At 41.8% G+C, this 144,179-nt stretch overlaps 1 protein-coding gene and 1 non-coding gene across 2 annotated transcripts; both read left to right on the top strand.

Moving 5' to 3' along the window:
• Positions 1-23,183: 23,183 nt before the first annotated feature.
• wg (Wnt family member 1 wingless) lies at positions 23,184-118,291 on the top strand. Its single transcript, XM_071592521.1, has 6 exons — positions 23,184-23,323; positions 28,135-28,397; positions 112,628-113,031; positions 114,092-114,854; positions 116,415-116,636; positions 118,104-118,291. The coding sequence occupies exons 1-6, from the start codon at positions 23,184-23,186 to the stop codon at positions 118,289-118,291; spliced, it is 1,980 nt and encodes a 659-aa protein (XP_071448622.1).
• Positions 52,443-52,518, top strand: TRNAA-GGC (transfer RNA alanine (anticodon GGC)). Its single transcript has one exon. It is a non-coding gene; the product is annotated as a tRNA-Ala (tRNA).
• Positions 118,292-144,179: the final 25,888 nt, after the last annotated feature.

Below are 144,179 nucleotides of genomic sequence, written 5' to 3' on the forward strand. Positions count from 1 at the left end.
TTATGTATTGCAGAAATAATTAAAGACAAAGGCACAATCCCAGACTGGAGAAATTACCCAGGACGAACTTCATGTCTATTGAAAGCATCTTAGAAACGATCAGTATGAAAGTATTTCAGAACCTGTGTGTGCTATAAAATTACAATATGGACCATTTAAGAAAAATTTATAGTGCGAAATAAAGTAATACATTTACCGCCCATGGAACCAGTTACGGGAGAAATAGAAAATCAGGAGGGAGTACGGGAGTATTTTAGCATATAATATTGGAGGTGTACCTTCATCATGATATGTTATAGATTCTTCAAAAAGAGGATGCTTTCTGTGCCGCTTGAAATGCACCAATAGAAGTTTTTATCATTTCTTATTTATGAATTACTGAAGACGGTAGGTCTAATATTTTTCCATATTTAACATTGATTCATTCAGTATTGTTTTCATTATTTTGCATTAAAAAATATAAATCCAAGTTATTAAATGACACTAATTCTTACGAAAAGATCACGTCCTCACTTTCCTATTTCGTCACCCCGGTAGTTGTGGGTTATTATCATTCTGCTTTTCAGCTACTTTTTCTATCTCCGTATACTTCCGATAAAATAGGAGTTCAGCTTATAGAATTGGGAAATTAAACTTTAACTCTTACCTTTACAGTACCTCTTATGTAAATAACCGAAATGAACCTTGCTTCTTTACTATGCATTCATACCAATCCTGCGCTTAGATTTGCCAGGTTTTCTTAGAGATTATCTATCATTTATAGTTATCCATGGTCTCCCCTATAAGAATTTGTCTAAATACAGTCCGACTCGTCCAGTAACGTGCTTTCTTCGAAACAGGTTGCAATACTGGGAAGGAAATCACCAAAATGTAAAGATAAACCTTTTTGCTCGTAATATCCATTTACGTCATCTCCCTGTTGTCAAATGTCGCTTTTAAGGCGTAAAAATAGCCCGAATTGCGTCATATGCCTATTACCTACATTAATAACAGCCCATATGCGAGCTTAATTTGTTTTGACACACTGCCTATGGAAGATTTCACAGCATAAAAGCCGCAGGATCACCAAGCACAGCGTGCTTAGTGATCTATAAAAATGTAACAGAAGAAGAAGGGTGAACTCTGGACCTTCAAGTAAAGACGCAACTCTGACGAACTTCACATCGCAGCAGGGGTCTCATTATCTCCGGGTATAGCCTCGACAACCGCGGCGTCCCATTCCCCAGACGACGGCGCCGTCTGCGGAACTGGTGACGCGGTCTATATCGTCACGATGGAACTGAATAAAGGAATCGGTGCACGGAGAGGAGGAGAGTAGAATGGGTAAGAGGGCCGAGAACGAGGGAGTGGAGGTAAATGGGGGTTGGCTAGAGGAGGGAGGGGTGGGATATCGGGGTGCCGGGAAATATCAGGGAGGCACCCGTGCAAGGAGACGCGGCAGTGGTGATGGGGTGAGTGGATACGGGAGGACGAAGCGGGGGGGGGAGAAAGGGTCTGGGTGGAGGAAGGGATGGTGTGCTTGCAAGGATCCACCGACTGGGCGAGGAGGGGAGCGGGAGGGTCTGGAGGTAAGGAAGGGAGGAGGAAGTGGTGTGAGGGTGCGGTCCATCTGATAGGAGAGAGGTAGCAGACAAATGAGAGTTGTTGGTCGGAAGCGGAAAGGCGTAGTCAAAGTGAATATAAAGAAGACGGAAGGTCGGAAAGTCGGAGGAGAGAGAGAGAGAGCAAGTAAAGGGAGAAGAGATGAAAGAAGCGAAGGTGAGGAGACGAGTGCTCCGAGGAGAAGGGGAGAGAACAGAGAGGGTGGGATTTGCGGGAGGGAACGGTACACGGGTCAGGATGGAGGAGTGGAGGTAAAGCGATCTGTCCGATAAAGTTTCCCAACGCCTCTCTCTTCTCTTTTCCAACTTCCTCCTCTCTCTCTTTCTGTCTCCCCCTCTTTCTCTCCCCTCACCCCTTCCTCTCCTCTCAGCTCGCATCTCTGATCTACATCTACACGGGAACCTTGACAGAGCCACTGCTTGAGTGTGTGGCAATGGTTGTTTCAAGGAAAAAGGAAACTGAGGATATGACGCAAGGGTTCACAATAGCGGGGAAGATACCGCCGTTGTTCATATCTATTTGTAAATGGATATAGTCCCATCCAAACTCTTTTTGATGATTTATTAATATTACTTTTCAATTGTAGTTATTGTGGAAATGTAAGTAAAGTATATTCCAGGATGAAGTATAAAAATTAGGTAGCTACGGTCTATCACTATCCCAACATGTCCATGTGGCCTATAAACCATGCATAATGTAGAAAGATGTTGGTAGTTAAAAATGGCAAATATCCTTTTCTTTAAGAACAAGAATGAACATTATCTGAACTTGAAATTGCTAATGTAAGAATATATACGTTTACATATTTCTCAATAAATTTTCCTGGATATTATACACATTATAAATAAATACATTTTTGCTTTCGCTAGAAAGTAATTCTAAAAAAGCTTGGGGATCATTTACATATTTTAATTGAAATATCGGTGGGTATTAGTGTTTAGATGTTACCGTATTTTCGGTACGTTAGCACGAGATCTAGTTTCTTTCACGCATAATGAATATTTTCTGCAGATGATTTTACATCAAAGATACATAATTAAAACTACCTGCTGAGTATTCTACATTTATTACGCACTGCCAGGGGACACAATATTTCTTCCAACTACATCACCCTTTCCTTAAATTAGTCAAGTGATTAAGTATGAACATTTTATTGCATACTCCCTAGGAACATCGGTTCTCGAGTGATGCTGTTCGCCAACATTCCAAGAATAATACAATAAGTTTATGGCGGAGAAAAATGCAATTCTTCCGGCTTTGTGTCTAAATTCATATTTTCTGCGATTAAATATTGCATTATAATGCCGGGTCATATTATCCTACTTTGTATTCTACGGATATGTGAATATAAAAGATTTTCAAACATTCACTTTCCACCTTCGTGACGATGCTAGGGGAGGCTGGAGGGAGTGAAAAAACAGCGGGAGACGATGGCAGGTAAGTAGTGGACACGGTCGCTGAAAATGATAAATCTTTGCGATGAGGCGAGATAGTGTCTCCGCGAGCAGGGGGGTCACAGACGGTGTACAACGTTACGCGGGAGGACTCGTATTCATTCATATCTTGCGATATGCTATACCTCCCCAGTTACAGCTCTCGGACACATGTGAGCTGACCGTGGGAGCCCAGAAGAAACAAATGGGGTGAAAAAGATAAGAGAATGTCTGAGGAGAGAAACAAAAAAATGAATGAAAGAAGTTGAGGGCGTGCGAGTGTGTGGGTAAATTTCGAGGAATGAGTTTTACAATTCGCTTCGCGAGCGTTGAAGTCTCCAGCACCAGGGCTGTGGCGTGCGTTGAAGTCTCCAACCTGGGCGAGGGGCTGGGACGTTTTTGGGTTGAAAACTAAAGATATCCTTCCTCGGAGCATAACAAACAGTACATAGTACTGCGAATCCAATTAGTTAAACTGTGTTCTTCATCAATGCTAAAAGGCAAGAAATCCGTTAAACTTGCTTGATTGATCCTGTGACTTAGTCCTAGTCCGTAATTCTCCCTTGGATAGTGATGCAAATTTCGTAGTGGACTCACCAGGACACAATCTTCTTCTTAAATCCCATAAAAATACACTCTCAAGTTTCGATGGTCCTCTCAACGTGAAAACAGCCTTGCATATTCATTCCATGGGAAACGATAACGGATGTCGCTTCTGATCACTGGAAGACCTCTCGAAAAGGAGACAGAGAGAGTGAGAGAGAGACAGAGAAAGATGGGAGCATAGAGAAGAAACGATCGTCGAAACACACGATGAAGGAAAAAAGTATGCGTCGTCTTCGAAACGGACGGAAAGGCCCCAACGAGGGGAGGTGGCCGTGAGGTCGAGAACTGTGGGCCGTGGGAGGGAGGGTGAGAGGTGGAAGAGGGCGAGAGGAGGGATCGAGATGGTTAGGGGACACGTATGGCGAGGTGGAAGGGGTATAAAAGGGTGTCTGTCCCTCTCTCTCTCTTTCCCTCTCTCCCATCCTCCCTCTCTATCGGGGTGGGATGGGGGAGGACCGGGGAAAGATTTTTGTGAAAGTCTGATTCGGCTACTTTCTCACGCTCTTACGCGGTCACATTTTATATAAAACGCTCGACTCAACCTCTCCTCCCGTCATCCTCCCGCAACCCACCCGCTCACCCACCCACCCCAACCGCCTTCCCGCTATCCCACCTCTTTTCTCGCAACCCAACTCTCCCCCCTCAACCTCCCCCTCGGCCCACCAACAAGCACGGACATCAGACTTCACTATCCTCACACGCCACACCGCTTCCCTTCTTCTTTCTCTCTCCCTCCCTCGTTCTCTCTACTCCCTGCCTCCATATCCCACTCCATTTGACTTCCTTCATCCCTATTTCCCCCCACCCTCCTACCGTACCCTCGCCTCCGCCTGCGCCGCTGACACTCGCCTCTTTCCCACCGTGTCCCATCCTCTAAAGGCCCCTGTCACTCCTACGGTCTCATCGCATACCACACCGCATCTCTTGCGAGATCCCATCGCATGCCCCCATTCTCCCCATCCTCCTTCTCCTCTCACTCCCTCCCACTGATCCCCCGCTCCTCGCTTTGAAAACGACCCTCTCTCGCACTCGCTCCTCCCGTTCCCTCCCTCCTCTTCCCCGTGCACCCAGCCCCCCCTTCCTCACAGCTCCTCCCTTGGTTACAGTCGTCCACTCCTAAACCGCCCCTCTTCCCCATTCCCCCATAGCTCCCGTCTCAAATGAAGCTTCTTCTCTCTTTCCTCATCCCTTGTTTCTTCCTGCGCAACTTCTGTAAGGATCCACTCAAACGAACGCCTGTCTCCAAAGCATATACGAGTAATTATTTCGTTGTGATTACAAAAATCTTCAATCGTCATGTTTGAAATTTCATTGGAAAAAACCTAACAAAGAACGATAATCGTCACCCTCTACGTTTTTAGAAAAGGGGTTTCATTACCAAAAAATGCGGAATTCACGTGGAAGGTAGTTATTATTTGTTGGAGTTATTCTATGTTGCGGTTCGATAGTTTCATATTACCAAAGAAACCCACCCAATTCAGTGTAGCTAAATTCTAAAATATTTCTTTTTCTAAAAAATTCTAAAAATTCTCTTTGGGAAAAGGAGAGCAATAGTTATTATCTTGAACCAAGTGGGCATTCTATTTTTCTGAGAGGCCACCATGGAAGAAAAGTAACGCTGGAGACAAGTTCATTGTTACGAATAGCATTTCCGTAAGGAAGCAATACCGTGTGAGCCGGTTCCAGAATCATGACTGAGACAATTCTCAGAATACTTTGCTAATATTCGAAACAGAGATTGAAGAAGTTAATGAATACATTTGACCATTTCCACGACCCTGGGCATTCTTCGCATATTCCTCTCTGACCAATTCTTCCGTAATACTCCATGTCATCTTTTCTCAGCCCTTTCCCATTCTTAACATTCCACTCCCTTCCTTCGCTCCCGCACTTGCGAACACACACCAGTCACTAGCCAGTTCATTTCGTCTACATTCCCCTGCGCTTCACCCAATTGTTCTCACACGGTAAGAATGGAAGGAAAATGGCTTTCCGAATGCAACCTTCCATTTCTAACCGGGCTAGTACGGTGCACGAAGCATTCCCATATTAACCCAAAGTTCGTATTTTGTGGGTCCTGTCAAGTGTCTTGTGCTGAGATTCTTTTTAAAACTAAGGACTTCCTGCCTACATTTCTCGGTTCCTATATTTACTCAAGACATCCACAGAATACATTCTTTTTGATACCCTGAATTATTTTTTTTGGCAATAGTGAAATTTTAATCGACAGAGTAGCATATATTACTTTGAGTGCGAGATTTAAACTCACGCAGGTTGCTGAGGAAAGCGTTCCAACAAAATAGACATTTTTTGAGAAGGCTCGATGTTTTAATTACTCACCTCTCAGCAGAGAGACCTTTAGTGAATGCTTAATTCTGTGAAAGCTGCCTAGAGGTCGAAGGAGAAGGCGATGTGTCAGTTTTCCGAGTTGAGCTAGGCAAGCAGCTAGCAGAATTCTAATGAATACTACGTATATATAGCCGAGCAAGAGGGAGAATATATGAATTTAAACATTTCTCTTTTGGGAAAACTGGGAGATATTCTTTGCCCTGTTTCCTATATCTTTCCTATATTACCCATCCACTGAAAGGATGGAAGGTGAAGATAGGTAGGGAAATTTCCATACGTTCACAACTATTAAATAATACGTCTACATTTATTGAATACCTCGCAAGCCTCCGCAAAGGCGTTTGGCGTGAGATAAATCACCTACCACGCTTGCACAACCATTACATCTCTAAACAGATTTTAGTTGAATCATACACTCAAACAAAGTTAGTCGCCACGAATTAAGCTACTTAAACGTATGCAAACATAGTCAATAAGAGGACAATATTCAAATCATGCGAGATCAATGTTATAAAAATGGATCTATTTAGGTAACTAGCTTGTACGATTATTCGTACTATTACATACATCTCTTGCATATGTATTTCATTTGGATAAAACCACTTCATACTTCGTTCATGGAGAGCAAGTATTTATTTTCTTCAAAATAACGGGGCTAGGTTTAGCTCTCTTAAGTCCCATCCATAGCACATACTACCTTGATCAAAAATTTCCCGGAATTTATTCAGAAAATTAAAAATACAAGTTTATTCATCTAAATCTATATTGTCCCCTTCAAAGTAATCCCCATCGACTGCACCACACTTATGCCAGCGCTTGATCCAATCCTCGAAACATTTTTTATATTTGGTTTTCGGTATGTCCATCAGTGCTTCCTGCGATTTTTCCATTACTTCCTCTCGGCTGCTAAAACGCGTTCCCCGTAATGGTTTTTTAACTCGATTGAACAGAAAGAAGTCACAGGGAGCCAAATCAGGTGAATTCGGTGGCTGTTGGATGGTATTTGTTGCATTTTTCGTCAAAAAATTACGAATAATGATAGCACTGTGCGACGGTGCGTTATCATGGTGCAAAATCCACGATTTTTCTGCCCACATTTCTGGTCTCTTTCGGCGAATTGCTTCACGCAAACGTCTCATAACGCCCAAATAATACTCTTTGTTTACTGTCTGGCCTTCTGGCAAAAATTCATGATGCACTACACCGTTGTAATCCATGAAAACCGTCAGCATTGCCTTCTTTTTTGACTGAAAACGACGTGGTTTTTTTGGTCTCGGCTCATTTGGTGAACGCCATTCACTTGCCTGATGTCTGGATTGCGTGTCGTACTCATAAACCCACGTCTCGTCTCCAGTAATGATCCTTTTGATGAATGTGGGATCGGATTCAGCCTCGCAAATCATGTCTTTTGCGACGTCAACACGGTCTCTTTTTTGCATGAAATTGAGGTCTTTCGGCACCAACTTTGCTGCTACACGACGGAAACCCAAATCATTAACCACAATGTCTTGGGCGGATCCATAGGCAATGTTCAAGTCCTCCGCTATTTCTCTGATGGTTAATTTGCGGTTATTGACCAACATTTCTTTTACTTTATCAATTTTTTCACCGACTTTCGATGTCGATGGTCTGCCACTGCGTTCATCATCTTCGATTGACTCACGACCACTTCTGAACCGCTCGTGCCACTGGTAAACGACCGTTTTTTTTAGAGAATCGTTGCCGAAACACTTTTCCAACATTTCCAACGTCCGTGCGCCACTAAATCCGTTTTTTACGCAAAATTTAATACAAGTTCGTTGTTGCAAATTTAAATCCATTTCTGAAATTGTAAAAAATCGCCAACACACACAGAGATAGATGTACTCTTGGCTACGTAACTTTTGCAAATGTCAAGTTATGACACTAAGATTTAAAGGGAATATCAACAACAGATGTAACAATTTAACAAAAAAAACAGAACTCAAATCGGAACGATGGGAGCGCCACACGGTGGTTATTCCGGGAACCTTTTGATCAAGGTAGTATACAACTCCTTGGAGTCCAACTGTTTCAGCAGGTTGTAAAATGGAATCATACAATACAAATACGTTTTCTGGGGCTCTAGGCATAAATATAATCCCAAGAAATTCTATTTGTAATCATACAATGTAATATCATTCTTACTTGCCACCTGAGAAAGATCATCGCAGCTTTGGGATGTACGATACGAAATACGGGACACTCCCATTAGGTACTTGCTGCGTTCATCTCGCATTGTTTATTTAGTTGCACTCACCAGAATTAATGGCGGTGTTTTAGGTGTTATGAGTGGTGCCATATCCTTCCGCGGTGCGCCTTGTATGTTAAATCACCACCCACCGATCACGGTCGTAACTTCTCCATCAAAATGCAATTGAAAAAACTCGTGGAAAATCACCTATCGGCGTCGGTAAATACATCCGAGGCTTGAGCCGAGGGCAGATCCGTTTTTTATCGGCAGGGTGGATTCATTCCCATATTGGAGTGCCGATAACAATTTCTCGGGATCTCCAAGGCATTAACTTAAGAGCGGTTTTCCGACGCCTCCTCGCCCATAGTCAAGGATGAAATTCCTTGCGAAACACCCATTAAATTAATCAGCGTGGATATCCAATGGCTGACAGCTTGCATCTTATGGCCTTACAATGTGCATTCCCGCGGTCTCAAGAGGATTAAAAAGGAATCAAATGCCAATAATGGGAAGGAAAAAACATTCACCTTAGCGAGGGATTAGTCCTAGGGTTTAGCAATATCCCGCCACTCTCTTAAGACAATGTCACTAGGAGCAAAGATTCCGAGAAGTCACTTTAGAATGACGCGCTCGTGAAATTGCACCGAAATGACAGGAGAATCGCGCGTTTTCTTTCACAAGAAAGACGACAGACTGTTGTTATTTTTACTTAAGTGTGTACCCAACTACCAATTACGAACGAGGATTGCGTGAAGGTACGATGATTAATTAAAGAAAGAGTTTTTCAGTGCGAAATAATGGAGATAGGTGAGCATACCTTGCAACCTACACTGGTGCCGGAATAATGATGTAACGGAATATTTAATCTCAGAGTAGTATATTCTTTCCATTGAATTAAAAAATACACAATACATGCAATGGCATACATCAGGCTCCTGTGCACAATTTCCTCTTCGTCATATCGTGTGAATGGTGGACGTATTAAGAGAAGTCTCATACGTTTCGGATGGCACGCCAACTCGGAATAAATATTGTGTGAATAATACCTCTTCCCATGGCTTTTACTTCAATTCTCGACGTCCCTTTTCCACATTCTACATTGTACCCTGCAAGCAAACCAAAGGGTGCGTCACGGGGGTAACCAAACGTACAATAAAATGATAAAGGGTGCATCCATCTTCTGCAACCAACGCACCTATTCAAGGAAAATCGAAAGAAGTTTAATCCAGTGGATTATACTGATTGTGGCAGATAAATATTTATTTTACACTCTCGTTTCGCTGAATAATCTCCTGAGAGTAAATTTATTTTTTGATTGCTTCGAAGCAATGCAACGTATATAAAACTTATGTGAAAGTCTCATGGATGTGATGTATATCAAGTTAAACTAAAACACAGAAACAGACAAAGAAGAAAAGAAACTCACACGTTTTCGAATTTTCGGTGGCCCAGCCACCTTTCTCACGGAAAGAAAGACGAGTTCCTTTCTTCTCTTCCTTGAGATAGGTGGCTTGACCACCGAAAATTTGAAAACGTGTGAATTTCTTTTCTTATTTTTGTGTTTCTGTGTTTTAGTTTTTGTTCGCTAGTGATAGTGTGTGTGTGTGTGTGTATACATATATATATATATATATATATATATATATATATATATATATATATATATATATATATATATATATACGTACATACATATACATATATATATATATATATATATATATATATATATATATATATATATATATATATATATATATATATATATATGTACATACATATACATATATTTATTTATATATATACTCACGCATACATAAATGTATATGTCTTGAATTCCAAATGTAAATGTGATGGCCTCGGGTCAAGATGCAGTATATTGACCCAATACGAGCGCATAAGTATATGTTTAGCGCACTTACGTGAAGCAGTGTTGCTCGCAAAAAAAATAGGATGGTATAAGCTCCACCGAGTCTAGCCACCGAGATATAGGGGGAAATATTCACCTTCGCAGTGGGGTGGAAGATAAGCGGAAAATTGAAGGATAAAGTTGGGTAGGGGGAGGAGCATAATGAGAGCAAGCGAGCGGTGCGGAGTCGAGGGATTTTTACGACTTTGGTGCAGGTGATGGAAGACTCGAATGACGTTTAAGAGTCGGGTGAGGGAAAGCGAGATGGACGGAGAGAAGGAAAGGACTGTGCTTTCTTTTTTTTCTTTCCTTACCTTCCTTCCCCCCCCCCCCACCATTCCCTTCGCCCCCCCCCCACTTCTAGGTTTTTTTAACGGGTGGGTGAAAAGAGCGAGAAAGTTAGTTAAGAGGCCATAATGGCGTAGCTCTCAGATAAAACTCGCGCAGGTGTAGAATATATATGACCCGAGCCCACGAGGGTTTGATATATCGCGTGCGCGCACAGACACACACAACACACGCACACTGGGATGCATACACTCGCTCATTTACTCACGTACGCTCAAAAGTCATTGGAATAAGACCTGCGAAAATGACCGGGGTGGTGTGGGTACTAACATCTCTGGAGTAGCGGGGCCTTGCGTTTCGCGGAAATCCGAGGGAGACATTCGAAGGATGAAACACCTGCAAAGCGGAGGGTAAAAGACGCGCGATTAACCACAATATTTCCCAGGAGAAAATGCCGACTCCCTACATTATTTTTTGCCCCAGATTTCTTCCTAAATAGAATCCGTCAATACGCATTCTCCAACTTTGACCGCGGTTGGTTATTAAGATGAATGCTCCTTGATAAAGGTAAATGGCAGCATAAACTCCTTGATGGAACAAAAATAAGCGACTGGTTTCCACAGCGATTATAAGATTCAAGTGTAATTTCCTCTTCTCGCCACTTCCAGAAGGTAATAAAACTAATATAATATCGTTCGCCAATTTGTTAAGGTACAATAAAATGGGTATCAGATCCTCAGATATGTAGGATGAAGTGTAAATTGAAGTGTAAATCACAGTGATGTGGGATTTTTTTTTACTATGCCACCAAATGGTAAATAGCATTTTTTGATGCATGCGATGGCATATCCAATAATCACGCTTAAAATAGATTTACTTAGTGTTTACTTTCAGTCCTTTTTGCTCACTTTGGAGAAATTATTATGAATAAATATTGCTCTGTACGATGTCACGTTATAGTGTGCACCAAAATATATTCACTATAATTTATTCAGTTTGTAAACTGGCCTCTTTAAATTAAATCATTAGAATATTATTAGATTTTCAATGATTTCCTCACCACGTCTGAACTCGAAATTACATTTATCAATATCATCAAACGTCAGCATTAATGTAATAGATTCAGCTTCTTATGCCTAAAGAGAGTCGATGATCAGGGAGAGTATGCATAACGCATTCGAAACTCGGCCACGTTCATTTGTGTAGATGGGAGGGTGTAACGGCTTAAGGGCGTGTTTATAGGGCGATGTCTATTCCAATTTTTCTGTTCTCGTGTTTCTTAGCCAAACTTCTATCTAAACTTGCCCTTGTATAAAAAGTCCAAACAATCTATCAGGACTAGCAATACTGATGAAAATAACTTCTAACCAATAACCTTGAACACATCCATTCTGTTACTGCAAGTTTGGAGACCTAACACAAACCCCTGAACACGGCCCCTGGGTGGCTTGAAGGGTCCGATGTATATATGTAGATTGATACCACGTTACTAATGGTGTGGTAAAACAATCGGACGGAGTCAGACGCTCTATGTGCCTCCTACTGTTTCCGAGAAAGATCCGGGACCCGAGAAGTCATAAATGGTCCGCCATACCTGGTGGGTAAGACACCAGTAATCAGGCCAGGGCGCTCCGGTCAGCATTAGAATATTAAGAGCTCTAGGTTCTAGCATTCAATCTCATATGCTGAGAAAGAGCCCCACTTCTATTCGGTAGGCAGGCTTTATTTTTAATGAGGATCTTCTTTGCAATTGGAGGGCACATGGGGAGTTATTGTCAATTTCGGAAGCAAAAGGAAACCTTATGATCAAAAAGTGTGTTGCAGGAATTGTATAAGTTTGGAAAACAACTTTTGAAATACCATCATTGTCTTCGACCAAAAAATATAGATCATGAGTGCTCTGACTCTAACGCCTGAGGAAATCGAATTTTTTTGGCTATATAATTGGGTTATCCGGCTATAAAGTCCACATCTGCGAAATGATGTGCCCCGTGTCCCTCAGAAAAACATTAAAGCTTAGGTCGGTTAAGCATTTCAGTGGCCATTATTCCAAAGAAAAACACTTAATGGCCCGCTTCCTTTATTATATTCCAATTTTTTTGCATCCCTGATTTTTGGCAAATAGTGCCCCAGCTTCTCTCTGCTCCTGCTTACGCTTTAGACATTTCAAATGAACTCTGACGAATAAACCCCCATTCAACACAAGGTCGCGAATGAACGGAAAAATGACTATCTCTGGAAGCAAATGTAAGGAATGCGCATGCCTGGATTCCTACGATAAGTCAGTTCATTCTTTGGCCCACCTTTTTTTCCTCTCTCCTCTGACTTCCGAATACGTTCAGGGTCTGACAACCGGGATTTGTTGGTGGATGAGTCGGTTCCCACTAACCACCCTTCACATACCGATATCGCAAGAAACTCTCGACACCCGTGGTCCAGCCGATGCTGCTTCCAATGAAAGTAAAAAACTTCTCTCTGCCTTTCTAAAAAGCAGTATGATATTGCTAGAAACAATTATAAAATGGCAAAAAATAGATTTTAGAATATTTTAGTTTCCGAACATATAGTACAAAGGCCGAAAGTGTGGACTAAATGCCATTCTTCCCGATTGCAATAAAATTAGATTAAGTACGACAGAATAAGAGAGAAAGCACCAGGCACTAAGTGTAGCCTGGTGCTTGCACCCCCTGCCACACACTTTTTTTGGTGGATCACGGGATATTTTTGTCAATTTCGACGAAGCTAATAGTTTCTTTTACTTTATTCCTCTACGTCGCACGCCTGCTTGAACATATTTGACTTATCCTGAGACTTGGCCATCAACATCAAAACCAACCTAATATAAACAAACGCTAGCATGTATACTCGAAGCAATTGGATCACTTGAAAATATTACGCTAAAGAGGGGCAGTTCGTAAATGATACGGATGGAAAAACTGTGTCTGGCTACGAAAAGATATTTAAAATGTTTTCTCTCCCAGGAATCCTCATTTATAGTCGTCGAAAACTGATTTTCACTTTCCCGACGATACAGCGTGGGAAAGATTCTACTTTGCCCCTTCAACACTCCTGCAGTGAGCGTCTTAATAATTTCCCTCGTACGTGTGAAACGTGAGGAAGTCGCGGAAATGCCACCCGGTGCCCAAGGCGATGGCGTGCATTGAAAATCATTGTGGGGATGAGGGGAAAAAAAAGAGCTGGAGACGTATGACTGGTCAAATACACAAATTCCTGACCTCAGTCTCAACGTTCCTCCGACCCTCCTTCCTTTATCTCAATCCCAAAGTCTACTGGAGAACGGGATGGGAATGAATGGGAGGCATGCCATCTCAGGGAGAATGGGCAAACGAGAAATTCAAGTGGCCTGAATATGTACCGTGGGTGAAAAGAGAATGAATGAAGTGGAGGAAGAGAATTGAGCGAAAATCGCGCATTTGTGTAGCGAACGAGTGGACTACTTGGGGTGACGGGGGTGCAGAGATATAAGTATTTCGTAGGAGAGGAAACGGCACGATGGGGGGAAATATCGATGCATTCTAAAAGCGGGAGTAAGGTTGGCTCAAAAGAAAATATTAGAATGCCGGTGAGTACTGAGAGAGGAAGGACTGAAACATGAGAAAGGAATGGGGTAACGATTAATGAGCCAAGGAATGAGTGACAGGCGTAGCGAAGTTAGATGGGTCCCGATATCAACCCATAATATTGGGTTTGGCCCGCAGTCCGGCTTCCTCTTTCCTCCATTGCTTTCAATCCGACACCATCTGAAGCATTTTGCTCTTTCTTGCTCCACATTCAGTCAGATTGCCTATGTACTCGCGCGACGAGTTTCCTTGGAATCCCATTCAACTTCACTTGTTCATGTCTTTTTAAAAATTAACTCTTTGCCGTTTTCTGTCTCTCTTATTCCTCTTTTCTCGCAAATTCTGTCCATTTCTCTCCTCTCTAACAATATTTCTCTCTTCCAGGAGAAGGTGGCTGGGATGACCGAAAATTAAATTTGAAATAAATGCTGTTTTCTCATGTTAAATTAATATAACATCTCTCTCTCAAAATATATGTGTACATATTATATATGTATATTTATTTATTTATATATATATTTAATATTTGGACGGCACAATAGAACACAAATAAAATAGTAACACTTAAAAGGACACTCACATTGTAGCTTTCTGCCTTCTCTGAGGCCTTCTTCAAGTAAGACTCTTACTTGGTCTTACTTGAAGAATGCCTCGGAGAGGGCCGAAAGCTGAAACAATCTAAAATGGGAGTGTCCTTTTAAGTGTTACTATTTTATTTGTGTTATATTGTACCGTACAAATATTATATACATAATGTATGTGAAGTCGGCATTAACGGACAAAGACAAAAACACAGAAATGCACAAAAAAAGAAAAGAAACTCACTATTTTTCGAATTTTCGGTGGTCGTTACCACCTTTATCAAGGAAGAGAGGGACAGAACTGAAGAGAGGGCAGAAGAGAGGGCAGTTCTGTCCCTCTCTTCCTTGATAAAGGTGGTAACGACCACCGAAAATTCGAAAAATAGTGAGTCTCTTTTTTGTGTGTTTCTGTGTTTTTGTCTGTGTCCACTAGTGCTAAGTGTTATACATTATTATTCACGTCCGTGAGACTTTCAAAAAGTGTTATATATATATATATATATATATATATATATATATATATATATATATATATATATATATATATATATATGCATGCAAAGATATGTGTGTGTGTGTGCATATCTATGTATGCATATAACTTAACTACACCCGCGTATAAATTGCACGCATGCTAATTACCATTGTTTCACATAACGGAAAGTGAAAAAATTTTGGGAAGAGTTAGGCTAGGTTTTTCTTTATTTTGAGACCTGTCATCCTTCATCTGAGTAATATGACTCAATAAGAGAATACTTTTCTTTCACATGCAAACATATTAATTACTCTTATGTTCCAAAGAAACTGCGGGAGATGCCGCAACAGTAACCTTTAACGGAGTCATCCGCTAATGTGCATTTCAATGCAATAATTTCAGAGCGTAAAAATCATTCGCCTCGACTGGGACTCGAACCCAGATCCCTCAATATCCGGTCGAGTGCTTTAGCCACTTAAGCTACCGAGGCGTCCTCTTAAACTCTGAAATTTTGGGGCTTTTGAAAGCAATGTTGTTGTTTTATGTTAGCAATGGAATATGAAAACAATTTGTGTTGTTCGATAACAATGGCTTTTAGAAGAAAAACCAATATTTGACTAAATACCAACCGGATAGGTCTCGCGCAATTTTTTCTACGAGAAAATATCATCAATAAATGCCAAACGGAAGATTAAGTCGCTTATGTAATCGCATTACATATTTTTGCATCGCGAGATTGTTCACCACCAGCACTTTCTTAACAGGAACCGACATGATTTATGATTAACCTGAGATTTGTGGTGATTGGAAAATCGATCGAAAAACTTTTAAATAAAGTATTTAATATCTTAAAGATTTTTCTTCCTATGTCTTTAACGCCATTCAACTGGGTGCTTTATATATCTATAGTATATTTTTTTCGTTCATCCTAATTTACATAGCTGAATGTGAAACCTTATATTTTCCACTTCTCTTTTCAATACAGTGTCCAAAAAGAACTGGTACCGTGTAACAAAGCAGCGATTTAAGGACCTAAATATTAATTGATGGTGAACGAAATGTGCTGAGATTTATAACTGAAACTGCCTGCGTTTTTTTGGGTCTCACGCCGCAACAATTAAAAATTCTTCATTCAGATTATTGAATGGCTCTCCATGAAATATAGTTTGACTGACTTGAACGCCGATTACGACCGGGTGATCGTTTCGTATATTTTGCGACGAAATAAAACCCATGCCATAAGAGCGAACACCTGTTGGAGAGGGCCTTTTCCAAAATGTCGGACGGCGATATCCAGGATAAAGGAGTGCGCATGAGTGGTCTAAGTGGCTATAATAGCAACCCATTCCCTCCTTTCCGCTCCACCCTTTCCCTCATCCCCTCACCTTTCCCTTCCCCCCCCCCATGGTCGAAGAAAAAACGACATCCCGGATGAGAATAAAAATTCCTCCTCGTAATTTTGCCTCGAATCGTAAAAAAATAACAAGTTGCTAATTTCGGTTCCCCAATCAGAGAAAAATATGCGATAGAAAGTTCAAATACTGAACGACATGTTAACATCCTTGTGGAATCGTTAATTAATTTTTTCAGTTTAATGCTCCCCGAACCTGCTCACGGGCTCTGCCCTCCGAATTCCGATCATGAAAAGAGGAAGAGGAAGATAGTAAATGGACTTCCTTGATCCTAATGATTTAGTTCAGCGTAATGATTAGCGTAATGATCAGCGTAATGATTAGTTCAGCGTAAATTGATTGTTGACACATAGCTACGCCTGCTATCTATTACAATAAATCTCCGATTTCAACCTGATAGATATGATTATAATCTAACCGAGTGACACAAACATTGAGACGATCTATCAGGAGCAGGATGACATTCAGTTGAAAGGTCTTCAACCAGATTTTGAATAGGGAAAGCAAGCAAACATTTGTAAGTGCAATAAAAATTTTACTCTCTCAAGCTAGTGTCCAAGACTTTCTGTCGTGAAGGATTTTACCAGGGTCGTGAGAATAAAAGCTTTTACCGGAGTTATCTTTGGTGTTTCTTATCAAAGTCCTTGTTATTTGTTTCCGTCCCAGTTGTGGATAGTTTCGACAGATCTATTCTATCATTTACATGTTACCCTGAATTATACCGCTAGGATGTATAGCAGGGGGTAACTCAATACTAAGCATTCAGCATTAAAACTTTTTATACAAATCAATGTTTTATTAACTTTTACTTAAAATTCAAATAATGTGGTCCGTGATAGCTACAGGTACATGCACTTCCCTATCTAAGTGAGATACATTTCTCTGGGAATAAGATGGAAGAGTAACTAGACTAATAAGAAGCTAACCTAAATATACTAGAAGTTTCTTTGTGCTTAAGGGTACGTTTCGTCGATCTAATTACTTAAATGAGAGCCAAAACCAATTTGTACTCTTATGTTGTGTATCGTGCAGCAGGCAGATAAATGTGATAGTATTTAAGAATTCGGATAATTTGGAGATGAATAAATAAGGGGAGAAATTTTTTAGAATACAGACAAGATCACTTATTTCACCGTCCCTACTCTCGATTATTTATACAGTAATTTTTGAAACATTCTAAACCGGGAAGGGTAAATTGAATTTCGCAGTGCCTTGTACAGATTATTTTCTTCCCTCAGGGAAAGATGGCCATACTCCACAAAGGCACGACTGAAAACATTGAGCGCAAACGGAAGATACCTTTTAAGAGAGTCTGACAATTGATCTGGGACCGAATTTTCTGACGTATACTCACCATTATCCTTAAAATCATAAATGTATCCTTTCCAAATCATCACGCTTCTTGTGGGTGGGCAAAGTAAAACACAGGACGATCGCATTTAATATCGCAGGACCACGATGCAATAAAATCGCGACCATCACTGCTTTCAAATGAGGAAAGAATGAAGTTATTCAATTTTAAATGTGCAGGAGTCCACGCGGCTCTTTCCACATTTGACTCCGCCGAGAGGTATTAGGCATCGGTCTCCGCCGCTGTAGCCGCCGTGATCAGCACCCTTCCCGTTCCTCGCCCACAATTTAGAAGTGAATCCCCAAATTAAACATTTTCGTCGACATTTTTGAGTAGGCAAGGCGGGGCCGCCTCGGCTTGGCATATATACACTTTTTCTCCTCAAAACAGTCGGCCCAGTCTACCCACTCGACCCGTCGCGTCGCAATCAGTCAATGTCGTCTATAAGTCGACCGTGGGGAAGAGGCCGGCGGGGGAGGGAAATGGTGAGAGGAAAGAGAGAATTCGGAGGGAAAAGGGTTTTTGGTGGAAAAAAACTCGTGGAGACAAACGCAAAAGTTGACTTAAAGCGGGGCGGGTGGGTTTGTGTATGTGAGAGGGGGGATGAGGTGAGGAGCAGGGGAAGAGAAAACACAGTCCCCCCACCCTCCTTCATAATGATTTCAGGGTCCCCCGGAGAGCGCTCGTTCCTCCCTCCTTGAGCTGGGTAAAGCAAATACCAAGTGCGGCCGTGAGGTGGGTAAAGGAGGGAGGACGCGGCTGATGGGAATAAAGAGAGAGCGAATGTTGGGAGTTAAAATATGAGGAGAGGACTTTGCCCAATCGTTACCCCGTCCAAGCTTAAAAACATTGCTGAGGGCTTGTAATGAGGTGTAAACTTTCTCGAATTACTTCTATTCACCCATTATTTTCAGTCTAGCGAGCATTCCCCGTATTCCGAGAGACTCTCAGCTCCGAATATCCAGTAATAATCTTTTGGTTCATTATTCTGCGAAAAGGGTAGCTTTTCTCTGTAACCAGTCAAGTTCTTGAATTAGTTCCTTCAATTTTATCTACGTAAAACATTTACGTATCCTGTATATCAAAGAAATGTTGTGATTCCACACCAGACATAAAAATTAAAACTTGCTGAGTATCAAAATCAAAGTCCCCGGAATGTCTTGCTTAAATGTTAGTTACTAATAGAAATGTCACATAAGTCAACTGATGTCGATAATGCTGCAAATATCTTGCATGCTACATGGTTCGAAAGTTCAAAATACTTCTTTACGAATGTGACACCAGCTGCGAGGAAGGGGGATAATAGAACAGGAGTTAAAGGAGGATTTAAAGTAGAGATAACGAAATAGGCTAGTGAGCATCTAAAAGTTTGTTTCCCTTGCGTCGTAGAAATAGTTATTTCTGCGGAAGGCCCCCAAATTATCCTGGTGTATTCAAGGTAACTTCTAATCAACGCGAAGGGCCCCTCCTCCTCATCTTAAATTTTTCATTGAAAGATTTTCCCACCCTTGCTTTGATGAAGGCAAATTACCCTAATGCACCTCCATAGTTCATAAATTGTCATCCACACGTGTAGGTCTAATAAGCAAGGTGTTATACGTGAAAATTCTGGTACACTTTTTATATACATAATTCTATATTGCACCAACTATATGTAATTAGAGTCTATCCCGTACCCAATTCAGCATGCGCTAAATTAGAGAAATACTGTTGCTATTGGGACTATTTGTCGCTACATACGAATGGAATTGACGAGGACGTCATCGCGCGTCATCGCCAACTCTAAGCTCTTCCCTCATGCTGGGGCCTTGGTTTGGGGGAGCTCGGAGGGATTCATTCACCGTGGCCAAATTTTACGATTGAGTAAGCGTCAGGAGAATGGAACTCCTTCCGACACCAAACTCTTCTTCTTTTGAATCGCCTCCCGTGATCAAGTCCTCATTTGAACTTCCACGGAAAACAAATTATCGGCTGCCTGCATCCTCAACCAGCTACCATCTCTATCCATGGCCTGAGCCTGTAAGAATCAATGCGGGCACCTTCTTACGGGGCACCTCTTCTTAATGACAATAGCAGAGCTCAACATTTTGGACATCCATTGTGTCGCTTAAAATGTCATCCTTCCCGTGAGGATATCAGATTAACAGTCAATGTTGACTCTAAGTGAAGTATTTTGTTATTCCAACAGTCTATTTAGTCGCCATTATTCTACATCATACTTTATTGTTACTATTGAGCAACTAGACCCGCATTCCTGGAATCATCCCTAAAACTTGGATACTTTTATGTTGCGCACATTTAGTCTTTAGTAAATATTACTTCCATCGCTTGGATTATATGACATACCCGTTAGTCTCTAGCATTATAGTAGCATATCACTTAGATGCTGCCTGCCTGGTATGAAATGACCACTTGCCATACACCCTTGGCATGAGACACCCCTGCCTGACAGTGTACAGATGATGATGTTAATTTTAAAACGCACTGAATAAGTCTTCTGAATCAGTCTACAGTTGCGATAAGACTCTTGTGGACAAAAGAATTGGTCAAATGTGAATATAGCAGTGCCATGGAATGGGGTCCCATTGTAAATGCAAACGGCTCCGGTATCCTGGGATTCCAGAAAAATGTTGGTTGCGGGGTTTTCCGTTTTAATATGAGTAGTAAACTGACAGTATAGGTACCCAACCCGTTCGTGAGTTGAATAAAACCATTTAAAACTTAAACATTTACAGCTGTCGATTGTTGATGCTTAATGAAGAAAACGAATTTGATCATGATTGACTACGGTAAATACTAAACCAAAAAGTGTTACTTTTTCGAACTCATTACTTTTTAATTCCATTCAAACTGGTTGAGTAGTGGTCCTCAACCTACTCCATTCCCCAATTTCACCATTGTTTAGAATATCATTCTCCCCTCACATGGACATCACACCAAAAAGGCAAATTCTATTTATCGACGTTAACCGATAACATACAATTAACTTGATTGACCATCGTAGAATACATTTAAAACAAACTTCAACTTTGTACGTTTAATATAATCCACAGAAAACTACATTTTACTGAACAAGAGCCCCAAATTCCCTCAGGAAACTCTAAATATCCTCATCCGACCTTGTTTGGCAGTACATGTGCGAGAGGAAAGACAACAGGAGTACGTATCAGCAAAGTTACACCAGGATAAGGTGCTTGTGAAACGGCTGTAAAAATAAAAGGATATGTTCTTTTATTTATTAATGTGTTAAATCGCAAATAAGAGTTCTACATCGACATAAACATCCCGCAATCCACCAAAAAGGTGTGCGGAAGGGGGTGCAAGCACAAGGTGGGATGGGTAAGGGATAAGGGAGAGGAGGGGTGTATATGAAAGGGGGAAAAAACATTTTATTTATTTATTTATCGACTTAATTGGGCGAGGTTGAGACTAATATTCCGTCCCATCTTCCACCTAACCCTACATTACAGACATTATATTGAAGACAATAACAGACAACCAAGCCCTAGATGGAGGGAAATCCACCTAGGCGGGAATCGAACCCGCGATCTTTGAGTTGGCAGGCGAGGACATTACCCCGCCGCCACCGAGGCCGGCAACATTCACTAAAAAGCAACAAAAAAGTGTACTAATCTATATGTATATCAGCGGAAAACTTAGTTCCAAACAAGTTTAATATCACCCACTGTAAAAATTATTAATTATACGAAAAAGGAGGGAATAAAAATGACGATAGCTCTCCATCATAATTAATTACGTAGGCATACATGTTTATATATGTATATATGTATATTTGTATGCATTTCAGTATATATAGTATTGTATGCTTATGCATACATATAATCATCCGAGTGTGTGTACTGCCAGCTATTTTTCATAATTTTTTCAATACGCAACAATAATTTTAAAATAAATATAATAATAGCGATGCAAGGTAGGCAGTGGAAATTTCGCTAATAGATTTTTAACTTTCACAATGGCGTAGCTTTCAAGATCTGTTTTGAAAAAGGCACGAAGGTTGTGGAAATAGTTTGAAAACAGATTTGCTCATTGCATCTTGTCTCATGTTTCAAATGGAAGGTTGATACAAAATACACACACGCCGACGAAGCTTCGACTCTTTTCCTTGAAAAACGCCACTCACGGGTGAACATTCTAAATTTTTTAAATAGTATATTTTCCGCCACAAATAAGCCGCTCTTATGCAATCCCGACTAGGCATGAGAGGTAAAAGGAAAAGAGGGGGCGAGTAGGTTCCAACAATGTTTTCGCTCCAGCCCACGCGAGATGAAGAAAGAAGAAGAAAAAAATGAGCAAAATGAGCCATTCCCCCCCTTTTGTGTACATGGGGAAGGAGTCGAGTTCCGAACAGCTGACATACGACCGCCGGCACACAATGGGGTATTCGGTTCCGTGTTTGCAACCGATACAGCCTGCACGCCAAATGCGAATGCTAAGCACGACGCACCACGGACGCGAGCATTAAAAATTGGCATAACCGCCGCCGAGTTTCTCGCCTTTTTATGCCACCCCCTCCCACAACCACACCCCCCCCTTCACTCCGTCCGGACACCGTCCCATTTCTTTTCACGCGTCCAAACGTTTCACGAACGGTCTGGGAAAGGCAGCGGGACGGACGAACTCGTTTGGTCCGAAATCTGGGGTATAAACGTGTGAAATCACGGGGATCCTTACAATTATATCCATGTGAATAAATACGATTTATTTCATTTCCATGCTCGTCATACGATTTCATTCAAACGAAAGAGCGAGATAGCTCTTTGGCTTTCTTCAGGTCAGGCTATATATATATATATATATATATATATATATATATATATATATATATATATATATATATATATATATATATATATATATATCCTTTACTTCTATATCTTCAGAGGAAGACGGATTGTTTCCGTCGAAATATCAAGAAAATACGTGTGGGTGTTCTCTTTTTTTGTGTTTCTATATTATGTGTTACTGTGTATTGTACTATTCGGCACTTCCGTGTTAATGTTGCTATTCTATTTTATTTGTGTTATATTGTGTCAGCCCATTATTGTGCCGCTCGTGTGAGTTTTTCCGTACAATCGTAAAAAAAACAATATATATACATATATATATATATATATATATATATATATATATATATATATATATATATATATATATATATATATATACACACACACACATGCACATATATCTATGAGTACCTATGAACCTATCCAACACATACCCACATGTTTCACACGCCTACTTTTCCCTCACCTACCCTATCTCTTCCACCACACGCCTTCCATCACCGGGTTTCCCCGCATCTTCCCCCACAGGCGCCCCCGGCTTCCCAGCCCTCCCGTCTGTCTGATCGAGCGAGCATGTTAGCTATTCCCGAGCGAGGAAACCTCCGGACTTGCCCTCTCCTTGTCCCATCCGGTGCCGGCCCAGTAAGTAACGGAAATGGGTCACTGTGTCTTGGTCGCTATTACACAGAGGATTTGGTTCGGTGGGAGCGAGGGTACTCTGCGTCTTTGACTGACGGGGGTCTCTAAGTCACCTAACGTGTTTTGAATGCTGACGCGTGAGGTACTGAGGATAAAACTTTATCCTTATGGGTAGAGGGAACGGAAAATAGTCTACCAAGTCGAGAGATGAATACCACTTTAGAAACCACTACAAGTCACTTTAGAAATATTAAAAACGTTGAATTTACAAGTAGGAACAAAATTAAACACTATAGAGATGTTAGGTATACTTTCAGGTGCATGTGTATGTTAGTTGGTAGTTTGAGTGTTTGCATGTGTGTGGCGTGTAAGTGTTCATGCATGAATGTATGCCATGTTTTTTTTTTATATATCATTTTGTCGTTATTGCATGCGGTTTATTTTTTCTTTTTCTCTTCTAAATTACGGGTGGTGTCCTAGCAACCCCCGCCACACGCCCTTGCGGCGGCTTGCGGGGTATTAAGTAGATGTAGATGTAGAAGTATATCCCTTCCTTAGTCTTACCTGTGCAAAGGTAACTGTCTGGACTGTTTGTTTTCCCGGCATTGCCTATTGTTCAATATTCCATAATTTATAATGTTCTAACGGCTTTAAAACTAACGTACCATATCGAATAGAAGGTCACCTGTCACACAGCACCTTTAATTGAAACATACTTAAATATAAATTCAAAAATACATGCAGGGATTCTGAAGCTCGATAGTCGTTCTAAAGTTTATTTTACTTGAATCAGGTAGAAGAATAATTTTAAAATATTTTTAAACGGATTATAGAACTTTACGTAAAATTACGTTAGTTGATTTGGTACGTTACGAAACTCTAACCTTAACAAAAGACCACTACGATTGCCCTTCGAAATTGCTTCATCCATTGTGGTGGTATCCGTATACATTTGATTTAGTGGCGTCCCAGCTCTTGATTATTTTTGCACAATTTTCTGACCGTCTTTTAGTAATTACTCTCTTAAGTTGGTCATAAAAATCCGCCTGCCATGCTCCTCATCCAGCTCCCATGAATGGTGACGTAATACTCACATTTCACTGATCTACTGGATTAAATCAGAAAAAAATGGCTTTCCTGTAATTTTTTTTATTTTCTCTGGACTTGTATCGATTCGTATTAATGAAAAGAGTAATATGAGGAATGTTCCCTGTTAAAATGTGTCTTAAAGAATCACTCGCTTGATTCATATTTTACAGTGAATGTGAACACTGCTTATAAAAACCCATCGCATAATTTTCTTGCACTTTTTTTCTATCATACTCCATAATAATAATAAAGCGTCTTAATTTCCTTCTTCTTTCTAACCGCTTATGTACCCTAAACCAAAGTATTTGTACTATGGCTTACGGTTCAATCGTAGTTTAGAACGAAAAGAAAGTATTTTTTGTTCTTATGAATATTTTGTTGAACTGCGCCGAATTTTTTTAATAGTTTATAACTTTTACCTGTGTTAATTCGTGGGTAAATCTTCAATCGTTTCTACCAATATGTTTAATTTAACATTTAAGATAATAAAATTAAAGTATTAATACTCATTTTAAAGTAAATAAATCATTAATATTGGCATTTAAGAGACTTTAACCGACGTTGGCAGTCACTCACTAGTCACTCTCCCATTGAGAAATAACGGGATAAAATATTCTGGCGCAGCATTAGAATTCATGCACGAACCTAAAGATAAATGCATGTTGTGCCTGTAATGTGGGATATTACGTAGATTCAGATATTAGAAAGGGGTCATTTAGCAAATAGATAACGCCACATGCCACCCTATTCTCCTGCCGTCATCCCGATCTCATAGGTTAACCGTATCACAACTCTCTCTCATTCCTCACTGTTCATGAGATATGATTTTTAAAAATCGCTTAGATCAACTAAAATAGGAACTTTTTTATTAGACCCTAAACTATGGCTTCCCTGTACAATTGGCGGGGTATTGTGTAAATAGATAGATAGATTTATGAGACGTGTCCTCACGACCGTTACCAACTTCGTGTTGCCAACACTATGAAGCTACATTGTAACTTCCTAGTGTTTAAAACTTTTTTATGAAATTAGTGACAAAAATTGATGGGAAGTATGCTAATTATTTACGAATGTAATATTTTCGTACTTTATCCACGACAGACATATACAACCAATGACATTATTAAAAACCTCACTTGCTCGCATCTTCCTTTTTCGAACTTCTTCAAATAAATAAATAAATCATGCATAAATAATGGGTGACATAATTACTTGATACCAATCTTGGACTTAGTTCCCATTGGCTTACTTCATCTTGCATGAGCATACTATGAAAGACCAGAATTCAGGAAAATAAACAAGCATTGTACGTCCTTGCAGACACCCAAACATTTTCTCGTTTAACTGGACCCCGCATGCATTGTTATTGATTGCCGTTTAAGAGCATCGTAAAGTATGTCGTTCCGTGAATTGTTAACGTTCCAGAAAAATGATTTAGATTTCGTTTAAGAGGTCGTTGCGGCTTTAAGAGATCAATAAATCTTTGTGTGTGCCGTGGTCGAGGCTTGTTACGAAGTGAGAGGCAATTGAGGTATCAAATAAACCCCTTTTTTCCATTCTCCACTGCCATTTACTCTCCTCATGTCCCGGCGAGAACACGAAAACTCGAATTCACGACCCCTTCGAGCGTGTTTGCAGCGTACCATGCTGGGAGGGGCAAGTCAGTCAGTCAGTCGTGCCTTTAGGTCAGGAGAGTTTGGACGGCGACGTACAGAATTCATTTAGGTATAAAGTTGGGGAGTGAGAGGAGACTTGAAAGTCATTAGGATTGGGTGGAGAGAGATAAAAAAAGTATCGTTTCCTTTTTTTAAAAAAAACAAAGGTTTAAAAAAAATCTTCGATTAAATCTACGACACGGCCTCAAGGGCTCGATAAATCACGCGCGCTGTTTTATAATTTTTTTAATTCATACACGTTTCCGGAAACGTCTTCTAGGAAGTATGAAGTGGTCGAGTGTCCTAAATAGAATAGTCCCTCTTCTCATCATAAATGTTTACAGAATGTATTCAGGGACATAAATTGCGCTCAAAAGCTTCCTCGGTTTGTAAAGAGGAGGGGAATTTTCTCCCCTTTCGTTTTAATAGTGGACCCTTCTTTAACGCATCGCTTTAAGTCTCGCAGTCGTTCTTAACCTGATATCCTGACACACTCGTTTCTTAAACTTTTTTTTTCTTCTTTCATTATTCAAACTCCTCCTCTTTCCCATTTTTCCTAACTCACCACCAACACACAACTCCCCGTCTCCCAGGCTTTCCTGTTTCCCGAGACACGGCCAAGCGCATCCACTTGATACATAATCCTGAATCCTAAAATCGACTCTTTCTCGTCATTTTGAGCTTTCTATCGAGTCTCTCTCGTGGAGCATTATCATCATCGCGGTGCTTTGGCTACGGCTGCGTAAAATCAGTGAAGGGAAGGGAGATCCAAACTCGTAAAACTCAATTTTCAATCTCCCGGGGAATATCCTGAATGTTTCTTCTTGCTTCGAAACATGGATAGACATGGACATTTACGGGCACGCGGAAACGTTATCTACCACATTTTATTTTACCTCGCCGTGGACACCCTCTCCCTCCATCATCCACCCATGCGGGGCCGGGTCGTAAATAAATGAAGTGAGCAAATTATCGGATCAGGGTTAACGGTATTTTTTTTTGAAAAATGAAAAATCAATTTTTACGAGCATCCGGCCTTCTCCGCATCCCAGCTGGATGGGAAGGTGGGTTGCGTCTTACGCAGATACCACTGCGGAAGGGTGGAAAGAAGCTGTTTAGGAGGAGTAGGATGTGTGGGGAGGGAGAGGGTTATTTTTGTGGGGATGGGGCAGGGATGAGAGATGAAATGTCTTATAATGCCGCTGCAACATGTGCAAGAGTCATACCGGTCATAAAATCGTCCTCACAAGTTTTTCAACCCCTTCATCTACGTGTCGGAGGCAGATTTTGTTGCCAAATGGAATCTCTTCACCTGATATTAGAGAAATGTGTAATTTACCATACCAACGGGATAGGATGTTTTTACTATTCCGGGGAATGGGTAAACTCCATTTTTTTTAAGGCCTTGCAAATAAAGTCAATGCTCTGCTGCAGGTTTTCTGCAGAGATTTCGCAGAGAAAGGTTTTCCAGGCCACTCGATTTCTGCAATAGGGTCTATTATTGATACTTCATCTACTGGAAGAATTGGGACTCGTTCGGTTCGTTCTCTCAAGGAATTGGTTCATTATTTTGTTTGCAAAATAGTATGGTTGCATTAATTCTAATTTATTTCTTTTGTGTATGCATAAAACGATCTCCTTACCCCCATATTGATATATATTCTGTTAGCAATTCCTAAATTTTAATGGATATTTATTCTATTTCATATAAATGGAATTCATATGACTTAAATATGCTTCAATGTACTCATTCTCAGTGGAAATAACTTATGTTTCCCATCAGCGGAAGTAGAAATATCTTGTGGCAGTGTACCTTTTCCGTATTAAGATTAAATATGGGTGTCTTCAAGGGCTACCAATTGATTAATTGGTAGATTGATAGTCCCATAAACCAACAGACCTTTATGTGGTCTCTACCAAATATTAGATTAAATGAAAATTAATCTCAGCACCATTCATGGCCTTCGATAACACGTATATTTATTCTTATTCCATTCTGCCACGCGCCTACGGTCTTAGGCCCGAATTAAAGAAGTAATTGGTTCTGTTCGTCAAGGATACATCATCTTCTTTGTAGCGCCATCCATGTCCAACCTCCCAAGTGCTAATATACCTCTCTTTTTTTTACTTTTTTCCGAAAGGGGGATTGCTAAGGCAGGTGAACCCAACAACTTGCTTCCGTTCAGCCCCGGAGTCCTCACCATGCACTCCTCGGTGCTCGCTACGCTCCGGAGGAAGCAGCGGCGGTTGGTGCGGGAGAACCCGGGCTCGTTGGTGGCCGTGGCAAAGGGGGCGGCGCAGGCCGTGGCCGAGTGTCAATTCCAGTTCCGGAATAGGAGATGGAACTGCTCGACGAGGAATTTCCTGAGGGGGAAGAACCTCTTCGGGAAAATAGTGGACAGAGGTGAGTACACGAGTCACTGACACCTCCGTCGATCGATATTCTCACGTGGACTTCTTTGATATTGCATCCAGAAAGCATAGTGGGTTCGTCTTGCGTTCAACATTCACCGTTAGATTTGAGGACCGGTACTTAGTGGAATCTGCGCCCTCAAATTGCGTCCTTGTTTCCCTCAAACCCTGAAGCATTTCTGAGAAATTTGGGTGCTAGTGATGCTTGGTAAGAGAATGCGAAGGATCATAGATCCGTTCGCCTCTACCACTCTTTTTCACTTCATTGATACGTAAATAGACGTAGATTTAGATATAATAACGGAATGACAGCGGTTTAAATCGCACAATCGCCTGCTCAATACCCCGCAAGCCGTTGCATGTACATATTTGTGTTGCAGGGAGCTAGTGCAGTACATGTACAATCATTATAGCCATTCATGCATAACTATTAGAGCATACATTCATTTGAATATATATTAGCTCATACTTAAAAACACTGGCACATATAAATAATGCAATGATCGACTGTAACATTGAATTTTAACCTTTAAGTAAATGCACTCTGGTGCATTTACTTAAATTTTTTGTGCATTTTGTGCATTTTGTTATGGTTGCGCATTGTTCGAGGGTTAGAATCGTTATGGATGTCGGTGAATGTCTCTTATTTGATCTCGGTGATCAACACTATCACAGTAATATGTTATCAAAAAAGTTCTTTCGTTACCACAATTAATCATATTTTTATGTAAAAATGAATTGTCGCTTTCAATTTTTCAAAAAATTTTCAATTTCAAAAATATGCCTTCCCCCTGTAGATCAATGCCATCGGGGTGTACGTATGGGAACTTAGCAAAATATGCAGCATTTAATCGGTATTTGGTTGAAGTCATTTCTCTGGTGCATTGTTTAAACAACGGCAACTAAAAGGGGAAAACGGGAGCACCAGCAGGGATTACTTGCATCGACGGGACCGATTGAGCAGCATCAATGACGTCGTAAATGGGACCAGCATCCCTCTCAAAACCCCGCCGGGCGGGAGTAGCAGGGTAGGGACAAAATATAAGCGAACGAGTCGGCTGGAGTAGAGACGTCATGCTTCGGACCCAGGTCTCATGGAAACTGGCGCGGTCGGGGCGTTTAGTCGGCTGTTTTAACCAGCCGGCCATTGTGTGCATGCAAAATCAGAGGGGAGGGGGAGATTGTCGGACGCGAACATGTGTCGCATTAATGGAAAGGACGGGGAGGGAGGAGTGCGTGTCATTTTGGAGGGTGGGGTTGGGGGACATTTAAAGGGTCCGGCCCACGGAGGAGGAGGGGGGGGAACTATCCGGGGCGGGGGGAGGAATGAGGACAGTCGCAGGCACGCCATTGGCCCGCGATGCCTCTGGGACGGACCCCTTCTCCGGCGGTAATCCCCCCTTTGTCATCCTCCACGCCCTGCCCCCCTCAACCGAATGAGGGACAATCTAACAAGCATCGTTACACAAACGCGATGAAAGGGAGGGAGGAATGGAGGGGGATAAAAGGGTGGGAGAGTGGGGAGGAGGGTAAGGGAGGGGTACGGTCACATTTTCAGGGGACAGTGCAGATGGAGAGAGGGAAGAGGACCGTGTGACGCAGGAGTGCAAGAGATCCTCGGCACTCCCTTATCCCCGGCGATCTCACCTCTCCTTGCCCTCAGCCCTTACTCGGTCGGGGTACTTCGCCATGTGTCCTTTCTGAAAGTATCTCTCTCTTCCCTTCTCCCTCTTTCGAAGCTATTAAAGTGAGGGGGGTATTATGCTCTCCTCCACCTTTTCTACTTCTCACTCTCTTCTACCTCCTTGGGCTTAGTAGAATGGGTCAAAGGAGATTGTAATCCTCGCCTTATCTCTCCTTAACCTCCATTACCTCCCCTTTTGGCCCGCGTCCGTTCCTTTGGAGATCCGGTGTGAGCGTAAAGAAGGATGTCCCTCATTCTCTGCTTCGGCTTTATGGGTAAATCGATACCTGCTCTCAGGCGATTGTAGGATTCCATTATGGAGTGCGCTTTAAGGGATTTGGTTGAGAATGCTAGAAAACGGGAGAAAAGTGAGCGGAAAATTTGAAGAGGAAACTTGCCTTCGGTTGGAATGGTCGCAAATAGTTTGGAGGGCGTTGACGTGACCAGGGTGCATACCTGCTGCACGTATTTGGTCTCATTGTGAAGGCCATCCACTGAAATCTCCAGACATTTTTTTCTCGAGTATGTAACAATTTAAATGCTAAAGCATATTGTGAAATATCACTGGGTTTTAGGAGAATGGTTTAAATCGATTGGACAAGTTCAAAAAGTTTTCATCTACATACACATAATGCCCCGCAAGCTGCAGCAAGGGCATGTGGTAGGGATTTAGGACATCACTCGTAAAAAATAGTGCAACTTTATCTCTCTCTTTATCTCCCGATCTGAAGTGACAATAAGAGCCGAATCAAACTTTATTTTCCCGTACATATGAACTACATTCTTTTCAAACAGTTTTGCTAAACACTGAAATCGTGTTTCTACTATATATTCTGCTCGCTACCTGCTACGATGTTTCGGTGGTATAATTGACTACATGGATTTTTTTCCAGATCATACGACGCACTTTTATTTTTGAGTCTTTGGAAAATGAATATATTTTCTCCCAATCTTCGATTGGATTTGTATCCTCACCGTGACTGGATTTGGCTCGAGTTGACTTCAAATGATGCAACTTTGGCGTTAACATATCAACTTATGCGGAACATATCGATTGCCCATCAATAGCTGAGGGCTAGGATAGATCGAAAGCCTCTTTGACAATCACGCATTCACACACAAACACACAACCTAACGCTTTGACACAAATTAACCGCCTCAGTTCACCGCTCTCTCGAGCTCGCCAGGAAAGGAGGCGGACACAAATAAACTGGTGCAACGGTTTCCATTACCACTCGTCCCTCCAACGGGTTGACGCATCGCAGCGTCCGGGGAGGATTGGGATAGAAGAACCGAATAGGAGGCGGGGGGGAAAGAATCGAGAGGGGGAATCTAAGGGTGGGAATAAGTAAAAAAAAAAAATTCGAATGCACCACACGGAAAAAAAGCTTTCTTTCTCTCTCTTTGCCCTCCGGGATCGTCCGTATCTGTGGAGGACAATGGGATGACCCCGCATAGAAATTGACTACGGCGACCGGCTGTTCGGGCACTAGCGTCCCCGTTTGTGTATTTGTGTGTTCGGGTAGTTTTTGGGAAGTGAATGAAGAGGAGGTAGGGGTTTGGGGGATGGATGGTGGGAGTAGAACCGGGGGAGAGGGTGGTGGGGAGAGGAGGAGGAAGGGATGGGTCGAATGGGTGAAGTGCTCTGGGGGAGCACGCACCGCGACACCAGGGGAGATAATGGTGGCCCCCAAATGCGCGCCCTCACGTGTGTGTATGTGCATTCTCACAAACACTCTCCAACCCTCCCCTTACTCCGACTCACACTCAACCCCGGCCTTTAAGACTTCTCTCACGGGAAGTGGCGAGGGAGAGGAGAGAATGGGTGGGTCGAAGGATACGAGTAGACACACTACTCGTGCTCAAAAGGACGGAGGGAAGCACCTTAAACAGGACGACCGGGAAAGGGATACAAAGGGCCCCCTGTCCACGGGCGTGGCGGGTGAAGAAGGATGAGGCGACCGACCGTTCATCCGGGTAACGGATGGGATGGGAATCGAACGCCGATCGATTGCTCATTATTCCCTAGACTGTGTGCTCACCGTCGCTAATCGACCCTCTCAATTTTCCACTCGATGTTTGTGAAATTGCTGCTTTTGTGCGTCGTCAGATGGCCGGAAGTTAGTCCGTGAAACGTGGCAAAACGTCCGGACCGAATAGATCAGGGTGGAAGCAAATTTGAGTTCTAATTTTTTTCCCGCGAAGGAATTTCAAGCTAACAATAAAATCAACCACTTGTTAACAAAACCTAGTTAGGTTGGTACTTATATTAATATATGATCTCGTTTGTTTTTATTTATCAGTTTTCGTTAGAAATGATATGCTTTTCAGTGGTACATTACGGATTAAAGATACTGGCGTAGTATAGAGGTTAGAATTCATTAATTTATGTTTCCCGTAAGATCTCTGATTTTCGTGAAGTGTTTTAATTGATTATGACCGAATACTTTCACATTGATTTGAACTTTGATGATCAAACTATGCTACATTTATTCATCTTATCTAAAACAAAAATTGTCTTTTTGGAATATATTTTCTAGATAAACATAGATCAAATACCTAGCACAGATTGTTTTTAAAACGGATACGACAACGAATAATCAAGTAAACTATTTGAGTTAAATCGAAGAGAGAGATTAGAACATTGGTTCTCGTCTCGGAATAATTACAAGCTTCAATTGTTTAGTAAGTAAGAAGGTATTTGCATTCACTTTTTCCTCGTCAGGTCGAAGATTCAGTGGTATGAGCAGATACGGAGACTGCGATCTCATATTTTCCAGCGTTTATTTTTACTTGAGGACTGGGCCTTTTTTTCTTGGAATTATTTGCAAGAGAATAGCATTTTCTCCAATTAATTTTCTCGTGCTGATTTTATAATTTTATTTCTATTCTGTCCGCAGCTTCTATTAGATATGTGATACCGAATTACTTATACTCATCCCTCAACTCTAGTGGTTCCCTTCGTCAAAAGTTCTCATGTGAGAGGTATCTCTGCACTGGATGCTTTTGTGGAATCTCCATTGCCAAAGACCATGGGGTAATTTGTCATATGAGACTCCTTTGAGAACCTCAGGTCTGAGAGATGATTGTTAATAGGACGCGTATTGTTTTGGATGGAGTCATGCGAAATATAAAAATAAATTAAAGAGAAAGGCGACCACATTATTTTGACGGGTAAACCATTCCACTTGGCAGCTTCAAACTATTCATTTACATCTACATCTACATAATGGGCTACATCTACATATTAGGTCACCACCCGTAAAAAGGAACAATAACACTTGCAAAATGGTCAAAATGGAAAACTACACCCACAGTGAAGCACACACTCATGCAAAAATCCCTTCCTCCAACAACCTTGAGAAAACAACCTTGGGAAACCTTGAGCGTTTTTCAACGAATCCGCATGGTACATAGGGACAAAGAAGCCTCCAATAATCAAATTGGAGAATCTTCCACCCAGACGCTCCACCTAGTTTCGACTCTACGGAAACATCGAGGTTGCGCGCCCTCCCTTCCTCTCTCTCTCTCGTCCTCCCTTCCTTAAAACTCTGCACCCCTGAGTTTCCACAACCCAGGGATGCCCGGTGGGAATCATCCCCAGAGAGCCCAGAAGTGAAGGATCGGCAAGGGACACGCCAGTCAACAGACGGACCTCCTCCACCCACTCTCTCTCTCTTTCTCCCCCATTCAAGATTTCCTTCTTCGCCACCACTCCCCGCGCCCCTCGCCAGAAAAAACCAACCCCTTTTACTCTCCGAGAGAGCCTGCTTCGGAGGCGAGGGGTGGAGAGGATGAAAATGACGGAGGGAGGGGAGGAAAGTGGGGCAAATAAGAAGGATTCCACTCCTTTCGAAGGATGGATGGCCGGGGATGTGCGTGGGAGGATGAAGGGAGCGTGCGGGGCGCGGGGGAGTGAAGGGGGGAGGGGGTTGTGTGGGCTGGGTGGGGAGTGAAAACGTTTTCAAAAACTCTTCAGGAGAAGAGGTTAACTTACGAAAGGAGATCGAGGGAGGGGTTGGGTTTCACCCCTTAGGTGGGTATGCCCGTGAGTCTTAAGCTTCTTGAGCGTGCCCATGTGCCTGCCCAGCGAGAGGTGAAGTGAGGATTTTGGGGTGGACAGGAAAGCCATCGAGGGAAGCGAGGCCAGGAGAGAGAGAGAGCGAGAGTGAGCGAGTCGGGGTGTGTGTCTGTGTGTGCAACGCTTGAAAGTTTTGTGTGTGCGTACGGGAACGGGTGAGGAGGAGGAAGTATAAAGTCGGAGCTCTCTCTCCCTCTCACCGGTAGGGGTCGTGTCGGCTCCCCGGTGAAGGGGCCCTCTCTCTCTCTCTCCCTCAAACACCACCACAAGCGTCGGTGCAGGGAGGTCCCCTCTCCCCTTCCATCTCCCTCGCCACCCCGTGGTCCGCTCGCCGCCACGCAGGCGTACCGGAGGGAAAAGAGGCTGGTTTTCCTTTTCCCCTCCCCCGCCCCGAAAAACCCCGCCTTTAAAGAGCGAAAGGGGACCCTCAAATATTACTCAAACGGAAAACGATTTATTTGCAGAGAGTTCTTTTTTATTCTTGGGCAAAGTGAGAATGCCAACATCAACAAGGATTCTCCTATACATATATAGTTTTTCTTCCTTCCTCTTTCTCCCCCGCCTCTCTTCTATTCAAGGGTGTCCCCCCCCCCGCTTATCCAGTTTTCGGGTGTTTTCGTATTTATTTTCCCTCAACCCCCTCTCCGCTCGCGGCACAGGAAGGTGATGTTTGCGTAGAAATGACCGTCGTGAGATCGGTTCTTTGTTGAGGTGAGCGTGAAAGGAATGGAGGGTAGATAATCATCACTTTATCTCTGCCAAGTGTTTACTCCTATCGACGGTTTGCGGCTTAATTGCTGTCATCAGGACACGTTCTTCATTCATTGGCCATTGAAATGGACCGCACGGTTTTATTTTAGAGAAAATCAACCCTCCAATCAACTAACTTCTCCCTCAATTAGGTCTTGAATATTGTCTTGGAAATATTTCGCCCATCATTCCGCGGAGGTATACAAAATGCTAGCGATAATCATGGGGAAAATCAGAAGGCGGAGGCTACCTCTCCATTCTTTTCGCAGTACTGAAAGGCTCCATACATTGCCCGTATCCAAGATACAACATTTTTATAATTGTATTTCTATATTGAAAAGTCTTATTGAGAAAATTATTTTTTTTAATTAATTCTGCGTAAAATATAAACGTTACTCAATTCAGATGTCCTTTGGCGATATAATTATATGACAAAATTATTGATGAATGAACTTTTAATAAGACTTTTAATCATCCACGGGTTAATAGACGTTCACACCACAACATGAAATAACGCTTGGCCAACAGTAATCATCAAGGGATATTTTAAGCTTAATATAACATAGAATAATAGGTTTTAAGCACTTCCAGGCTATGGGGTAATGAGCAATATTTATTACAAGATACATATAATTGATATAGCTGTAATAGCTAACGAATTTTTCCCTTACCGACATTGTTAATATATTTAAATGTGAAATGCTAAATAATAAAGGCAAAAAACGTCCAGAGTTTTTTACAGCGCGAGTACTCCGAAAAAGCTCTCAAAATATATCGTCTAATTAATTAATTTATAAGCTAATTATAAAATCTTTGTGCAAAACACATGCTTATAAGTAACGAAGTATTTAAGTGACAATGATGTTATACATTGGTGAAAAAAGTAGAAGCATCTTCTATTCTTTGACGTTCGCTGAACGATTATAGAAGGAAGCATAAATTCCAGAGACTGAATTCTGACTATATGTGCGACACTGCTTTTCCACTCCATTGACGCAAAATTAATCTAGATCCCTGTCTGTACTTTAATTGAATCATCTACGACGATTTAGTCGATTCAACGTTCAATGAAGATTTCAAATTGGACCACTTAAGGATTATTTTTCGAGGACGGGCGTCCTTTCATACCATCCGCCGCATTGATGGAGACTCTCCTCCATGAGTTTCAGTAGTTGGTAGATTGAACAAGTGGAGTGAGGATGGCATCGGGATTTTGGTGGGACTTTCCCGTTCGCCAGACCTCGCGACACTGCGTCCTTAGCGGAAAGTCACTCCCGACTCCGCGTGCAGCTCTGTGAGGAAACCCGTGCCATGGCGGGCGGCGACTCATCTTTTTTTTCTTTTTTTTCTTTTTTTCTTGCTCTGTGCGCAGTAGAAGCAAATGAGATGGAGGGAGTGTGTGTGTGTTAGTATGTGTAGAAGTGCGGAATGGTGGTTGGGTGGAGTTGGGAGATGGGGAATAGAGTGTGTGACTCCTTGTGGTGCAAGCGATAGGCGCGCGTGGAAGTAGGTGCGTGTGGAAATAGTCAATTAGGAAGCGGGGATATTGAGAAGAGTTCATGGGCGTGGATGGGGTGGAAAGGAGAACCCAGCTCTTCCCCACACAAGCATTGCTCTTTAATTTTAGTACCAGAATAAATACCATCTGTCCAAAGCAAATGAAACGCCTCGAGTGGTCAAAGCATCTAGGTCGCGGGAAAGAAACGAAAATGTACCTTTCAAAATAAATAGTGTAATATTCCTTTCAAATTAAAACCCACTTCAAGCCACGTACGTATACTTTTTCTTCCCGTTCGATGACCATCTCGTTCCGTGACTTCTGAGCTCGATTTGTTGTCTCTTGTCTTGTTTATTGTCACGAACTACAAGTTCGTCGCGTGAGTCGATTGAGTTGGGAGCGGTACTGTCACCTTTTTAAATAACATGTGCCGGTATCAGGACGAGACATGGATGCAAATTTTTGCCTCAGGTAGGTACATTAATGTTCATGGATGTACTTCATGAAATGAGAAGAGATAAATGTTTCTTAAGAAATGAACGAGCATAAACTTTGCTGCTCCGTTACCTAGGATCAAGTTAAATCTTTATCAAAGACACCAAGGTGCAGTGTTCGTGTTTATCGCTGTTAACTGTCCCGAGGATCCTATTCTCTCTTTGATATTTTTCAACTGCCCCGGGCCTCAGTTCTGTGAGTTTGGAAAGCATTTTCCAATCCACGGTAAACGTAAGCATTGTGATTCCGTCAAGGGAAGTGAAGAGAAACCCTGGCAGAAAGAAGAGACCAATGAAAATGGTAGATCTTAGAATCGTTTCGAAGAGAAAACAAAATCACTACAGAGCACATGAAGTCGAGAGGGCGTTGCATTGGGAAGGAAGAGGAGATCGCGATGGAGCCTACCAAAGTTTTTTTTTCATCGTCAACGACGGAGATGGATTTTTCAAAGGAATCGAGGAACCGGAAGACAACGCGATGCGACGCAGCCAGCTCCGGGCGGGAGGGTTCGCCAGGAAGGTGGGTGGGGTTGGAGGAAGGGAGGGAAAGTCACGGAGAAGGGTTGGCAGCTGGGGAGGGGAAAGGTATGCAGAACGGGGGTTAAGTCTGAGGCTTAAAGGTTTCTTTTTTTGGTGTGTGAGAGGAGGAAAGGAAATCGGGAAGTGGGTGGGCGAAGAGGGAATCAGGAAGGAGGGAATTCGCCCAATCGAAACGCAAGCGCCCAGGTGTGTGGGCGATTGTGAACCACCATGCTGGCCTTAGAGACGCATCGGTGGGGGGTGGTTGCCGGGAATAGAATGGCGTTTACTGGGTCCGCGATATGTGATGTGTCTATGTGATTCCACTTTGATTTGAGTTGTTCTCAGAGACGTTTATTTCAGGGGCATGGTAATATTTTTTCCAATTTTTATCCACACCTATATACGCATGCATGCCAAACAGTACGCAGGAAATAAGTCGAATGAGTATGTGATGTACTTGACTGCTTTACCACTTTTTTTTAATACTAGGGACTTTAATAATTTGCTCCTGGAGAGGACGTTGCCGTCAGGCCAAGTGTGTAATTAGTGCCACTTTTTATCTACATCTATTCAAAGTCATGATGCTACATGTGTAATGGTTGCATCTTGCAATAAGGACACTTGCACTAACTTTTAGCACTTATTTGAAGTTGTGGTCATGAATTGAGCAAGTGGAAAACGAACGAATAAATAAGTGGTACATAAATAATTTCTCTAACTAATCTTTATTAGTTATCCCTATAATTTCGTCACTTTCCGAATTGTCGGTACGTTTACTGAGGGACTTGTCCTATTCATAAGTTTAAGTAAGTCAAATTGGTTTGATTTCCTTGTAATATGTGCAATTTTTCGTTCCTTCAAATATTCAGCCTCAATTCACCTACTCAATTTGTAATCACTCCCGTGTTTTCCTATCAGAAAAAATAATTGGGTCATATCTGATTTTATACAGTTATAAGTCGGAATGGTGACTCAAATTATCAATTTCACAATACTGTAGGGCTTATATAATTGAACGATGCTGAGGTTATTAAAAGGAGTCGTGGAGCATGTTAAACATTGATGTGAGCAGGTCTGATAGCTTGTGTGACCGGACATTTTTGGAGAAAATTAAAGAATGAAAAAGTAAACAGGTTGGGAAAGTAAACCGGGAAATAAATGAGTGGTTTGTGGGAGTCCGCAAGAAGGGAGCTCAATTAAAAAGAAATTTAGTCATTATTTTTTTTAATAGATTAGTTGCGGACAGCTCCAACTATCAGCGAATCAATTCACATAGCTCACGAATAGAATCCTATGGGTATAGTCATAATTTATTATGCTATTCTAAAATGGGAGGCTGAAGGGGCGATTATATGAGAGTTATGTTCTCACTAATGAAGAGAAAGATGCTTTATAGCGATGAATCAGGTTTTAATGTTTCATCATGCTGACGGTATATTTCACGCACGCGTCAGGCACTGTTAGCAGAATAAGACACTTAACCGGATTTTTGAAAGAGATACAACCCTTGGCACGGTGAAATGAGTTACCGTACGAAAACCGTGACGATATTTGAAGGCAAAAGAAATTTATTAACTCGAGCTGGAGTAATGGAAACATGGAAAATACCAAATTATGTTATTTTTCACTACTAATTTCGTTATATTTCTTTTTCTACTCTTAATTTTCAAGTTTTCACTTGAAATATTTTCAATGCTTCGAAACTAGGGGAGAGTGTATATTCTTAGTGGAAAGCTGCAAAGGTGTTTTCCCTATTATGGAAATACTTCACTACTAAAATCAGATTTTCAAAGCAAAGAGTCAAAAGCAGACTCAAAGCTTATTTAAAACTCTTAAAACGCGACTATTGATTGCCCTAAAATGCTCTCTCTCTTCAACTTCAGGATACCAACTCGATCCTCCCGCTCCCTACTCCATCTGCCTATTCCTAGGACATCTCTCATTAAGAGCTCACCTTTATTTCACCTCTCCTTCCTCCTAAATTCACTCCCTCACACTGTCGGTCCTTTTTATTTATCATGTAACAATTTCACCACCCATGCTTTATCCCGCCTGTCAACAAATATTTCCCCTGTCCGTGTTCAGTACTCCTTGTTTATTGCTATGCTGTTATTGTATTTTGTCCTCTTCCATGTTTTTGCCATATTTTTCACTGTAAATGGGCGCTACTGCTGTATGCAAATAATGTTTAAAAAAATAAGTTAAAGTTGCATATACTGACGAGTCTTTCTTTACTTGGCAACGTTACTCACCCAATGTCGAGGTATACCTGTAGTTCATATTCTGTGGTAGAGATATTTAGTGTGGAGCTTTCTACGCATAAAATTCTCTGATGTAAACAGTAGAAAATGCCGTTAGTTAAACAGCCATAAAATCTAAAAAATAATGATGGAGTAAATATTCGTAATTACATGTTTTGGTATATCTTAGAATTTTAGTAATTTCCTTGCCTACGTTGAAAGATAAAATATTTTCATGCTATTAAACAACTGTTAAAAACAGGGTATTGATATGATGCCGCGTTGAGGAAATATTTATTATAAATGGTAAAAATCTCAAAAAGTCCGTTGTACTTGCCATTTACTCAACCGCCAGCGGTAACATTTCTCCACGGCCTTTATCAATTTAAATGATGATCTTTCAAATGGGTAGATAACACAATGACTAGGGAGGGGTGCGTCTGTCGTCTATCATGTAGGAAAAAGGTTGGTATTTTTTGACTGCTCGACCCATAAAACCACCAATACGCATACGCATTAAATTTAAAGATAAAATGAGAGATCTGCGGAAACCCCAAAAATCACACCCGTTAATCCTAAAGCGGAAGCAAATTCAACTCGGTCTCATTCCTGTAAACCAGCTAGGGAAGAGAATGCGCTTCGGAAAGGAAAAAAAGCTGAATCGCTGGCGGTACGATGGAAGGAGAAGGCCAGACGAGCGCGGTGGAAAGAAGAAAAGGGAAGGGAGCAAACATTTTTTTGCTGGGAGGCCGCTCCGCCTCGATATAAAAAGAGAGAGAGCAAGGACGAATTTTTCACATTTATCTCAATTTGTAATCGGGATTACTTGAGACGGATTTCGAAGGCGTAAGACGTAGGAGGGAGGGGATTTGAAGGCAAGGGACTCAGGATGAGAGAGGGTATAAAGAGGAAGGGCGGGTCTGGATTCGGGGGTTGGGAGGAAGGGGTGATAAATAAGAAGTGAGGGGGGAGATGGGTCCGGACGTGGTGGATGCGAAATCAGGTGCGGGCGGAGAGAGGGCCTCCGTTCCCATTGGCTCACCGTCTCGAGCGCCTTCACCCTCCTTCCCCTGCCCCACCCTCCCCCGGAGGCTGAGGTCCTCTCCCAAGGGGTAGCTAGTCTCTCCATCCCCTCTCTCGTTCCTCCCTTCCTCTCCCAAACGTCGTTCGCCCACACATCCACCCACACAAGTCAGTTCAATCCACCCCTCCTCGTAACCCCTTTCCGCGATTCTTCCACCTCCCCACCCCACTCACCCGTGTAAGGACACTCCCACGATTCTTCCCGACCCGCCATCCTTCCCCTCCAGCCTCTTACATTGGGGTGGAAAAATCACAAAAAAACAAGAGACCTCGTGTGGGATTACCGAGAGGCTGAGCACATCACGCACGAGAGGGGGTCTGGTAAGGGGGTTGCCGGGGCGACTCGGGAATGGTCCATTGAGTACCACTAAATTAGAGACAAATTGGCATCCGAATGAAAAAGGGAGACGCGGCGGTGAGGGGGGAGAGGATTGGGGGAGTTAGCTTGGTGAGGGGAGAGGAGGGCAATCGGTGGGGTTCTTTGGGGATGGGGGGACGTGAGGATGGGACTTCGAAAACTACTTTCATGTTATCATTCGAGCCGATCGTTCTTTCCCTCCCTTCCACCCACGCACTCCCCCCGCCTCCTCCCGACCTTTTATTCCCTCCTCCGGTCTTCTACTCTTTCGCCCTCTTCTCTCCCGTTTGACAGCTCCCTCCCGACTACCCCTCCCCCTTTCCCCCGAGTCCATCCTCCTCCCCCCCCCCCCGCCCGGCCCCTGCGCTCCTTCCGGATCTCTGGCGTTCGGATCCCTTTTGCTTAAATGCTCCATTAAATCCGTGCCCGTAGACGACTGGGCGCGCAGGGGAATAGAGGGAGTGAGGATCCCCCGCCCATTGCTTCCCCGACCACACTGTTTAGCTTGGGGATTGACCGGGCGTGGGAAGACTCCCCGGGTCGGTAAACGCGCGAGGAGCTCACCGGTTTCCGCTACGGCCGGGCCGATGAAATCGGTAACTAAGGAGGGACACGCAAAGATGATTTTTACCGCTCATAGTTTTATTTCCCTTCTACATTTTCGTTTACATCTACGAGGTAAGCATGCAAGCCGCCGCAAGGGCGTGTGGCGGGGGGTGTTAGGTCACCACCCATAATTAAGAATAACACCGCAAGCAAAACCTACAAATTAATGCCAACCTACACATCTTTCATGGTATATATCACTCGTTAAACAGCTAATTTTGAAAGATTTGATCTGATTGGCAATTTTAAAGGGGTAAATAATACTCAATAGTACACGTAAAACTTTAGGAGAACGATTTCAATGATTTTATGGGAACTACCCCTACAGTAACTTCTAATCGGAATAGTAAGTATTTTTATAGTAGGAAGTATTTCTTCTTCCAAACAGACCGTAGGCTGATCAAACAATCATTTTTACCCTTCTTTGGAAATACGTCCAGCATTATTTACGCGATTTTCATATACATGGACAAAATATCTCGCAAGCCACCTTAAGGGCATGTGGGGGGTGTTGTTAGGACTTAGTCATTCTTCTCACTTTTATGATGATTGTAGGGTAGTTGTCTCTTTCCCTTTTTACCAGTTTTGTTTCTTCCAAACTGTTCGTGTGATTGTTACACATGCTGTCCTCTGTCTTATATTTCAATTCCTACTCCCTCTACGACCTGATTTGAACACTACTCTTTTTGACTTATAAATAGTCCATTACCTTTGTTTGATATAGATATATATATATATATATATATATATATATATATATATATATATATATATATATATTTGAATTAAAAATCTTCTAGTCGTATAAACCGAGTATTTCCGGACATTTACGGCACGGTTTCTGATAATTTGTGCAGTTTATTGTGCTACGTTAAATCCATTAAAACTACAAGTTAGGTAATATCAGTTTAGCTCATCTGCGTCATTTGCTGCCATTTTGGTCGATTACCTAAACCAATAGTTATCAAACACACAAAACTCTTTCCCATCATTCTCGAAGTCTACTGTGTCATTGCAACACGCCCACCTTTCCCTTACCTTCATCCTTCACGTTGTCGCTTTCCTCTTCTGCCAGATCGAAACTGGCATTCCCTCCATCAATCTCTCCACCCACCCACCCGCATATCCTTCAATGTGAGCCCGTTTTCCCAACTTTTTGCCCAATATTTCTGGAATGACGAATGGTTCGCGGGGGTTCAGGGAGGGAAAACAACCAGCCTCCGTGGAACTGGAAATCCAGCACGTGGCATTGGGGGAGGGAAGAGTGGGCAGATGACGGGAGATTAAGGGTGGGATGTCGAGATGGTGGAATGGAATTGAGAAACCGCGTAGAGAAGTGCGGGGAAGGCGGCGAGCGAGTAAATAATGACGGACGTCTCCGACTGAGCTGAGTGGGTGGGTAAGTATGGAAGGGGGGTGGACCGAGGACGAAGGAGGGGGGGTCAATGTGGGACGTGTGTCTGTCCTCCTTTACGTGCGACTGCGTCTCTAGCCGAGAGAGGGAGAGAGAAAGAGAGAGTTCGGGGGTTCGGAAATGAAGCTGGTTGCGTATGGGGGTTTGGAAGAGGGTAGGAGGATGTTCTAGATGAGGTCCTGGGTGGAAGGATAGAGATTAGAGGGGGGGAAGGTTGACGAGGGAGCGCGAGGATGAAAAGGGGGAACAGACGAATGATAAAGGGAGTGAAAGGGGAGGGAGATCTTACTGAGATCTGTGGAGTAGCTAAGGAAAATGTGATTCAACGGTCGCCATATTTTTGACGGAATCCCTCTTCTCGGTCCCCCACCCCCTTATCCTCCAAATTTTGACCAAAGGACTAATACGCCCATATTTGATCTTCCTCATTGTCTCTCTAAAACTGTCGTAATGACGAGGACAGTCGGAGAAGTGGAGGAGATTTTACGTATCCATTTTGTCACGAGCCATTCTGATAAAGCCGCAAATTTCTCGATTGCACGAACGGTGTGGTTTTTATGCGACATAGCACATGATCTTTTTGGTAATACAATTAAATCCATCTAGTTTAACTGATTATTTTTCGTAAAATTTACATTTTTATCCAAAAAATTAAAGCTTCATTCTAAAGCAATATAATGTTGCCAGAATTTTCTTTGTTCCGTTTTTCTAATTAGATATGCCTGAGCAAATATATTGTATTATCGTATCTTGGTCGAACACCCGGACCCTTAATAGAGAATATTTCTATAAAAAGGCTGCCCTTTTTCAACAAACCTGCATTTTAAGCGACAATTATTGTATTCCAAACCTATTCCACGCGCTGAAAATTGTTGCCGGAAAAATTCAACATTGCTCTTTATTATATTTAAATGATGATCTAACCAACTGCAATCATTCTGAACTTGTTATCAAATTGCAAATGGGTTAGATAGGTATTCCAGTCCTCCGCATTGGCATCTCCGTAAAACAGCCTAATTTAATATTTCACCAAACTGAACTCTTTCCAGGGGTATATGAATATACGTATCCCATTTTTTCGTAAATTGTAGAGAACATGCAGTGTTTACCTCCGCAAAAAATTCCTCACACAGCTTTACTCGTATACAAACTGGACCATCGTGGTCGGAAAATTATTTTGCCACACCAGAAATAGAGTTGCCTTCTGAACGCACACCAAAAATGTACATGGCTCCTGACAGTAGGCTGGAACAGCTGGATACCCGTGAAGAACCGAATTTCTACGAATAAGCTTCCTAGCTCATGAAATCGTTACACAAAATCCTCAAACCGTTTTGGTCATGCTTGCTTCTCCCAGATAGGTTACGAAAGAATGGCACAGGAGAAGGTAGGACTTAACACTGGAACTGCTGTGGCATTCAGCACGGATTACCCGTGCTGAGGGATGTTGTACTTATTCTAAAACCTTAACCTCCGGAGCATTACGTCCCGCTTTAAGTGGATTTAAGATATCGGTTTGATTTGTGGAGCGTCGCCAATAATAGAAGATAATTCCAATCCTAAAAGAATATGCGGAAAAGAACCTTGACTCGGGTTTGATTTCCGTGAAAAAAACATCGGAGCCGCCAGCGATATCAGATTACCTCCCTCAAGATAAGACATCGGAATACCCCGATCCCCCCGTGCCCGGTTGCGTCGCCCGAAATCCTATCGGTCACCCCTCCCCCATCATCGATGACGGGCCTTTTCTTCCCGCCCCCCCCCCCACTCTCGAAGAATTGGCGCACCGGGCCGGTAACGCCGGCGAACAGCCTTGCCCGTGTAGGTAGGTCAGTAACGCGGGGCGGACGATGGACCAAATCGGATTAAGTCTTTCTCCTCGGCCCTATTTATCGGATTACTCGTGGGAGAGGGCGAGCCGCCGCGGATGAGGGTGAGGACATTCCGCCCCCCAGCTGCTACTCCGTCTGCTTTTTCGGAGCGTCAGATCTTTTTCCCTCCCTTTGGCGCAGTTCCCTTTTGGTGTAAGCAGGGCTGGCAGGCAGAGCGGGGTCTGGTCGAGCGCCGTGCCATAGAGATCACAGAATCCGCTTGCTCCGGCGTCGGCCGTGGAGTGCCTCGAGGCAGCTCGCCCGTGAAATGACTGCTCCCACGTGTTATTCTTCTTCACTCTCTCGGCTATCTGTGATTTGCCATCTCCTACTCCGAGTCCAACTTCGTGTCTCCACGCCCACGACCTCCCGAATTCCTTGTTTTGTGTTCGAATGGGCATCGGAGAAGCTCTTTCTCTCCCGTTCTCTCGTCCTGAGGGTAAACACTAGGGCAAAAAAACTCGGTGAAGTGGTTGCAACAAAAAATTAAAAATTATCTGCAATGGCTTTTATAATTTACGTTTTCTTTTCAAAAATGTTTGAGCTTCCATGAAACGTACCTTCTCACCCTGTTTTTAAACAATCTTCAGCCAAATGCGAAAAACACATCGGAACCGTGAGACCCAAAAGGAATCACCAGAAATATTTCCCTTAGACTATACTTTGAATGATCTACAGAAGCAGTAATCGATACCTACGCTGTGATACCATGGGCACATCAGTAAAGGGGGAGAGTTAGCTGTTCATCGAGATGACGCTCTTTGTAGCTAGCGAAGCGGTTTTACGGGCCAAAAAAATTCGGACTGCATTCGCTCCAACTTTAGTCAATCTTCCCCTTCCTTGAAAATATTGCAAATGCTATCGTTTCCTTTATGGAAATGAGAATACTAACGTCTAACTTAGCCCATTTTAGCGATATTGAGGAATGTTTTGAAAGTACCATCGTCAGTTTATTTGCGAAGATTAACGCTGCGGTTTTTTACAATTTAATCAATAATACAAGCTAATGGTCGAGCGGCTGAGTACGTTTCCACAGAAAGAGTTGATTTTTTAAGGTTACCGATAGAGCTATTACACTTGAATCCTCCGATAGCGAATGTGATTTTTTAGTCATATGAAGTGCGAATTTTTTCGGTATAAATTACCTCACGATGGTTTATATTTTTAGCAATGCCATAAAACCAACCGCAGTTATCAACCGGAAAGTTGGTTGGATTGGTGGGGAAAGAGCTTATTTTGTACCAGCTCAACGACGCATGAAATTCATACCAGGGTAAGAGAGCAAGTTTTTTTCCTGTGGTCCACGTATGGCTTCCAAGGAATATTTGGTACCCACAAAAGTATACTGCTTCGGTAAAGCTGAGAGTGGCCAGAGGTGTCAACCGGAATCGAACGATGGCACTCAATAGGTGAAAACAGAATTGATGCTTTGAATAAAATTGAATTTTTAAAATTTAATATGAATACTAGAACTCGACGAATTGATATGAACCAATGAACTAATATTTCTGTACAACTGACATCTCCCGGCACATGCCCTTACGAAGCTTGCCTTACCGGTGGCTTGCTAAGTATCGAGTTGATTTAGATGCCAGCAGCCCTGAGTTCCACTCCCTAAACTACCACGTTCCCGTTGCACAGAAATATTATTCAAGTGAGTCACATGCGTGTGTACCTGAATCTAACGTTTAGAGAAAGGGTTAGGTGTTCTCCATAACATATGCTGAAGTCAACAACAATAAGGTCGCAGAGACAATTGAATGTCATGAGTCGTTTCAAGTCCCGGTTTTCTCAGAAATCAATCGATTCCCTGACCTAGATAGACGGCGAGGGTGACTCCAGAGATCACATTTCTATGGACATGCTTCCAGAGCAAGTGAACGCGTCGTGTTCCGTGCATGCGTCGACGTGGCATCAGAATTCCCCGAATGTCTCACCCACGCGCATATAAAGGAAGAAAAAAAAACCAAACGCTCCTCTAATACATATGCCGTCCTTTTTATGCCTTTCTGAACCCTTTTGCAACAGCGGAGACAAAAAAAAGAGAAACACGAGTGGTATAAACAAAAAAATAACGAATGCTATTTCCCTAGTCTTCTCCTCTCCACTCTCTTTTCTCTCTCTCTCTTTCTATCCTCCATCTTCTCCTCCTCCGTCGTTTCCCGACTTTTTTCTTCCGCGGCCATTCCAATCCCAGCGCTTTCTGATCACGCTAAAAGCATTACTAATCCTCTTTTTTTCCTCATCCCCAATCCCCCTTCTTTATATTTCTCAAGGGGGGGTTGAGGTGATGGAATTCCACACGCAAACCCACGCAGTCGATGCCTTTAACAGACAATACATGAATACACTCTTGGCGGACCTTTTTGCTGGTGAGATTAAGAGAGAGAGAAAGAGAGGCTCTCCGGGTGTGGAGATGGGGGGGAGGAGTAATGGCGGGGTGCGGGGGAAGGAGTTAGAGAGATATGCAAGTTAAGAAATATCACGGCCTAAATCAGAGCCTCCTCGTACTTCTGTGCGCGGTGCTGGGCGATCTTGTATTGGAGGATGAGTAAGGCATTTTCCTTGAAACGGGCAGAAGTCTTGGAGGAAATATAAGAGAATTGATTGTGTATGGGTTGTGGGCAATGTGTCTTTTTCTCTTCTGGAGAGAGAGTTTGGGGAGGGAATTAATAGCTCCATGGTCTAGAAATTAGATTCTTGGCTACTAGAATTTTTAAATCTGACTTGATAGGTAATGGAGTTAACAGTTGCATAACTGCATCTACATGGTACCCTAAAAGTCACCTTTATGATATGCGGCAGGTAGTGCGTGGTAGGCAGGCAGGTATGAAACATAAATATCAAGTTTCGCCAGCATACTTCATGGTGTAAACATTGAAAGACCTAGGTCAGGAGACCTTCACCTCAATGAGGTGAATCGACGAAATCAAAACTGGTATATGAATTGTATTGTTCTGCGGGAAACGATTTATTAATTACCTACGTTTACATGCACTTGTGACAGTTATATATTCAGAAACAAAATTAAATCTCATATTACATATTCTCTTACACTTATTAGTGGTGTGAGTCCAGGAGTTGAGATAATATTCGTCACTTCTTTCAAGTTAACTTCATGAATCAAATAAATCGATTATCCTTCTACCTCTACAACTTCATTGCAGTTATGAAATAAATCTCAACAGTAAAGCACCACACTTTTAACGGGATATCAATTTTGAGTATTACCATCGGTAAACAGAGAATTGGTTTGTAAATAAGTGTTAAGTTAAAAAAAAATATCAAGTAGGTATATCGTGAACTCGAGCACTTAGTGGCAACCTATTGTAAGATGTCTTGTGTTTTCGAGATCCGTATTGAGAGCCTCCGATGATTTAAATGAAGATTTGCTGCAAAATAAAACTTTGGTAATGACAATAATGTAAGATAAAAATCCCCAATTCTAATAATACTGAGTTTTGTATTTTTCTGCGTAATATTTTATTTATACCTTTTAATCAGTGAAAGGATTTGCTCTGACTCAGACCAGAAGTTCTTGGCGAATTCACCCTTGGATTTCGTCATCAGAAAATCTCATGTTCAAGGAGTACAACAAAAAAGGATAGTATAGTCATCACAGTGGACAGATGAGGGCGGACACCGCGACAATTGCCGAGCGCCTTATCTCTCTTTTCTCAAAGTCATAAAATATTTCTAGAGATATTCACAGGAAGCAAGCGAATTTTAGAAGTAAACTGCGTTCTTAAGAGCACTCCACCCATTGAGAAATGCGTTTCAATTGCCCAACAATAGCTTAAGACCGCAAACAAGCTAACAAAAAGAATCATTAAATTCCTATCCGGTTATTTCCTTCGTTCTTATGAGTATTTAATGCATGGTCATCCAGACCTTGAAATATTTATTTACTGTAAAATTTCATCTTGGGGAGAAGTGATTAAATTGATCGATTTCACGTGGTAGCACCTGATCGATTCCCAAAAGGATCGAAAATAAAATTTAATACATAAATGTTGACACACAATCAAATTATTTAAGCACAACGTAAGAATCGATGCTATCGTTTCCAGCCAAGATCACATTTCCCAAGGCACGAGACGGAACATTAGAAGAAAATCATTACGGAATGTTCGATCAGGGAAGTATAGATCTTGTGCAAATTCTAAATAAATGTTTTCCCACCTGGTCGTAGTTTTTCCAGATATCACCAATCGATGACGACCATTGGATTTCCTCTCGAAGGTAAGACGTGAAGTCATTTGGATTTCCTCTCGAAGGTAAGACGTGAAGTCATTTTTAAAACACGAGATGAACTCGACCTTCACCACCGCTCGCTTCCTCTTTCTGAATGGATACAGATTTGTCTAAGGCGGACCCAAAGGGAAGTTGTGGTTTCCTGTGACTCCTAGTGTCAGCGTGTGCGTGAACTTTGCGTGCTCGTGAGTGAGTTGAGCGGCAGGAGGGGGAGAAGGGAAGCGGCGGTAGTGGAAGGGAAGTAAGAGGAGGGGTGGGGGTGGTTCCGAGGGTGGAAGTGGACGCTCCCGCCGAATAAGCGTTAAACGCCTTGTGTACCCTCCAGTTATTCCATCCTGCAGAGGTGGGTAAACACAAAACCCTCCCCTAAAAGCAAACAATCACTTCCTCCCTCGAGATAAAAACGCAGTTACACTATTGTTCCAATTATTTTACGCGCTAGTTGTCTTCGGGGCGGCTTCTTTAAAAATAAAATATTTAAAAAAGTGTTGGTGACGAATTTTAGGCGCGTTTATGGACGTGAGAGAAATTTTTCTGGGGAGTTGAGTCGTCCAAAGGGATGAAGCATCCGTATTTTCACGCTCATTTGGTTCAGGAGAATTTTTTTGCAAACGTTCTACCAAAGATCGATCAAAAATCAAAAGTCAATCCGCAGGTCTTTTTAAACTTTCTCCCGTCTCAGATGCGCGATAACTGTTAAAATACTAATTTAAAGGGCATAGATACGCAAATGGATAATGTTGATGGCCCGCCATGAGTTGATACATCTTCAAGGGTACACTTTCCACATGAAGAGAGAATACTAAAAAGGGAATGAGTGTGAATTCATACAACAGAATGGGAAAAAAATTAGAATACGAATTTAAACGAATAAAGGATTTTTATTTTTTTCCGCGCCAGAATTGAGAGCAACAATAAAACAATACACGCACATGGAAAGGAAAGAAATAAAATGAGACAAAAGGTTTGCCGTTGAATTAAAAAAAATATTGTGCACCGTAAGCTCCTTATTGATATTTTTATGTTATTGAAACGAGAGAATATGCTCCTGAAACAAAATCGCTTTGTTCCGTTGCCCTAGTGAAACTGGAGCATGAGGTAGCAAATTAGTCATTTCTATTCAAGCATGAAATAGCATACATTAACGGAATATGTTCCTCGCCCTTTCCAGTTACGGCTGAGGTGCCACGGCCTCTACATATATAGTTGGTAAAAAAATAATTGGAAAACTAACTTTTATCTTATAACTGAGCTTGAAATGCGACGTTTGTCGTAAGATGGTTTAAATCAGACGTAAGATAAAATAATACCATGAGTCATGTAAAGATTAATTTGGCTTGAGTATGCGTTACACTGTAAATCTTCCGACCATTATGTATTTATACAACAAAGAGAGAAAAAACTAGGATGCGATTTTTTAAAGGCTGTCGAAAATTCCTTCCTTTAAAAAAAAAAGATTTGCCACCGGTTGGTCAGGTCTAAATTCAGTAGACATGGCCATCCGTTTAAAATGAACCATAAATTCCGATCTTCTGCCGGTCTTTCATAAACAAGTACAGAGTAGGTTAAATAGCCATAAGGAATTCTTTTTTATAAAATATTCACTCCCTCTGCCGTGATTTGTTCCTTATAACCCTCCAACTAATCGAATCCCTCCATATTTCGTACCCATCTCCCTAATGCGCACTTAATTTTGCAGGCCCTCTCACGTTTATCACGTGAAAACTGTCTTTCCTTCGATACTATCGGATGGTTTTCACATACATGAACACAAATTAACGTGAAATCAACGTTCACATTCCCACCCTGCTTATTATCTCGATATCAGTCGTGGAGTTGAGGAAAGGAGTGACCCATGACAAATTCCGTTTCGGCCCGAGGGCGATAACCGTGGACCACCCCTGCAGGCACGACGGTGCGGTTTCACAGATGAGTGGAATCGGAAACCAGAAAAAATTAAAATAAACAGTTCGATACTTGTATTTTGGCTTTCGAAGAGTTCATCTCAAACGGCCAATTTTAACGGAATTTAATGAAACAGTAGCGCGGCGACCGCCGTAAATGAAAATTAAGGGGACCCTAATCCCCCGGTATCATCGCTAGTATTTTTGGCCTTTCATGACCCAAATCGATCGGAAAAGGATATCATATATATATATATATATATATATATATATATATATATATATATATATATATATATATATATATACACACACACACACACACACACACACGAGGGTCATCCGGAAAGTAGTACCCGTTCGTGAAATAAAGACACAAAAGTAAATATTAACAAACATAAAAAATTTTATTTGAAAGAGGATACTTTAAACTACTTCTCAACATAATCTCCAAGCAAATTAAGGCATTTGTCATAACGTGTGACAAGTTTCTGTATTCCTGCTGCATAGTCCTTCGCCGCCAGCTCATTGAGATACGCGAGGGACCCATCTTGCACAAATTTTTGCATAATGCAGATGGTGTTTAACAATTTCATGAACAATTGTTCGAGAAACATTGGGAAAATGCTCACAGATGTCATCAATTGTGACGCGCCGATCGTTCCTCACGAATTCGTCAACTGAGCTCACCAGTTGGTCTGTAATGACAGACGGTCTCTCCGAACGCTCATCGTCGTGTGTGTTCCCCCTCCCCATGTTGAAGTTGCGACACCACCGCCGAACAGACGACTCGTCCATTACATTGTCTCCATACACCTCCTTTAATTGGCGATGAATATCACATGGGCGAACGTTTCTTGCATTGAGGAATTTAATCACTGCCCTCACTTCACAACTGGCGGCGTTTTCAATTTTTTTAAACATTGTAAACAATCACAGAAACAACACAGGCAATGCTAGCGTCACGCAACTTGGCTCAGAGAAGGCAGACAAGCCACTGAAGCTATCTGACCTCGTCCAGCGGCTACTCGCGTCGTCAGCACTTCATGCGGCACGAACGGGTACTACTTTCCGGATGACCCTCGTGTGTGTGTGTGTGTGTGTGTATATATATATATATATATATATATATATATATATATATATATATATATATATATATATATATATATATATATATATATATATATATATATATATATATATATATATATATACACACAGAATCGGGGCGCTTGGCGACATATTAGACCCACGGATCTCAGGGTAAATTACGTTTCCTCGATAGCTCAAGTGGTTAAGAGCATCCGCCCGGCAAGTGGAAAGATCCGAGGTTCGAGTCCCGGTTGAGGAAATATTTTTACTCTTGTGATCCGTTCGATTCCGCCTTCCCCACCTCTATTGTGTTCGTCCTTTATGTATGTTCCTATCCCTTTTCCTTATATCTGTTTCTGTATATATGAGTATTTATTCGCCGTTTGGCGGGATTTCGTGTTTGAATATATATATATATATATACATAAGTACATACTTACACATTCATAAATGTGGATATATATATTCACTTTATTTATACATACATATAAATTATGAATGTGTATGTATGTATCAACCTTGTCGATATCTGATCTACCGCCGTCGGATTTGCGCTGGAATGCTTTGCGGATGTCCGCTGGAAGCATGCAATTAGAACGGTTTGGTTCGGCGCAACTCCAATCGTTTAACCACTGTGTAAAATCGAAGGGGTAAAAGGAGAAGTGAAGATTTAAGCCCCATTTTTCCTCTCTCCCTTAAATTAGTTTCGGATGGCGGAGAGTTTTGAAAACCCTTTCCATCAATTCCGTCGACCTAATTCCAGACCCCTCGTGCCTCCTCGTTCCAAGCGGCCGCCATGGTTTCAATTAAGTTCGATCCCGGCCCCAAGACAGCTTCTGACTCCTCGACCCCTGACCTATAGCACCCCCGTGATTTATCCTCTCCCAATATCCTTACGTGCTTCTTCCTCCCTACTTCCCGACCGCCTTGCAGTGAAACGTCTTGTGAAAGCCATTTGGAGTCCCCAACCACTTCCAACCCCATCCCCTGCACTTGAAAGCTCCTCTCACCGCTCACCCCACCCCCACCCCTTCACCTTCCCCTTCATCCCCGCTCGTAACAACACCTCCCTCACGCACTCTGCATTAAGAGGATGCACCCCCGACCCCCATTCAAACCGAGCGGTCGTAGCCCAACCCCAACCATCCGCTCCAGACCATCCCACACACTCGCCACCAACTTCACCAACCCCTCCTGGAGTCCCCTTCCTTCTTGCCTTCCTTCCATTTAGACTGCACGCAAGTAATACAAGAAATATTTTCGATGTGTAGGAATCATGCGAAATAATAAAAATGTATTTTTCTACAGGTACATTTTCGTACGGCATACTTGAATGCCAATGCATCATCTCCAGGTGCACTACAAGTGTAAAAGACAACAGTTATGTGTATATATTGTAAAATAAAGTGGAAAGGTTGGATGAGTTTACCAAGGAATTTCACGGGGAGGTGGTGGGATGGTATCAGGCGTTACGCGCGGGATGATATTATCGAAGGTATTGAGGTTTGCGCCAAGATAATGGAGAATGATTAACTAGAGCCAAGTCACTTAAAACTTTCCATGCATTATTCAGTTGCACAATTTCTATTTGTCCCATTACATCGAGTTCTCGGCCTTATGATTCAGAATGCAGGAATTTGGAAACACAATTATTTGAATGATAGGAATCTGTCTTACTAAAGAAGATGTGGCTTACTAAAAGTGATAGAGACATTTCCAACCCCACTTCTCGAGCACGCTATTTGACTATAATATTTAAACGTCCTTCGTTTGGACCTTTATAAAATATTTAAAAAAAGAGAATCCATCCGTCCTATAACTACCCACCCGGATTTTCAATTTACGAGTATACATGCCTCACTCCGGACTTTGTACCTGAGAATGATGCAAAGGTATTGAAACGGGCGGTATGAAATAAATTTGTAGGAAATTACATTTTCATTATTTTATTTGATGCTTAATTTTCCACAAATTAGTCTGCCACTATTAAATATAATGAGCTAAGTTGTGTGAAGATGGATTAAAACGAACTTTGAAAAACGATAAATTTCGCTGATCTCACCACAATTTCAGCGTATCTGCTTTTAGTCCGTCATTATTGCAATATTAACATTGCAATTATTATTGACCAAAATTACGCAAAATACAAGTAAGTAGCGAGAATTGGGCGCTAAACGCCACATTATATAGGTATGAAAAAACCAAAACGGACCCATCAGTGAATTTGAAAATATTTTGTTGACATCATTTGTTTCTTAAACGCGTGCCAATGTAACACTGAGTATATATGCATACATATGAAACCATTTAGTATTCTCTGCTCAAATTGTTCGAGAAAATTTTATAAAATTTGTCGTGAGTATTCAGGGTTAATTCATAGCCACAGGAAATTCAGCGCGTGTCCTTCAATCTATGTCCACTCCTGCGAGAAATGATTTGCAAAGGTCCAAAATAATTAAATGACCATAGCATACTATGAGTTGGAGGAAGGGTTTATCGCTGAATGTGAATGGCTGCGTTCGAACAGAAAAAGTAATATAGGAAGCCCGTTAGCTGATCCTCGATTAAGTGGCTTTAGAGAGATACATTAATAGTAGAAATTAAATATTGCTCGAAGAGAAATGAATGGCATGTAATAAGAAGCTGTTATGTGAAAAGAAATAGGCAAGAGCGAAAAGAAGAGAATGGAGGAGGAACGATGTTATTTTAGTGTGGGGTTGGAGATCCTCGAGTAATCTTGTTGTGACAAATCGGATGGTCGTAATACCTCGAATGATGTCACCGAGGTCAAAAATACACACTTCACGCTATCAGCCGGAAGTGAGTGAATTCTAGGTGGGTCGCTTCTTGGTTGTTCCATTTGCTTTCTTATCTCCTTGAGACTTTTTTAACAGCACCGCTAGCGTTTTGATTGCGCCCACTTCCTTTGCTGCATTCTTTCGAAAATGCAATTCATTGTTACCCCACTTGCAACGTTTTCGTCACTTTTGGATATTGTGCAAACAGAGATCAATGATAATCTCCTCGATACTTTTTATAACTTGGGCTTTTTCGTTTATCTTCGCTTCGTCGGTATTTTGAGAGGAAATGGTACGCATGTCCATAAAAATAAATGCTAACACGCCATAATAACGAAATTATGAAAAGATTACACCACATTCACTAGATTTTTAGGAAAATTCATGCTCTAGAATTTATCAGATAAAAGATTTTGATAGAACCGGACTACGTTAGTTCTTTCTAAGCGTATTGAATCGCAAATACGTGTAGAGACGCCAACACTTCATGCTAATCTCCGCTGAAGCCCCATTAGGAATTCATTTTGATAAATGCTTTGTACGAAGGAATATTTACATATTTTATCTAAAAAGGATATTTAGCCTGACGGGTCTTTTGTAGGAATCAAGTTGGGAGCCCTTACTTTCATGAAGAGAGTGGTCAAGATTAAAACTTTTACATATACCTCTACACATTTACCACACAATTAATCAAAAATGCTTGTGGTAGCGCCATGTGGAAAGGGTAAGGGGTGAGGAAGATTTAGGGTATTTTTAAACGTAAAAACTACCCAAATTTTCTTGGGAGTCAATTATTATACAACTGTGTCGAGGGAAACCTGGAATGAAATGTACGAAGTACGAGATGTGCAGCGAAAGGTATAAACCAATGGAAAAATGCAATTGCCACGAACCAATGAAGAGATTTATTGACCACACTTGAACACACACTTTGAACGCATTTAATCATTATTTTGGAACATATTAGCATTACATTCGGTTCGAGTCAGGGTCGCCATGGCGTTGATCCATTATCCATCGATCACTGTTAAACCAAGAGAATCCACTCCGCGGTCACATTGCGCATAGTCTCCCGGGGGTTGGCGGCTGTATAATGAAAGAATGCCTCGGGGAGAAACAACTACCGGAACACGGAAACGCTGAGTGCCACCGGACCCGACCCGGCGATTCATGGGTCCACATGGCACAGTGAAGGAAAGTGAAGTCCCCGAGTTGGGACACATTCTCTTCGGAGCCCGTCCGTAAGAGTGGTCGGTGTATCGGGGGTTGCGACGCTGTGGGTGGATTGAGCCGAGAAATCCCGTCGGAGGGCGAGTCGAGGTACGGCTGAGGGATGAGAGTTATGGGAGATGGGTGGCCCACGGGCGGTGGGGGTGTGAGGGGGGATGAGAGTGGGAGATACCGAGGCTGAGAAACCACGGAGGAGGGCGAGCGAGAGAGAGAGAGAGTGGAGGGGGTGGGGAGAAGGAGAGAGGGTGAAGAAAGAGGGAAGAGGCCGCTAAGAGACAGGGCCACTTAATTTTAGAGGAGCCTTTCTCCTCCTCCCTTCCAGTGGCGCATGGTGGGGGGAAATGGTTCCAGGACGTCTTTTAACGAGGGCTAAGAGACAAATAGATAGCTGCCGTAACTTTAGTGCCCCTCTTTAATTCCTACAAGTTACCCGTTCAACGTCCCGGGCCACTCCACGATCCATACGCGCCGAGATTGTTCAAGCGTCTTTCAAGAGTTTTCTGATCTTTAAAGCGCTCATTAACCTCCGCCGTCTACCATCGATTTGTGCAACGTGATGGGAAATTAAATTTTTTTTTAAGTATTCCATAAAAAGAAAACAATTTAACGATCGTAACAAACTTGCGCACAGTCGAAGAAACGTAGCTTTTCATGATTCCGGAAAAAAAATAATTTTTCTCATTTTGTCATTTAAACATGCACCTTTGGAATTTGGAACATGTCCGTTCATTTATAACAAATAATATACCACTATCATGCTTGGTGATGTATTAAAAAATAAATAAACTTATTGCATAGGGTCAGTAATATTTATAAGGTGGATTAATTTGCAGCAAGTAAAATTTGTCACATTTCAATGCGCCGCGGTAAAACCCCAGCGCCACGATTTCTAGTATTAACTTTTGCGACTAAATGGAGCGTGGCGATGTGATGGTATGCCAGTTTACATATTGATATCGGATATATGCGTGTGATAACTATAAATGAATGAATGAATTGATTCTGACTCAGCTATTATTCGCAAGCACAAATCATCCACAGGTATACATAAACTTCCCAGCGGACGGAAGGGCAATATCGTTGGGCATTGATTCGAATTAATTTACAAACTGAAATGCATGTATCTTCCCGAAGGGAATCATTGAAAGTATTTGACGGATAATTTTCAACAGCATTAATTTTTGGTTCGTAAATCACCAATGTGACGACGGTTTTGTAAACCCTCATGTAAAAACTTGGTCGGGTCAAAGCCGACCGTAAAACTTTTCATTTCACAGTCTCGGCAGGCGCATACAACCTACATGCTCCTTGACTTCCGCGCATTATCCCGCCCACCCGCTCTCGTGTGCACCTATTTCCGTAGGATATGGTGAATTGGCCGGGCGCCATAAATTTCACGGGAAGGGGAACGCCGCGACGGCATGGGGGGAGGGGGCAGCGAGGAGAGTGGGATGCTTTTAGGTTTTAAACTCCCTCACCCCTTCCCCCCTCATCGCACTCCCTCGCCCTCCCCGAGAGAGGGGGCTCCGCATAGGGTACGAGTTCACCCTCTCCTCCCCTCCCGACGGCGGGCGAGAGGGAGTGAAGGCGGGGGAGGGTGATAGTTTTTAAAAAGGTCATCTGGGGTGAGAATCCATAAAGCACGGGAAGGGGGCAAGGTGGATGGGGAGGAGTGGATGGGCTTTAATACGCCTCGGCCATGTGCTTCCCTTCTCCCCGCCCGCTGCTCCCGGCTTCCAAACGCTGGCAGCAGCCCCCCCCCCCTTCTTCCCCCCCCCAACCAGGGGGTGCGAGGCTCTGGGAGAGAGAGGCCCATTCGAGGGGTTTGGGGGGCAGAGTGAGGGCGAGGGGTATGGGGTGGCAGTGGAAAAGGATGAGAGGAAAGATACAAAAAAAAATAGAAGGTGGGCCGAGGTCAAGGATCACACGTGCTGATCGTAGGATATATTTCCCCGTCGCAATCCTGACAGTTGATGGAGATCCGTACACCCGGTTTTAAAAAATTTCCTCCGCTCCCTCCCACCCGATATTACATGGACTCCTTCGAGAGCGTCCGTCTCTCTCGCCTTCCATTTTTCTCGAAGACTTGGACATCTATATCCCTTTCCCCACCGACGTTCACCCTTGCCGCGGGAGCTCCATCATTTGTGTAATGAGAGCCCATATTTAAAATGGTGTTTGGCCGGCGGCTATCCTCTCGCCGCGATGAAATTCTCGTGGAAGAGAGGGCCGAGGGGAGAGTTAGAGGGGATACCTACGTGTTGACAAGAGTCCGGCTTTTTCTCTCTCTCTCTCCAATTCCCCTCATAAGACTGCGCGACCCGTCCCGCACAAAAGGCACGTCTCGGGCGAAGGTGTACATTTTTGAGTGGGGAAGCTTTTACATAAATCAGGAATGACTCCCATCCGGCCACATTGAAAATAATATTCCATCGTGGTTTAGTGTATCAGGAAAAACACTTTTTGTCGCCTTGACCTATGTGGAATTTTAGAAAATCAATTGTGACGCGTTTTGTCAAAACTTCAAGGCTGGTCTACTCCTGTCATTAGCATTACGAAATTGACTCTTTCGTGTTTCTCCGTGGAGATGATGGACTTTCCAGGCAACGTAACCAATCGCGTGACTTATGATTTCATTATACCCTATGTGAATAGTTCAATCAAAACAATTAATTGACTCTCCGCCAATAATACTTGAATATGAGCTTATATATTAACAATTGAGGATAAAAGATCGCTAGTGTATTGAAGATGAATTTTCCAGCTTTGGACGACCCAACGTAGAAATTGACCCTAGTGTCTTTTGACTGAATTCAGTATTCATTTAGAAATAATACGCTGATTAAATATTTTTATATTTAATCAGCGTATTATTTCTAAATGAATACTGATTCAATAAATTATCTTGATCCATTAATTGCAAGAATAATAGCATTGGGATTGTAGGTGGTGATATTTTTTGTCACAAAGAAAGGGAAGGAATGACGTCAAGAGTAGGGTCAGGATAGTATACGGTCATTTTTTGGAAATCAATATGATGAAGATAATTTCGGTCGTTGCGTGTTTGGACACTGATTCCTTATTAGCAGCTTATTTAATAAGAAAATCTCTAGCTTTATATAATTATAGGGGGTTTCGGCTCGGAATTAGTTCAAGTTGCAAAACTATTTGAAAAATCCTAGATACTGTGTTTCGAATTGAAGCAATCAAGGGACTGAAGTAAAATGCATTCATATAGCTGTGAATTAAGTTAATAGGAACGCATTTTCTGAGCATCGTCTTTGTGGATGTAGGATTGCTCTAGACTTCTGCGTACTAATGGCATTTATTACGAGATGATAATTTCCGATTCATTTCAGAGCAACAAATAATGAAATGCAACAAATATATTTCTTTATTCTTTATTTTCCTGCATACACATCGAGGGATATGCCTCAGCATTGAATCCTATGGTAATGTAGAGATACGGACGACGTATATTTTGATAGTTCAGCATCACAATACGGGCGCATAAGAGCATCGCAGTGGACTTATCGCGAAATCGTACATTACTTATTAGGGAGGAATTTCATTTCACCTACACTCCCATACGAATTCGTGGCAGTCATGGGTGACGGAGGGTCTGAAAAGGGGGGCGCCTTAGGAGTTCGAGGAACACAGGCGCCCCACCATTGGGAAGGGGGGCATGAAAGAGGAGGGTGAGGGATTGAGAGGATGCGTGTAGCCGGTGGGGCGCACGAATAGGGGGAGGGACACTGGGAAACCTCCCCTCAGCTCTCCTCCCCGCCGCTCCAAACACGATCCCAAGCCTCTTCTGTTTTCCGTCACCGCCAGCGGACAAAAACGAAACGCATTGCGCGATGGCGCGCGCCATGCTCGCTCGCCCGCTATCTTAATGCACGGGGCCGCAAGCTAGTGGCGGGATGGATTGTGAGAGGACGGGGAGGAGGTTTGCAGGGGCGTTGGTGGGCGAGGGGTGAGTGGACCAAGGATTCTGGGAGGAGAGTAGGAAGGGGTGTGTTCGCGTGAATGGGGAAAGGGACAGAGGGGGATGGATGTAAGACGCCTGGGGGGAATGGCAAATGGTTACTCCGTATGGCTCTTCAGAAATCTCAATTTCCCAGCTGTTGGCATTCTCACTAGCCCTTCCACTAACATTCATTATGACTAAAAGGAATGCACTCGGAAGTTCGACATATATAATGTCATTTCCCCCCCCCCCCCCCCGGAACTAGGTCCTTTAGTGATGAGAATAGGGTTTAGACACCGAGAAAAATAATTTCATTTTTTTTTCATCGTAATACCCAGAGATGGGGATATTGGTCTTCACAAATTTTGCGCTCTTCCCTCAAATACTGCTGATCTCTCCTCCATGATCTTCCTTACGATCATCAAATCGATGGATGATTCCTCATGTTATGGCAGAGCTCAACTAATTACAAGCTTGACTAACTACTCGCGAAATCATGTACATAGCGTGTACGAGGATCATCCGGAAAGTAGTACCCGTTCGTGAAATAAAGACACAAAAGTAAATATTAACAAACATAAAAAATTTTATTTGAAAGAGGATACTTTAAACTACTTCTCAACATAATCTCCAAGCAAATTAAGGCATTTGTCATAACGTGTGACAAGTTTCTGTATTCCTGCTGCATAGTCCTTCGCCGCCAGCTCATTGAGATACGCGAGGGACCCATCTTGCACAAATTTTTGCATAATGCAGATGGTGTTTAACAATTTCATGAACAATTGTTCGAGAAACATTGGGAAAATGCTCACAGATGTCATCAATTGTGACGCGCCGATCGTTCCTCACGAATTCGTCAACTGAGCTCACCAGTTGGTCTGTAATGACAGACGGTCTCTCCGAACGCTCATCGTCGTGTGTGTTCCCCCTCCCCATGTTGAAGTTGCGACACCACCGCCGAACAGACGACTCGTCCATTACATTGTCTCCATACACCTCCTTTAATTGGCGATGAATATCACATGGGCGAACGTTTCTTGCATTGAGGAATTTAATCACTGCCCTCACTTCACAACTGGCGGCGTTTTCAATTTTTTTAAACATTGTAAACAATCACAGAAACAACACAGGCAATGCTAGCGTCACGCAACTTGGCTCAGAGAAGGCAGACAAGCCACTGAAGCTATCTGACCTCGTCCAGCGGCTACTCGCGTCGTCAGCACTTCATGCGGCACGAACGGGTACTACTTTCCGGATGACCCTCGTACATAGCGTGTACATGTCACTGTAGCGGTAGTCATTACTTTACAAAGGCTAAATTAATCCCTTTCTATATATTCCTTTTATAAGTACACTATTTTACTGAATTCTAGGGAAAATTCATTATTTTCTCCTGCACCAACTCTGTCTCATTAATTATTAAGAAATAAATCCTGGCATTAGTGGCTCAACCCGCAATCATATCACTGAACAAAGGCTGAGTGCAACAAAATCTCAGATAGAAAAGGAAGTAAAAAGCTTAATACTTACGACATTTCAATGATGTCTCTTTCTTTGCTTGGTTGCCTTTATTGAAGGAATAGTTCGCTTTTTTAAATTGAATGGTTTGTCTCTGTTATTTGCGTAAAATTAATTCTCACATACGAAGCATAGAGCTTCACTTCCAAGCCAGGATATTAATATTTCCCACCTTTGAACTCCTAAAGTGCGCAAACACTATAGCCATCGTAAACGTTAATCCGGAATTTTATTGCTTCTTTATGCTTTCTTTTCCAGTTTCAAACCTACATATGCTACATAATCCACCTCGTTCCAAGTGTGCCGTTGCGCATTGTTTGTTTCATCTTGAAAATTAATTCAAATGAGATATTTTCTTGGGTTCATGCCAGGCTCGCTAAACATGATGCGCACATAGCATTTCGTGGAACTCAAGAGTACAACAGGTATTAATCAGCATTCGCATTCTAAAATGTACCAATTAATCTTCTAACATTATCTTTATTTTGTATGAAGTAAATCGGCTGTAATTGTGCGTCGAGTATCGCTAGAGTCATAATTGCTAATTATCCGTTTCATTAACTGCTTAATGTGAGCTTACTCAGGATAGATGCAGAAAAAGCACTCTTGAGGTAGAAACCAGGAAAACCGAAAGATTAAAGTTTATAATATTTACTGGGGAATGAATTTTATATAGTCACCTGTAATTCTATAAACTCGACTTGAACATAAATAATGAGGTTGGCGCCCACCGTCACATACCCTTGCGGTGGCTTGCGCTGTATTTTAAAACTGAAAAAAGATTATTGTAACACTATTATATGGGTGAATAAAATATTATATCTCATTCTATGTCCACACCATTTATACCAAATTTAACGTTAGTGTTTAGCTAGATAGCATACTGCAAAATTTATCCGTTAAAACTTCCGAACGAACTGAATTTACCAAACCAATCAGTACAATTAAGTGAATGAATGAATTCAAACCCATTCCCAGAAATTAACTCAAAAAAGCAGAAATATACCGTCGCGAATCACGCATAAAAAAACCAATTGGATCCCGGTAACCCCCTACAATGAACATAAACTCTTAATTCATTTTCACCGCTCTTATTTCCGTGGCAATCGAGTTGAGGAGTCACTCAGCTCGTAATCTTCCTCCTCCGATTTCCAGCTGCCGCAATTAACTTGCGTGCACGTCCCCCGCATCCCACCCTTGTCCCCCCTTTTGCCGGAGACTAAGAAGCGCTCTCCCGAATTATAAATGCCACTATAAGGCCGTGGTTGCGCCTCGTCTATCCCCGAGCTCTCTGCTAAGGTGAGCAATTATTCCCATTGTGTTCACGGAATGATGTCCGCAAGGAGATCGCTTCCTTGCCGCACCGAGGAGCGGCAAGGAGGGCGCCACGGATCGGAATTCGCATCACGCCCCACGCTTCGGCATTATCCCAGAGTGCACTTCACACCGATTCGTCGCGGAGATTTTACATAAGCTTACACTCACACAGGGAGCTTGCCACCCACCCTGTGGACCCATTAAAAAAAAAAATACTTGCAGCTTCGTCTCGAACGGCCTTGATCGGGAATGTTTTCAGTAGGGACGTCTGGAAAATAAAGCGGTCTTTTATGCAAAGGCGAAGATCGGTAAGGGAAATTAATCCAAATCGGAAAGAAGTTATTTTTTTGTAAACCGCCCCTTAGATCAATTGGACATAATGGATAGGAACATAATGGAAAGAAAGATCTCACGAAGAAGTCCATGGAACATACGTCGCCCAAGTGAAAGAGGGATGTTAGATAGATAAAATCTCTCAGGGTTTATAGGAGGGTTAACATTAAAGGGAAAGAGTGCGGAGGGTTACGGTCAACCAATATTTGGGTTGAAATACCGTTGGCGATGACCACGGATCTACTTGAAAAAAGACAAAGAGTGTGGCAAGGATGCGGTCTCGCTCGCGGTCGCATAGGGAGAACGTAAGGTTATCGTTATGTTTGCCATTAATGAGCCCTTCACTCACATTAAACAAGTACAAGATGCTCATTACGCATCTCTAATTATCCTAATGAGTACAGAGTAGGGATTCATTTGGCTCCGAATTTCAATGGGATGTCGAAATCCGGTCACTCACTGAAGTGAACCCTAATTAAGAAATTAACAAGAGCTGCACGATATGATGTGAAATTTAAGCACTGCACAGATATGTAATGCATTCAATTTCCATAAATAAAACTTCAGCCAGACCAGTTTTCAATTCTGATATATTATTGTCGACAGCGACAGCGACAGCGACAGCGACATCTACTAGAAAGCGAGACACATGACGACGATGTCATAGAAACATATGCAATGAGTAAATTTAACATAGTAACATATGTAAATGAGTAAAATTTTTACTCGAAAAATTTCGCATCTATCATTTGTATGAAATAACTCGCTAGTTTTCTCGAGACCTGGATCTTGAATTTAGTTAGGTACGCGTAGTGTGATTTCGGAATGACTCCAAATTTAGACTAAGTGAAAGAGTGATCGCGATATTCCTTGTTGTCCTCATAAATTTCAAACATTCACTTATCCGTATTTACTGCAATCGATTTCTCAGTCCTAATGAATAGTCGTCTCACGCAAATGCCAAGGTGGGATTATTTTTCACAACCCAGGTCGACAAGCGAGACGGACTGCCTCTCAAACCGACTAGAGAACCTCGCGCAGTCACCATTGGGACGTGCCCCAATCCTTGTTAAGTCCTGGCGAATGATAAACACGAGGAAAAAGGTAAATATTTACCGCATTCCTCCATCCGCTCCTTTGCTTTTTCGAAGCAATGCCTTTGAATAAATAAAAAGCGTTTCGCTGACACCACATGGAAAAAATTCTCCCCCCACGGCTGGCAGAGATATATACTTACATTCTTATCTCGGAATGTATTATGCCGTGAAATATTTCACCCCAACCCCTTCCGTAATCACAATGAATGACCTTGCAAATCAGTGGCGCTGCTGGAGGAGTTGAAAATAAATCTCGAAGCGTCTCTGCATCTGAGGATTTTAGGACGAGGTGTTTCCGATGAATCAATGTCACAGGCTACTTTAAAGAGTTAGCCTTAAAACTTGCTGGCTACTAGAAGGGTTTGAAAGCGAATAAGGAAATTATTTTGATTCAGGGAAAATTAATGGTCATAGTAGGAGGTTTAAGAGCGATCAATTGTGATTCAAAATATTTCTCTTTAGCTCGTAGTATCTATACCTGCTGTTTGTCATCTCTATAACTCCGACAAAAAGAGTAATCTGGCATTTATTAATACCAGATTAGCGAAAATGTAAACTAGCAACAGAATGATAGAGAAGTAGCGCTAGAATTTCCTATTTTTATATTTAACATATCAGATGGATTTTTATAAATGACTCTCTTCCATTTGCAAGTGTGCCTTGAGGAATTCTCTTCACAAGTGTTACACTAAAGTAATAATCATAAAGTAATTATCTGAGTTAACCTTAGTTTACGGTCCTTCTTGTTGCTAATAGGCTCAGCTCCTATACATTGACAAATGACTACTTACTAGAGATAATTCAGTAAATGTGACTATGGTTATCATGGCCTACATTGTATGAATGAATATAAACTAAAAACTAATAAAAGCTTAAGTTTTTATGATGTATACCTGGTATATTACTCTTTGCCTCACACCGTAGCGGTGGCATGCTGAGTATCAAATAGAATTATTGCTTTTTACGTCACCTTTGGTTCAAGGTCAATTCATCATAGTTCTCAGCTATGGGGTGGGGTGATGATTAAGAGCCATTTACTGATATGGTCGGGAATAGTTTAATAACACTTCGAATATACTTCATCTTACTTACTAGCAGCTTTATTGCCCATCACATCTTGATCGTTCGCTAGATCTGAAAATATGCTTGACTACATACTAATGTCCGTCCGTGAATGGATGGTTAGACCCATAACTGCATCTCGAGGTTGCGCTGACAGTTTAGCACCCATCAGCCTCCAGATACGGGCGCAGGGGAGACGCTAACTGAAGAGCTCGAGAGAGACGCGAGGAAGAGAATTGGGGCAAGGGGATGAACGTAGGCAGGGTGAGTAAGGGAAGAAATGAGACCTCTTCCAATGTGTATCTTGTGTGGGTGACCGGGGCGGGCCTTGGTGATTGCCGCCACCGCTGGAGACGTGATGTAGCTCGGGGGGAATAGGGGTGGGGGCGGAGGGAGCAATGGGGCGAAAGAGTTATGGCGGCCCGGAGACGTATGTGTATCCTTTCTTCATACCGCGCCTCGTCCATTTCAAGCTCCCTCGCCAGCTTTTCCCGGTCACGGCAACCGACTGCCGCCCTCGCAATCTTCGTCGCGCGGACGGTACTTAATGCACATCTTTGTATATTTTTATTTTCCCGCACAATGGGTCTGTTTTCGGTAGCGATTAATGACGGCAAAAATTTTTGATTCGTGTGAAATCCCAAGCAAGGACTCATCATCAGCAAATGAGAAAATGGACGCGGTTTCTACGGAGAAAACTGCGATATCCAATGCGTGGGCAGGTGAGGTGAAAGTCCTGAACGGGGGGTATCTACGGAGAGATCTAGGTCCACTGATCAGATTGTTCGCGGCGATAACCAAACATTGTGAGACCCACCGCTTCCAGTGAAATTTTGTACCGTGGAACCACGAAAGAATTATTTGAATGTGGCGATAAACATTATTATATTTGGACAAGATTTTGATTGGTTCAGCCCAGTCACTTCGTGGTGAAGAATGAAAGTTCTCTCAAAAGATTAAAATTTACGATGAAATTTACAATTTTAAAAATTTTCGTGCCTTTCTCAAATCGAAAAATCTCAATTTTTGTGCCCTGGAAGATGTGCGAAACATGTTTCATGAGATATAATATTTCAACATCCAGTGAAATCAATAGTTATGATTTCAATGCTCATATAAACCATCAGTTATTGGGTATGATAGAGTGAAGCATTCACGAAATTAGTGATTTTAAATAAACAAGCCAGAGTAAAAAATACTTACATAATCATTCGCTCGTAATGAGCCACGAAGAAAAGAAATTCATCGAGGGAAAAATTTTCTTCGCTCTCTGTCACTTAGAAATTAAAAAAAATAGAATATTCTTTCGGTGAAATGAGAAACGACTCCGTTGGATTTCAAAATTTTCCCAAGGGACATGCCTTCGGATAATAAATTACCCCACCACGCACTTCTTACTCAATCGCAACAATGTGATACTAAGATTACAAATACTAGGGGAAAGTGCACGGCTACCATTAATATGATACACCCTCTTCATGTCCCCATGTTTTCCTTCCCCCTCTCCTCTCCCTTCCCCCGCCCCACACAGCGCCCTCTCACGAACCCTCAATTTGCTCCTCCTCTGCATTGCTTACTCGGCGGACACAACACCCTTGCAATATCCCCCCCCCCCCCAAACCCCGTTCCCTCCTCTCCCGCCACACCTCACCCCTCAAAACCCTCAGCCACTCCCCTTAACCCCTTCCCGACACCCATTCCGCCGTAATTTCGTGCGGGCTCGGGAAAAGTATAAAAACCTCTGGGATGGCTCCGGGGGAGTTTTGAGTGGCTATGAAACAGGGAAGGGAGAAAGAGAAAGAGAGAGAGAGAGAAAGAGACGGTGAACGCATAAAAAAACATTCCTTCTCTCACTCTTTCACTTCATCTCTCCCTTACTTCCCTCCATCCCCCCACTCACTCGCCCTTCCAAGTTGTTATTATTTTTACGCCTAACCAAGGTCGATGGGGAGTCCTTCCTTTCCCATTCCACCACCTCGGAGGCCCACTCTCTCCCCCCCACCTCCATCTACCATCCTCCCCCTCCTTTCTCTCTCTCCCCTTTCCTCCTCCTGCCCTCCCTCGGACAAAACCCCCAGGGGCAACAGATTGATTCTCCCTTTTACCAGACCGACGCCCCCTCGAAGCATGTTCCCTTTAATCTTCGGCTTTTTTGACCGACTCCTTCCGACTCCTCTCTCTCTCTCTTTCTCTTTTTTTCCGTCATCATCTCTTCCTTCCCTCCAACTCATCCCCCGCACCCGCTTCTATCTCCTTCCCTCCCCCGAGGAAGGAGGAGGAGATAGGTGGGGGGGGTTGAGCGAGGGGTCGGACGGCTGGGAGGGGTGGCAGAGCGGAGTGGGCGGACCGTCGTCGCGCCTGCGGTGCGAAGATTGGCGATTCGGGGGACGGGGGAGGGCTTGCGTGGGGTGGGAGGAGGTCGTGGGGGTAGGGGGAAGAGGTAGGAGGAGGCGTAAGGAATCCCAGGGCAGAGGTGGGGTGGGTGGGAAGAGGGGATTATTCTTGCCCTGGGCCCGAGGTGTTGTAGTTGGCCGCCTGTGTCTGCGTCAGCGGTTGCGTGGTCCGGCTGCCGGATTTCCATTCTCTCGAATGAGCGAAGTGAATTGAATATCGCAAATACGTGGATGCTATTTTAGACGTTACATATCGAAGATAATGGATGACGTCAAGTACAACGCTCGCATTAAGACAGTGCGGTTCGGCAACTTCCTGCTGTGCTTCGCTCAGTCTCCCTTTAAGACTCTCACTTGGAATACTAGTAAACGACCCATTCCTTTATCTTCAACAGAAAAACGCAGTATTAATGTTATTAGATGCACCCTCAGTGGCTCCTTGATCATCTAAAAGTCATTAATATCTCGTTATAAACAAGGTTTAGGATGATTCTTAGCATTTTTTTCATACCGGCCATGGTTACGACGGATCACTATTTCCTATTTCCTTATATATAAATATATATATATTTTATACATATAAATATATATATATATATATATATATATATATATATATATATATATATAATTTGTATATTTGCTGGCCCCGGATTCGGCAGGCTGACGTCCTCGTCTGCCAATCCATAGGTCGCGGGTTCGATTCCCGATTGGTTGAGTTTTACTTCACCTAGGGCTTGGGTATTCGTAATCGTGTCCATTGTTAAAAGCCCGCTGTAAAAGGCCAAAAAGTTCTATTTTCGGTGTAAGCCTAAATAAATATATATATTTCTCCTCCCTCCCTATTATTTGAATTAGCGCTAAAGTGGAAGCCGACATATTTGTTTAACGATCGTCTGAAGATGCTTGAGCTTCATAATGATGCAGGGCTCAAAATAATGTTTGCTCTTGTTTTATCGATGGTCTATATTTCGAAATGAAATTTCTCGCATGGCAAAACTCCCCGATAATTCACGAGCCAACACACTTCAATCTTTGTCGGATCGGCTGTATAAATTACGAGACATCGCGATCAATGTGTCGCAATTGCCATGGGCGATCGCTTCCGCGACCACGAGTCTTAATCGACCGTCGGACGGACGCGCGGGGCGAAGTCGGGCACTTGAGCGGGATAGCGCCCGTGGCGGTTCTTTGATTGTGGCGAGTGAAGAAGTTGTAAGTGTTGCTTGGCAGGGTGTTAGTGACGGGGTTGCGTTGGCGGGGGTAGGAAGGAGGGGGTGGAACCCTTTATGAGAGAAAGTCTGGACGGGGAAAGGGCAGGAGGCGAATGAGAGGGGTGAAGGGGGGGAGGAAAGGTATATATCCACGTGGGTGGGATTTGGGGTGCGGGCGGAGGGAGAAGGGGTGGAAGAAGCGGGGTGGTCCCCGATGGGGAGGGGGCGGGGAGGGGCGGAGGAAGGGAGAGGGTAATTGAAGAGCGGATGGCGTGAGGCGAGGGAGAAACGGAGGAGAAATTTCGAGTTGTAGAAAAAGGAACGGGAGGGGGAGGGGTAGGAGATGGCGCAGAGAGTGGGAATTAGATGGAGGGAGGCAAGAAAATGGTAGCATTGCGAAGGGGAGGGGGGTTGAGGGAGAGGGGGGAGGGAGGAAGGAAGTGGAATGGGGATTCGAGCTGTGGTTGGGGGAGAAAATCTTGATCACGAGAAACAGGAACAAGATGGGTATCCCAAAGTTCAGCAAACGCAGATACGAAAATTGAAATGCAAATTACTGCACGTCCCTATACGCATAAGCTATATATTTAGAAAAACGTATCAAAGGCAAGTGATCAGAATTTTCTCACTCGGTTCCAAATGTAAGCGATACCTATCGCCAAAATCGGCGTTAAATTCACAATTCTTTTCCATTTTCGCATTGTATATTCATCAAAAAATAATACCCTGTCAGGATTTTGGTACTCCTCTCAGGCATAGTTTTTTGCTTTCATTCGGCAACCGGAAAGGAGCTCAAAGAATAACAAATGGCAGGCTAACAGTCTGAGTAGTTTTTCATACGCCATAATTTGGATTTGGATACCAAGATCAACAAACTTTAAACCAGGTTTTATTAATTATACATCTTTGTGAAAAAATAGAAAAATGATGGGTATTCTTTTAAACAGATTTTCGTTATGGTATTGATGTAGTCCCTGTTTATTTAAGATGTGCCATTCTGCTAGCAAAACTGAATGGAAGATTGACTTCCGAATGCAATTTCCGACTGAAATTTCCACAGCCAAGGCTTAGAATATGTAGAATAGAACAAGTATATTCCATTTCCTTTTAAAATTCCTCATGGATGATATTTTGAGAAATGATCGATTTTGTCATAGTTTTCAACAGAAATGCTTGCTTCAACGATTTGGTATTTCTTAGTTTAAGGATATTACGTATCTTGTATTTTAGGGAATGCGAGTACAATAGTGTGCAGTGTTAGGATCCCAGCAACAGCTTAATCGGTAGACTGCTGCTAATTATGAGACAAGGTCGATGGGCCTGGAGTGCACTCTGTAATTGTGATACATTTTGGTCATTCGTTTCGTAGAGAACTTGTATTTATTTATGCAGAAATAAAAGACGTTTATGTAATATGGTTAAATTTATCACATTTAAATTTTTAAGGAAACAGAGAATCAGGTCACTACTATCGATCTTATTGAGGAGAACAGTTTCATGGAGTCACATTTAATTCAAGTTTACTGAAAGAAATTAAATTGTTTAAGTACCTCTCGTATTTAAAGGTTGAGCCTCAATGGCCATTGAGGATGGCAATCTCCGACTATAAAGATGAGTTTCAATATGACGGACAAAATAGGAATTCCTTCCATTCGATCAGGTACTGACATTGAAAAAGGAGCGGTGATATAGTGCAGCATGGAATGTTGCCTGGAGTTGGCTGCCTACGTGCAGACTCTACAAAATGATGGAATGTGGACTCATATAGATCGAAATTTTTAATGGAGAAAAGATTTTAAAATGGGATTTAGTATGAAAGCTACAAAGAGTAGCAAGTTAGATTCGTTCGAGATAACGAGCGACGTTCCCTCTTTAATTGTCTAATTGGAGGAGCTAATTTGTTCAATCAGGCTGATACATAATATTGCTACTATTGTTATTATATCGTATCTTATTATCCTTTGACTTTTATTTTTAAATATTTATAACCGCTTGAAGGTTTTATCAGTGTTCAAGTATTGTCATTTCTGAGAACGGATGAATGATATATATCTTCAATGTGTATACGTTTTCTGCGTGATGTCCATATCTGTGCAAAACTCGAGCGAACTGCGGGGTCGAATCACCCTCCACACCGGCACAGCCAGAGTAGAAAATGTGGAACGTGACATACCAGCATCGGCATGAAACGGGCAAACCATCAACCAAGTCCACCATAAGGTTCCGCAAATCAATGTTTGCTTTAATAATGTAGTTTCGTCCCTAATCAAATCGAAAAGATATTTCAAATGGATCTGAGGAACTCGGAGGAAAAAAAATCAATTCCGGTGGGCACGGAATGAAAAAAGGAAGGCACTACATGAACGCTAGATGAACCTCGGAAATGGTGGAGATAAATCACCTCGCGAAACGAGAATAAAATGGAGCCAACAAGGACGACCGAAATATGGTCGGCATTCTTCTCATCCTCCGCGAATTATGATGCAATTATATTCCACTCCATAATTTCCCCTTGTATCCTCCTGTCAAGCAAGGGAATTTTTGGAGCTGGAATTTTTATTTCGCGTTTCCTTCCATCCCCCTTCCCCCTTGCCCCCTTGTCATTTTCCCTCGTTCGCGTCCTTCGTTTCCTTTTTCTGCTCAATCCCCTTCCTTTTATCGGCCATGGGAGATATTTGGGTTTGCCTCTCGTGCCATCGAAAGCGCCTCTCCCCCACCCTATAACTCATCTCCCGTCTACCTCTCGTCCGTGGGCTCCCACCATTTTCCTCGGCGAAGGACTGAGGGAAGCGGAATGACAATCGAGCATCGCTCACCGATCTCATGGCCCTGCGGTGGGCTAGGAACGGAGATATAAATACCTTTGTAACTTCCTTCACCCCTCCCCCCAGGACCTCACCTCTCTCTCCCACCCTCTCATTCGAAGCGTCCTTGTCACAGCAGATCACATCTCCACCCTTTGATGTCTGCCCTTCGTCCTGTTGCACCTGGGATCCTCTGCATGGCCAATACCAGTCTCCCCTAGGCATAAAGGACACGTAGTCCCAAACGCGAGTTTCAATTCCCATCAAGAATATTTTGTTCTGGTCTCAAATAAACGCTAAGGTATGTTGAATGAATTTTAATGTTAGGAAATCATTCTCATTGATGTGCTATCATGGTTTCTCACGATATTTTACAAACATTATCTGGTTTAGTTTCCATTGATGTAGCTACAAAATGCAATCTTTTGCGTCCACGGAGTATTTAATTTTGAGGTCTAAACATTCCAAAATTATTTCTTTCCGGAAAATAGTTATGCTGAAGAAAAAGCGATAAAAGACAAAATGGTAGAGCGAGGACAAAAACACTTCACATTATGACAGGCAAGGAAAACCTTCAAATAAATTATTTTAATATTGATTTAAAGTAATATATAATCATCAATTTTATCAGTTTATATCACGCCTGAGAGAAATATATTCAAGACCCCGCACTTATTACTTGTTAATTTATTTAGCTAGCTTTGCACGTAATTACTTGGATAAGATGCAATGTTCAGTGTGTATCATCAGGGCTCGGAGTGTCTGTTGAAAATATCGTGGGAAAGCTTTCCGCTCTGATGCCAGTGAGTGTTAATATACTGTACACAATGAGAATGGAATTTAAAACCGCAGATTAATAAAAACAAATTCCTGCCCTGGCCAGGACTTGAATGAATGTATATACGTATCGCTGAATGACACCGTCCAGACACTTGTTTATCTCAATACTGTCTCAGAATCTAGTCCCGGTCAACGCCCTTAATCATCTTGATGTGATGAGATAGATTAGTTTCAAAACGTACGCTCCCGAAAAAATGCCAAGCCGTGGAGTCATTAGAACAAAAGGAAATCCGCAGGGAGCTGGTGATGGAGCGCCCACTCACACATCCGAGACGCCGCTCGCTTCTTCATTCATCTCGGGATCCATCGGGTGAGGTGTCAAGATTATCAGCAATTCATTACTCTCATCTTCAAAGAATGAATTTAATTTTAAGAATGGTAACCTTAGAAGAAATTGAGCAGAGGGCACATTATTTCTTCCGCTAAGGCTACTCAAATTTCTTTCTATTGCCCCCCGGATCCGATAAACGCGACGAAGAAGCGTTTTCATTCGGTTTTTTATTTTAGTATCGACATTTATTATTTAATTTTTACTCAATTCTGGGATAGGGTTTCTACTTGGCACGGAAACGCACATTGTTGATTTGATTATTCGATTTATTAATGCGCGATTTTTAATGACTCCCTAGTTGATGAATTTTATTTTCTTCGGCACACGATGAGTTTTTTATTCCATTTTTATATCTGCTCTCAATATTTTAAGCCTCTTTCATTTCTCACTCAAAAAGGATAGGTTTAATTTGACATTTATCCACACCTCATCATGAAATGAAAAACACTGAAACCGACAATTCTACCATTCCCCACGAAACTCTAAGCCATGTTTTTTTAACTTTGTTCCATGGTAATCAACAAGAACTGGATGCCGGAATCGCAATTCTCATTCCTCTTCTCTTTGCGGTATATTATGAAGCCCCTCAACATGAATAATATGTTATGCAAATTCCATAAAGTTACGCCTGAGACAACAAATGAATATTACATTTTATTTCAATGGAAAAATCATTTTAAAATTTGCGGAAAAAATTAAACGTATTTCATCCGCAATGCATCCGTTCCCGCAACCGGATACTTTTCGTCCACAATGCCAAGTTCGCCAACGTTATGCTCGTTATAAATCGCTTAATTTATCATTGCAAATGACCTTCCGCGGGCCACTACCAAGATGCTCACGGAATGGAGCGCAGGTCCAAGTTCGAGGAAGAATTGAGTCAATTTCCCGAGTTCTTTATGAAATTCTTCGAACGACAGGAAGTTGCCAATGAAAACGGAAGCCTTGCCTGGAAGCGGTGGAAAGCGAAAGTGATGAGCGGTGGCAATAACTCAGAAGTAATAAAATACATAAAACGCGTCCACTTCGTCCACCTTACTGCTTCCCGCTCCGACGAAGTAACATAAATGACATATTTTCACTACTGCTTAATAAATATTTTTCGTGGAATGATGACGGCGAGGTCATGGGAAAGTCATGGACACCCAATTTCCCAGAGACAGGAGGGGGTGAGGTGGGTGGGGGGGGAGAAAGAAAAAAGGGGTGTTGAAATTGGTGGGAGAGGGAAGTTTGGGTGAGGTGGGGATTGTGTGGATCGCGGGGGGGGGACGAAAGATGGGGACGGCCCGATCCTGCCATTATAAATCATGAGACAATGGACATGGCCCAGAGAGGTATCCCCGGCTCACATATTTTATACGGTCCGGGTTATGACTGACCGACTCCGCTGACTGGATTATGACGGTGAGATTCAAGGTGGGTGGAGGGGATAGCTGGGGGGTGGAAATGTTGGAAGGTTGGGGTGGTGACGGAGAATTGACGTGTTCCATGCCTCATGGACGGGCCAAGTCCTTAACCGACGGCCTTCCTTCCTTACCAATGATTTTGCTTGCGAGATCTCAGCCCCGTCCACAAGGTAAGAATGATGAAACTCAAGTTATAAATATCGATTTATAAAACATTTCCCTGCCATCTGAACACCAGCACGCAATCATCGTCTTAATGGGGAGTTAAACTCGTGTTAACTGGTTAAGTAGACCGTTGATCACCATTTTCTCCTTTATGTGGAGAAGGAATTCGTAATAAATCGATTCATATAGCTTGTCGGAGAAGGAAAAATCCCATAAAACCGGGAAGTGGATGATTTTAATTTTTGGTGTAAACACGATTTTCTTCCAAGGCTTTCCCGTTATGCGTCATATTAATGGAGGAAATTTTAACGAAACCATAGAAGAAATCGGACAGATTGATGAAACAAACCATTGGATTTAGTTTCGAATGTCTTATATACTCATGCCTCAGAAGGAGAATTTTCGTTAAGAGGTGTTGCGCAAAGAAAGAGATTCAACCTGGGTTTGTTTAGATACATTCGGATGTTATCAGGCTTGATTACGTGGAAACGTGGTACCTTGAGGATACCTGAAGATGACGCCTGTGTTGAAACTAGTTGTGACAAAAAAGAAAGTTTTGTGGGAAATACATTGTATTTTTCTTTCATTTAGATGATAATTTTATAAGAATTTCACAAAAGAAACCGGTAGGCAATGCACTTTCTCTCCAAACTAAGAAAAAATTAGGCAAACTAGAAAAAAGGTAGCATTAAATGTAAAAGACCTATCTACCCAATCGCTGAAATCTCGCAACATATTTTTCAGCAATAAACCGCACCAGTAGCGTCGCCGGTTAGTCCTGGTTGGACTCCTTGGTAAGAATTTGATTCTTATATACTTGAGTGCTCAGTGGTGAAAGTCTCTGCGGAGAAAATCTCGTCAACCTCGGGCCAACCGTGACTGCTAGTAGCTCTTTAAACTCCATGTTTCCCAATTAATGGGTAATTTAAATGTCATTAATCTTAAAGCTAAGGTTAAGCTGCATTGTTAGAGAATGCTTTCTTTTTTAAAGCTCAATGTTTCACAAGTATTCCGCCATGAAACCAGACGAAGTTGCATTAGTGGCAGTTTTTTCACGTTGCGAGAGACGTAGGAATTCGGTAAAAAATACGCGCAACGAATGACGTCATAAGGGTATGTCAAATAACTAACTGATGTATTCAGATTTCTAAAGGACTTCGTGATGCAGAGGTAGGTCTGACTCCAGATCAGAAAGTTGCGTCTTAAAATTACGTCCGTACTTTTGGGATCCTATCTGGGCTGTAAATGTATTACATTGCGAAAAAAAATAAAGGCGCTGTTTAGCTGCAAAAATTGCTAAACCCTTTCCCCTAGCCACACGTCCCTGAGGCGGCTTAAGGGGTATTATGTAAATGCAGAGAAACAAAGATTTTATTAAAAATCTAAGAAAATCATTTAAGTTATTTCGAATTTAAAATTTATTTGTCAGCATTTCAAGTTTACTTTATCGCATTGCATGTATCAACTATTGCATTTGCTCATTACACTCATCGTTTTTTTTCCATTTTTATTCATTCAAAATTCAAACGAAATTGTGGGAGAACCTAATCTTATTCAATATCTATGGAAAGGTATCAAAAACCGATATGTGATTAGTAGATTGGAATAAAAGAATTTTTAGTTCATTACTAAGGGTTTTCAGGTCATTTCATTGCATTGAGATTTCATTTATTCCTCAAATACCTGAGAGAAGATCAGTCGGCGGCGGTACTCTCAAAAAATTGAATTTCCTGAAAATACGAGTATAATACCCTTGTCCACAATACTTAGAGCACTAGGATAAGGGAAATCAACCGGATTTTACAAATATTTAACCTTTCTAGGAAATTATTTTCATTAGTATTTTCAAAGAAAATATGCCTAGCTTTCTGCGAGTGTATTGTTCATTTGAGAGTCTTACTGGAAACTTTACGACATTCCATTTATTTCTTAAATCATTTACACACCTCGATCGAGTGTCATAATGAATTTGGTTTGCAAAAGCTTTATGAAATAAATACTGGCGTACGTAGCGAAATATTCTCTTATTGGACGGAAACTTTATTTTGCACCAAGAAAAATAATAATGAATAGGATTTGGCTTTGAGGACTCCAACAAAAGTTGACATTTAATTATGTGGAACTTGAGCAAAGGACATCAAGGGCACAGAGGAGGAGGGTCTCTCACCACTCGCCGGTCATTAGTTTACTTGTAAATTTACTCAACAGACTTCCTCGGCCTCGCCTCGTGGCGCGGATCTTAAGGCGCCCAAAGTCGCCACTAGCGTCAAATCTTTTTTAAGCCTCCCCCAAGTAATAAGACGTGACTCCCATTTCGGAAGTGGTCCAACCGAAGTGTAATGTAAATTATAATAGGAACTGTCAGTGCCGTTTTGGGAGAGAGAGAGAGAGAGGGAGAGAGATGCTTTTACACGACGGAACTCCTTCGGAATGGTCTGGTCCGAGGGAAGGGGGAAAAAAAGGAAAAGCAATGGGTCGAGACAAGGTGTCCTCCTTGGGATGTCAATTTCTCATTCTTAATAGCACCTTGCGAAAAAGGTCCCCCCGATGCCCATTACGTCTCAACCTCTCGTTGTTTTTTTTTACAGTTCAAGATCGACCTTTTACTCATTCCCCAAACCCTCCTCTCCTCCCCCCTCCCTTGTCAACCCACTCCTGCTCTTTCCATTTGGAATTGTTTTGGGTGGTGGGGGAGGGGCGGTGCGGGGAATTCAAGTTGTCTGGGGTGAGATACGTCCCCGAATCCTCAAGAGTTACCTTCCTCCCCCTCCCATCTGTCTATCTCTCCCGCTCTCCCTCCATCTCTCCATTGCTCTCCGTCTGCCTCCTCCTCACCTCCCCATCCCTCCACTCGTTTTCCGCGCGATCCGGAAATGATCATTCCTCCCAGGATAAAAAACAAACCTTGCAGAGGGTGTCGGATCGGTCGCCTGGCTCTCGATGGATACAGTGTGAGTGACTCGGCGGACACGGGCGCCCGTCCCGCACCCTTGGAAATTCAGCTCTACACTGATTTTCAGTGGACCGCCGTGGTCATCATGTGCAGACCGTAGACGATCATCTCCTGCGAGACTAGTATCCGACTTTTCCACTCGAGATCGATCCCGGAAGTTTTACGAGCAATATTGCGTTGCTTTCAAATTTGATTGTGCAGCCGAATGAAAGCATTTGTTACGAGATTTCCGGAGTCCCGCCTATGGCAGCACTTAGGATAATATGAGTTATACATAAATCTACATCTACACCGCAAGCCGTCGCAAGGACGTGCGGCAGGGGGCGGTAGTTCACCAGCAATTCTACATATCTGCCCTTAATTTCCACCAGCACCTTACACCCCGCGTTGCTTTCGAATATTCCGTTGGGAGCAATCCTATGGAGGCAGGAAAAGTGGATGAAGGGGGTGTTGACCGGCAGTGGGATGTTGAAGACTGTGATAGAGGGTAGAATGTTGGGCAAAAGAGGAAAGGGAAGGATAGGATAGGGATGTTGGACGGGATGAAGGGAGGAAGAAAGTACTCAGAGATGAAGAGGGACCTGATATAGAGTAGGATGATGGATTTTGTGTTTTGTTAGGAGTCACAAAATATTTGTTTGGTAGTTGTATCCATCCAAAAACCTACCTTAACCGGTAGATTACCTTAAAAAAAAATATTCGACAGCATAACCAAATTAGATCATATTTTATTGTAAAATTTAAATAGACGAAAATATTACGTAATAGACCGCATTATTAACGTTATATTCATAAATCAGTTATTTCACACTCACTGAAGCTTTTATGATAATCCCGCGTGGAGAAATTGGTTTACGGACGTGCATTCTCTACATCTACATAATACCCTGCAAGCCGCCACCGAATATGCGTGTGGCGGGGGGTGTTAAGTCACCATCCATAAAAGAGGATGAAACCACATGCCAAACCATATGAGTTGAACATATTTCATATTTCTCCAAGAATATAAGTGAAAATTTTCTGAAGGAAAAACGGACTATAAATATCCCCAAATATTCAAAGTGCAATGGATTAGGATGACTCACATAGAAGTGGCCACACTTAATGTATTAAATATCAACTTTAATGATAAAGTACTCGGGCAAAATATTTTGGGTCCTTCGAAAAATGATACACCGTCGCCGAATATTCTCAAGGTTTATCAAAATGACTCGATGTCCCGAAACCAAACACATCGAAATAGTAAAGGGTCATTAACTATAACTGAGCCCGAAGTGACCCAAAAAAATAATTATCATTATTATTACTTAAAAAGCATTTACTTAAACAATTAATTTTCATTGATGAATAAATTCGGAGCTTATAAATTGGGAAATATCTGTTTGATTTAAAAGAGAGGTAATTAAAAATATTATATGGCTTACACAGTCCCAGCCGCAGACCGAATGGATGGAATGGTTGACGGGTCAAAATACATTACAGAAATTATTGTAACAACTCTTCTTATTTAAATGGGATGCGCAACAAATGTCTCACCGGAGTGCTATTGACACATTCAAGGAATAAGTGAACGAGTGTTCGAGGGTGTGTTCCCTATTGAGGTGTTTCTCCGTGGCGATGATTTCACGAGCATTGCTGTAATAAGTACGTACACTCAATATGGAAAACACGGTAGCATTGACTCAAAGAACCTCTCCCATCACCTTCGCTCATTTTTATCCCAAGTAACGATGGAAACTCATCTGTTTCCCCGAATTTTGTGTCTGTGCCCTCCGGTTCAGCCTCGCACGTGGTATTCGGCCAATGTGGATGTCGTGTGTTTGTGTGCTCGCTGTAAATTTCAGCCAACTATGTTAATGTCTCTGGTGGGACCACCCTTCTAGATCTCCTTCCGCGCTCAATCTCTCTCCCCTCTCTCTCTCTCTTATTTTCCCTCTCTCTCTCTATGCATGTGGCGACAGATTGAGGGAAAAAATTTCCAAGGGGCCGATAATGGCGTGGAAAAGAGCCTTCCACTTCTCTACTCAATCTCCCTTCCACCGGAGAACCATTTCCTCTTTTCCCTCCCCGGGCCTCGGAAGATTACTAAAACGTCGCCATAAATCCGAAAAAACCCTTGCTCTCTCCCCATCAAAGCTCTCAGCCACACATGCAGGCAAGGTCGCACACGCGCTAATTAGGAATACTCAACAGGTGGACGGGAGGTCGCCTGCTTTACGTGTCTACATCAACGGCCAATGGTCCCTCCCCCAACCCCCCCCCCCACTCGCCCCTCACGGAAACCCTTTTCTCCAACTGCTTCCCTCCCCTGCCGCCTTCCCTCCTACCCACCCCCGCCGACAAAGTCGGCTTCGGAAGGCCGAATCATCGAGGAGGGGCAGAGCGATATTCCAGTGTATCGAATGGAATGCTCGATGCTGTCGCCAGATTACACCATCCTAATATAACAAGGGGAACTGTCTCCAGCACTGATGGATATAAATACTCGTTCTTCCCCAGTAGAATGTGCGGGATGTATTCAGTTCAGTATGACATAAATCAATTAACAATTTGAATTCACTCCTATTTATTTTCCATCAATTCGTTTACAAGCACTGCATAGTTATAAACAATTACATGATGCAGGATCGGAATCCCCTGTTACAAACTCTTGTTGGCGGTTTGAATCGTATGACACATTTGAAGATGTTAATGGGAAAGGTATCCCGAAGTGTCAAATACCTGATACCTCAGGATAGGGCGTTGATCTGATTGAGTCACTACCCATTGCGATTCTTCGCCTTGCGGTATTAATTTGAGTTGTGGGATGCACTCTATATAATATCTGTCATTGAATCAAAAACATCAATGGAGCGACAGCGTAAGATAGGTATCTGTAACGCATTTTCCGTAGCTTTATCATTTCTTAAGATACGAAAGTGTGTGTGAATATACACACCGATCACCACATCAAGATTTGTCTCTCAAAATACTCCATTTTGTCAACGGAATGTGTAGGTTACGCTTCTGTCCATTATTCGGTTCCTGAATTCCATCGTGACCTACCCGTGCGCATTCGTCGTTCCATATTTCACTTTTCTTCCACCTTTTCACTATACCCTGTCCACTTCCTGGCAGAACTGATCCGTTTCCGCTTTTCTCTGACGAATTCCAAAACCTATCTCAACATCAGCCATGTCAAAGTAATTTAGTGCCCTCGTCTGATATTTGGCCAATATTTTTTACAATTAATGCTCGTATGCACGCTTTTCTTGTTTTGTGATGTTGTACATACCCCATTGAAATTATATTATATTGATATGGAGCTTAGTTTTGTACAGCACGGAAACAATATTATTGACGCAGGGTGATGGGCTTGGATTGGAGGTTTTTAAAATGTGGGTGCAGAGGAGGATGGAGAAGGTGAAGTGGATAGAAAGAAAAATGAACGAGGAAGTACTAGGTATAGTGGTAGAGGAGAGGGGATCGATGGGAGTAATTATAAGGAGACAGGAAATATTAAATCAGAGCATATTAAGCGGCAATGGGATGTTAAGAGTGTGATCGATAATGGAAAGGGATGTTATTCAAATGAGGAAATGGCATGAATAGGATAGGGATGTTGGACGGAATAAAATTCCATACAAGAGGGGCTTGTTCTAGAGTGAGATGTTGGATTGTGTTTCGTAGGAGAGATAAGGGAATTCTTTGGTAACTTTTGTCCATCCAAAACCGGTAGATTACTTCTAATAATAATATTATCCATGCTAGAAATATTTATAGAACTGGGTGGAACATTTTATCGATAAATTAAATAAATTTATGTCTCACATACGCCCATACTTAGGTACGTCACAAATTCAGAATTCGTGCACCGCAGAGAGAGGAACCCCCTCCTTGTCTCGCAGGCGCGCGGGGATGAAGCCGCCGAGCGAAAGGGAGGAAGAGAGGGGGACGGGCCTCATCCCAACCCACCCAACCCCTCACACCCCCGCTTCCAAAAAATTGTGGGCCCTCACCCACCTACCGTCGTATCTTCGGGAGCGGATCATCATCATCTCTCCCGGCAGCCCCTTCTCTCTCTCTCCGCCACCCGCAGTTTTTATGGTCGCACCATTGGTATTCGTTTTTTTCCTCCCGGGGCGGGGTTGACGTGAGATCGGAGTTGGATTTGGGTGTGGGGTCTCTCTTTCCCCTGGGTGCGTAAACGTCTCTCTCTTCATGTTGGCGACCGTAGTGGGTGGGTTTTGCCGCGGATGGGATGGGAAGAGGTGGAGAGGGGAGTTTAAAGGGGTTTTAGTTGTGCGGGCCGCACGCGTGAGTGGTGAGGGAAAGGAGAGAGAGAGAGAGAGAGACCCATTGTGAATACTGCGTCGACGAGGGTCCTATGTTTCGACGGCGTGGTGAAGCGGTGGGCTCGGGGTGGCAAGGGTGGCGGGGGGGGGGAGGACGATAATTTACGAGCGGTCCCCTGGCCACGGGAGTGACTAAATTTATTAATGGCTGGCCCGTGTTCAGGAGTAAATTTTTCTCGAGGGAAAGTGGAGTTTAGGATTATAATGGAGAGGCTAACTCATTGGATATCTATAAACTTAGAGGTGTACAAGTTTCGAATGTCTCCTCAACAGGAATCCTGTCAGCGTGTATTATTATATGGCCTACTTAAATCCTATGTTGCTCGGAAATCAGAAGATATTTGCCGTTGGAAAAAATCCCACCGTGGCTTTTTCGAAATTCAGCCACAAACATTTTGGTGATGACCAAATCGATAATTGCTCATGTTTGAAAGAAAAAGGTTTTTTCAAATTATTGACAGAATGATCAATTATATCACAAGCATACCTGTATCGATTACATTTATATTCCTATGATGATTAATTTCTAGAAAAATATATTCTTTCACCGAATGTTTTCACACACAAAACATAGGGTGGCGTTTTATCATTACGATAAAGTAATTTGATTCGGGTCTCCCGGGAAAATCCCGATATTTTCTATTCAGTAATTAAAATGAATTTATTATTAACCCAGTCGAATTACGGTTGGGGAATCCATAGAAATGAGATTCGAGGGATTAAATATGGAACCTAGAGGTTTAATGTTGTCATTTTTCCCACGAGCGAGGAATGGTAAGAAAAATTTCCAAAGACGTTGTTGAGGAAATGAAATTTTTTAAACTATGTTGCTTAGTTTTACAGTAATCCTTAATGCATCGTAACTTGAACTATTGCCTCGAAGTGTGCAGAGTAGTACCTTCTCTGGGAATGTTTGAAAATAATTTTCTCCAGTTGAACCCCTCCCTTAGTCCAAAATATTTGATAATGAATAATTTGACGGTGAAAAACTGGTGTCCAATAATTCCATTCCTCACACACAGCCAACGCATTTTATCGATGTTAAATTTGATATAAGTATCTGACTTTCGGCCTATTTCAACTTGTTTCATTAATAAATCCTATAGGGTAAAATGCTCTTTCAATTAAAATGGACATGATTAAGTTTCTAAGCGTTAGAAAGCAGTACGGACTTGTTTAATATTTCTACGATTCTGGATTAAATAATAGTATGTTTAATACCCCGCCACACGCCCTTGCGGCGGCTTGCGGGGTATTAAGTAGATGATGTAGAGATGTTTGGCATTACTTCTTTCTGTTATTTAGAACCCACTTGGAGCTCCGTAGAAAATTTCCACTGACAATAACAAAGTCCGTCACATTTTATCTTTTACTTTGGAAGGGATAGTAAATGATGACCGAATACCACGGGCGTATAGGGTCATGATTTAGATTGTGCAAAAATGGCTGATTACCTAACACCCCCTGCCGCACTCCCCTGCGGCAGCTTGCATGGTATTATGTAGCAGAGACGTAGCAATTCTCATATTCTCTCTCTCCTACGTTTCAGCCTCACGCGCACGAAGTACCTTCTGTGCGATGTCGCGTTTGTGATCAGCAAGTGGACGTACTCCACGCTGTAATATCATTCCGCTGCCAATCTCAAATGTGATTGTCATTTCGACCAGAACCCTTTCATCTCTCCATGGGCCGTCCATGCCCACATTCTCTGCTTCGATTTACCTGAGCCACACGCGATGTGGTGTCGGTCTTCGACTTTTTTAAGGGTCTGTTTTGGGAAGAGGGATCCCGGGGATATTGGTATGTTTGTGGGCGTGGTCAGGGTCGTGAATCTGTGCTCCCTTTCCCTACCCACAATTCACTACCGTCTCTCAATATTTATGCCCAAGACTCCCGGGCCCAATCTAGGAGCTTGTTACCTCTGCCCCCTCCACCCTTGCTTGGAACCTTTCCCCTTCTACCCGCCCCATCTCCCCATTCCCCTCCCCCCTGTCTCTCTCTCTATCTCTCTCTCTTCCTCCGCCTCCGCTCCCCTCTCTCCACCTTGCCCATTTGTCCTGATCCCATAATCCATCTCACTTAGTCCTCCCTCCGAAGCTAGTCTCCGAATTAGTTTCCACCGTTCTGTTTGGCACCATGAATGATTGATTTTTACGAGCTGCTGAGAACGAGCAAGGTCCTAAATATTTATTTGAGATTGGCTCCGGAAATGTTTTTTTTTCTTCTGGAAACTGTGCCATTACCAACAGCTCTTCATGGACTCGAGGTTTTCTGAATTTTACATTTTTTGTGAGTGGTAAAAAAATAAGCCGCTTGATTCGGTCTCGCTTTTTTCTGAAAGTCATGAATCAGCAGTCGAAAATAGGAAACAGGTAGTGGGTAATTATTGCTTACAACTCAGCATCATTGAAAAAAATGTTTTTTATTCTAAAACCCAATTGCAAACATAATAAGCGTTTCTTCTACGCATAATTTTTTCCCGGTAAACTACTTCCCATCTGATGGCTTTCCCATGATAAAATAAATAACTATTAGTTTACCTTCAACGATCATTGTTATACTGCTGAACCTCTCTCACTTTTGGCACCTACAGGCTAACTGACAAAAGCTTAATGAGATACAGTTAAATTAAACTAGACTATAGTACAAATAAGGGGCATAGTCATTACTAAAATTAGATATGTCTAAGCCTAGTGTATGGAAATATTCATCTTCAGTTTTTTTATATACAATTCTGTCTCATAGTTGTTTTCGCACTCGGTTGAAATGATAAAATTTTGTCCCCAAAACTACATGTCACTGTCATGTCAAAATATAATAGTAATTGATGGAAAAATACTCTTGACATGACAAATCACTTTTTGTAAGAAGATAGCTATGCCTAAAATTAACTAGTCACCTGAGTTGCTATTAGTCATGATGCTTTTTAGTCAATATACTCGCGATCAAAACTCAGACACCGGAACGGAATCTCACGCGTCTCACGAATGATAACTTCTTTGGACCACGTCCCCGTCAATCTGACCTCTGGGTCGATTACTGCAGTGTCCCAGTCTCACTCCCTTACCTCCCTTGTTGCCTCATTTCCCTTAACTTCCCCTCCGAGGGCATTCTCTCCCTCGAATTCCCCGATCCACTCTACCATCCATCTCCTGTGGCCAGAGATGAGAAATGGTTTCACTCCCCCGGATAGATTCCCCAGAGGAAAAAAAGGCATGGTGCCGGTAAGGGGGACGCGGGAGTTAGAGCGGGGGGGCCGCGGAAGACACACGCATTCCCCGGCTCCCCCTTCTTCACGTCGGGGAGGAAAGACGACGGGACTCCCCTGAGGGGAAGGGCGGGTGAAAGAGAGATAACAGCACCGCGGGGTTTCTCATGTAGCAGATACTCTCTCAGACCAGGAAAGTAGGATCCGATAGCATTGCGGGCGAGGAAATAATCCGAGATACGCTGTCCCTCGGAAAATAGAGCGAACATGAGACGGAGACAGAAGTGACGGGGAGCGCGGGGTTATTCCAGTTTCTTGCCGATTGGAGGTCTTCAGACATGATACAAAAGACACGGTTGATTGATCTTGGGGAGACTGAGGAAATGAGGTCATCCTTAATGCCATGGGAATCTTATTTGACAGTACATTTTCAAATACGCTTTTATGTGTCCCACAAAATTACGAGTAGGTAGGCACCGGATTATTGCAAAAAGAGGCACTAAAGATATGCGGAAGTCTTACGTTTTCCAAGCCTAGCTCCCACTATTATTACGATCGTCTTGTAACTCATGACACCTCTATGAAAAATATATATTCCGTCTTCATACACTCATGAATATTATTGTAATTATTGATGCCTCATATTCTATGCTTTCTTCCTTCTTCAGAGAGTTCTGTACTATTCTTTTTGCCTGTGACAAATTTTCTCTTGACCCCATCAGATTTGTTTACATTGAATCACACATTATATGCCGGCTATCCTATTGCTACTGGTATTGAAGTGAGCTCTACTCTGAGCCCGGCAGCCCAAAACTTTACAAGAGGGAAAATGAAACTTCGCTTGTGATAATCAGATTTTGATGCTTTTAACCGCGGTCAAATACACACGCAATCTGTCATTCTCCAATAGTATTCATGGCCGCTCGGAATAGCGGCAACCGACCCTCATAGTCAGAGACATAGACATTGAAAAAAATGAGCAGTCCTGGGGAATCCTAGAGAGCGAAGTGGGGCGACGGTTGAACAGGAATTACAGGAGGAGAAAGCTGTGGAAGTAAGTGTGCTTATGTTTACCGTGCTCGACGGATAAGGACAAACTAATGGCAATGGAACCCAACGATGGAAACCGGGCGGGCGAGGGAGGCGATAATTCATCGGACCAGCTAAACTCGCGGGTTCGCTCTGCAAGACGGGATCGTGAGTGTAGATAACGATTCCGTTTTCTGCTCCCCGAAGGAGTGGAACAATTCTTCCCGGTCCTGCCTTCAACAAATTCATCTCGCTTCATCCTTTCTCTCACCTCTGTCATTATCAAAGCAATGTTCTGCATCTAAATTACATGCCCACACCCGCTCTTTATGTCGCATGCACCAGCGAGAAAGGGGAAGATCATTCTTGCAAATACATGATTTAGAGAGAATGTGATGTAGTCACTAAATGTGCATCCGTAAAAACGCCTTTTAAATATTATCCCAACATTTTTTAAAGATTCCTCCACAATGTCAATAATTCAGTCGTACTCTACCCCTCTAATCGTAATCATTCTACATACAATTGATTGGACAATCACACCTCATATTTAGCCATGAAATTCCACTCTTAAAACAACCTGATCCCAATGATCGCGGAAATCGCTATGCAGATTTCGAAGAAAAATCGACATGGCACCCTGGTTGGAAAAGCTTAAATCCGTACACTCGCAAACGGTTAATCATTTCGTGCGATTTTTATTCTAGATTATCTCCGGAATATTTTACTCTCAGTGGCAATTATGAAAAATTCCATTTTGTAAATAGTTAGTAAATGTTAGTTTTGTAAATAGTAAGCGAAAAGTGCCACCATTCACCTAAAACGTTGTGGTCAAATATTATACCGAGCTACTTAATTTATCTACATGTTACCACACAAGTTATAACGTCACAGACCTAATTGAATATTACAACGCCAGCAAAGTGCGTGCGTATGGTCTTTGTGAGTTATGTGTGAGGAGTGGGAGAGGGTTCACTGCCTTTATTTTGAGGAGCTGGAAGAATTCTTCTTACATTTGTTGTAAGAGGGCGTTTCCCAATTATTTAATAGCACACTTGGGTTGCGTATTATATTTATTATAAATTGGCCGTCACCATATTTGCTTATTCAAAAAAATCACGACACATGAAATTCAACAAAAACGTCAAGAAAAGTGTTTCTGCATCAAAAACGTCTCCTCTAACTTTAGTAACTTAGTCTTTCTTGATAGCAAAACTTTCTCTCATACGGGTAGGGAAGCATATCTGACTTAGAATTACGAATTATTTTACATTTATAGATTGTAACTAAAAATTAAAAAAAACTTAAATGTCCGAAGGTGCTTTCTTGGTCACCCCCTGCCAAACGACCTACATTTTCCCAATACCACGCAAGGACGTGATTGGGGGGTGTTTTGTAGCCAACCATGCATACAAAATAATTACACCCTAGAGGTGGCTTGAAGGGAGCTTTGTTGAAGCAGAGTATGGTTTTTACACAAATGTATAGCCAACCTATAGAAAATATTTAGGTTATTTCATGATTCCAATCAGCATCGGACCAGCAGGATTGAGTCCCAGGATCGAATGAAGTTATTGGGGGGGGAGGTGTGCCAGGGTCCACCTAGGCCTCTGTTATACCCGTACGTCACGGCGAAAAGGCAATCTACAACTCGCACCAGACGGCATGCTACCGCCCGGGCCACCCAGCGTGGTCACCGCGGGCTCTGCCTCCATTCCTCGGTCGCCAGCCACCCTTATGGCAAATGCTCCTCCACTGGAGCACGCACATGCGCGAGCACAATTTTCCAATCGAGAGCCACCGGGATTTCGAAAGGAAAAAAAATATCTCCCTCTCTCCACCTCTCCTGGCTCTTTCGAGAGTCCCCCCCCCCCAATCCATTTGCTAGTTTTCTCCCCCTCAAAGAGTCAAGCAAAACAAACTGTCGGCTGGCACGCGCGCTGGGTGTTTTTTTTGTTTAAATGCTCAGTGCGATCTAAGTGCGTCATACGTTTTATCTCGTTTTCATTTCGCTTGTTCTCTTTCTCTCTCTCTCTCCCTCTTCACTCTCTCTTTCTCCTTCCCCCTCCTTTCAAGGAAAAGGGCTTGTTTTCAGTGCAGCCAATGGATCGCCTCGCAAGGGTGATCGTGACCGGTTATATAGGACAGTGCAAGGTACCTAGTTAATTCTGAAGCATCGAGGGGCGAAATTTTAACGGAAAGTTTTACAGTAATTGTTTCCCTATATACTAGTGGGTAATGATACCTTAGATAACTGGTGATCTGGTTGCAAAATCATTTCGTCATGGAAAAAGTACCCTCCCTACTGTAGATTTGAAATAATTTCGATGATATTTCTAGTGTCTCCCTTGTCACTGTATTTTTACCTGATAATGTTATACCATAACGAAACCTAAGTCGAAAATAAAGAAAAGTTCTATGGGGAAAAGCCAAATTGTTTATTTTCCATTTCAATATAAAGGCAAAAGTAAAAAGACTCTGGCGGATGTAACTTTTCCTTACAATTGAAACGACCTTCATCTCCCTTACCCATTCCACCTGGTGCTTGCACACCCTGCCAAACACTAGGATCGCGGGGTATTGATATAGATGTACGTAAATATATCAATAGGCGTAGCGAATATAATGACAATCCCCAGCAAGAGTGTGCCATAAAACAGGATAAAAATAGAGTGAAGTTACTTGAAGTCCAAGTAGTAAGGATAACATCAAAAGATAGACTTATTTTCGTTTCCATTTTTGGCCCATTATTGCCTCAGATCCGCTTAGAAATCCTTTCTGGCTTGCTTAAGGCTAATAAAGAAAACCCGTAGCGATGTCTAATCGCGTTCTGTTCCCTTAGCAACACTAGCCTTCGTAGTGATCCTTCATTTGACGCTTTCATTGGAAACGCCACCGTGTGAGTTTTAATTGGATACCTCCCGTCATGGGGAGAGCAGTCAGATTGGTGGTCCCATTCAACCACATTCTCATTTAAATCGTTTAATTCGAATTATAAATGATTTAATATCCATCATAAGATCTTGAGATGAATACCAAAGTACATAATGATATGCACACGGAAAGAAAGATGGGAAAGTTGTCATCAAAATATATGTCCCTTTAAAATTCTGCAGAAACGTTTCATTTCTCGCAATTAAACTGTCCGGGTTCATAACTCAATTTTTTTCTGACTCCGCAAACGTGCCTGCCCCTTGCTATTCCGTCCACCGTATTTATAGTAACCTTTATGCCCCCTCACTTCCACCACAAACCTCGTCCGGGTATAATACAGCCGTTTGTCAAGTCATCCCACACATGCATAAAGGGGCACAAATGGTTTCAGGAATATGACAAGATGACAAGTTTGGCGCTATCAATTTTCCTTTCAGTGTTGTACGGGGAATTGAAGACACGCTGCGCTTAAATTGAATAAAAAAATTATTTTTTTTTAAGTATTCCTCCGAGCCCATATAAAAGCCCACATGTATTCCGTACAAGGCCAATCAACCTTTCTCTCCCGACCGGCTCTCTCGCGCGACAAGCGGATAATGACGGCGGGGAGGAGTGAGTGCGCGGGGATGAGGTGGAATCAACCCTGGATCAAGAGATAAAAATTTAACTTTTATTAATAATTATAATTAAAAATGAGGCCACGGTTTTCCTTCCTCCGCTGTATGCTTAATGATTCTTCTAGCTGAGGGCTGCCAGTTTTGATAAAATTAATTAGCCTCGACTAAAATGTAGATTACCTCCTCTGCCCAACTAACTGTTGCTATGAGTATGATAGAATGTTTTTGGCGGGAGATTTGAACGACGGCTCAACTATTGCGAGCGTTCGGAATGGTGAAGCCACTGAGGTAACAAGAGCTATTCGCATTTGTGTAACGCACCACCCTCAAAGGAATTAAATCAGCAAACACACCAACGTCGCTAGACAACTCAAGTCATCCTTGTAGACGAAATTAAATCGCGCAGCGAACACACAAATCTCCCTCTCGATTCTAATTTTTTGAAAAGTTCGATCTTTTATTGCATAATGGCTTGAATCCTGAAACAAAAATGATATTATCCATAATATCTATGAGGCCAAGGTCAAAGTGTAGTTGTATCAGTTAAATCATTCCGATACTGATGTAGGTGGCAACAATCAAGACAGGTGCGGCGTTTAATTTTGAGATCTGTCGCAGCACTGCTTATCTGATACCGCGATTAAAAAAAAGAATGACCAATGAATTAAGTTTTATTTTTTGATCTACGTTTAGGCATATGTATTACACTGTTATCATCTTTAATTAATCCATCGATACAGGCAATCATGGGGCCTTTTCTAATTATCAGTGAGGCATTTCCAAAATATAAAAATAACAATTGACCCGGCATAGTTTCATTCAATTCAATCACTAAATAAATGAAAATATATATTAATTTGGTACATGGTTTCAACCGATGATATTCTTCAACACAACAGGTGTCTGGAAATACTAAGACAATGAAGATAGGAAAGTATCCTTCCGTTGCTTTGGTCCAAACTGGAAATGAGCGCGGTTAAAGGAAAAAGGGAAATATAATAGCGTCACAAACGGCGCGGGCAGCGGGAGGGAAAGTATCCCGTGTCGAACGAAAACGGCGGACCTTCTTTTTTCTCGTGCGGGTGCCGATTGCATTACCGCCTCCCTCCCACACTTCTTCGGATCCTCGTCTTTCACCTCTGGGACCTCTCCGGTGTTCCTCCTTCAATACCACCTTTCCGAGGTGCCGCTCGGGGCAACTCCGAGAGCGATGGGGCACCAACACCACCCCCACCATTTAGCTCGTGCGTGCTCCGCCCCCCTTCCCCTCACCCCGACAATCCCCTGCGCTTCCTTCTCCCCTTCCTGCAATAAAGAAAGCAACTTCCCCCAACGCCGCCAGTCTCAACCTCCCCCTTACACCCCATTCCTCCCGCGCCCTCAGCTCCCACGGTGATATGTGTTATTTCGGTGCGCGTCAGTAGCCCAACTCGCGGAGACGGCGTATCTACACATTTTTACCCGGCCGTAATGGCTTCCGACTACCACGGAGGGAGCAGACGGTTAGGTAGGTACCTCGAAAAAGAAAGGAAAAAAAGAGATGCGATAAAATAAAAGGAAGGATCTTGTTGCCTCCCCGTCCTCCAGCCTTCCTCTCTCTCCCCCTCCCCCCCCCCCGCTACAAAACTCCATGCTCAGAGGATTCACACATTCAACATACTTTTCGTTTCTTTCCTCCCTCCTCTCGAAGTCCTCCCCATCCCCCTCTCTCTCCCTTTCCCTTCCTCTGCCCCCTCCTCCCACGTCCCTTCCCCTTTTTATGCCGACCTCTCTCCAGCCGCCCTTGTCCTCACGTCCTCACCTCGACCAAAACGGAGGTTCTCACATTTATGCGAGAGGGGAGGGGGTCGGTGGGGGTGGAGCGAAGGGGAAGAGGGGGCGTGTGGGCCGACGGGGAAGGGGGGTTAAGGGGCACCAAGGACGCACAAACTATCTCCATCTTCATTCTGGTCTCAGTGAAGACTTTGACTGCCGTCCGGTCATAAGGTCAGGGACGTTAAGATTCCCACCTCCTCCTCCTCCTCCTGCGGCCGTCCGGTCTTTTTCCCTTTGTCCTCCTCTTCTCCTCTTGCCCCCTCCGTCCTCTATATCACTCTCCCTCCCGACTCTCCCCATTCCCATGCTCTCATCTCTCGACTCCGAACTCAACGCCCATTCCAATCCTCCCACTATGTTTTCCACCGGCCCAATCTTCCCACCTACCCCCTGCCCCGCACCCCTCTCCCTGTCAACTGTCAACAGCACCTTTTCCTCCACTCATTACTTCCAATTCCTTCTCTCCGAAAGATTTTTCATCCACATCCTCTCAACCCCTTCTTCTTCTCACCCATTTCCCGTATCCCTTAGTCCCCCGTGCGTCTCATACTTCGTCTCGCCTTCCCTGCTTGAAACCGAATCTTACTCAATGGAGGTATCTCTGATAGACGATTACCATCGGTTTTTGCTACTCTGTTGACACATGTAAATATACAGCGTGATATTTTTAAGTTTGCAAATCGATGTCCTCCTTTCGCGATCACGTCTTATATCTCGGTTGGTTGAAATAATTGCTTCATTAAAGTGTAGCGATCGAAAATGGAGTGATTTGTGCCATGTGGTTAATATTTAACTATCGGGTTGGGTAGAGAAGAAGTTGTGGATAGAATCGAAACAGTGCAGTATCGAAATTTGCCTTCTCTGAATGCATCCCTTTCAACAGACAGTATACTAAAATAGAAGTGTTTTCTGCATGGCACCGTTACGTCACTACTCGGTTTGAGTTTCGAATAGGCATATTTGTTTTAGAGATGGAAAGATGATAATAACCGAAATAGGATTAAAATGAAATAATTGCTTTAAAAAAACTACACAGAATTGAAAATAGGGCAGAGAGAAATTTAGTCATTTCGTTGTATTCAGGATGTTTCTATGGCGTCCAACTAAATAGTCCGTGTGATGAGACCGAAGAATTAATGAGATTCGTGGTGAAACGGAATCAACCAAACAAATTTTCTCGAAAACACTACTGAGGAGCGGCTATTAGGGGAACTTATAAAAAAAACCTCCACCTTAATGGCTTTCATAAGATAATCTCTGCTGCCCAGCGCTCGCGGACAAAGCACCTCATTTGATTCAATAAAATGGGATACTGGGCATGCGGGCAGATTTCCATGTAACGTCGCAGATGTAGAAAGGAGGATAAATAGCCTCGCTATTTCCATAGCCCAATGCATCATAGCGCTTCTCACCATCAGCGCATACTTGACCGCAAAAGGATTTGGTGGGCGAGGCGCATCTCTAGGCGGCGACTTAGGTCCCAGGCCATTTTCTGCTTCATCTTCCACTCACACTGGGGCCTCCGACGTACCCGCCTCCCCCCTTGCCCCCCTCCCATCCTCCCCCTCCGCCACTCTCTCTCTCTCCCCGTCCGAGCACGGGTGGTCCGAGGCTTTTTCTTCCCTCCGTACGTCATCCTCGTGCTTCCTCCTCCTTCCTTTCTTACCTCCATTCTGACTTCGCCCCCCATTGGGAGTTTAAGCTATATATTTTCTCCTCTCTCAGCTTCCTAGGGAGACAGCTCCGGACAAGAAAGAAATGAAGGGACTCGGGCTGTGAGGTGCCCAGGAATTTCATCCCTCCGCGCATTTCCGCAGGAATAAAAATTAACTCCCGGGCAATATGAGGCGTTATGAGGAGATATAAATGCTATTAGGAGGGAGAACTAACAGATGGGCTGATAGGAAAGAATGTTCCTGGAAAAACTCTACGTGAAATTAAGCTATGTGGACTGGCTTGCCTTCACCCGTCCGCAATCGTTCCATGCATATTCCTTCCTTTCTCGGAGACCACAAAATTAAATTTAATTGACCAGGTTCAAAGGATTTGAGATGATGAAAACATTTAGTAAATGACCCTTGAAGATGTTTGGCTATGTACGAGGTTTATGATAAACGGAACTGTGCCATTTAAATTTATGATAAATTGATAAACCTCAAAATATAATTTTCTTTTTTCTATTTTTATTAATGCTGAATGGGCCTGAATTATCTCGCACTCGGGCAGTGTACTTGAGTGATTTGTGTCTAATTTATGTGAAAGAACTCAATGAGGTGATGGGGTCAGGAGCTCAATTCATCAAAAACCCTTTAATTTGATCATTCTATACGTTTAAAATTATCATTCTAACTATCTTGGGCCATATAATGTTTAAGGAAATATACGCTAAAGTTTATAGGGTAATAGTAAAAGCTTTTTTCTAAGAAAAATGTTCATGCTGAGGTGAGGATAGACTCTAATTCCATTTCTTACATTTTCGAGAAAAATAGCGGATAATGAATATTAGCAAAATTAACTTTCTACTGTCTTTATGATGAGGTTCTTTCAGACAAATTTTGCTGTTAACTTAATTGCAATTGTATCCGATTATTAGTCAGTAAAATATTGAAATGGAAAGAGGATCGGCGTGAAATGAGTATTAGAACTCCTTACTCTCAGGAGGAAATAATTTGGAGCGATGCGTCGAAATTATTTTTACAATCAATGTAAATAAGTGGAAACCAATTTTGCAACGTATTCAAGCAAAATTTAATTGTTTAACCCTTAAATCACTGAATAGGTGTATTTCAAATTAAATGTACATCTGCAGGAATGTGGATTTTCAAAAGAGGTCTGTTTTAAACGACAAGAAAACTATTGCTCTCATGCTCAGTTAAATTTTTGTTGCAGATAACGCTTCAGAAATTTATTATTATGACTGGAATCGTACATGCATGTCTGATAACAACCCCCGCAACACGCCGTTGTTGTGGCTTGAGGGGCATGATGTATATGTATGTGATTCAATCATTGAGTATTAGTTTCTCCGCCACCAGGAATTATAAACCATAGTGGGGATGTGAGGGGGGTTGCCATGACGCTACCTATCGAAAGCCTCCTGATGGTTCGAAATTTGACGATTTCAACTCCTACCGCGTGGAGGAATTCCAGAGCGCATTCCCATTGACATGGACCCTCTTCGGTCACGCTCTGTCAAAACGTTTAACCGGGACCACAAAGGGGGACATGCGACGGGCGAGAAAACTCACTCCCCTTCTTTCCCCTCTCCCTCCTCCCTGGGGGATCTACCTTCCGACTGCTCTCTTCGCGACCAGGGGTTGACACTGTTAAACGGGATAGGTAGTTTTTTCGCAATAGTCGCAATGGGAGGAAGAAATATGCTCCTACGGCCTACCTACCCCACTCAAGGGGCGAAAAAAAGGAGGAATTGAAAAAGTCACGGGACATAACGAGTGGTCCTTTTAAGGATTTCTGAAATTCGTGTTCCTTTGCAATTGTAGTAGAGGGAGCTGGAAGCGGAAAGAAAAGGAGATAAAGACGGAAGAAGATGGGAAGGAGTTTCGAACATTAGTGAGATACAACTGCGACAAAGGACGTAAGGACGTGCCCATGGGTCTTAGGCCCGCGGAGCTTGTGTTCGCTACCGTGTCCGGTACCTGGCCCTTTCTTACTCGGGGACAGGTGACGGGAGGTGGCCGGAGGGTGGTCCCTCTTCTCCCAGTGGGATACCTGGCCAAAAGAGCTTGATGGACATCCACTGTTTATTACTGGTTCCTCCATGTCTCCCTGGACAACCGTGATTCCTCTCCTAATTCCCCGGTTGGCCGTCCTTGGAAGCAAGTCTGTTTTTCGACAACGGAGCTTGAGATATGTGCCTCATTATAATGGACTAAGACGCGTCCTCATTCACTAGCTGGAAATGACTTGGGATCAGGGGAAATTGCAGATATTCATTGAACGGTGATTTAACTGAAATGAAGAAATATAATTTAAATTAAATGTCAACTTTATTTTAATGATTTGACAAAGCGACCTCCTTGTAGCAGTCTCCTGCAGTCTGAATTTCAAATACTCTTACACTGCCATAAATAAGGTTTTATCAGATTTGGCGGTATGATTGTCAATTTTTAGTAGATTTTTTAGCGATGAGAAATGCCAACAGCTCAACCACACCCATACATTCATGGCTTGGGGGTATTATGTATATTTAAATCAACTGTGTTAATTCAACAGAGGAAAGTAGTAATAACAAATTTTTCATTGATTGAGTATCAGACAACGAATATATTTGGATATTTATGTATCTTTGCGAATCACTAATGTTTACATCGTTTTTTAAATAATTTTGCTACCGGTATAATCCTACTTACTCATGTATTGTTGTATTGGTTTTGCAATCATGAAATATTAATTTAAATTTTTTGAAGAATGAACAAAATATGCAATCGATGGAGAATAAAATTATCTGCAACCAATACCGAAGAATACCTATAAAACTATATAAAATTTTATAATTTCTAAAAAAATGACAATTATGTCTAAAATGTCTGATGCGACATGGACGAAAGGTCATCATCCTTTTTAGACATTTTTAACTCCTCAAATTTAGTCCTTTTAAACACCACGAGCGCGGGTGTATATTTAGAGGACAAATTTAGCTTTCTCAAGGACCGAGGGTCATCGCCCCGAGGACACAGCATTACCATCCTTCAAATTTACGCATACGTCGCTGAACTTAATCCTTTCCACCTTTCCCAAAGGTGGCTTCTTAAAACGTTAAAAAGATACACCAAATATTTTGAGATTTACATGCAAGTCAACGATCGGGAATTCATCGACCCCCAGCGGGAAAACGGTGGAGCAACGTCAAATGTGTCGTGTTAAATCCCACATTTGCGAGGAAAGCACATCCCTCGAGCCTTTGTTTATAAACTCTACCGAGAATTGCGATGAGTTAGCAGTAACAGGAGTGTATAGAAATTGGGTGTCACGGCGGTCAAACCATATCGGCTCCGTTCCCACAAAACACATCAGAAATACACCCGGGCAACCCTTCCCGAAGTTACTTACCCCAAACGGATTATACTTCATTATCCCTCCACCGTGATCCTCCCTCTGTCCTCTCACCCTGTCCGGAGGAGAAACATCTTGAAGTGCATATGCCTCCGGAGGTGTCACGAGGGAGGAATTTTCATTTCGAGAGGAGAGAGATGCTCCGGCCACCTCCACCGGGATGAGTGAGGGGTGTGTGAAGGGGCCGTCGAGAGCGAAGCCGAGGCTCCCTCGAGGGTCTAACTTTCATCCCCGTCCTCCCTTCTTCCTTGTCACCTCCTCCTCCCCCCCCTGTCGCTCATTTGCCTCATTAGTCACGCCTCGTGCCTCTTCGCCGCCCTTACCCCTCGCCTAGTCCCGCTAACACCCCTCCTTAACAGCTCTACCCTCTCCCCACCTCCATTATCCTACCTATTCCCATCCTTTCACCTCCCCCCCCGCTCTTCCCATCCCGACTCATTTTCGGACTGGACCGGGACAAAGCTTAGGGTGGGCAACTTCGGGGGATGGAAGGTGAAAGAAATTACAGAGAAAGGTTCCACGGGGGCGTGGTCCGAAGCCGGGGCTACCGAGGAGTCTCTAGCCCATGTGGCAGGGGTGTTTATAGGGGTGCTCCAATCGAGGCTGACGACTAGTGTTTTTGTAAGTTTTCATCGCGGAGGAAGACTAAGCGCAATTTGATGTTCAGAAAATTCTTGCGGGCGGTAGCGGAACTCAATTCCGATGGGTACTCAACAGAAAAATTTCCTGATTCAATTTGCATTTCATTAATTAAATTTTTCAGTCAAAATATTGATTTATTTGATGCAATTTGGTCTGTAATGGAACACGAAGACCTTTCTTTAGGGTGCAATTGATTTGACTAAGAAACATTCCACGTAGGTAGTTAAAATAATTAGTATTATTCGTATATAAACAGCAAGAATAATTGCTTTTTCTTGAAATATTTCACCTGGTTGCTTATGACCATAATCAGACTCTATGCATTAGCATGAATTCTCCGTTTCAATATTTTAGTATTCCTCATTGTCGAATCAAAGTTGGAACACGGAGATGAACTCGCCCCCGAGACATACATTATTATATTTTCTACGATCACGGAACGGGTGCCATAAAACCTCCTTGTTGGTGGTGGAAACGTGAGGAGCATGCTGACCATCATTTCAATACTCCATATGGACTTCCAACTAATCTTTAAATATGCAAAATTGTGTCATCCTGTGCAAATAGTCCGTTAAACAAGTATACCCCTGCCTGAGGGTAGAAAAAGGAACTTTGCACTTCCACATAAAGTTTTAATATTTCAAACGACTATGGTTTTGATACTGCACACCATCAACAGGTGATGTCATTGTATCAATTTATTTCATATCTAATACATTATGGTATATTAAAATACGCCCAATATATTTAACACTGCAGTGATGACATTGGTCTCTAATCATTCCAGTCGGTTATGAAATCTGTATACACGGTATTTGCATTGCAAGTTTTCTTTGTTTATAAGCCTAATCAGAAACTATGCAGAGCTGTCTAAGACTTTTAATTATAGAAAGACTAGATATCTTGTGCTATATTCATCTATAACACAGGGTATCCTTCGTTAATAAATAAGAGGGCTTAAAGAATTATACTTCGAACCCTGTATTATTTTCTATCTAGGTATAAGTTTTCCACACCCTGCTCGCTGCAGTGGCCAAAAAGAATAATGCCTGCTGTTACATCTGTTTTTCTCCCATGATTAATGAAAACGGTCGAGAAAGCATGCAGGGACACCCGGGGATCATAAATGCGCAACAGGAAAAACCGAGACTAATTTTTAGTATCTTTTTCCTCGGAATCACTAGTGTCTTCTCACCTGCCGCTGAATGGGTCAAAAGGCAGACAAACAGGGGCCTCGTTCATTGAGGGCTCCTGGTGCTTTTGTCCCCCGGGAGAACAGGATATAGTATAACCCTGGCGAAATGCACCGTTCACCTTCACACCGTTTCAACCCTGTGCTCGGTCTTCCCGCCCCAAAGTTTACCCGGGGTGTACAAACGGATGGGTACCGAGGAGTGAGGGTGCATGCGTGTGGTGCGAAGGGCGAGTTGGGCGAGATTAGGAGAAGCGGTCAACGCGTGTGGGGTGTAAAAGGCGATGGTAGCGTATGTCTTTGAGCGACCATTGTTGGGTGTAACTTTTAAGGGCTGAGCAAGGTGTGGGGGGAGGGCCAGTAGGAGGTGAGAAGTCGGAAACGCGCAAAATCAATTTGGTCAGCGTATACATGAGGGGGGTGAAGGAATGTGGTAGAAGAAAGTGCGCACGACAGGAAACGAGGGACAGGAGGGTAGAGGAGAGAGAAGATGGAGAATTGAGGTGAACAGCGTGGCGAGTGAAAATTTATGCACGGAGTTTGTGCGAAATGAACGGGAAATGATCACGTCTCACTTGCAGAGGTATGCTATTAGACTCAGAAGCCGGTGGAGGATTTGAGAAGAACCTGGAGACAGATTGATTTTCTTTTCATCTACATCTACATAATACCCCGCAATCCGCCCCAAGGGCGTGTGGCGGGGGGTGTTAGGTCACCACACGTAAAAAGGAACAATACCACATGCAAAATCAACTCATCCATGCAAACCTAAACCCACTGTGGAGTATACATTCAAGCAAAAATCTTTTCAGCTTACACGCATGCAAATGCATACTATATACTATTAACTAACAAACAATTGCACCTTTAGATGGAGTAAAACATGTATCCAATAACGATGCAAGCTAGAATTTGAAAAGTAAGGAGGGAAAATTCCACTACCACATGGACATGAAACATACAACGGTCTCCTCCCGCTAGGACACAGGTAGGGAATGTGACCCAACTCTGCAGGTGGCAGGAAACTCTTCTCTCGGACATTAATCATACGTACCCCTTATAGAGTTGCACATACTATAGAAACAAGATTTAAAAAAGTAGTTTGATTCATTTGTTTTACGTCAATAATTTTGGAAATGTGTCCTAACCAAATGAATTACAAAAATCAATTGTTTTACATTTACTTTCCTAAATATTATATAACGTAGAGAACATAAAATAATATATCTGCTGTCTCTGTCTCACTGTCTAACTGGATCCTGTTTTTAATAAAAAGACATCGCTTTTCGGAATAAATAAATAGGTTTAAAGAGTGCACCAGCTCAAATTACGAAATGCTCTCATAAAAAATGCACAGACATAAGTTTAATGCAAAACGAAAAATATGGGAAATATTGTAATAATTAAATATTATGCACGCATAAAGAATAAGACATTTCGATTTTACGTGGAACGAATTTCACGACCATTTTTATTCATTGACATTTAATGAGAATTTTTTTAAGTAAGGTAAAATGCTTTCTATCGAAACATTAAGTTGGCTATTATGCACCATATCCTCTCAAAAATATTTTCATTCCTTTTTGATTCATTCTAAAAATTATATTGCCATTTATCCATCATATTCTTACAGTGGTTAACCTATCTGACTCTAAGGCGTTTTGTGAGTGTTTAGAACTTAGTTTTTGGTGGTGTTCTTATATAATCTTAATGGATGTCACGAGCAACGTAATCGCACGACTTACTAGGGTGAATATAGCTTGTCACACATAAGCCAGATTAAATGTGAAAGCCCATTTGTAAAGCCTAAAGCTGACAGAAAAACCGTCAGATATATATGCTGAAAGAAATCAACTGCCTTGAATCATTTCACTTTCCATATACGAGTTGTTACTCCGTGGTTACCAAATAATGAAATAATCTTGTGAAGATGAAACACGAGACTGCTGATCCATAGCTTCAGTCAACTTTTAAAAATTACTTTGCTGGCCTTCGCAAAAATATTTCCATTTCCCAGATACTATTCTTTCTTTGGCAAAGGCAGGACGTGTATTCCGTCAATTTATTGCCCTCAAAAATGTGTTGTAGCCCTTTAAATACTTCATACATAGGAGGTGACACGTACAAATCCGCATTTCATTTGAGTTTTATTTGAATACAGAAAGAAACCACATAGCCCCCTGGCACAATGGTCGTAATCCCGAGCAAATGGGGCCATGTATCAAACATCTTTCTCTGAAGGCATCCCATAAACCTGGACGGCCTTTAATGCTAATCTACCATAAAAAATATAGGGGATTCAAAAGGTGGTGAGATGAAGATGTGGTTTACCGGACATGAGGCAGTTTATCTCTTACTCTCTCCCTTCCTCATTCTCTCCTTCGCCTTTCTCCTTCTTCCCCAAGAGTACGCCTTCTCTCTCCCCCTCCTCCCTTACGCGTATATAAATATTCCTGCCCGCCGTCTGACCCTTTACAGGGTTTTATGGCCAACTGAAGTCGAAAAGTCCGACCATTGTCCGCTGCCTTTGTGGGGTCCCTTGTCACCTCACACCACCCGTCCACCCCTCCCTCCCCCACTCTGCCTTCCTCCCATTCGCCACCGCGTCTCGCCCGCACAGCGGTCACCCCGCCTCCTACTCCCGCCGATGATGACGGCGTCGGCCCCCTCGCTTGAGCTGGGCCACCGCGTGGTCGTTTTCCGGGAGACTGGACCGATGGCGAGGAGGAGGGTGAGGGAGGACGTGGTGCGCGGGCGCCTGGAGTCTTGGAATGAGAATAGAAGGAAAGAGGGGATCAGGATGGTGCGGTTGCTAATGTACTGGCTTCCATCCTCGAGTGCTCGGGTTTGAGTACTGGAGTAGGCAGGATTTCCCAGTGGTGTCCTGTCTGATTAGTGCTTGGGGTATTTGATGAAGAGCCCTTTAGGTGAGAACGCCTTCCGTCGGATAGGACGTAGAACTGTGGACCCCATTGACGTCTATCGTTTAGAATGGGTTAATGTCGATGCCAGGTTTCTCTCCACCCTTCCACTGTTCCCTGAACAACTTACCTCATTTAATTATTCGCCTCTCCGTATTGGCGCAAATGACCTTAGCTCTCGGTCGCCTCCCCTAATAGCTGATAACAAACGGGATGAGGGAGAGGAAGTGTGAAAGGATGGACAGGAGGGAGAAAAGTTGGTGTTAGGAGATCTTTCTAGGTCAGTGATTGAGATGGATGCGCCACGATGCATTATAGAGGTATTCGATTGGAAAATGCTACAAAGAGTTTTCCCTTTCTCGTTATTTCAGCAATGGAAGTTCGATTTCCTGGATTCGGCAAACACTCGCGGAAAATAAATTCCGCGTGCAAAGCAAAAAAATGGCGCGGGAGGTAGGTGGTAGGGGCACTGATTTAAATTGAGTGGTTTGACAAAGAATCTTCATGTAGCAATTTGTTAGGAATACGAGAATGAGGTGCACTTGATCCTCACTTTTGCAGCAGAGATATTCTAGGTTCGATCTCACGCTCACTTTGGTGAACTCAAAATCGTATTGAAATAGTACCATTGGCTACCAGAATAATATAGGTGTTATGTATGTTTAGTTTAAGATGCAATGGCAGTAATTAAGAAATCTTTATGGGAGATCTCACCCGGTAAAGATGACGAAATTTTACTAATAAATCGTGACACTTAAAAAAGGGCTTATATTGCTATGAATCACAAGTTGTTTTTCTGTTTTAATATAATTTATCGGGGATACGTGTACATATATTTCTACACAGTGAAAAAAACTGATAACTGTTGAAAATGAGAAACTTGACCATTGTTTATGCTTTCTCATTCAAGTAATACTCGCTACTTGGAAAAAAACTTTACCAAAACGCAATATTCTTAATACCATAATAATATGTATATATTATACGCATAACGAAGAGAGTTTTGCGGAGAAAATCTTTTAAGGTTTGAAAATTTACTGGATAATATCCTAAACAAAAAGGATCGGTTTATTCTGCATTACATTATAATTACTGCTAATCTACTGGTTAAGTTCCAAAGAAACTGCGGGAGATGCCGCAACAGTAACTTTTAACGGAGTCATCCGCTAATGTGCATTTCAATGCAACAATTTCAGAGCGTAAAAATCATTCGGATTCGAACCCAGATCCCTCAATATCCGGTCGAGTGCTTTAGCCACTTAAGCTACCGAGGCGTCCTCTTAAACTCTGAATTTTTGGGCTTTTAAAGGAACTAGATGTTGTGACGAAATGCCGTACATACAATGTCACAGGCATTCGTATTCGTGCGCAAGGCGCCACAGTCCACGAGGTTAAAGCCAACTTTAAACACTTATGGTGTTTATACTTTGACAAATTCCAAAGAAACTGTGGGAGATGCCGCAACAGTAACTTTTAACGGTTAAGGTAGGTTTTGGATTGACACAATGTACAACAACGCATTTAATTGCCTGTATTAACTATCAACCTCAAATCGGACACTGTAGTAATGCCGTATTTTTTCCGCATACTTCTTTCTTCCCTTCATTCCATCTAACATGCCTGAACTATTCCTGCCCCTGGCAGGAAAGAAGGGGATAGGCATTACGACATAATTGGTGATATTTCAAAGTCATAAATACGTTATATGGTTATGTTGCAAGTTTCATGAACGGTGAAAGCAAGTTCAGGGTTGACGTGGTTCTTTGGTATTAATTAGAAATTATAGAACTAAAGCAAATTTTTAAGCTACGAACCAGGGTTTCAGTTTTCCAGCTGGTCACGTATCACAATCCAAGACATTTTTCAAAATCCACAGTTACAAAACCACCTTTTCTATAGAATTTCTCTTTTCAAGAGTTCAAAGTTTTATCGCATCATATTAGACCATCTATTCAATAATTTGCCACTAGGTTTTGCGGTCGATGCAGTGCGCGAACAGTTCAGAAATTAACCCAATACCTATATACGAGTCTAATTGAGAGAATTTGGCACGAGTTCTTACTATAGCCACCGTTTTTTATACACCTATCGGGGATTGTGAAGTGCTCGTAACAGGAATGGAGGATGACTTTAAGTATAGTCTATGGCAGGTCACCGATTATTCTGATTAAATTCGGTGGTTAGAGCCTCATGTTAAATGCTCCTTTGCGGCCCACCTCTCGCCGATTCACGGTTCTAGACTAAACCTTTAAAAAAGTAGAATGAGAAAGAGCGAGCCATATTTGCGAAGTGGGGAGTGTAGCGAGGGTAAGATGGGTGTGTGTGTGGAGGGGGGGGAGGTTGAGAGACAATGGTTTGAGGAAACGACATGTCTTATCTAACACGTCGTGGAATTCGGAGTTAACAGGAGAGTAGTTGCCTGCACGATCGCGAGTGAGAGAGAGAGAGAACGTGGCAAGACCAGGGCGTGGACCGCCGGGAGTGACATCATTTGTTGTTCTAGAGGCGCATCCAGCTCATTTCCCCCTTTCGCCTCGTTGTCATTGCGTCCGTGTTGCCTCAGGGAGGAGTGCGAGCTGTTAACATGGGATCGCCTCACCCTCCAATCCCCCTCCTTCCCTCACCAAAACCTTCCTCGCCCGTATCTCAGCGCCCCCACCCACAGCTCCGCAACTCCATTCCTTTCCACACCCGCGGCTTTTCAAAATATTTTCCACAATCATTCGCTGCTCTCCTTGGAGCGACAAGCTCTCCCTCATCCTCTTTACATTAAGTCCTCGTTACATATCAGTTACTAGAAATTCAGCTAGGCAAGGTTTTTAAGATACCTGTATGTCGTTACATCACCCCGGGCCACAAACCCTAGAGGTGGCTTGCCGGGTAACATGCAGATGCTGTATAGACGCAGGGGTTTCCAGTGCATATTTACAGAGGAAGTGGTGAATGGATAGTCATTCCTATTTACATGATAATTAAAATATAAAATAAAAGTATTTTTGAGAATCTTTAAAATATTTTAAAGTGTAACAAGTCTAAAACAAATAGGTTGTCGTACTTACAATAGAACAGTTATTTCTGTGGGAGCGGATGCCTGGGATTCCTATCGTCAAAGATTCAATAAAGACCGAAAGTGTGAGGTTTCAACTTGAATCCTGGTGTTATTGTTGGTAATATATAGTATGCTCCAAACATTATGGTTAGCTTTGACGTATAACCTGGGTGATACTAATTTTCGATAAAAAAAATGGAGCATTATCTTCATGCCATCACGGTGACGAAATTAGTGCGAAATTCTAATATTTCAAACTCATATTACTTCAAGAGCGTCGTTGATCATAAAATGTTATAGCTATTTTCTAGACCGAAGCGCGGTCAAAATCATGTCTTGATCATGTTTATATAGTTCTTATTTTTTTAGAATAAGGAATCAGGAATGATTAATAGGGATTCTTCCTTTTAGGGTAGAAATTTCATTTCCGTCAATAGGGAAGAGCATATTCAACCACGCGACGCTTTCGTCAGTGGGGAGAAGGGGGCGTATTCTGAGCCGGGTTTGGATAGACACCGGACAGGAATCCCCATTCAGTGAACCGGTGGAAAAAAGAATGAAGAAAAGGCCACTCACTCCTCTAGCCTCCTCACATACCAAATATCCTCCAGGGAATCTCGTGCTCCCTCCTTGGCACATCCTCCGTCTTCACTCTCACGCCCCTTGAACATATTGGGCGGACGTTCGCGGATGGGGAGGGTTAGGTGGGATGGGCGGTCAAATTATTCCGAATAATAAAATAAAATACCCCGACTTAAATGATCGCTCCCGCATTGTACATCATTCTTCAAACGTCCGGGGTGGTTCAACTCATTTTTCTTTCGCCGGATAGGTCCCGAAACCACCCACCCCTTGCCTCCCCCACCGCTTCCAGACCTCCCCCCCCACCCAGTACAGTCTCCCTCCGCCATCTCCAGACCGGAGGCTGGCTGCTTGCTCCTGCCATTGCCCGCCGCCGTCTCGCAGTGCGTGCAGCACGGCGGGAGAATCGCGGCGATTTGTTAGCCGCCGTCTCGCCCGTGCACCCGGCCCCGGCGATCCATAGAGAGGTCTCGCGCGGTCGGAGGTGGGGAGTCGCCCCCAGGGCCCCGCTCCCCCCATCCACTCCGTCCCCCCGCGGGGAATTGCGGGGATCGGGTTAATCGCCGGCCACAATCTGTTGATACGACGGGGGAGGGATTAAAAAAAGAAGAACAAATGGATGCGCTAGGAAGGATGGGGATCCGGAAATTCTACAACGATTTTTATGCCGCCTCAAAATTTATTGTTGAGGTCACGGAAACAGTTTTTATTTGATGAAGAACCTTAGGTTAACTAGGCCGTCCGGGTTAGACTTGAAGTAATGCTCTCACCTCCCCGTGGGTTCAAAGTCCCTGGCTCAACCCATGGTAAACCAAGGCGAGTGCTAATTGTCGTCATTTGAAAGGAAAGGAATTTCGTAACTAAATGATGCAAGATATTATTGCAAGTTTCCTAACTACGAACTGGTGATTTGCAACGCAGAAAGTTTGACTAAGTACTCGTAGATGGAATAGATTATACGGAGTGACTGATATTTGCCTCAGGGTTACGAAGGTTTATTGTTAGTAACTATAACTGATTAACGAACGCCATTATTCAATTCTGTTATCACCTGGCGGATAATTCTCAAGCGATGCAGCTTATTATGAAGCTCAAAAGTAGATGTAGATGTAGAATACGAATGCGAACTTAACGGATTAAAACTTTCCCATTTAATCAACAACTTCCTCTCCTGTTCTCTCCACAACCAATCACCCTTCACGTACGTTCCTCTGATTACCCTTACCCCTCCACCCTATTATGCCATCTCCTCCTTATCCTCCCGTCGTTTACTCCTTGTACTCTAATGAAGGTGACTGGAACTCAAGAAATATTAGTCTTATGTATGTTTTAATGACATATTTTTGTTATTTTTTCGCTACAGCCTTTCATTTACCTTTGCATTAGACTATACATATAAGTATAAACAGTTTATCTTCGAAATTCAATGTGTTCGAAAAATGCAAGACACAAAGATGACCAAGCATCTGTAATCTAATACGAATATACGATCTGAATCAACACACGACACATAATACCGATTGTAGAAGATTCTCGGCACACCAGCAGTTTGCAATGAGTTTGTGGACTTCTGTCTCAATGATCAGTCGTCAAAAGGGGAAATAGTTAATCTACGGAGCACCTTGGGCTGCCATGCGGGAAAATTTCTTCCACTCCAGTTGCATCGCTCCTTTGCGGCCGGGAATAAGAAGTTCCCCCTCCAGGACTACCGAAAAATCCCCGCCCCTTCAGATGGACACTCGATGGCCGGTCGTGCGTATCGTTTGACCCGGAACAGGCACTCGAGAGAGTGAGCGGCTAGGCGATTACGGTTTTTTTTAAGGAGGTGGAGTGATGTGAGAAGGGGGTTGTGGGAGCAGGAAGGGGTTGGGGCACATATGAGAAAGTCTGAGAGGTATGGTGAAGAGGGGAGTGGGGAGGAGGGTAGATAGAGATTAAAAAAAAGGACTCGGCGGACACAAGAGGTTTGTTTGATTATTATATATACCCCGAGCACTCCTTAGCCCGAGACATTCGAGGTAAAGCTTTGTGCTTTCTTCAAGATCACGGAGCGGAGATAAGATTTCGGGAGGGGAACGTTTATGTTGAAAGGAAGATCAAGCGATTGCGTGGAGTGGCCATGTTTAGGGAAAAGGGGTAGGGGGAGGGGTGAGGGGCCAAATACGTCCAGACGAAAGGGAGCGGGCCGTTGTGCAGTCAACGTTTCTCACTTTTTACTACGCATGATGACTGTATGCTCATGCATCGGTTTAAGGTGAGCACGATAGCATGGCCGTTTACCTTAGTCAATCTCTTTACCAGATAACAATAATTCCCTCTAGTGATAAGTGCTATACTCAAAAATTTATCTTGCACTTCCGAGAGAAGAATTAGTTGAAATCATCTTTAATCCTTCTTCATGCTGGAACAGGGTAAATTGTCTTCTCTATGAACTTAACCAATTGGTATTCTGGGAAAGATTAAATTGTTTGACCTTGATTTTTCCCATCGTGATGTACTTATTACTTGAAGTACAAAAAATATATTCTTTGATTGCTTAGTATTTAGTCAAGTATATTATCAATTATACTTGGCACGATTCACAACCTAATTGTTCATGCGAGAGAGGGTTGCAGTTCCTAAAAAAAGTCAAATGAAACTATAAAAGACGTGAATAAACGGATAGTTTTTCTTTCAGTGCACTTGCAACTGTGATCGAAGTACGAGTTTCACAGTACGAGTCTCGTAGTTTCACAGATTTGGGCAGTGTAAGTTGCTAGTGCAAGTCAATCTTGATTCGCAAAATTGGACAAATGTTTTCCAGCAGAATCTATATAATCGGATCAATAAACATCTATCTCTCATCTCGAATGGCCGGGACTCGTTGAAGGAGAATTTGCGGCGAAATCCTGGACACATCGTTTGCAATGGAAATAAAAATAATTTTTCTCATCGGTATCCATATGTCTAACGATGCCCTTCACGAATTGCACCTGAGCCTCCTTCAATGGAAATGAAGAAAAGCGACGTTATTGTCATGACGATGGCTGTAATTTTCGCCAAAAAAAACTTGAGCGAATGCGTCGATTGTTACGGCAATGGGATTAAAACAAAAGCAAATTTTACTGGTATCAACAGAAAGACAACCTGCAAACTTCCCTCTTTCCCCATATCACCACGAAGGGAGTCCGTTCAGGGTATTCCTCTCGTTTTTTTCCGGCCTTTAAAATGACTCCGGGGACCATTAATCTGGTATGAATATTCAACGGCCACCGAAAGGACTGAATAGGATATAAAGATTGAAATATGAATTTCCTCCACCGGTTGACCGTCATCCTTTTTTTCTATATTTTCTGTCCATGATGTCCAGCCCCTCACCCCTCCTCCCTCTCGTCCTTCTCCCAGACCCCAATTTCTTCCTTTTTTCGCCCTCCGTTCCTCGACCTTTCCCCAATCCCCACACCCCCATTCAATCTTAACTCAGAGAGACCCTCCCCGCCCGCATGGCGAATCCAGTTTCCTTCCACCCTCGACCGCGGTGTTCTCGACGCCGCCACCCACTTTCCCCGCCCTCTCCCGCCGCGAAGACATGATAACGTAATTACGCCAGCCCCGAAACTCCGCGGGGCGCCCCCTGTGTGATCCCAGGGGCCCTACCACGGCGATATTCGGATCGCCTCCACGCCGCCGGCGGCAGGGCGGGTGGGCGGGAGTACTCGCTACCCCCACCCCTTTACCTCCAGTCCCCACTCCCCCACCGCCCGCAGAAACCCTTTCCACCCCTTCTTCATATGAATGCTGCTGCTCCCCTACCACTAGTATCTCCCTCCTCCGTTCTCATCCACGTACAAGACCTCCGCGCCCATTAATTGCTCCCGGGGATGAAGATTGGAATGGCTCCGCAATTTTCTCGTTCATGGCGACAATTATGTCGCGAGTGTGCGCCCGGCTTCCCAAGTTTTGTTCTTTATTCCACTGCTGAGAGGACTTTTTCGTAAACAACCAAGGACTATTATCTTTTTGTAAAGATTTGACTACGTGAGGTGAATGCACAAAACAAATTGACCGTAGACATTACTTCGACCGTAATTTCCAATATTCAAAGCCGTGCATGCGTATTAAGTTCTGTCGATTATCATTAGAAATTAGAAAAAATGCTATGTATTTTATATTAAGCTTGTCATGTGGTAAATATGATACAAAGTTCAAAGCTGGATTTAAACTGACAACTTGAGCCAAGTGATCCCACTATCTATAGCTTGCCTATACGCGGGCTATCTGTAATCTAATTACCAAATTAACCACAGCTATTAACCCGGAGGTCGGTTTGATAGTTGAGGGTAGAGCTCACTTAGTATTACGCCCGTCTTGTGGAATTTACACATTAGCAAGGTAGGTGACAAGCTACGTTCGCTGTGACGACAATGTTTTCCCAGGATGATCTTGTACCCGAAAATCACACAACTTGAGTGAAGAGACGTCCCAGGGAATTACATTCGATGTTCCCGATCATTAATACAGCGCTCAAACCAATGAACTACTGCGTCCCATTGTGATATAATGTAAGGAATAAATCTTCCTGATAATTATTACGCTTAACCATAACCTTATGTCATTACATAAATTTATGGGAGTAGCCAGTTGGGGATTTCGTGAAGCATTTAGTCTTAATAAATGATATTGTTTCCAATTATATTTAAAAGTTTTAATTTGGTTTGAATAAGGGAACAAATCATTATCTAGCAATTACATCAATACTACGACAAATACAAAAATTCAATTGATATGAAATATATTTTTTCTTGTACAGTCTATTATTAGTATCGTGGTATGGTGTTAAATAATGTGTCTCGCGCAAACCTACTTTTGTTGCCTTCATTTCTTTTGCATAAAAAAATAGCGTGAGCCACTTAATGCGTAAAGCTGTCATATTTCAAGAAACTGCGGGAGGTACAGTATCTTTTGACGGAGTTATTCTGTGAATGCGTATTTCAATGCACCAATCATTCGGTCAAGGCGAATAATTTTTGCGTACATTCTTATATTTGTATGGTCAACATTGAAATTTATATGTGACTATATGGTTAATTTTTGCCTTGGTGATTTAAAAAGATATTTAAAAAAATAATTTTACTCCGTAGCTTTCAGTTGAACAAACCGTCCATTTTCCTGGATTGCGTTAATATAAAACTGCGATGAGAGAATTATTTTAAATCAACTATGTATACCATAAATCTCTATAATTCATTAAAACGCCCAACCAAGTATGACACCACATAAGGGGAAAGACCTCTTCTTGGTGAAAATATTTACCATATTATATACCATACATATAATATAAGCCACTGGATTTCCTCTCAACCGTCGGAGAACAGGGAACCGCATTCCACCACTAAGCTTTTCACGTCCACTCGCAATTATCGTAGTCCCGTCGATTTCGAATAAGAATCAGCATGGGCGTATACTATTCCGAAAACAATACACTTCGCAAATACGCCGAGCGGCAGCGAGACGCAATGACCACGGGAAGGATTTTCTTTCCCGACGTACACTCCCGAGTCGCCGGTCCAAGTTCGTTTGAAGCGGGTGAATTCGATGAGGCTATTCCTCGCCAGAACCCTCGCTCGCCCCGCCCACCGATCACTCGATTCAAAAGGCGTGCACGGGTGGATTGTGGGGAGTGGAGGGTGTGGAAAGGGAGAACGTAAGTAGAATAAGAATCCGTCTCGGGGAGACGCGCGAGCGAAAGAGGGCGTGGCCGCCGGAGCACTGCGTACTTTTCCTTCAACTACTCCCAAGAAACCTCTTGGAAATTCCACCCCCCCCCCCGCCGCTCCCCTTCGCTCCCTTGTGTGTCCGGGATATTGCCCTGCAAAAAAATGAAACGGAACGCCGTATTCGGTTACCGCCAATAAAGGAAGGAGAAGAGGCCTATCCACCGTGGATCGCCAAAGGGGTCGTCGCGATGTGGCGTGGGAGTGTGGGTGGGTGGATGAGGAGGAGTAGGGAAGGGGGTGGAAGTGAGGATAATGAGGTGGTGGAGATGACTCATTCTTTTCTCTCCATCTTCATTTCCTGCCGGCAGCGCCCGATCTCCTTTCACCCCCTCCCACACAAAACCAACCCTTTCTCCCTCGAAAAATCTTTTCCCTCCATCGTCCCCACCTCGTATCCTGGCGCGTTCCTCCCCACCTGGGGACAGTTTCTGAGAGCCGGCGGGCCACGGCAGGAGATTGCTTCCCAACCGAACCCATGCGGGCGGCCTTCCCTGCATCTATCTCTCCCTCTCTCTCGTTCTAAACCCCGCATTTTTCGGCGTGTGGGATCTCCCAATGGGATCGTGTGATCAATGTGAATGGTGAGGAGATGGGCGAAGGGGCAGTAGGAGGGAGAACGTGGGTGTGGGAAGGGATGTTTCGGAATGGATTTCAAATTACTATGATGAAGGTTGAGTGTGTGTGTGTTTTTGTTCCTTGGTTGAATGGGGCCGCTCGATCGGTTCCCATTCATTGCCGGGAACGCCAGGACACGCCCCTTCCCGAAGTCCGCCCCGCGGTGAACGCGCCAGGGCACCAATGTGGGGATGGCCACAAAAGAGGTTTACCCGGGGACATCTGCAAGACCGGAAGTCGAGCATAGAGAGTCTCGTGTAGGTAAATAAAGGATCCCCTACAAACGTATTCCGATAACTGGAATCCTCCACTAGTACGCTCTCGGTTCAAGAGAATTCCATTGAATGTCTTTCCCTCATCACAATGCCTTGTTTTCATCACAACGAGACAGTTTATGAACATGATAATGAAAATTAAATTTGGCTGATTACTCTCAGTAAAATTGGCCTATCCTTGGTCTTGTCGATGAAATATATATACACACACACACACACACACACACACACACACACACACACACATATATATATATATATATATATATATATATATATATATATATATATATATTTATGCTTTCGTAGACGTAACATGGAAGTGCCGAATAGTATAATACACAGTAACACACAATATAGAAACACAAAAAAAAGAACACTCACACGTTATTTCTTCATATTTCGACGGAAACAATCCGTCTTCATCTGAAGATATGGAAGTAATGACTGATTTTGGAAGCAATTTTACTTGCAGTTAGGCATTTACTGAATCAAACAACTATATAATTAATGAGTATTCGTATTGATGTTGGAATGGTTTTGGATTAACATCTCCGTAAAACTCTATAAATAACATTTAGAGTGTGCAGCACGGATAATTTCACACCAGGCATACATAATCAATATTAAATGTTATTTTCGTGATTGATTGAACGGAGTTCAATATACCTTATTACATTATACATAGTTAAAACTATTAAAATATCTTTACAGATAGTATTGTGTGGCCTAGAGTTTCGAGATTAGTCTGTGTATGTGAATAGACCTAACATTATCGAATGTAGACACCCGTAAGTGAAGGTGTCCCTTTTTATGGCCATTGTCACCAATTTCTCTCCAGATTTCTCTAGGATTAACACTACTTTTCTTCTTTTCTCTTCCTCTGACTCCGCAGGTTGCCGGGAGACAGCATTTATCTACGCCATCACGAGCGCTGGTGTGACGCACGCCGTGTCCCGGGCGTGCAGCGAGGGCTCCATCGAGTCGTGCACATGCGATTACGGGCACCGGGGCGGGAGCGGCCCCAACACGGCTGCCCGCGTGAGCCAGGAGGTGCTCTACTACGGGACCCGAGGTGGGGGCAAGGGGGACACCCCGTCGACGGCCGCCGCTCTCACTCAGGGCCAGGGGGGGCAGCCACCGGGCCTCGGAGGAGTGCGGAGGGACTGGGAGTGGGGCGGGTGCTCCGACAATCTCGCGTTCGGCTACGAATTCTCGAGGGAGTTCGTGGACGCAGGGGAGAAGGGGAGGCACCTTCGCGAGAAGATGAACCTCCACAACAACGAAGCCGGGAGAGCGGTGAGTGACCCAAATCGCCCATACTGGTCACCTATTAAACTAGATGTCACGACTATATCCTTTAAAATATATAGCTGAAAATAGAGCAGCTGTTGAACATGTCATAGTATCTAATATGATAAATAACTAATTAAATAATACCGGCTTTCACGATTGTATGTCATTTAAAATTCTTTCCTTTGTTGTGATAAGGTTATCATTTTAGTTCCAAGTAAATATCACCTTACACTAACACTAATTTTTTCCTTCACACTGAACTATCTTCATGAATTAATAGATTTCCTTGTAATTTGCCATCTTAATATAAGCTATATTGGGGGCCACAATACTTGACCACAGATAAAATATAAAGAAACGCGTCATTGGCAATTGCTTGTTTAAACGTTAAAATTCATATTATGAATGCTGAATTTTGCTGTGTTTAAGAAAGACGTGACTTTAGACTTTACCATATCCAAAATAACCACATTGCAAAGTTTTCATCATTAAATATAAATACCCGTGAATAAAAATAAACGACTGTGAATAGCCCTCAAGGATAATAGTCTTGTCGAAGCCATGACCGGTTAATTTAAATTATAGCGTGAAGATTTACTCAGGAGTCATTTATGATACCAATGATCATTGCGATTTTGTTTACAATCTTAGGAGGGCTTGACACGTAAATAATTTACCCATTATAATCTCATCATACTTAATACTGTCGAACTTCAATAATGACAATAAGAAATTTCAGTTTTCGGGTTAATACACGTAGTTTACATACAACTAGTAACGATATCAACATTCAAAAATAAATAGAAATTTTTCACCTCAGAATTCAGCATTAAAATTTCATTATCACAACTTGAAATAAAACATCATTGAGTTTTAATTTGCAAGCTCTTTCTAACAATGTTGATCCTACTTCCTTCCCCAAATATTATACCAAATGAACAATGAGCTTCGTCCGAAAAAGTTCTGGTACGATTGAAGAAACCCTGAGATATTTTCAATAGTCATCAAGATGTCTATCCCTCCTCGTTCAGAACATTAATCTATGAACCTTTACGCTTTTCAGCATGTCGCTTCGGAGATGCGGCAAGAATGCAAGTGCCACGGGATGAGCGGCTCCTGCACCGTTAAGACGTGCTGGATGCGGCTCCCATCCTTTCGCGTAGTCGGCGACCATCTCAAGGACCGCTTCGACGGTGCCTCCCGAGTGCTCGTGTCCAACTCCGGCTCCCTCCGGGGTGGCCCCGGGTCTGGAGGTGGGGGCAAGACAGGCGGCCGGGGGCGACAGGGCAGGGGCCGCGGCGGCAAGGGCAAGAGTGGCAGCCCAGGAGAGGTGGACAACACGATCGGGGGCGAGAACGAGAACCGGCCGGGCGTCGGGGGAGGAGCCGTCGGCGTCGGAGGTGGGGACACCAACGACACCAACGCGGCGACACCAACGACGCCACCACCACCACCACTAAACCCTACCAATCCCAACACCACCAACCTCACCCCCGCCGCCACCACCCCTGCCGCTCCCCACCCAGTAAAAACCCCCAGGTCCCTTCGGGCGCCGATTCGAGCCCCTGCGGTGACCACACCCACCCCTCCCGCGGCTCAATCCCGCGACCTCGCCTATCCCCCTCCCGCCGACCTCCTCCCCGGATCCACCCCGGCCGACGCCTCCTCCTCCGCCGCGAACCCCGGGTCGTCCCCGGCGCCCTCCCACCACCCCACAGCCCACCGCTCCGCCAAGGGTGCGGGTTCGGCGGGCAGGGGGGGGGGCGGGCGGTGGGGAGGGGGGCAGCAGCGGAGGAGGACCAAAGGGGTGGGAGGAGGAAGCGGAGGTAACGTGTACTCTTGTCATCTTACTACTACTACTCTTTGAAAAGTTATGTTTCACTTTTATCCTGCTCCGTTGCAATGTTTGAAATCAGCACCTGTACTATTCCTATCATTTTCCTTACATATATTTTATTGGATCACCCATATGCCACTCTCTTTATTTTTGGCTGCACGAAAACAAAAAATGATGGGTGCTTCTTCTTTCGACCATATTTCTTTTTGCTTAGCTGGGTGTAAGAGGGGCACGGCATACTGATTATGCAGAATCATGCGCTGGTTTTTTTTACGTTTTTTTCCTACCGCTTTGAGTTTTTATTGCATTTCTGGCTCGCTTCTAGGTTTTAACACAATAATCATTTGCTCACACTAATTGCACTATTATGGGCTCTTGTTTGCTTGGATTGCTGAATGTAAATGCGAAATTTGTTGGGTTCAGTTGGTTTGGTTGCTTTATCTCTGCATTCGAAAGCGAAATAAATATGAAAATATCAAATGTGCTCTTATGCATTTTCCGGGAGCGGCACAGTATGTTTACGATGGAATGCTTCAATGAATCACTCTTATGCCGATGTAAAATGTTAAAAGATACTAATGCTCTTCTAATATGGAAATTAAATATAAAAAAGTGTTTATTTAGGGCCCAATGGCCACAATTGTAGGTTACTTGCGATTTATCTTGGAATGGTCACTATAGGATTGTTTATTGAATACTTGGCTTGAAAGTTATGGCCATTCCAAACTTACATTGGCTTGAAAATTATGGCCATGTAAACGAGCCAATAAAAATAACCTATTTCTTAACAACGCAAATGGGGCAAGAATTCGAATAAGAATATCTGTGATACTCCCAATATATTGTTTTTAAATTGTGTTCTAGAAGACCGACTCCATATCACTACTATGAGTATACGAAAATGAAAATACTATCCTCGTTTCTATTAAACAATTTTTCTTTTCCTAATGGATATCTATTGGGACTTTTGCGGATGATAAAGAGGTTTCTTGGGCACAAGAGAGTATTAGTTGCCTCCTCGCTTCTCCTCCTGCTTACCAATCCACCTACCCTATCCCCGGCATGATCCCCGTTTGCTCGAAGACACTTTCCTGACATGCTTTTGAATTGTGAAATGACTTCCTTTAGCTGTTTGCTACTTCGCTTTAATAAGCTTTTTTATCATTTGAAGTTGTTTTCATAAGTTGCATATTATTTCTCTAATGTAGATGTTGTATTTGATTGGTACAGCCATTTGAAGATTTGCATCTGTAACTTTTATATGCCCAGGGACAATTTGACATTTTTGACAATATTTTGTGTGTCAATATAACTATAATCGTTAATATGAATAAGTAGAGCTGTATCTTAATATATTACCCTCTAATTCCGAATATTGAAGCTGTAAAAAGTAGTATTTGAAATTATTGCCTAGCCTCTGTAAACAGTTTATATTTAAACTGTCACCTGGTTCTCTTGTGACTCAGTTAGTTGTTGATGGAATTAGAATATTTGGTATTCTATCCTAATACTCCAATTTTGACAATCAGCATTTTTTATTTACTTGCAGGAATTGCTGGCAACGGAGCTAATTCAAACAGAGGTCGAGGTGGCTTTATCGTTGGTGGAGGTAGGGGAAGAGGTAGAGGTGGTGGCTTCACGAACAGAGGGAGGTACTCCTTTCAGTTGCAGCCTTATCGACCAGAGCATAAGCCACCGGGCAGAAAAGACCTTGTGTACTTAGAGCCATCACCAGGGTTCTGCGAAAGAAACCCACGCCTTGGCATTCCAGGTAATCCAAAACGATCAATAATTTTGTTGGTGAAAAATTTCATATAATACACGCAAATTTATTATTTTATTATTTCAAAAGAACTCATCCACACAAAAAATTATGTATGCGGATGAGTTTTTCTCCAAATGATATTTTAAATTCAGTTAGTACTTTCGTGGCGAACGTAGCATCTCATTTACCATTTAAACTATTAGAGAGTGAGCAAGAACTACTTTAATTGATATTTATACTGCCTGTGTTACATTAATTCAGCAAAAATATTTATTTTGTAAATTATTACCTACATATTTTTTTGCCAACTCTCATACCCATCAAAGAAAATGACAAATAATTTTAGACTGAAATATGTCTGGCCTAATTAAAAATCTTTGAAATGACTTTATTTGTATTCTCTTAGGTAGTTGTGAATTTAGCAAGAGTGAAAACATATTTACAGACGCATTTTGTGCAAGTACACACATTAAAGCTATATACACCTTTCTTCAATTTTGAAACCTAATTATCAATCTTAATAAATGTTTTCAGAAGCTCAACAAACATGATATAGGCCGCTATGTTGTAATACAGCTATTCACAGCAACTACCATTATTAGCTAAGTTAAAGACTAGGATTTAATTCAATACTTCATTCATAAAACAATATTTCTCTCTATTTTATGCATCAAATTACAAATTTCAACTTCTATAAGACAAATAATAAAATTGTTATGTACTGTAAATTTCCTACTACTGAAGAAGATTCGTTAGTCATACATGATTAACACACCAATGCGCGCTTTCCAGTTTCGTGAATCCAGAGTTTAAGGAAGCATTGATTGATGGCAAAATATACAGCCATGTTTGACGAATTACAACGTTTCTTAGGGTTATAATGTCGTGTTAATTTCAAATTCTCTTGAATGGAGTTATGAATGTAATTGATATAAATATTATTCAGAATTTACGACGTGAGTTTTCGTAGCTGTTTAATAATAACCTATAATATCGAAAAGAAGGAACGCACTCAAAAAAATAAAAAAACAATAAAATATGATTTTAGTGTCTGCAGAATTGCATGCTCTTTCAGTCTGTAAACAAACTTTTCAGACATATATGCATCGCGCACTTAATGTAAGTCTAATTATCTAGAAGAATAATATATGCACAGACTAACTGATCTTGGTTTCTGATATTCGCATTATGGGCTCTTTTACACGTTCAGAATCAATTTTTTCATCTTCTCAGTGCTGTCAAGGAAAATTTACGTTTGAATGTCAATAAAATATAATTCTGTGGAACATATTTGTATCGTTGATTGGAAATAAATGGTAACTTGAATAATCACTTTACAGGACATCACTTATATGTGTGTTTGCGTGATTTCTATATCTCTATTAGTTTACAAACAAATGTATGGCAATGACAAAAATTTTAATGGCAATATGTTTAATGATACCTTTCCAACCAATTCTCTGTTTTCAAAAGGGACGAGAGGCCGTCCATGTAATGCTTCGTCGCTTGGTGTCGACGGCTGTGATCTCATGTGCTGCGGACGAGGACACAGGACGGCGGAAACGGTCGTCGTGGAGAGGTGCGCATGCACCTTTCATTGGTGCTGTGAGGTCAAGTGCAAGCTATGTAAGACAAGAAAGCTTGTGCATACGTGTCTTTGAGTGTGGTGTGGCCGGTGCCTATCGGCCAGCAATTGGAGACTTCAACGACTGCAAGAGACTTCAATTCCTGCGATAGTACTTCCTTTGTTGGTGCCAATTTGTTTTCGTGTTATACAACATGCTGGCCGTTTAGAGGAAAGTGTAAGACTTTTTCTCGAAGCCTGGTGACTTCAATTCAGGTAACGAACGCTCAGTGAAACGGAAAAACGCTCAGATGAAGGTAACATGTCTGGAAAACAGGACTCACTCGTGAGCGAGACCAGGGATGTGGTGAAATGTGATTCTCTAATCCGACTGGAGATAGAGGCAGAGACTAATAAATAAATTATTTATATAGCAATACTTGTAAAATGATATATACGGTGGAAGGATGAAGTATATCAGTTTCATGTACGAAGTGTTTCACAAAAGCCCTTTAAACTGAAGTAGAAAGAGATGGAAGATATCAATCTACTAAAGCCGCAGCAATGTTTACTGTTTGCATTATGCGTAATTCCTAAAAATCTTGATTTTACAGCAAATAGCTTTCACGACCAAATATTAGTTTAAAGGTTTTCTAATTATGTTAGCTAATTAAAATAAAGCAGCCTTCCATATTTTGATAAGCATAAGCTGGTTTACAATTTTTAGTGTAAATAAGTTATTTTGCATAGAATAAAAGAGCGATTGAAATTGATCTGCTTACACCTTTAACGATCAATGTTATGGGAGAATAAGTTTACAGAATCTTTATCGATTCAAATTGGTGCTCGTATTGAATGCTGAAAATCTATTAACAATCTGGAAACAATATTACAAACGGGATAACTTTAATTTAAACATTTCAATACCCTCCAAAAATCAAAATTCTATTCAGAGTGTTTATAGGGACAAATAGAGCTGGACTTCTATGTAAATTATTTATCAGCGAGTGCGTGTTAAGACAAATATTTCCAACTGGATAACTGTGACTTCTTAATATAAGTATTTACATAATAAAACCTGCACAATGGGCCCAATTTGGAGTTGTCTTTCTATTTAGATAAAACTCATTTGGCAGTTTCATTAATTAGAACAATTAATTCGGTAATAACGTTCATTTCATAGAAATTTTTGGGTAAACAGAGACATGTGGTAGACTTATCCTTCTTTTTGCCATACATGAAAATTCGAATGCAGAATTGTTGAGAATGAATTATGTTATCAAATGTTTTTGTACATTTTGTAGTTTTGATATTAATCGCTTTCATCGAGGTGCAAAATCTATGTATCTAAGTGAATATTATGCTTAAATATAAAAGCAAAATAGGACTGAATGTTGTAAGATGAATGGCTGACTTGAAAATGTCTATTTTGACACCATGTGCACGAGGATTAATAGATATAAATATTAGTTAGCTGTGAGATAATTAGAAGAGGATTCATGTTGAAAACAAAACTTTATATGCCTCATACACGTAAAAAGAAAATTAATGCTTACGTGTGTGACAATAACGTGTTTTTTAAAATTAAGTAAAAGCAGAAAAGACACATCCTTATTATTTGACGGTTTTCTCATCGCATTGCCCTCTCCCATTCAGTGATGTATAGAATTTCTTCATCGTTGGGTGTCAATTTAAACTTCTGACAAAAAATTTATTTATTCTGGCTTTAAATTAACCATAAATAAGTGTTATCATTAGAACATGTTCCTTTCAATGTAAAAGAAACGCTTTTTGGTTATTAATACCATTACGGGTAAATCCTGAATACTTCATTAGAATTATCCAAAATCTAGCTAATTAATCAATTATTAACAATTTTGATAAGATTAAAAATGCTACGTGAAGCCCAATAACAGGTTTTGATAACCATTTTGCAATTAAAAAAATAGCAAATATTGTGTAATAAAAGTGAATGAAATTAGAGAATCCCTTTGAAGTGGTTAAATCCTTATTTATTTAAGTTATTTGAAGACACTATGGGAAGAAAATACAAGGATATGCATGTCTTTGTATTGTTCCAGTATTTTGAAATGATCTTATTTTTAATCTATTGTCATAAGAACAAATGTGCGTAAAATATTTCCTATTTTATTGTAAATGCTCTGTTAAAACCATGTAACACTCCTGGAATAAGATTGTATTACTTGACACTAGTCAAATTCATTGATAGAGACATGGAGGTTTTCCAATGGATCCTTCATATTTTGTAAATATTTGTATTCCAAGAAAATTGTTTTATAAATAAATTTGAACATTTACATGTATTTTCATTTTATTCTCATTCAAATGTTTTGAAATAATTTTATTAATTTATCATTTAAGTTCCTATATTGATAAAATAACCTATATTGTTCGACGCTTTAGCGAAAAAATAATAAACCTACAGAAAGAAGTATATAAATTTTGACTCCAGTGAATTCTCTCATGTTACCAACAGTTTTGATAATCCTCGGGTAATCTAAAATACAATGAATGTAAAAGGATAATCATGAATATTTATTCATCATACTTTTTGAACGAGAACTGCCACAAGGGTCGGGTAAGGAAGATAATGAATCTGTGCTAAAATATACCAAATACATGAATAACTAACACTGACCCCGTGGGTGACTCGAGAGGATTCACTCAAAATATACATGAAAAGGCCCAGAAGCACCCGGCCTGACCTAGATATGACGATAGTTTTTTACAAAAATATCACTTTATGAGAAAGTACGCAACCTATAAAACATATGTTTCAAGTTTGAAGACGCTACGTGGTTTAGTATTTGTTTGGCTGCCCTCAATAGTGAAAGTTTTCAGTGAATTTGTGAAAATGAAGAAAAATGGTCACCATTATGGGATACGATACTTGTATTTGAAAGCCCTCAGCCAACCAGTATAAAAGCTGAACTGGATTTCACTCTGACTGAGTCTGCTCCTTTGTTTACAACAGTAAAATATTGGGTAGCAGAGTTTAAACGAGGCCATACAAGCTGCCGAGACGAGCATCGCATTGGTCGACCGAATGGGATGACTCCAGAAACCGTGAAGAAAATCCACAAAGTGATACTAACTGAAATTGCGCAAGCTACTAGGCATTTTAAATATAGTAGGCATTTCAAAAAGTGTGGTACATTGCATGCTAAACGAAAATTTAGACATGAGAAAGGTGTGTGCAAGATGGTTGCCACGATTGCTCGCACTCGAGCAAAACCAGTGTCGTGAAGATGTTTCAGTTGAGTGTTTAACACAGTTTCACAGCGACGAAGCATAATTTTCGCGCCGTTTCATAACAATGGGTGAAACATGGGTCCATTGCTTCACACCCGGGACAAAATAACAATCAAAACAATGGATTCGAAAGGGAGATCCGACTCCAAAGAAGGCGGAGACCGTTTCATCTGCAGGTAAGGTCATGGCGTTGATTTGTGGGGATGCGCGTGATATAATTTCCATTGACTATCTTGAATAAGGAAAAACTATCAACGACGGGTAATATGCGAACTTATTGCAACTTTTGAGCGAAGGAATCAAGCAAAAGTGGCCGCATTTGGCTAAGAGTAAAGTGTTGTTTCAGCAATACAATGCGACAGCTCATAAATACGTTATTGCAATGACCATTATTCATGAAAAGCATGAATTCATGAAAGTGTGGATTGCTACCTCATGCACCCTATTCGCCAGATTTAGCCCCCTTGGATTATTTTCTGTTCACTTGAACTTGAACTTGAAAAAATGGCTCGGTGGCCAAAGACTTTCTAACCTTGAAGAAGTCATGTCAGCAGTTAATGTCTATTTTAAGGAGCACGACAGTTCTCGTTATATAAAGGGTATCGAACTTATTGATCATCGCTGGGAAAAGTCTATAGAGCTGAAAGGAGATTATGTTGAAAAATAAATACTTTTTTATCAAAATATTTGCGTTTTCTTTGTTGGGTCGGGTACTTCTGGGATTACTCTCGTGCGCCGGGAAGCACAAGATCTTTCATCAAAATATACCTAATTTATATCAAGTAATTAAACTGATAGCGACGAAAAAATATTCAATTGAAATTCAATAACTAGTCTTCACGAAACTGATTTTCCACTCCTACCTTATTATCTAGCAAAATTTTGGGTTTAATCAGGACTTACTTAATGATTTACCAAGCCTTTATTTATGACAGAATAGTAGTAACAATTCTAGTGCTCTATTATAGTGACTCTATAGTTGTAATAATTTCTGCTTATTTTTTCATTCCTAGTGAATCTTTGTAATTAACATGATAACAATTTCCTCAGTCAATTTCTTTCTAATTTTCTAGTTTCCCTCTCATTAGTCTTAAATTATGAATTTCTATAAACTACTGCACGCGCCTTATAAATTTAAGAATTTCGTATAAACAACTATGGGCATTACAAATATCAAATGTTTATTTCGAAATATCCTCGTAAAGAATCTAGTAGCTGGGAAATACGAGTAGATCTGCGATGCTTCCAAACTTTTTTGAAATAATTGAGAAAATGAAATGTCACACTAATAGTAGAATATGAAGTTTTTAATTAAAAAATTGAACAAATTATGGCCTTTGAAAAGCACTGAGAGAGATGATTAATCAGTACAGAAGATTAATATTCCAATAAAGGCAGTGATATACATAGGTACCATGAATAAGAAGAATAAATGAAATGGAGAGGAAAGGGGTGAATTATTAAATTAAAGTAATGAAATACATCGGCTCAATGAATCATGAGAGAATGAAAAGAAAGGTCGTGGAAAGAATGGAATAGATGGAATATAAAACTAACAAAAACAATCCTAAAATTTCTCTTTGAAATAACAATGATAACCAAAATGTGATTTTGTAGTCGCTACAATGGAGTAAACAGAAATAATTCGGCAAGATATATTTTTTGAACAATTTACTGCCTGTTCCTATTCTATAGCGTCAATTACTGCCTTCTTCAAAATCGAACTAGGTTAGCGATATCTCAGTTATTGTCACCCTCTTGCCTTTTAAATCAGAAAGTATTTTTGAAGAGTCATATGATCAAATTGATGCTTTGAGGCTCAACTTTGTGAAAATTCATGATCACTGAATTAATAAAACTTGGTATATTTCACACCAAAAAATTTTGTAGTTTCAAAATATATAAGGAATATTCATAAAACAAAATATCAAATTGATGTATTTACGGCATAGCAGTGAGAAAGGAAACGCTAAGCAGGCTAAATTTGAGTTATTTTTGATTCGAGGTGAAAGCCAATCTATTATAACAAAAAGAACAACGGTAATTCTGGCCACAACATTTTTAATGCTGGGGATTAGAGGTTTGTCATTATACTCTGACTACCACTCCATGGTGGGTGACAAGCGTGAAAATAATAAGAAAAAACTCGAAAGTGATTTCAATTCCTGGAATGACCAAGGGCGATGGACGCGATGAGCAGTCCAGTCTCGCCCCCTCAAAGGACGTGGAATTGCACGCGCCACAGAACTTCAAAACGCCTCGATCGAGATTAAAATGCCCGCCGCTACTTTTTTGCTCCAAAGTCGTGAGGTGTGCGGAGAATCAATGCGTAACGGTCAGTTTGGTCGACGTAACGTCTCTTTTCGAACGGTTCAACTCATCCGTCCATTTCCTAATTTTTTTCCTTCCCGAGACTTTTTTTTATCTTTTCTTCCATTCTGCCCGAAGGAGAAACTATACGATTGAGAAAGTACCTCCGTATTTTTTTTCTTGGGTGCTTAAAACTTGCTGTCGGCGGCACCGTTTAAGAGCGTACTTTCTGACACCTTTGGAAAGAAAAACCGGACTAAGAGCTTCCTATTTTCAGCAGGGCCATGTCGCGCTGATTTCTTTTACGTCAGTGAAAATCGATTAAAATGTCTGCTTTGTGCGAATTCCGAGAAGTATAGTTTCTATGAAATCGAGAGGGTCATTGATTCGGCCATTGGACGGACTTGAAACCAATTTTTTTGTGATTTAAAAAATAAAGTAATAGCATTTAAAAATGCAACTGTAACAGTTCCTTTACAGATGATTGTTATTTTCCAGATATTGGCTTAAACTATTTAGTTAATGTCGATTTAAAATATCTCAGCAGCTTCGAATATTGAAAGTATTTATATTTTAATTTACACAACATTTTCAAATAATAGCCCTAGTACACTACAATAAATTATTTTCCCCAGGAATAGGAATATATTTCCAGTTAATTTTACGAAATCAGCACAGCATCAAATCGGCCTTTTTACAAAATTTGTCAATACGGCTGACTTTTATTGGAATCTATGACCTCTCTTTAATTTTCCAGGTATATTTATTTCTGTATGTGATTTTGATCTTATTTGCTTAAACGCTCCGTATTTTTTTCAAAATTCCGAAATGAGAGTTTTAGCACCAGATTCCATTCCCGTTAAAAATCGAAGTCCATCGATGTTCACTTAAATCCTGCATTACTTTTCTCTAGTTATGACAACGCTGCTTGGGCAGAACCAAGTCGGTATAGAAATATTTTTTCGGTAATATCCTATTTCACATCAATAGTATTAAAGAAAAATGTTTGGAAGAAAATGATCATCATCATAAGTTTGAAACCTTATTTGAAGCAAAATTTCTATGGAAAGACGAGATGAGGGGGACAGGCGAAACAACTGGAGACATTCCGAGGAAAATATGAACAACAATGAAATGGAAAAACTGCAGAGGAAGCTTAAGGACTGTTTACGAGAAAAACGGCATTGAAACCACTGTTGAAATGCGTCGAGTGGAGAGTTAAATGTGTGAAGGATTGAGTTTGGCGCAGGAGAGAATAGCTTGCAGAGCAGCATCAGAACAAAGCCATAATTTTTAATCCGCGGCGACGAATGCATTTTCAATATCGTGCTGATTTCCATGATTAATAAATTTTAATGCATGCTGTAGTTGTTCTTATAAGGGAAGGCGACCGATATCTGGTGTAATATCTGGCGCCATTAGGGATGGATGAGAATGAAGGAAGGAGAGAAACTCGGTATTAGCCTACTTTTAGCTGAAGACGCCGAGTGGTCCGCATTTTAACTTCCATTTGGCAGTGTAACGTCCCTTGGCGCCTTAGAATTGAGAGCCCTTTCAGTGAACCAAGAAGCACCTCATGTATGGATCGGGATACGACTGAAAAAAATCTGCTATCTCCAGCCACCTGGGTGGGAAGACCCAGCCACCGCACCATCCCCACCCCCTGAATGCTGAATAATCTCCATTTATGAAAGACAAACGCTAGAGGAGATTTGCTAAAAAATGACCGAAAGATTCCCGAGGAGCTATCTATAACTTTTGTAATAGCTGTCACACATACGTCTCCACTTATCCTTGAGCTCATGGGTCCCTCCTCCGGGCGCCGCTCTTTCAGTTCCCTTGCCTGCCATCCAGATTCCGATCCAATTCCTGTAAGGCCTTTTTGTCCGTTCGAGAGCATAAAATAAAGCATCCGCTCGTCCTCTCATCGCAGTTCTTCCAAGAGATTGTTAATGCATCCATTCTGCCCTGTCCCTACTCCCCTCGCCACTCATTGAAAGGGCCCAGCGATCAATCGGGCAAGCAGACTACCGTCTTCAGACGGCACGCCGTGGAACGTGGTCGAGAAGGAATCATGGGACACGTTCGAGGCTACTCGGACGGACGGCCATATTATATTGGCGAGAGAGGATGAGAAAGAGGTGAAACGGGCCCCGGAAGGGAATAATAAGAAAGGTAGGACTATCGAAAGACGAGACAAGGGTAACACACATCCACCCAGCAAAGAATTTGTCTTCTTTTGGAGAAGGTTATGTGAATGCTCAACTGTTGCCATAAAATAACTCACGCAATAACTACACACCTATTTGAATATTTAATGCAGCTATTTGCAAAATAGCTAGAATAATGAGTCTCAACATGGTGACCTGGTTACATTAACAGTCTCATATTCTTAAATATTTTAATTCTAAAGAGAGGGATAGATGTTGACCTTGTTTTTGATACAATTAAATGACTCCCTATATAATCCATTTGATATCTCGCTTGAATAGGGAAGTAATTAGGACAAATTTTCAATTTTATAAGCGCCAGAAGTATGCTAACTCCCCTCCAAAATTTCATTGCTCTTTGCCAAAGAAGTTTTAGAAAAGTAACCATTTGTGTTGTTTAAGACTGGCGAAGAGACCTGAGCTGCGCAATATTAAATTAAAGAAATATGAAATACAAAATAAAAACAAGGAATATTATTTTGGCCTAATTCTCAACCTTAAATTTCCGAGAAATTGGACGTCAATTACAACCAAAATATTCAGTGAGAATCCAACTAAAATTTACATAGCAATTCCTCATATATATAATATTAGATAATCTACCGGTTAAGGTAGGTTTTTGGATGGATACAGCTACCAAATAAATATTGTGTGACTCCTAACAATACAAAACCCAGCAACCTAGTCTACATCGGGTCCCTCTTCATCTCCGAGTACTTCCTTCCTCCCTTCATCCCGTCCAACATCCCTATCCTGTTCCTTCCCTTTCCTCGTTTGCCTAAGATTCTCCTCTCTATTACAGTCTTCTACTACCTAAGTAACTATTGGAAATGGAGCAATGAATGATAGGCAATGGTAAACTTAGTGATAAGTTGAGAAATACATCCCAGAAAGTAGACATTTTATTAACAGAAGAGGAGGCGAGAAGACCTCATAAATAAAAGAATATTCGACCACATGAATAGAGATTTGAATGATCGGAGAAAAAAGTCCTTAGCCCTTCTGATCGATTTCGAATCAATTTGGAGAGAACTTTCTGAATTTCGGGCGTTGTAACAAAAAAATGAAAACGTGTACTAAGCGAACCGGGACACAATTTTCTCCAATGGGCGGAAAATACCCTGTTCTGCCCTGGCGATCGCCCTTGGAACTCTTCCTTTCACATCACCACTTCCCTCGGCTTCGCCTCGACCACCCTCCCCCCAATGTGAATCCTAAGACGTGGAAAGAATCGCTCCTGTCCGCCTTGCCACTCGCTTCCGTTTATCGGATGGATTTGATGGTTAAGGGGGGAAGGTGAAGGCCTCTTGACGCATGGTTTTCCTCCTTTGTTTTAGGACCTCCGACTTTTGTGCCAGTCACTAGACTTGTTCCGCCCGACCATCCCCTCGCCGTCGCCCGGCTGAAGGGTTGGTTGCTCACCGCCGTCGCTCCGTCCGGTAGGACACCCAGGAATCTGGAGGAGAGAGAAGCCGGGCCGTTCCCACCAGAGCCATCCCATGGTAAGTGATGGCCCCTTTGGGTTGGGAGTCCAGTGCTCACTTCGTGGAATTGGGGGAAGATGTTATTTTCTGAGGTTGTATTTGTATGTGGAAAAACTATCGATTCTTCTGATGCTTGAAAATTATTATTTAATAGATTTCTTTGTCCGAATATATGACAAATGTTTCTCATTTCCCCTATTAAATAAAGTTGCTGTCTCGAATAAATTAGACACACACTGCAAATATATTGTGAGTAAATTGGAAAGTTAAAATAACTTGATGGGAAGCGAAGGTTTGTAGAAAACTAAAACCGTTAATTAAGACTTTTAGTATATATTTTTTATGCAATTTTTGTATTAGCCTGTTATATACACAAATATATATATATATATATATATATATATATATATATATATATATATATATATATATACACATATACATATACATATATATAAGTGAAGATATATATATATATATATATATATATATATACATATATATATGTATATGTGTATATATATATATATACATATATATATACACATATACATATATATAAGTGAAGATATATATATATATACATATATATATATATATATATATATATATATATATATATATATATATATATGTGATGGTTCGTCCGGAAAATAAGTGTACTGACTACTGATTTTTTCCCGCCGCTCCAGGCGCGCCCAGCACCGCTCTGACGGGCTGCGATTGGAGGGGGGTATGTTGGCAAGCGACGCTGAAAAAGGCAGTCGGCTCTGAGCTGTGGTGTAGTGAGGAGCTCTGTTAACGCGAACCCCCACGCTCGACCCACGTCACGGAACGCGATGCCGAAGTTTTTGGAGCAGCGTTATTCCATCAAATTTGCGGTAAAGCTTGGGAAATCGTCTACCGAAACTGTCGGTATGATTAACCAGGCTTACGGGGAGTCAGCCATGTCCAGAAACATGATCTTTCGGTGGCACAAGATGTTCGTGGAGGGCAGAGAAGAGGTCGACGACGAGTCTTCGAGAGGTTCCCGATGATGCCTTCGCGGGAGCGTTCCAGGAATGGGAACGCCGCTGGAACAAGTGTATCGACTCACAAGGGTCCTATTTGGAGGAATATTAGCTTAAGATATGTAAAAGTGTAATAAATTTTTTTTCCTGAGCTCAGTACACTTATTTTCCGGACGGACCCTGTATATATATATATATATATATATATATATATATATATATATATATATATATATATATATATATATATATATATATAACGATTGTACGGAAAAACTCATACGAGCGGCACAATAATTGGCTGACACAACATAACACAAATAGAAAAGAATAGACACATATAAAAGAACACTTACACGGTAAATTGTTCGAGCTTTCGGCCCTCTCTGGGGCCTTCTTCAAGAGAGACTCCGTCTCTCTTGAAGAAGGCCCCAGAGAGGGCCGAAAGCTCGAACAATTTACCGTGTAAGTGTTCTTTTATATGTGTCTATTCTTTTCTATTTGTGTTATGTTATATATATATATATATATATATATATATATATATATATATATATATATATATATATATATATATATATATACATAAGAAAAGTGCGGAAGAATGGTTCAAGAATGGTTCATACACAAATATTATATAGCCCCACAATAATTCTCTCTTCAATTCTGCATACTTCATTTTTCCATTCATTTCACACAACATCCTTATTTTATTCCTGCCCCTTCCTCGTTTGCCTAACGTTCTTCCGTCCATCACAGTCTTCAACATCACTTCGCCAATTAAAATGTTCTACATCCATCTGTCCTGCCTCCTTTGGATTTCTCCCAACTTCTCCCTCTCCCCTCCCATCGTATTTAGCACTTCCTCGGCTATATCCCTTTCCATGTCATTTATCTTTACCACCGTTCTCCATTCAGTCTATCTTCCTTATAAAATAATGAAGGTAGACTGTAGCACCGATTGATTCAGGGACTATTTCTTTCCTCGTACGATTCACGACTACAAAATAAGCAAAGCTAAACAGGCAACAACTACGGTCAATAAACCTAGTTGCAAACCGATCACCTTGGACCCATTCAATTCATTCAATTACTTAAGGTTGATGGCCTTAATACTGTCAACCAAACTCCTCCTGGAAGGCCTGCAGAATGCGTCGTAGATAGATGATATCAAGCTTGCTCGCAGTTAGTATGCCCTGAATTAAACATTGTGATACCCCAAATATTGTCCTACTCTACAGATATTTAAACAAATAAGAGAGCTAAAATTTATATCAACCGTTAAAAGTAACATAACTCGATCGGCACCGTTAAATTTTTAAATGAATGTTGCTTGTCGTGTACAGGATTGTGATGAGATTAATGATTACCTAGTATGATTACTCGGATATCTTACCTTCAGGCAATCACTTTTTTCTGAGTCGAAGAAATGTCACTTTTAATATGGCCAATTTCAAAGATATCGTAAATAATGAATAAGACAAAAGGATATTTTGTAAATCCCTATATGGGACTTTATTTGATTTTCTCAAAAATTATTTCAAAATTGTTACCATTAACTCGATTATAAGAATGAACCATTCTTCCGCACTTTTCGCTCATTCATTGGGTATCCAAACAATGCTCAATGAATCTTTTATGATAAAAAATCAGACTTGAAGCGGTACTTTTCCCTCGTTAAGCATGGTGTTTAGACAATGATCGAGTTCTATGATCATATAAAATAGGAAATAATAATTTTCAAATTGCACCATTCCGCGGGAAATCGACTTTTATATCAAACTTTATCTCCTACTTCAGCCTAAAAAACACAATTCCAGTTTAGCCTTTGTAACTTTTACTTTACGATTTTGAATTAATTTACTTTCCGAATGACAGGAAAATATTTTGCTTTCTCTACAATGTTATAAAAAAGTTGTGATTACTCAGTTGGCGCATTATATTTTGAAAGCAACATGTTGAAATGTAATTATAAATATTTGAAACAAAAGAGGTGCACGAAAATTCATGTTAGTTAAAGCTTGCCATTTTTCAATTGTTAACTGTCAAAGTTAAAGTTTATTCTTCAATTGCTACTAACTTTAAGATATGGGTTACAGCTATTATGTGTACTGTATTGTGTGTGTTTCAATATAGCAATGAATGGTTTCAGGAAATGACGGTATTCACCCTCCACCTTAATTTTCGTAGGTCTGATGGTGCGAATCACCTAAGCTGTCGGTCACCACTACTAGTAACAGGAAGAAAATAGGCCTGATTTCCAATATAAGTTCAGGGTTTCCAATATAAAACTCCCCTTTCTTCGTTTCAAGAATTTTGGAAGTTCCCACATTTCCAGGTAGAAATCGAGAGAAAAACAAACACTGACTGCGGAAAAATGGCCCCAAGTTTCGAACTATCGATTCAAAATTGTAGACCTCACATTATTCGACCGCTTATTAGAGAGAACGAAACTCCCCTATTCGTCCGTGCCTACCGAAGTGCTATTCTTACCGCGATAATAGCATCGTAAATCGTTAAATGCGTTAAAAACCCCCACCTCTCGCCGACACCGTGATGTATAATAAACTCACAGGGACCACTTCTTTTTTCCATAAGAGCCACAGTCATTTGAAGCATGGGAGCATTCCAAAGATCTCATCGATCCAGTGGAGGGGAGGGGAGTGCGACATGCATTCCGATTCGAACCAATTTTCAGGGATTTACTCCGTTTTCTTTCCCCAGACTCTCCTCTCACCCTCTGCCATCCCTCTTCCCCCTCTATCAACCACAGAAAACCCCCGCGAGCCCAGCACACGCTAATAATAATTCCTGTTCCCACCGCCTTGTCCTAATTCTCCCCATTAGCTTTTCCGCCTCATTTTTCTCCATTACGTTTCACCCTGGAGAGTCCTTTATCTTTACACCTGACCGCCTTTCTTACGCCTTGTCCCTCCAATCATCTCTACCTACCGTCTCCTCCTCCTCTCCTTCTCCCCCCTCCCACAGCTCTCCTCTCTCGACCCCCCTCCTAATCCGATGCTATACCCCTCCCATCTCGCCCCCACGGCCACCCACCGCTCCCCACCCGGCCCATCCCCTCCCCGCAAATGGTCTCATCTCCTCCACGGCCCACTCTCGACCACCATAGTCGACCCTCCCTCCCTTCTAGAGCTAACACTTAAGACCGGTGATTACCTCTCCTTCCGATCCCACGCGAGAGGGAGGGAGAGAGAGAGAGAGACAGGGAAGGAGGAGAGACACCCACCGTAAGAGACCCCCGTCCTTTTCTAGCCCATCCCCCCATCCTGCCTCTACCCCCTCTCACCCCACCCCCCTAGCACGCAAAACACTTCTACTCTTATTTCGTTTAGCCCACTGACGCATTAATATCTCCTCCTCTCCACTCCGCCCCGCCTTTTCCCACCCCCCCGACACGCCCGGACACACCGACCTGATCTCCCTCCCTCCCTCCACCCCAGCTCCCCCACGTCCCTCCCTCACCGCTCCTCGTTTCCCTCTCTCCCCGTTTCCGAAAATCTGATTCTCGAAATCTCCCTCGCGACATCTTCTTCAACCTCCCCTCCACCTTGCCCCTCGCACCCCTCTCACCACGGGGTAAACTAGAGGGCCAGGAAGGTTAAGAGTGTCTATGAAGGTCGCTTGTGTGCACGAGTGGGAAATCCTGTCCCCAATCTGACTAAGTTGGCCAAAATGGCGATTTTCTCTATTTAAATATTTCATTAACCTGATGAAGACGATCAAGGGTTCCCATCCCCACATATAAATTTAGTTGGTACCAGTCAACTTGAATGTTTTACGCAGAAAATTCTCAGGAGGTTGGGGAAAGGAGGAAACTACTCACAGGGGTGGAAATTAATGTACTATAAACCCTCTATTTTACTTAACATACTTCTCAATATATTTAACCTGCATATTATTGCAATGAAATCGTCCATATGGTACTCATAAAGTGAATCGCTAAGGTTTGTTGCATCCTCACCAGGTATAATTTGTTCCCTTCACGAATTACTGAAAGGTTATGTCGAAGGATATTACATATCAAATTAAAATGGCAGTAAAAGAGCCACAAAAAGCTTCAGAAAACATCGAGAAAGTTTCGGAGAGACAGCTTATAATTTACGTGTTCAATGGGTCGCACTCCCTGCCTTTCACTGTCTCCTCGGGGAGGAGAGTGTTTTGTGTTGTATGTTCATGTGCTGGTGGAGTTTCGCATACTTGCTTATTGTGTCCTGGCTTGCGTGTTGTTGGATGGCTTTAGTGCTGCATCCTGGGGTGCACTTGTCTGTTGGTTTGGTATGTGTTTTTGCATGAGTACTGGCTGAAGGGTTTTTTGCATGAGTGTGTGCGCTGCTGTGGGTGTAGTTATTCATGTTGTTGTCTTTGCATGTGGTATTGTTCCTTTTTACGGGTAGTGACCCAACACCCCCCGCCACCCGCCCTTGCGGCGGCTTGCGGGGTATTATGTAGATGTAGAATGTAGACAATCTGCCAGCATCTATCGTTTGGTAATGAGTAAGAACAATGGATAAATACTGAGGTACACGGTATCAAAAATATCTATTTCTTCGACTCAGATGATGATAAATAGGGAAGAATAACTTCGTGCAAATTAAAAAAATAAATAAATAAACTACCTGACGATACCACGCAGTGGTGAAACCATTGTTGTGGAAGTGCAAACAGATATATATATATATATATATATATATATATATATATATATATATATATATATATATATATATATATATACATACATATATATATATATATATATATATATATATATATATATATATATATATATATATATATATATATATATATATATATATATATACATAAAGTGCTGTCATTTGTCTGCACTCTCCAGTATAAGATCATACATAATAATAAAATACATGTTAAGAGAATAATTTAGAGCGAATTTATAGGTTAGAAACACGAGACCTGACCCATCAAGCCCAAATGACTGACACTGAAGGGCGACTAAAATTGTCAATAAAGGAAAGCAAACTGTCTGTCATTGAATGATGCTTATTTTTTTAGATGTTTTTTTAAATTCCTTTCCATATTTTAGATACTCATATAAATACTAATTTACAGCATAATAAAATTTTAAAATATCTTCAATTAGGGAGATATAATAGTGAACTGTTATATAGCGTACCTATACGTTGCTATCTTTATGTAAAACAAGACTAAACGTTGTCGGAAACCTCTTCCAATTTCCCATGCAACGCATCTTGTACAAAATTAATTTTTATAAATTGAGGTGAAAATTATTGGAAAGCTGGCATGATTGATTTATAAATAAATTAATATATCAATTAATAGCAAACATCTTAGATAAAAATTACTTAAAATGAACCAGAACAACAATTTATTAGCGAACTAAAAGATATTTCGTGTGAAAATTACATTGTATCAAGTAAACCTCAAAGGTCACCTAGCACTTCTTGTATGAATGACCCAACATAACAGTTTAATTTTGTCGGACCCCTCGTTATAACTCACTCTCAAATCAAACACCATTTAACCCAAAATCAGAGAGGATTATGACTTTCGTTCTACTTTCAAGGGAGTAATGGGGGGAATTACCACAAAAATAATTCCGGAAACGACCAAAAAAAGTCTCTGAAACACGATGTGCCTTTCGTCTGGAAAATTGCTTGTAACAGAAGGCGCAGTGTACTTTAATAGATGTTTATCGAGTGATAAAATAAGATATCACTTACATCTATTGCTTGAGGCATGGGTCTTATAATTTGTAAAACACGATGAAAATAGGTTAAGACGGACTCCAGTCAGAGCTACTTTCAATTAGGCCACGGACTAATGTGGCAATTTGCATACTATTAGGTCCGGAGAAGGAACAACGGGAATGAGCGGATGTGGAGAATGGAAATGGGCTGATTTCTCTTGTGAGACCAACAGGGAGAATTCCCGTTCGGCAGTGTTTCCAATGGAATGATCACACAAGAGAGTTTACAAACATATTACAACCCTTTTTTGATCGAACTATTTTTCCTTAATAATTTGGTTTTTAATATAATTTTGTCATTCTTTAACGATTTCGCAATATCAGAGTTAAAATACTCTCTTATTCGAAAATCCACTTCAGAATTCTTCATGATATTGTAATTTATTAGGCATGCTTGGGAGATTATCTCTAAAGTATACCCAAAGGTTGTATGCCTAAACTTGGTTTTTTTTGTTATTTTGCATCTTCTTCCAAATATTTGACGAATGTAATGATAATTTAGAGTATAAATAATTAATAGAAAGGCAATCTTACCAGTATTTTACTCTCAGAACCACTTTGGTGATTCTTTCAACCCTTGGGATTCAAAAATCTTCTTGGTTTGTCATCAGATTTTCCGGGGGCCGAACTACCGGGTTATAGGTCCTTAAAATTGTATTTCCACAGTAGAAAACAAAAATAAGTATAAAGAAGTTGAAATTCCATGGGAGAGTTGGCATAGTGTAGAAGACTCTTGTAGAATTATGCAGATCCAATCTCTGCAAGGGAAATGAATGGTTCAAATGATTCCTAGGTTAAAAGACCCCACTGTCGTGGCGAAAGCGTAAACCTTCCTATTTTGAAAAACTGAAGTATGGAAAATGGCGGTAAAGGTATTATTTGGCAATATATTTTGCTTTTTGAGGTCAATTTTGAAAGGGGAGCATCTTTAGGTGAAGAGTCAAGCCATATTAATTTTTTGCATGATACCATTCTCATCATAACGCAAACATGAGCATAAAAATGATTTTCCGGCCTATTCTTTGATTACATATTCCTTACTTCTTACAAGAGAATTTTTCTTGAAAATGTCGTCAATTCTCTCTATTTATGTTTCCGCCTTCTGTATCAACTGCTGCTTCTTCAACCGAGGTCGTTGTAATTCGATTTATGCGCTCCCTGAGGCTAAGGTGATTTCAACCTGTAAATTATAAACAGGAAATTCCGTTTTCACGACAAAAAATCCGAGCTCGAGGCGTGATTCGAATCTCATATCTCCGAGTTACCCAGTGAGTCCGTGGTCCATGGAGCCAATCTCTTAACTTCCGCCCTAAATGCAAAAACACCGTTTTAGCTATGAATGGCAACGTTTTACGTGACACTTCAATTCGTTCAGTCCTCAAATCGTGACGATATGTACATAGCAATGAGCCATCGGCTGGTGGAAAGCCATTGAGTTTAATGTACCCTCAACCAAATAAATGACTTTTTAAACCTAATGACTTTTTGGGTTACCGCAGTTTACTTGCTTCACATAAGTAAAGGATATAATAAAGAGTGACAAATTATATCTCAAGTACGAAATTCATGTTTGGCAAATACTATGTTGAATGCTGGTCCATATTCCTTGGCATGATTGCTGTTTGGAGAAAATTAGTAAACATATTTTAAAATATCCAAAAACAAACCATTTCAGGGTCTATAAGTACATAATAATTTAAAAGTTTAAAAGAGAACCTCCAATCAATCCTACATACTTAACTGAAATCAAGAACTCGGTTTAGTTCTCTGGATTCAATAACTTGCCAGTGATGAAAGGTTATTTTAGAGAATTGGGAATGGTAATTTTGAATTGACATTTCCTATCTCTCTACTCAGCTAAAGCTGCTTCACTGACGAAGCCAACCATCACGGCCTCATGTTGATAATACTGTGTTAATATTTGGACCGTACCTTTCTGATCTGGATAATTGAGTGGCATTTAATGCTCTGAATTCAAACTGAGGATAGAAACTTTATTGAATTTTTATAACTGATCCAAATATATTCGATATATTTAAATATATATCACCCGGCAATTTTACATCTTCAATAAAAGTTTGCGTATCGGTAATAGACCAAAAAAATGGGGTATCCATCGCCAATAATCATAGCCGAAATAGCTGAGTACATAAAATATATCAACTGGGACAATAACTATTTTCTGATGAGATCCTGTTTCAAAGCATCGTGAGTTCATAATCTAATGCAGTAATTCTGTAGAATGAAACCGGAAATAAATCATTGTTCAATAAATAAAACTTCAAACAGTCATTTAACTCACCAAATTGGGTCAAATTTGTATTCATGCTTAATATACGAAAAAATTAAATATATAAGCAAAATTATTGGGTAATTCTTTGATTCCGTCCTAAGTTGGAACGGAGTCGTGATGTAAAATATGGATGACAATGGTCATAAACATGTCTCCCTCAGTATATCCTCCACCAATGACTGCGATAATTAGACCAAATTGGGCGTCCACCCACTCCAAATAGAGTAACGTTGCCAAAATCGAGTCCCACCACATCATAATGGTGCGCGAACACCAATCGATGACTGTATCCGAAGGAGTGGGAAGCGAGCCGTGCTAGCCACCAACGTACTCTTCGACTTCCGATCACACATGAGCAATGCAATAATAGAGGGCTTGCGGCTCTCTCCTGATACGAGGGAACGGGAGGAGCGAAGAAGGGAGGTAAGGGAGTCGGGAAAGAGGAATTGGGAGAGAGAGAGAGGGCGAGATTGAGATAAAATAAAGGAGCCAGGAGGCGGCAGAGGAAATCCCTCTTGCGAGAGGCGAGTAAACCGTTAACTTAATTGCACGGCGGAGGTAGCGGCGGCTGGAACACCCAAGTTGCCGTCCCAGCCCCTTCTCGTCCTCTCTCCTCCCTGCCTCCATCACCAACACCCCATCCCCCTCACACTTCAACCCCCCCTCTCTTGCACCCCCTCACCCTCCGGCCTTCCCTCTCATCTCCTTCTCTTGAGTCGCATGCTGGCCGCGCAGGAGGGTGAGATGGAACTGCGGGGCTCAATGAAGACGTTTTCAGCAGAGCGAACCGTCATAAGTCCTTATATGGGGAGTGATGTTGAAGTGCCCAACCCCGGAAGAGGATGAAGAGGTGAGCAGCGGCAGACGAGGGGAGGAATAATACAAGGAAGCAATAAGGAATAAAACGTGCGTAGTTGACCACCCAAGGGAGTCGGTCGCCTTCCGACCCCAAGGGGGCCACGCCTTCGCCGGAACAGTGACTTGACCCATTAACTTTGTGCTTAAAGCGCACAGATTAACCACCTGGTAGCGCAGGGCCAGCCGGAAACTCGTGTGGTTAAGTTGATGATTTGACACCGCATCGATGATTTCACTTGGGATCTCAAATGCTCGGCTGCGTTTCGGATACAAACGCTCCCGGTTTTCAATTTAGAAGGTCACGTGCCCATGAAGAACCTCCGACTGCTGCAGACAAACCTAAATGCTAAATGTCTTGGAAGTGGGAGGTTCCATTTATTGGATGAGTGAATTCGTGGTTTTTGACATACGTGCTTAGATACGCCAACTTTTAGTTTTACCTTGAGTCAAACTGATACGCAATGGTTTCAATGCAGGTACTCGTTTTCCATAAAAGAGCCGGTCATTGCCGAACATTGAAATGAAATAAATCTGAGTATCTTTAAATCAGCGTAGCTGTCCATGTTGGACGTGATCCGTACTGAGATCCGAAAGATGTAAAATATAAATCTTTGCCAACACGCAATAAAAACTAGCGAAAAATTTTTCTAAAAATTAATACTTCTGTGAAAAATCAAAGTTGTACGAAGTATTTTTTATATTTTCTGAAATATTCTTATAAAGTCATTTCGCATTTTAATATAAATGGCTATAAATTTATTTTTATTTACTCAATGGATTAGTAAAAGAAATTTAACTGTACAAGCTACAATCAGAGTTATATGGGTACATATAGACTGGGACGTTTTAGTGTGCCCGTGCGCATGCCTGAGTGTCCATACGTGAATGTGGTGGAAAAATTCACGGACAAGAGTACAAATTGATGTATAACAGCTGCAATTTATTTGCAATTTCGGTGGTTCCGACCACTTTCATCAACGTTTTTTATTTTTTTTCACAAAACCTGTCAAACTTCATTTGGAGGTTTGAAAAAAATATATTTTCCCATTGAAGGTAGGATAAATAAAAATATATTGATTAGCTCATCGCACTACCAAAGGAAAGGTATCATCCCATTTTTCAGAACGTTTCAGAAAGGCAAAAAGAAACAGGGTGTAGGAGGTAAATGGGTAAAATTATTTACTGATCCAGAATTATTTCCTACAGAAATCTTTACTAAAAGAAATAGCATGGACTAGAAAATATTCAATGATAATTTTAGTGTATTCTTCCGTTTAGGACTTTTTTTGGGATGAGCAATATTCAGTAGATTTGATAGAGACAGCTGGCCGCGATACCCAAAATGTCCAGAGAGAGACTGAGTAACTCATAAGGAAAATCAATGAAAGCAAAGCCAAGTTGAATTGAAGATTTTTTCCGGTGTCAAATTAAATTATAAATGACAGACTCTAGTCATAATTTGTTCCAGGAGTTGTAGTTTACCACTTTCAACATTGTGATATAGGAAAAGTATTGAATGGGCACATTGTGTACGAACACGCACGATTCCTGGACGTCCCAAAATCGAAGACTTTCACATTTAAAATGCAGATTTCAGATATCATTGTAATCATTCTTAACACGTTTTCTATTGACATAGGGTATCAGTTACAAATAAAATATTATCAGCTTCAGACGAATGTGTGTGACGAAAGGAGTATGGCACTTAACTACTCTGAATTATCTCCTTCGGCTTCGTCAATATTTACACACAAAGGGTCAGAGTCCTAGCATGACTAATCATGCTCTATATTTATGCGATTGCCATTAGATCAAAAAGATAATTTGGAGGGTTTTAACAAATCAATCTACGAAAACTCTCGCAACTTTCTGAGCTTACATTTATGAATTTGATTAACTATGGTTATATGCTCAATGTTACAGAAAGACACGAGAATGCCAAAAAATTATCCGATTCAATATTTTATGGTAAATGTCGACAATATACAATTTTAATTTAAATTTGGAAACCCCCAAAAAATTTTTTCTTCGTATCAGTTTTTTCATTTGTTGAACTTAAGAAATATCATAATTATGACAACATTCATCCGCGGCTCGGAAGAGATGAACAAAACTCATTTTACTAGATCGCGAAGGGAGGGAAACATTTTCCCAGTTGGTCCCCTCCAGAGAAACGACTTTTTTTGATGCAATGAAAAAATAATCTACTCAAAATTAGCTGATTTTACACGAATGGTATCTTTTGCAACCCATAGCAACAAAGGATGCATTTCAATCGCGTCACGCAAATAATTCTTTCCGAAATCAAAGTTTAATCTAATCAAAGTATATCTAGCTACATCCCACTTGTGTATTCATCCCATGGGAACCAAGGGGGGGTACATTTTCACATTTACCCTTACGTAACATGAGTAGAGAAAAGCGATGGATATTGCTTTGGGGTAAGTGACATTCGTACCAGACCATGAGATAGCTGAAGTGGGAACGGGCGCCCGCGAAGGTATCTTAGGCCAAGGTCTCGCATGAATTCTTCCGCTAGCACTCCGGAGATATCTAAAGAAGAAAGCTCTTAGGCTGAATGGGTCCATCACACTTAGGCGTCGTGGTCGCTCATTCACGCGCCGGACATGATATTATGACCCATCGCCTTCCTGGCTGTGAAAGACCTCTCCCGCAGTTATGCTCAGAATAGCATTTCGGAATAATATTGCGGTTTTCCCAGGAATGACATGCCTGGGGTCTTAAATGCACTCACATATATACCGTAATACCACTATTTCCTTACATCAGTGGACGGAAAAAAATAGCACTACATTTGGCACGAAAAGTATTATTGAACGGTGCATAAGATGACGAGAATGTCAGATGATACACGGGATGTATATTACAGTAATTTGCTCCGTCATACTTAATAATTTATTTCATTAGGGTAAGTGATCATTTGCAAAACATTGTGAATCTTGCGTAACTCATGAGTGATAACTTTTGATTCACGCACTAAATAAGTTAATTATTCGATATCATCAAAGCAGCTTAACTCTTCGTAACGCAGAAGAGGAAATTGAAAGTAATTGTTTACTTTGCATCAGGACTCCAAATTGAATAATCAAATTTGTTTTTGGTTATTTATGCTCAATAATATTCCATTGAAGAATAAAGAAAATTATGCATGAAAAATACATTTCAGAGACTGGGATACAATTTGTAGTAACAACTGTATGCATTTCAAAATACCTGCGAATGGATCATACAAGTAGAAAATATCCTGTGCGCATTGTAGCATAGAACTATTAACCGTTTATGATATATTTTGACGTATCATTCAGAATTCTTTATGCAGCGAAGAATGTGTGTTTCTCGACATATCCTGTTTGCCGAATATGGACTTCGTGAAATATTTTCCAATGCGTGAAGAAATGATAATAATGAGAAAAAAGTGTACATGAATGTGACGCTAAAATAAATTGGTATCATACTTAAAGATTGTGCTTTTAAGTGTCCATCATTACATCCTTCCATTCAATACTCTGTAAATCACTCCATATTTACCCTCCTCATGTGCCAACAAGACACGGCGATGTATCAACGTATTGTTCAGCATATTAAGTTCATATGAGTAGCACCATTATCGTTAAGTAACTCGAAATTTTGTATACTACAGGTTTACCCCTAGATTTTTAGTTCATGTATATTCCTCACCTTTTTCTAGTTCTTTAATGAATTTTCAGTTCACTGATTTATGCATTCTCAGACTTTCTTTGTAGTTTATCCTTCCCAAATCTTCTACATTCGTTTTCAGAGGATTTGCTATACCTCAGAGTAAGCAAAATAGCTTGCGCAATCTTCTTGAAAGCAGTTATCGTAGATTTTCCTCTACAATCTTCAGGACTTCTCAGAAGTTCTTCCTGGCAATTTGGTCTATAAAAATATTCTGTGAAAAAATACAGTAGCTTTAATCCGCTTTAAATCAATATATTATTTATTTCAAGACGTGTAAATAGCTGCTGATATAATATATTTCTGGTGAAATGACTTCTTCTCCTTCGCATCTATTTTTTATTCAGTTTTCAATTCAGTTTTTAATATCCTTCTTTTATATAACCATTTTCTTTGTGTAAATAAGAAAATTTAATTGATTTGTATTCCCCTAATTCCTAAGTTTTATATTTTATGGTAATTCCATTTAAATAAATCCTCATACGGTATGCAATCCATTCATGTAAGACAGTTGAATCACTTGCAAAACCCAGCAGATAACCAAAGTTTTCTAAATGAATCGTTCATTCTATCCATCGTTTCATCTGCAAAACCAGACTACACACACAGAGATATTTATTCTTGATTTATTTTTATTTCTACCCATTGTGACAAATGGCACAAATAGAAATTTATCATATAATGACTAACATCTGCTCTTCATACGCACATAATGTCAGTACCTCAACAAAATTTGCATGGAATTCCTATTTCCCTCCGGGCAAGTCATGAGTCCGTCCCAGTCAAAGTGACCAAAGATAATCCTCAAATTGATGCCATGGTAGATTTTAACCGATTTCTCCACCACCTTCATGGAAGAAAGAAATAGAACGAACTGTATTGTGGAAAGCTGCAAGAGGTCGACCCAGAGTTGAAATCTCCACACACACGAACGAATTTGCAAAAAGAGAGAGGCAAGTGAAAAACCCACTTCAAAAATAAATGTTTCTACACGACGCATGCGCTGACAGTGATGCACGGACGCATTCAGAGACGTCTTCCCATTCAGAATATATTGGACATGTAGTTTCACCTCATTCATCGCAAAAAGGTAACTCCTATTCAGACAAGCGACGCATTGATGCAGCCTGCAGCTAGTCTTTTATTTTCCCTCCCTCCCTCCCACCCCGATGCAGCCGGCGGAATTATACACGGGGCTCGCCGCATCGATTCAAATAACTCAACTCCTTATTCTCCATCCCTCTTTCAACTCCCACCGTCCCCCCTCCCTTCCCTTCCTTTCGGCCCGCCACCTCCTCCTCCCTTCCCTCCCGCTCCTCGTCAGTGTTCCACCGTCGTCGCCTTAACCCATCACCACCCCACTCCAAACCTCCATCCCCCCCTCACTCTCTCTCACGCACAAACACATACAAGACTGCTGCTGCTGCGGTATCTCTCCCGGCATCTGACTCCCCTCCACCCACCTTCCCCCATCATCCAGCCGCCACAACTCCCCAACCCCCGGAGATCCAGCCCCACCCCAGCTACCGCAATGCCCTCCTCAGTTCCCCCACCCTTCCTCCCGCCTCTTCCCCGCCCTCCCTCTCTCTCTCCCCCAGTCCCCGCTACCCTCAAACGTCCTTTATGGTCCACGAATTCCTCAGCCCGTTCTGCCTTCCTTACTTTACTTTCGGAATTTCCACGCTGATGTCCCCGGTCCATCCTCACTTCTTTACTCTGACAGCGCACACAACCGCTCTCCGTCTCTACCTCCGCCCTACTCCTCACTCCCATTCCATTTGCTCATCCAACTCTCTCTCCTCTCCCTTTCTTTTCCCTCTCTCTCTCTCCCTATCTATCGCCTTTTTGTTCTCCACCTCCGTCTCTCCTTTCATCCCCGATTCTCTCTCTCTTCCCTTCGTGGGGTCTTTATAGTCTCCCCGCCACGGACGAAAATCCTTCCCTCCAACATGTTCCGGGCTAACCGCCTCCTGCCGCTCCTGCCTCCCTCGTGTGTGATTTTGATCGGATTCCAAAGTCCCGCCGAAGAGTTGAAACGCGCTACGATCAGTATACATGAGCAAAATTCTGAATTTGGCAACACTATGAAATCGGCTCAATTACTAGGGCTTAAAGTGCAGTTTTTAGTTGGCTTTTCAAGGTTCTAATTTTTTTTCATAACGTAAGTTACGACGAATATAATTATGCATTTAACGGTTTGATCTCGTTAATTTATGTTTTCCTTTTTCATCGTGTTCAGTTGTCTACTTTTTATGCCCTTCAAGCAGATAGCTATTAATAGCATTGAAAAAATTGGCTATAGAGCTACCTTAATAGACCATAGGATTTAGGTACACGCTGAAAAAAACGTTTTAGATTATTTGCAAGGTCTAATTTTTTGCCAATTTTCCATGGAGGGCACTGATGTTTAATATGAACGCAAAATGTACTCTTGTGTCTAATGTGCGACAAGCTCATTAAATGAATTACACATACGATAAAATTCAACATAAAGGAGCAAATATCTGTAAGATCACCAATTAATTTTTTTGCAAAAATATCCGACCCTTAAAAATAGCTTCGAATCAAATTATGCAGCACTGGTGCTGAAAAATGTTCTTCGGTATGAAAAATAAAACCTTAATATGATGAGTGAATCTATTTAAATATTGTCACGTCTCGTTCGGAGTGTCGGGTAGATGGGACTTCGTTTGACGGTCGTTGGTTTACATTGATAGCTTCCTAACTAAACGGAATCAGTAGCCAAAATTTCTCCTTTGATTTCCTTCATTCTCACCAATTCTCATTCTGCTCTTTCTGTCCCTGCTCCTCCATATGCATTCGCCTTTCGCCCCTCGTTCAACCTCCCGTTTGTCTGCAATCGCACCCCTTCTTCAGTCCCTCGCTCCACCCTACCCACTCACCCCCGCCCTCCTTCCCTCCATCTCTATCTCGCTCATTATCTCTGAATTCTTCCGTTCCCCTTTCTTTCACTCCTCACTGTGCTCTCTGCCCGCCTTTCAAACTCCACGATCACCCCTCCCCCGCCAATCTCACTTGCTCTTACTATCGTCCTTGAACTTT

Source organism: Hetaerina americana, unplaced genomic scaffold, assembly GCF_022747635.1.
Source record: "Hetaerina americana unplaced genomic scaffold, ioHetAmer1.1.p SCAF_5, whole genome shotgun sequence".
Taxonomy (NCBI): Eukaryota; Metazoa; Arthropoda; class Insecta; order Odonata; family Calopterygidae; genus Hetaerina; species Hetaerina americana.

Coding starts and splice junctions, on each gene's coding strand:
- wg (XM_071592521.1), top strand. CDS start 23,184: ATGTTAGCTATTCCCGAGCGAGGAAACCTCCGGACTTGCCCTCTCCTT. Junction 28,398..112,627: donor CGGGAAAATAGTGGACAGAG/GTGAGTACACGA, acceptor CTGACTCCGCAG/GTTGCCGGGAGACAGCATTT. Junction 116,637..118,103: donor CCCACGCCTTGGCATTCCAG/GTAATCCAAAAC, acceptor TGTTTTCAAAAG/GGACGAGAGGCCGTCCATGT.